The sequence below is a fragment of the Larus michahellis genome, chromosome 5 (assembly GCF_964199755.1).
Source record: "Larus michahellis chromosome 5, bLarMic1.1, whole genome shotgun sequence".
In the NCBI taxonomy this organism is placed as follows: domain Eukaryota; kingdom Metazoa; phylum Chordata; class Aves; order Charadriiformes; family Laridae; genus Larus; species Larus michahellis.
This window is the reverse complement of record NC_133900.1, coordinates 38,841,788-38,963,683: the sequence shown is the minus strand read 5'-3', so window position 1 is coordinate 38,963,683 and position 121,896 is coordinate 38,841,788. Positions and strand designations below refer to the sequence as shown.

Sequence of the window (121,896 nt, the reverse complement as noted above, 5' to 3'; positions counted from 1 at the left end):
ATATTTAGTTTTCTGCAGCAGACCCTTGAAAGATTATAGCACAGCATAGCTGAAAGGTACTGTGTACTTCCATGACGCAAATGGAAAAGCTTCCGACTCATTATCTTACTGCCATCAATGAAAAGATTAATTTTGATGACTGAAGGAGGAAGGGAGAAGACAAGGAAGCTCCTGTTCCCCACCTTCTTCCCAAGCAGAACCCAAGTCCCTCTTTCCTCTGTGTCTACGTAAAAGCTTAACGCCCGTAAAACAATCACCGTTTTCTTGGCTTGGGACCTCTGGTGTAAGCGTTTCATTTTGGAAAAAATTACCCATCTTCCTGCATTATGGGGCTACTTTTAGGGACAGTGATTATGAAACATATGAAAAATAAATACTCCACCATGAAAATAAGAGAGGAAACAAGCTTTATTTTTATTATTTGAAATTTTTGTGCGTGGTAAAGGTACACATTTGACTCTGGTTTTCCTACATTTCCAAGACAGAGTAATTTTTTTTTTTAATCGTTGGCTAAAGCATCAAGAATACCGTGGCACACAGGAAGCTAAAACTACACACACGCACACACAAACACTTTGATGCACATCTTTCATCCTTGACCTTAAGGAGACAAAGTTTGTATTTAGCCTCACAGGGATTTTAAAAAAAAAAACAACCAACAAAACCCAACAAAACCAACAACAAAAAAAAACCCCAAGGTAGAAGAATATTTCATTATGAGTGTCAGGAGAGTGCAGGGCTTACATGTACACAAAATATACACAACTGACTTACAAAGATGGAATGTACAAAAACTTTTTTAAAAAACCAAGACAGACAGACTCACTCCTAGAACTGGAAAGCTGCAGCGTATCAACCGGTAGAGATTTCTAACAGGGGGTACTGCCATACACTATGCAGCTTAGGGAACATTCCCAAGTCATAAAGCCAAAGCAAAAGTGTCAGGGTTAAGGCCGTGTTGCTCACAAACATCAACTGAAGTGCTGTACATTCATTGGAAATAACACAACCCATTAGGAATCTTCCTACTCCGAAGCACAAATACCTTTTGCGCACTCTCCACAAACAGGCCAAAACAATCGATGTTCATCATGCTTGAAGAAAATTTTCAATATACATCACAATTTCATAACTAGCTGTCACCCACAACCGAAAGTCATTTCCTTATAGCAAACATAACATATTGGGCACTTGTAGTTCTCATTATGGCAACACTAGATCCTTCGTTATAAAAAATATTGTCATAAAATCGAAAGCCCTCTAGTTTTTACAGAACAGAAAAGCATTTACTAATAAATAACTCTCCATCTACTTCAGGCAAATGCTTGCCTAAACCATTTCCCTTTTTCAGCTACATTGCTGCTGGTTTAGCCTATGTAAAAATCCCCTACTGTTTATATTGGATGTATCTGAACAGATCCTTTTACTCTATTCACAAAGCAATGAACATGCAGTTGGCTAGTTTGTCCTAAAATACTCCAAATTACACAAGATCTGATAACCTTTTGAGATTACTTTTGAGTTGAAGATTAGTTAAATGAAGCACATACTTTCACCATTCATGCTGTGCTGCTAGTCAATTAGCATTCCAGGGAAGTCAAGGGAACATTTGGTTATACCTGAAATCTGGCAGCGGAATGCCTATAAAGCCTTTAATAAATGCTAACAACTCAGCAAATCAGATAGTGCAATTTTGATGTTCACTTAATTAGATGAGAAACAGAATTTCTGCTTTGGTTGCTCTTCGTAAGGTTTGTAAGCCAAGCATTTTAGCTAAGTTGGCTTCAGAAGCACACCATAAAAGCAATACGTTTCTCAGTTTCCCGGTGCCAGGCAGATAAGGTCAGACCTCGGAAGGGAATGCCCTACGCCACTGAATTTGAAGTTGTAGTTGGCAGCATTTGCTATCAGAATGCATTCTAAATCAGGGACATTTTTCAGGTGCAATAAGTGCTGCTCTGGTGATAATGTCTGAAAACCCAAAAGACTATTCGATCTTAAGAAAAAATCCACATCACCCCTAATAGCTGTTAGCTGGGAGGTAAGGGGCTTGTGTGCAAAAATGCTGTATTTCATCAGGATGCACTGGGTTGACATAGCTTTTATAAAATCCTGGTAAACAATACTGAGTCAAAGGGACTGAAAATCTTTTGGAGAACAGTGTATACATGGAACAGTGCAGTCTTAAGTATACGTTCTGATATATAGGTTAGGGTTTGATTTCCATGCTTCTCAGCTCCTGGCAACAGAGGATTTGGCAGTGTTTCCTGAGTGGAAACCATGCAAGTTTAGTAAAATGTTATTATAAAAATGCAAATTTGGAACTAGATTTGATTAATATTATCTGTAACTGACAGCGACAGCACGCTTCTCATTTTCTTTTTCAGTTATTATATCAAAGAACCTGTGCAACCTCTTCCCTTTCTTAATAAATACTGTTAAAATGCTACATACCTTTTCTTCATTGATAAATTTGTCATTTTAGGGCACTCCAATGTCAGAAATTCTTTGTTTGCCAGAAGGTTGCTTATAAGGACACTTAGAAAGAAATTACTTGATTATCAGAAAATCTGATCTACAACTTTGTTAAATTTTGATAGGACAGTTTATTGTGTAATGACCAAGATACCATCTTCAGAATTTTAGGACAAACTCAGTTCAAGCAGAGGATATTTTATTCTCTTGGTAATAACAAACTTGAGTTTTAACGTTTCAGAAATGTTACCGCCACCAGTTTCTTAGCTGCATTATATAGTCCAAACCTTAAGCCTTATATTTATTCTAATGAAATAAGGAAACTTATATTTGCATGAGAATTTGTAAATTGGTTCTATGTGCAAAAAATAAACAATGGAAAGAAGAGGAGATATCTTTAAGAAACAGTAGTTAAAAACCAGACAAACTCCACATTTAAGAACCTTGGGGTCTGCATTTTTACAAGTCAAATGCATCTTTACAAAAAAAAACCATTAGTTTTTCTCAAATTCATTGAAACAACTTTAACCTTTTAGAAATAAGACAAATACTTATAACAAGTAATTTGACAAAGATTCCTTTCCATTTTGCAAACACACTTAAAATACTCCCTTGTTCCTAACCAATGCCCTTTTGTTTCAAGGCCCTAAAAATGAGAAAAGAAAGACAGTACTTCCCAGGCTATTGTAGGCATTGGCAGCACGCTCACTAGCTCCTCGAAGGAGGTTTAAGAGTGAGCACCATTCTATCTTTATTAGGCTACAGTAGCAAATCATCCTTTGCCCATTGGATTTAGAAATAAGAATAAAGCCAGTGCTACTTTAAAAAGGACAAGTTCACACTTAAAAAACCCATAAAAACAGAACCAAGTCATATGATTGTAAGCACTTCCAATTAAATTAATACTCAACAAAAAACACAGTAGAGAGATCCGGCAGGAAGAAGGAGGGACATTTTTCAGAGTACTGCCATTGTCAAATGGCATACATACGTTCCAGTTTGCTGAAATAACCTACATTTACTTATTTATTTTTGTGTCAATCAGTCATACATACATACATACATACAAACAAATCGGAACAAATCTCACAGTCCTTATTTTGTCCTCTAACAAAATTCCCTTTGATGAAGGACTTCAGGAATTGGTTCAAATTCATTCTTATTTGTTATGTGTTTTTCTCAGGTAAAAACAAATAGCTTTGGTAACCCTTGGCTTTCCTATACAACCTCTGTTTACCACAGTTCCTTTGGTTGTATAATGTAGGTCCTCCACAGGGGTACCTCTCTGGCTTTCTGTCCTGTGTGATGCTGCATTTTATTTTATTGGTTAATACAATGAGTTGCCTTAAGGAAACATGGCAATGAACGTACAAGAAAGTGTGGCACACGTGAGGTTAATTGAGTTGACGTTGTAATAACCCTGATTCTAATGAACTAGTTTGGTGTCAAAAGGTCTGTCGTTATACAGAAATTCAGCTCTCACTAATGTGTCGCTACAATTAAGTTTTTCCAGAGCTTTAGAAATGTCAGGTCTCTGCAAAGTCCTTCCAGCACATTGAGCAAGAGGAAGAGTGAAGAGCAAGCACATGAAACAATCCTTCATTAATCCCACATGAGTAGGGAATTTGCATTGGTTCTCATAGTGCTAAACGTTGAGCTGTGTTAGATCTGACGGTTAGAGCTAGACGGATTTTGTGAGACTTAACCTTATACTAAAAGGACCTACTTGTTATAGATAGTAAGACTGAAGAATGTTAAAAGTGTAATACCTACCATGATAATGAGATCTAGAAGATTCCCAGGATTGCCTCTGGGTTAAATAATGCATAACAAAGAAAGATACTTCTTCAAATTTGGAAGCTCTGAGCAGGAGCTACCCTTCGCAGTCTTCAAAAAGCTTTGGGGCCTTTTCCCAAATTTTTCTTATTTTTGCCTAATTAATTAATTCCAGTTCTGTAAGTTGCAGTTTGCATTTAATATCACAATGTCTTTATGAATTCAGTTAAAGAGGATTTTGTGTATTAACCCTTACAACAAAAAGTTCAGTGAGAAACCTAAGAGGTGCAAGTCCTATGTAAACAAGGTAAGTTTGGAAATTAACGGAAGTCCACAAGAGACTTCTTCATTATTAAAAATGAACTCAAAGTAGGAGATATCCTGCATTGGATCTCTAGGACCAGTCTTTTCTTAAGGGTGGATGATTATCCAGCTCCAGAGCTCATTGCTACTGTAAGTATCGATAGACCTTAAAGCAGTGATTTCCAGAGTCTGCAACTACAACATGGCCATCTGAAGTAAGGGCCAGGCCTTGGGGACCATAGAGTGGGTCAGCAGAGGTGTTAATGTAGGATAAAAACGATCCACTTCCATCAAAAACCTTTGAGGGAGAAAAAGCACAGAATAAATGTTATGATTAAAAGAGAAAAACAGGGGACACAAGTCTGCTCTCAATTATACCATTATACTTCTAATTTCTGAAATGGTTGACATACACTAGAATAAACAAGGGCACAATCTGATCTGTTGTTCTCACAATATACGAGTTTATATACAAATGTATTTTCTTACTAAAAAGAACTAACTAAAGCTGCCAGGATCTTTGGCAAGAATTAAACACGCAATGAAATAATAATAAAAAGAGCACCTCATCTGTTCCTTGGTCTAAAAATAGCCAACTACATAAGGAACTCAACCAACACCTTGTTTTCCTAACAAATATTACTGCTGTGGCTAACATGACTCTTATGTTCCCACACAGAGAAAACCAGGAATTTGTTTACACTGTTGACAGTGGTTCCTGAGAACAACTCATAAGCAGTTCCCTCATTTTTATATTCAGTGCAAATGATACATTTAGTTATTAGATGTTCTTTGGCAAATAAGAAGACTTTATGATTAGCACTTGTTAAGATAAAAAGAGTGCAACTCTCATAACTTAGAAGCAGAATATTTTCTCAACATTTAAAAGAGATGATAAAAATCTGCTGCGTTTGCCTTCGGGGTCTATACAGATCATTTGCTTTTTCATATTTTCCACTGTATTTCCAATCTTTTGTTATGGTGATTATAAATTACTATCATCTCAGTAATGCTTGCAAGTGTCCTAAGTCATCAAATAGCTTTTGGGGAACTATTTGGAGACAAAAGCCTTGGTCGCAGTAACCATCGGAATTGGAAAGTCCAATGATCTGACACCACCAGTTCTAAAAGTGGACAGATCAGCAATGAAGCATATAAAAAACTGTGTTAGAAACCACATCACTTCTAATGCTCTCCTGTTTCTTGGAAAGTCTGAAGATTTCAGTGGCCAGAGTTATCAATCCATTAGCTTTCCTAGTCAAGCACCTTTGAAATACAGAAATTTCTACCTGTATTCGGCTGTTTCCCCAATCTGCTACGATAATATTTCCATTAGAATCTACAGCTACTCCAGTTGGTGCATTAAATTGTCCATTTCCTTCTCCATTTGATCCAAACTTCAGTATGAATTCTCCCTCCTGGTTAAATACCTGTATGGGTTAAAACAAAAACCTGAATATGGCATCATATCAGATATTAGCAATCTACTACTACCAGTTCGCCTGTTAACAACACTGGCAACTGCAGAGTTCCTAGGAACACCACACACACACTGAAGATGGCAGAAAAGGTGCCCATCTCTCCCTCTAGCTCCGTTACTCCATACAGTATTTCCCTTCTCACTTAAGAACTTATTCATCTCAGACATACAGGTGGAGGGCCCCAGGAACCCTCCTGCAGCTTGTGCATCTTGAATGAAGAAGTGCTGAGTGCAGGTACAGCACTGGGAGTCAGTGCTACAGAAACACAACTGAGCAGATGCACTCTTCTCTGACTAGCATAATCTATGGAATCATGGCAGGCAGATCTCTATATAGACAGTTCAGCAACTGAATTCTCTGGGATGGTAACAGGTTTAGACAGCAGAAAGATGGAAACGATCAATGACTATTCTGTCAGTGACCTGGATGCTCCCATGGGACCAAGTGAGGTACAGGATGTGTCATTTACATAGTGCCACAGCCATCTCTATTTATTTTGGTCCATCTCGGACTCAGGCCCAGCCATGCCCCAAGGTCCAACAGCATTCTTAGAGACCCGCTGTGGCTTGCACAAGAAAATGCAAAGACCTGACAAGTGTCAAGTGCACACTGAAGCGCTAAGAGGGTGGAAGATGTGAGGAAATCATACTATTCTTAAACACCCACAGTGGACAGAGAAAAAGCACTGGGGGAAGGAAAGTAATGAAGTACCAGGTTGGTGCCTCAGATGATGAAAGTAAGTAGAAAAAAAGTCAACTAATAAAAAAAAACCAACCATAGGCAAAGATGTATTGCTCCCTCCCTGGGTTGAAACGGACATGGTGAGTGACCAAATGAGAGAAAAGCCTACACTGAGTAGGATTTTCCATAGAAGATGCCTGAAAGAAGGAACACGCTTGAAGGGTAATGGGAGAGGGAGGATAATGCTGCTGAGTGAGGATGTTTAATTCAAGACACTGGTGGCAGGAACAGGCGTTGGCACCCATAAAAGTGAAATCTATTTATTTATTTATTTATTTTTAAATGTGTTTATTATTTAAAACAAAATTTACTCTCTCCTCTTTCCCCAGCATCACCCAAATTATAAATTACTCTCAAAAGTGTCAACAATTATCTGTACCAATTTAGAGAACACTAGAAAAATAAGAAGCTTTTCCAGTTAGTACCGAACTGTAACAAGTAACATTTTTATCCCATTGAGTCACACCAGAGACAGACGGGAACGCTCTGTTCTCATTAGGAATGCAATAATTATAAATTCACTAAGATGCCACACTTCTTACATCTCTTCATTTGCTTTTTTTCCATTTTAGTTTGCCCTTGTTTTTAACTCTCTCCAGGCATTCCTGTTACCACGGCAAGCCCTGCTGGTGGAAGGGTAATTTATGGAGTCATAGGCCTCCTGCTGCTAAACCACGTAAACAAGCTGCTTTAGGGCTCCTGCAGCAGTCTTGGTTTCTTTGTTGTAATCCAAACCACATGAGTTGCAACTTCCTCTCTAATTCCAAAAGGGTACAAGAGCAAGATCACTATTCAAAAGCTAGATGATTCAGCACTGCTCAGGACATGAAGGTGTCTATGCTCCGACAGTGATTTCCTATTTCAGGTGAACATACAGGATTTATCGTTTCAGGTATGAACACTGAAGAACTGGACTGAGGGTTCATCTTTGTGTTCAATCAGACCAGGCAGCCATTAGGTGAAATCCCAGGGATTTCACCGGTGCGTGGGACTGGCGCATGTGGCCTGAGAACCTGGGTAGGACAGCGTTCTGCTGCCCGTGTCCTCCTCCTCCTGCTGCTGCTGCATGTTGAGGGAGGGGAAAAGAGTGCAGGAAGTGACTGAAAGGGAATGTCACGGCCTGAAAACAAACACGCACAGGTAAGTAATTTCTGAAATGGTCTGTAGCTCCTTTATATACATTTTCCACCACATGACATCTCAACATGTATCCTTGTTTTGGTTTATAATTGGGACAAATATACCACCCTATCTTACCATGACTGTTTAACACGTCATGAGTTAGGACTTCCCATGGGTGTAAGGACTAGTGGCCAGTTCTGTCCAGTGCAGGAGGTACTGGATGAAAACTGATGGTCTTTGTTACACAGTTCTTAAGAGTATAGGGTTGTAAACAGATCCAGTAATCTTAAAGTTTATAGCTATGGAATTAAAGATTGTCAGGTATCTTTGTTATAATTTTATTGAACTAGAAACGTGAGAAGCTTTTACTGGGAAATTCAGGAGCAGTTACCAGACTTAAAATAGGAAAGAACATAGGGTAAATAACAGGTTTGGGAGAGCACTAATAAAAACAACTAAGCTGACATTATTTATCTCAGGTACAACTTCTGTTTAAGCAATTGAATTAGAGAACATTATAGTGGCACCAAAGGCAATGGATTGTATCTCCATTAAGCAATGTGCTGCGTGCAAAGGTCTCTGTGCAGTCCTTAAATCAGACCTCATACATATAGAGTGTGATCCCTTTGTTTTCAACAATACTTTATTTTCCCCAAGAAAGTACCATGATAAAATAAAAAGCATTCCAAGTTGCCATTAATGACAGTACCTTGACAGAATGGTTATGAAAATCTGTAATGATAATTTCATTGTTGCTGTTTACAGCTGCAAAATGAGGACCTGCAATGCAAAGAAAGAAAAAAATAAAAATAATAATACCACTAAAACAAAAAGTTTGCATAAATAAAAAAATATATTCAGATATTCAGCCTGCCAGAATATTCTATTTGGCTTCTGAGCAGTAATAGTGAAATTGTGAATACCAATTTCAAATTAAGAGTAATTTCATTTCATGTTTTAAAAAGGTCATCATGTCTTTCTGTAAACATAAATAGTTTCTTTTTCAACTAGTTGTCAGCTAGTGTTATCAGTAAGCATTGTTCATTCCTTCCTCTCTCATATACAGATGACGATGTAGATATTTATGTGCTTATTAACATGACAAAACATGTAGTGCTTAGGCATAAAGTTGTGTATACACTGGAAATAGTTCTCAAAAATGTTCATGTAAAGTCTCAATTGAAATCTACTATGCTTTCTGTGCTCGCTTCTCACAACCATTTGAGCAAATGACGTTTAAGATAAAAGTCACTTCAAAGGACACTGTCAGGGAAAAAAGTGCATTTTTTGCTTTACTTTGTGAATTGAACTACGTGCACAAACCAGAATAAAAAACAAACCGTAGCTTGAAAACAGGCAAGTACCTGAATCAAAATACTTGGTGCTATTTTGAGTTACTAAACAGATCAGAACTCGGTTTCGATTTTCACAGTAAATCAGTGTAAACTATAAAAAGGGTGAAAACCTTTACATGGAAAACATTTAAGTAACAAAAATTCACCTGTTTTATGTAGCCCACCACCAAGAAAAGGTGATACGTTTCTCAAATGCACTGTTACAGAGCTTTTGCACACTTATTTTCAGGAGGTATTCTTACAAATTGTAACATGAAAGAAACTGGACATACCCAGAAAATTTTGGTGATGCTTAGCTGTGTTAGAACCAAAACTCTCATAAATTATATATATATGGCACTTGTGCCATAAGACATTGCAAGAGATCTCAAGTACGATAAAAGCAGTTATACCATTGATGCTATTTCTCGTGCTGTGAACCAGTCAGAACATCAGACCAATCTATAACTACTTATTCAGAGTGACCCAACACCTGTAAAATGACCTGCAGATGTAATTTGGCATCGTCATTTCAAATTTTGAAAGGACAGCTACTCACTCAAAATATGTCAGTTGTTTTGGGTTTTTTTTTAAACTTAATTGCATGTTCTAATTGAAAGACACCATGTGCAAGCAGTCAGTTGAATATAAGTGGTAATTTCCCCAAACTGGCATTTTCCGTTTGTATAACTGTGTCTTCCTGATCTCGATCTTAACGCTATCCCATTACACTCATCTTCTAATGGGAATATACCACTTAGGGCATTGGTTAACGTGTATCTGATCATTGGAAACATAAAGCACAGTGTTTGAGTTGATTATCATGAACAGCTGAGTGTAGGCATTACAAAGCATTTATAAAATGCTAGTTAAGGCCAGTCTTTCTTGGGTCACTGATCTGAAATGCTTCCAGGCACAGAGAGGTAGATAAAACAATCTGGTTACAGCTACATTTGCAGAACAGATGTTGCAGTCTTCCTGACCAATTAAACAAATGGTGAAGTGAATAATAGCTCTATGTTAGTAGAGTTTCCCCAGGACAAACGAGTAGGATATAGCGTCTTCAACATGCTCAAACATCATGCAAATGTGAGCAGAAGAGGCAAGAAAAGGGGATTTACATATTACCATCAAGTGTACCTGCAAACTGCTTGTCACCATTTCCTCGACTACCGAACCTGGTGACTATTTTCCCATTTGGCTGGAAGATGAAGACGCAGCATGCTTTATTGTCCACTACAATGATGTGTCCATTACGATCCACAGAAACACCTTTAGGGCCCATGAGCTTTCCAGACCCGATTTTGGCCTAAAAGGGAAAACACAAAACAGGAAAATATGTTGGCATGATAGACATTAGTATAGTTCAAAGATTGCATTACAAGCACACAGCAGGACAGAGAGACATTTTTGCCATCAAAAGTTTCCCAGAGGGAAGTGATTGTTTTTATCAGCTCTTATTGTGCATGTCATAATTCTTTCTTCAACTGAAAATAAAGACTACTTTCTGTATATCCTTTGTAGAGTGGAAAATCTGGCACCTCAGTAACAAATATACAACTCATGAGAAACACAATCATCAGATTTGTATGTCCTGATAAACTATCGCATCTGTCAGAAACCATCACAAATAGCTGTATAGCCAGAACTAGTGTCCCAGCAGGACAGGCAGACAGGGATAAAGGACTTCTGCCTCCTATTGCATACTATTGCTGAGCCCAACAACCGCCTGGTTATGGACAGGGAAACATGCCTTTAGCACTGCCTACTGAGTGCCTGAGCAGTCAGAGCTCACTCTTGGAGCATCAGAGCTGAGGGGGATGTAGGCTATGATGTCCTGTGAGACACCACGCAGCTTCTGAGTGCTCTTGGAAAGAATTTGAGCAGAGCTAAAGCTCAAGCCAACCTCTATATCTTCCACCAGATCCACATGAGGTTGCTTCACTTGCTGCTTAGACAGTCCTTTGCTGAAACCCGCAAAGGAGATAGGATCGTGCCCCGAAACAGCGAATACAGTAGTATTTAAAACACTAAACAAATAAAAGCTTGCTCCTGTCTTATGTAAATAAAATTATTTCCATAATTTTAAAAAGGCCTTGTGACTACTAAAAACATCTGCGAGCATGATCGGCAACAGGAGGGGAACTGTATACAATATTCCATATTGTATCGATGGAAAAACCTTCAGTGGAGATGAGGTGGAACTCACACAGTGTGAATTATTTGGAAAGGCTAGAGAGCTGTCAAATCAGAAAACATTAGAACCATTCTTTAGTCGGATCAAAAAGAAAGGGATCTAAGAAGCAGATCTAAGCAACAGCATCCCATCCAGCCCAGAGCAAGCAGAAATTCAGGCAAAGCCTTCAAAGAAACCCATAAGCTACTTGGTCACATACCTAGAAAGATTCTAGGATCACCTTGTAACCCATTTCAAATTTTTCACCGTCCTGCTCTTTTTTCCAGGCAGAGATTCTAGAAACTGGTTTAATCTACATAAAATCAGTTGAGTTTTGACCTTTCATTTTAAAAAGGTTATAAAAATACCACCTAATTGTTTGGGGGTTTTGCTGTTGGTATGCAGCAACGTGCTTTCTGGGTTTGGTTGGTTTTTTAAAAAATGATGGACAGATTTGGAAGCAGTTGGTTCCAAAAGTCGGGTCTCCTGCCAGCCTCTTTACTGCGCTGGACACGCAATCCACCCAACAGACTGTGTTGAAATTAAACAACCCAGAACTTTCAGATCCTGTAGTAATTTGTGCGAGACACATCCTACAAACTGAGGTCTATCTCTGAGGTGGAGAACATAATTTCCTGTTCCAAACGGAATTTAAATGAAACAGATACTAAGATATTCGTCATCTTTATGAAACGAGCATTTTTCACCTCGTTGCCTTTGCAGGGTGGGACAGATCACCGCCTAGAACAAGCAATGCTTCTGACTTCTCTGCCCCTCTCCCCTCCCTCCTGCAAGTGGTGAGGAGTAGCTGAAGCTCTGTTAGCCTGTGACTAACTCTGTGACTAACTATCAAGGTGGGACAGATTACAGGGCATGGAGATGATCCATTACCTAACTCATTTCTCTTAATTCCCCAGTGTTTTCAAAGCAAACAACCATGTTAGTATCTGAAGGAGCCCAACTATCCTTAGTAAGCTCCATGCTCGTATTCCACAGCACATTCCCATGGGTGGGGTTGCAGGTAAAAATAGGAGCCATCCCAAAAGAAAGCCATCTAGGTTCCCTGAGGCTGTCTGGTACAAAGTCACCAGCATTACTACACAACCGCTTTCAGTTCAAATAAAGAAAACTCCAGGGAGTAAATCTTGCAGCTTCAAGACTATGTTTAGCTAACATGCAATGATCATGTGTCTGTTTTATGTTCAAGTACATTTGCTGTTTGAAATTGCTAAATATTTAGTCAAAAAACCAGCTAATTAAATCATGCTAAAATATCCCCAGGGAAAACTACTAAAAATGACTTTGTGTTCACCAGGGAAAAGATAGGAGCGTACAAAATGTATTCAGGTTTGCATAACGACAAAACAGGAAAAACATAAACCAAACGCAAATCAGTAGAAGTATTTCCTTTGGGGTGATTAAATCATATTCCCTTCTTTCCTCTGGGATGCCCGTGTGTTTGTCTGCTTGTGCATTGCACCACCTCCTTACCATCTTTCCAGGATTCCTACGGAAAAATGACTCAGATTCATGAGTACAGTGTCTTCCTGCCCATATAAATATGTACAAAAAAAATCAGGAATAAATCACATACTATACTAATGGGCACTCAGTGCTGAGAAGAGTAATAAAAATCACTATTCTTGGGCCAGGGTTTAAAATATAATTTGCAGGCAGCAATAAATTATGCCCAGCTAGAGTTTGCAGTGCTTTTTAGTTAAAATCTCTGTTTCCACTTTAGATCAGAATATGCTGATGACACATTACTGAGTCCGGCTGAACATGTGCTGTGTATATTTTTATTTTGGAAGGTTTCTTGGAATTATAGGTTTGATTATTTAGAACAGAACATTATGAAACCCAGTCACTCCTGTTAAGTGTATGAATGGAAGTATTTTCAGATTTTTCTGCCATTAGAAATGAATAAAGTATAATGAATCATCTGAAACCTTAATACAAATAATGTGTTTAATTGAATTCAGTCAAGGACATTATGTCCCTTATTTTACAGGCTCGTATGAATTTAGACTGGTTTTCAAATATGTGTTTATAAAGTCACCCTACCCGGGTGGAAAATATTCTGCTGTGGGATATGTTTAACTCTAAGTTTAACTCTACCAATCTTGTCGCTGTCTGAAAGGTTCACAATTATCAGGAATTAATTTACAGACTTTCACCATACCTTCTTTTTCTGTTTGAGAACTTCCCCAATATGGAGACACGGCTTTGCCACACATTTCAATGTCACACAATAAATGGATTTATCATTCATGTCACTGTCTTAATTCAATTGTGACCACTTAACCACACTTCACAGAACTATTCCTATCTGAACATGTGACCAGCTTCAAGCAGCTTCCTTCTTAATTATTCTAACAAGACACAAAAAAAAAAAAAGTCTGACAGATAAAATGTTTCCTTCCATCTTTTCCCACTCATCTAAACTTGATCTTGACTTGCAGCCCTGTTTGGCGGATCACAAGCTATCTTAGATACAGCCCCTCAAGACTAGAAAGTAGTTCTCTCCTCAGAGGAACCAAGAATCATTCTCTTGGCTCTGTTCTCCAGTTCCATCACTAGGTTTGAACACTACCACTGGCGCTGAAGCTGATACTGCTGCTTTGGCAGGCATTTTCTCCTTAGCCTAGGAGTATGTCTTCTCTAACAGTTTTCTTAAGCAATTTCAGAGTAACTTACAGAGGAAGCCAGCACTGTTATCTGCCTTGTACAGATGAGGAAAACAAAGCACTGGGAAGTGAAATGGAAGATCATTAGTCACCTGTGAGACTCGAGGCATAGCCAGAAACAGAAGCCCCGGTTCCTAAGACCCTGTCTGAGGCTTTAAGGTTCACAGGATAATACAACCTTTCATTTTAAGAGACTCGTGTTCTGGTATAACCTTAGATTAGGGTTTGTCCACCTCTGCATTATGCAAGTTTTACAGCCTTAGGAGAACGGAGCTCTGTCCCTGTTGCTACCAGCGACTGAGGAAGGTGACACTTTTCTGCCTGGCAGTGGAGGTTGCTGGGGTGAGTCAGCCCAGTGCTGTAATCGGGGAGATGCTTGGGCCTGGCTCCAGAGGAAATTTGCCTTCTGGCTCACATGACTATTAAAACACCACTAAGGAAGAGTAAATGTAAGTAAATACAGAAAGAAGGGGACAACACCAAAAAAAGTTAGATTACAGACCCCCAATAACGCTGAGGTAACAACTAGCAGACCACCTGCATCAGAGATCATGTACAATGACTTGCAGGCACAGTCATTTGAAGGGAAACACCATTATCCCTTTATCTATCTCTCTGTGTATCTTAGCCTTCTTATTTTACTCCTATTAAAGGGATCAGAGTTGCTATGAAAATAAGAGGTCTGCTTTTGTCAGAGCTTCTTATTTGTGAAAGACAAAGCCCCTCTAAGAATTACCATTGCCAGCACACAAAAAATTACAAGGCTTTGCCCAGATTCCCACAGGCTAGATCTGTCATATCCATGACCCGTGCTTCAACTGTACGACTGTGCCTGCCCTCCATATATAAAATGCTTCTACAAACATTTGTATATTTTTCTCTCATAAATATAGCCTGTTGCATTCAACCTAAAAATAGGATTTTATATCTTTGATGTTTCATCTCTCATTTTATCAGTCTACTCCCAAGAACTATAAAGTCCGATGCATTAACTTGTATTAACCACACAAACATTGCCAATTTTACATATCTCTTGCAATCCAACAAAATCATTGACTAAAACCAAAGCTAGGCTCTATGTCAGAGGAACTACCTTAGTAATTAATTTTTTTTAATACCTTTCTCTCTGCTGGTAGTGTACAGCACATAGGGTCCTGGCTCCTGCAGAGCTGTGGCTTTTACCTCCAGAGCTGGCACCATCCGAAGTGCTGGATTTACAGCACGTCTTGAGAAGGAAGAAAAACGAGCCCGCCCATGCTCTGTGTCCAGATCATGCCAGTTCACATTAAAGATGTTAATAATTATTTAAAACACACTTAGGTTACTCAGAGTATTTGGATTCTTAACTAAATTACATCTTTCCTTGGTTTTGTTCCGCTGTCTTCGTTTCATTCAAGGACTTCAGCCAAAACCCAGGTTTTCCTGTGTAACTGTACATTTTCAAAACTACTTGACAAGGAAAATCACATACTCTCTGTAAATGCAAGTAATTTAGATTATTTAACACTTGCATTGCACATGAGTATTGTTTTATTTTAGCTTCGAGTCTACACAGGACCTGGATACTCTTAAAAACATCCACGTATCTGTTTCCCAGATGGAGGTCACTGAGGACTACGCAAGCACAAGAGCCTATTTGCTATAGCATCATCTCTTTGCAAAGGCTACTTCAAGAAAGGCCATTTCTTGGTATACATGTGAGCAGCTCAGGACCTGAGCTTTTTGGTCAATAGGCTGCCAGAAAATTAGCCAAACAGGAAATTTCTCTCCATACATGAATTATACATTTGATTTGCTGACACACATGGAATAAGTAGATTAAGTCATCATCAGTCTGCTACCTTATTTTTCTCCTCCCTATGTCACTGAAGAGCCCCATGTCCTCCTCATCATTTTTTATGTCTGTGTGTATATACATATATGCACACACCTTTCTGTATAATCAGAATACTAATGATATGAAGGTTGTTGAGCTAGTCCAACGAGACTTGATTACATTAGCTATCCTTGACTATATGGAAAGCCATCCAAGCACCTAATGTGTGGAACTGTAACATGGAACATACTGTCTCTATTTGGTACAACATTAGCATCACAGCTGTGACCTCTTCCTATTAATTATACAACATGGCTGTGTCATGGGTTTCCACATCACGACAATGGAATTTGGACTAAGTTACAACCAAACTATGCAGTTTCTTGACAAAAAAACCCACATTACTTTGCATTCCTTTGTAAGACAACGCTCGTGAGAGTCCACATGGTAATGTGTACCTTAAATTTTCCATCTGATGAGAATATGCTAACCCATTTGTTATCATAATCTGCAATAATGATGTCACCACTGGGATGCACAGCCACTCCTGTTGGCCGCTGCAACTGGCCGGGAGACCTTCCTCGTATGCCAAAACGGCTTTTGAACTGACCATCATTGGAAAATATCTGTAACAGAAAACATTCATTGTGAAATTAAGTCTGCATTATAACATCATCTATTTCTCGGAGCTTAGATTTTAGCAAGTCACTAATGAACACTATAGTCAGGAAGAGAGTTAGGAACATGAAGCACTTTTGCACGGTCCATATTTGAAAGTGATATGCCTAATTTAAGAAGGGGCTTCCACCTGGAGCCTAATTTCAAAATAAAGAAGTTCTCTGCACTTACATTGCACAGTTTCTTCAGTGATCTTAAAGTAATTTACAAACATTACTGAATTAAGCCTCACAATATCCCTCTCAGCTGGAAGGAAGTGGTATTATTCCCCTATTAGAAATGAGGAAACTGAGGCACTGAGTGACTTGGCCATAGTCAAACACTAAGTCTGTAGAAAAGGTAGGAACAGAAGCTAAAAGAGAATTTCAAAATTGAATTGAATTGACTTAGGGATAAGTACCAGGCCATTTCCTGAGAGATGCTTTAGCCGTACAAAATTCAGTCCGCTGGTTGTGTCCCCAAGCCAGGTAATTAGACACTGAATTTCCTCTAAGTGGCTGCAAATTACCAAGTGTGAGGGTGCTGATGAATATTTGACTCTGTCTCTTTGAAAAGGCCTGGAAACGAGTTCTTACTGCATGTGGCTTGCTGGTTCTCACATACTGAAGAACAAGCCACACACTGCTGCCTTGTTCATTGCTACCACATGGGCAGACTGAAGAGTGATGACAAATTGTTAATGGTAAAAAAAGATACATGGCAACCAAAAGAAAAAACACAGCTTGATTTTCACACAGGTTACAGAAGCCAAGAAATCACAGGTGTCGGGGTGCTACCACAGAAAAGATTTGATCATGATATCAGAAAGAAAAGTGAATTAAGTAGACTAAAAGCCATTTGAAAACTACATCTACATGTTTATTTTTGTACTTGTATTTGCTTAAGAAATTATATTTGTGGCACCTTGCTCTACATTTATATTTGGAATTACGGAGTGATAAATTTACAATGTAAAATGATATTTACAAAAAGGCATTTTTCCAGATTACTGTACCACTTGTTTTCTTCATTCATTGCCAAACATCATAATGAAGGGAAATAAACTCTGATATACATACTAGATATAGTGTAGATCTGAAAAAGATAGCTGCAGGTCAAGAAGATGGAATGATAATGGACGATAAACAAGTTGAACTTCCTCCGTATTCTCTGTATCTGCTTGAATTGTACAAAACGTGTCTTTCCTGAAGTATAAAGAAGGCAGAGGGGTGGGGGTGGGGAGAAAAATAGTGGAAGCGGCATATCATCATACCTGCACACACTGGTTGTTACTGTCTGCTATTAATATTTTTCCATTTGTAGATGCAGCTACACCTTGAAGATTTGTAAATTCCCCTTTGTTTCTTCCTTTGGTGCCTAAAATTGAGCACAAAGTACATAAGGAATCAGGTTAGACAGGACTAATCAGTTAGGAACTAAATGCCAACACGTGCATGTATTACATCCTTGATCTATAGATTTCTGTTTTGAAGAGTTCTTATCACGGTTACAACTTCAAAGAATGATCTCAGTTACAGATCCACAATTCTAAGTAAGAGAAGGGATTGTTCTTACTCTTTGACACGTATGCCATCTAAGCCCCCATCGATGTAATTACCTCTTTGACATTCACAGATCAAAGTGTTCATGATTTGCCTCTTGCATGAGGTAACAAGTAAAATATTTCTTCATATGTGATGGACTTTTCTTAAATTGCAGATTTTTATTCAACTGAGAAGAGAATGACAGAGCGGTACTGCGGGAACGTACAGACAGAGGCTAAGATAAGAACCTAGACAGATCACAGGATTTTAGTACATTTAGCTAAATCTCCTCAGTGAAGTCACAAAATTGAGATAAAACATATCAGTGATCACTTTGGATGGGGCTATTTCAAAACAGGAAAGTTTCCTATTCACTCATACACAGTTCTCAGGCATAGGCTTTAAAAATTCCCTTAGAAGGGAAACTCAGATGAAGAATTGCTTTTGAATGACCGGGACGTGTGGGCCATGAAGACCAACACCTGGAGACTGAATGCTTCTGCAAAGGCCTGCATTAGACTGTTCTAATAAAGGAGTTCACACACACACACAGAGGTCCCATTTTACCCAGAACAAATGCAATAGTGACTTACACAGAACTGTAAGTCTTTTTCCCCAGTGGCTTAAGGCGATAAGGAGCTGTAAAATGTCAAATTTTCACAAAAGTTCATTACGTTTAGATGCCTCATTACTTAGATGTTTGTTCTGAGACATTCTGAGGAGAGTCACGCAGCAAACTGATGTCTTTAAAAGGTCAGCCCTAAAGAGCCTGGTCCAAATTACACCTGGAGCACAGGAACAGTATCCAAATTCCTGCTTTGTTTGTAAAGGAAGCTCAGGGGTCTTTAGACAAGACCGCAATTATGATCTTGGACCCTAAGGTTATTCAGAATGAATTAATTTTGAAACAAAAAGACTCTATAAGCTGTTCTTTCCAAGACTTGGACGCAGCACTATTTTTCCTGCTGAAGTATTTTTATATGCATTCACTGGCTGCATATCAGATACTAATTGGTTTCAATATACGGTTTTAACTGAAAAACTTGCATTTAATTTTACTCCAAAATATCCATGAGCTCAGTGATTGAAACTGTTCTGACTGTGATGCCCAATACAAGACATACATATTAGCTCTAATTTGTATTTAGCTTTCATTAGGGGTGCGTATGCTCTTAACAACCCTTCTTTCTGCTGTGATTATGGCCGTGGGATGCATATTTCCTGTCTCTGGCTAACAAGTAACATTTAATTCCTCTGCACTTGGTGCTGTGAGCATGTCCTTCTGTTTCAAGGCTTGTTTTTTTGAACTCCGTATGCTCCATCCACTAAACAAGGCAAATACTTCTCAATTTTTGTACTGCAAGAGGAAAGTACATATTCAGGGAATAGTGAGTTACACACCAATTACATTACCCACACTTGAGCCATTTCTGTGTATTCTTTTAATGAGCAGTGCCTGAGGGATGCATGCAGTAATTTTTTTCCACCATATGCTAATGATAAGTTTCCTTGTTGCTTTTTAGCCAAAGAGAATGGATGAAAAGGGAGAAACATTCCTTTTACTACTGAGAGTAAAGGGAAAACATTTGTTAGAAAAGAGGAGGCGTAAGCTAGAGCATCTGGAACCAACTAGCACAAACTTTATGGAATGTATGCTCTTTACCCTTAGAAAAATGTTCTTGAAAGTCAAGGAATTTAATTTTTAAAGATAAGAGGGACCTATGTAAAGAGTTACTCTGAATGTTCTTCAGTGGGACCTCGCCTCGTAAACATACATCAAAGGAAAAAATAGAAGAAATTACCCATGAATGCCATAGTCACATTTCACAGTAAGTTTAAGAAATAGTGATTTATTAGCAAGCATGCAGATGAAATTCAGCTCCATGCAACAGCTTTACACATAGCGCTTTGCAGCTACTAAACCCATCGCATAGGTTCTAATTTGCACACAGGCCTTTATACAGTCCCCTTCCCAGTGCCACAAATTTCTCTGAAGAAGAAAGCTGTGGTTAGTGAAACACAGCTTATTTCCTAAGTTATGTTCAAGAGGAAAACAGGTAACTAAACTTTCTGAGTTGAATAATTCACTGTGCCAGCAAAGATCTGAATCCAAGCATAAGCAGCGGCAGCAGTTCAAATGATGAGAGGAAAATAAAGTATGTCAGCCTCTGGAAAAGCAGGATCCTGCAACTGACTCTGTAATTCCAAGGGATTGATAGCTCCTTCCTGTAAGTAGAGATTCCTGCCTTATAAGCATACCTGCCTGAGAGAGAGTCTTCAGCGAATCTTTTGCTGCAAGATACCACCCTTCTGTATCACAGCACCCCATGCTTTGTCTTCTCTCAGTCATGGGCTGTCACCCATTGCTCCTTCGCAGGGAGGCACCAACATTTCAAATGCACAGGGCTGGAACCAGAGGACGGTTGTGGGATCCTTGTTCCAGTGTTTCCAAGCAGCCTTGGTTTAGAGATGAAAGCTGCCTCTCTTTGCCCTGCCTTACCTCCCCACTGTTCTGAGCTATAGAGGAAAGGACGGACATTTTACTGCAACTTCTGTGGCAAGCTGCTGGGGATTGGGAGAGGACAGCAGAGTTTTCAAAAGGGGAGGCTGAAGAGAATTATTAGGAAGCAGATCTGTGGCCTGTGGAATAGCTCCTTTTATATCATCTTTGTATGCAGATAATAAACAATCAGAATTGCCTTAGCCCTATATAATTCCTTCTGGTATTACTGAGCGTAGCCTGCACAAACCCATTAATTTAGCTTTGACGATATGCTTTCAGCATTTTCAGCTCAAGACAATCTAGCATACATAAAATGCTTCATAATTTAAATCTTTTACTCAATAGAGGCCAGATTGACTCTCATCAAAAAGAAGGAAAAAAACATAATCTAAAAGCCCATTGACATCACAGGAGATATTAAAAATTACATCACGTAACTGCAATAAGAAGCTGCTCTGTAAGTGCTGGACATCTGGACAGACCTGTTGTACAATGTACATTTTTGATGCTCATAGTAATAGAAGGAGCGTTTTTTGCTTTCTAAGTTTTACTAATATGAATAATAACCTCCCTTCTTGCTAACCTAGATTTATCGTCTTCCTCAAACACAAAGAAAAACCATGTCACGGCCCCCAGGAGAAAGGGAATGGACTGAGAGAGACAAAAACCCTGCAAAAAGATTACAGATTAATGGGGAGACTTCAGAGGTTGCAAGTAGCCATAACATGTTGCGTAAGTACCATTTCTTTCCTGCCTACAACACTTCAAATACTTCTTCGTGTTCTATATGTGGTACTGAAAAAAAGGATAGAACTACACAGCATGGAAAGGTCTACATACATACTGCATAGACAGGTATCAAGGAGTTGTTTTCCTGTTCCCTAGCTTTGCTTCTTTTTTCTTCACAGCGCCAAAAGATATTTAGTCAAACCTTACACATTATGAAGATGTGATGCCCCCTCTCATAACAGATACAGCTGAAACACAGAAGACTCTGTAGTAAAACCGCACTGAATCAGATTGTTAACAAGCTATGTGCTTATTGTAAAATAAATGTCACGTGTTTCTAAATCCAAGTTCCCATGCAAATCTCTAAGTTTTAAAATCAATCAGTCTGTTGGATGAAGGCACACAATGTTTGTAACCTTTGAAGAGGAATGAATAATTCAGTAGGAACTCTGGCAGACACTCCCACACACTGTTGGTAGCGAAGTTTGGGCTGATTTGTGTTAATGTGCTTTACACAGCATCTGTCCCTAAAAGCTTGGCCAAGACCACCTCCAAGCCTTGCTTGTGCAGCAGAACCCCTGCTCCCACAGTTAGGTATGCACAAATCCAAGGGGTAGGTGCACCTCGGGAGCAGTCTGTTGCTGGTACAGTAGCAAAACCCCGAATGACATGAGTCAAACCAAGACCGGGTCTCTGTCATCAGGACATAAGACCCACAGTGTGGATTTTGCCAGCAGTGTGATATCAGAGTTCTTCAGCCCCTGTCCAATACAGGTATGACTGCAAAACTATGCAATATAGGCCTGGCTAAATTTCACACTGGCCATTACAAACTCATAAAGAGTTCATGAAAAGCCTTAGAGGGATTTGAGCTAATAAACTGGAAAATGTAATTCTATTTTCCCATTACTATGTGTTCTTATTTCTACAGAAATGTAAATTCTGTATAGAAAACATCTTGCTATTTCATACTACTTATTAACGGGTTTATTCCAGAGTTCTGAAATACAGAATGAAGAACAACTGATTAAAGTGTGTCAGAGGGGCCTCTGCATTTCACATATCATACTTCTGCACTGCATGGAACAACTACACATGCACACCCCTTCCTCCTCCAGTGCCCTTAGCCAGGCTGTAATTTGGCCAGGACAGGACCTTGCTGGAAAGGCAGAGAAGGGATGGGGGAATGGGAGGAAGCAAATGCTGCTTGCTACAGGGAGAAGGTTCCTCTGGACCATCCATACAAGGGGGTTAACTGCAGTTGGAAAAATATATGGTTTTTCAAGGAGATGTGAACCCATATAATCCGCTTGTATTTTTGTAAAGCTCAGAAAGTATGCATCTGTAGGCAGCCTTGCTCCTTTCAAACAGGACAATCCAATAGAGAGTTTCAGGCAGAGGCCTTCAGAGAAAATTACAGAAGAAACACCTGATCAAGAATCCCTTTGCTCCTCCTAAGCCTCTTTTAAACTGCACTAAAGCTATTATTACGCAGGCCTTGTTCATGAATTTTCATGCGAAATAAATGCACAATAAGGCTCCTGTTTGCTTTCAGCATTGATAACAGACCAGAAGATGATATCTACACCTAGTAAGGAGGTTGACAGAAGGTACTGTTAAAGGCACTTTTTTTTTTTAAATCAGAGTGAATTACACACATTAAATGTACCAGCTAAACTTAGATGCTGTGTTACACGACTGAACAGACAACTAAACACAGTCTGAGGAAAAGGAAAATTGAACTTGCTAGCAGAGAGCCAACTCTCCATCTGGCTGTATCTGATGCCAATCCCAAGTATAAATAAATGAAGAGAAAAAGCAGCTGAAGTGGGAAATAGCACCACTATGGCTAAACAGTGTCAAAGAACCCAGTCATGAAAAGTTCCAGAAGAGAAAAAATATCAAGGCATATGGCATAGAATGGCAGAGCTAGAGCGCAATATGGGGTCCTGGACAGAGTAGCTAACTGATGCCACCCATGGCTCTTAACCCTCCTTTGGAGGACATGGGAGAGGTTTTCCAGGGAAGGTGGAAGTGACTGACACTGTGAACATCCCTCACCTCCATTTACCTCTGCTCAGCACGGGTCTAAGGCACAAAAGCAAGGTAACGGAAAAGAGCCTTCCCTCTCTTTTGTGCTTCCTACTACTTGTAGAGGTGGCAAAAGACCTTGTGCAATGATTATTTTCTGGGTATCATAAGCGCATTTTTGTTTTCATTTGTATAAACTAAGTACATGCTACACCAATACCGCATGGATACACCCTCAGAGGTCACACCTGTTTAAAAACAATTAAAAAAGGGTAAGGATATAAATTATTGAGAGAAAAGGAGGAAGCAAGAAATACTCTGTTATTGTAAATAATGAATTACACGAATGTATGAATGTGTAGTCAATAGTTTGACCTTAAAATGTCTGAATAGAACCACATGTCATTTTAAAAGCCATGAATAACACAGAATTGGCAAGAGATACAATGCACAATTCCCATGAACAAAAGCACTTAACTGTCCTAATGTTGCATTAATGTTATCTCTGTTAATAGAACAATCTCCTGCTAGGAGCTAATCAATTTACTTGTACATAAAAGCCCATATATCAGCATATATACAATAGCATACCCTGTGTACTTGGATGCCCATAGGAATATTGCAATACGGTTCTCCAACACAGCTGGATGAGCTTCTGGCAGCCCAAATATAAGATTTATCTTGCCCAGTTTAAAATAAAAATCCAGATTTGGCTGGGGCTATCAGAGGAATTCAACAATGGGTTCAAAATAGAGATATGCAGTCGTGTTGGACAACAGCAATAAACTTCATTTTACATTACCTCATCAACTGAACCAAACTTTAACTTTTCGAAGTGAGGTGAAACTGGAACTAAAAAAAACTCTTAAATCCAAAGGCAATCGCTGTGAAAATGTTAGAAGTTTTACCTGTCTTCATTAATTTTGGATATTTGCAAGAGCGTAAAAAGCTAGAGCATTATAGCTGCAACGGCTTAAGAGACCATTCAGACAATGCATACCTAAGCCCACAGAAGCCCAGAGGGACATCTCTAAGTAGGGTCACTCTGCGAAATGAGTGGCTGAGAACTGAACATGTAATAGGATGAAGTATTACTCTCAGCTCAATTTTTCAATGTAATAGCCATGTATCCTGAATGTGGACACTCCCGAGAGGTTTCATCAAGCAAAAGCTCCAAGACATGCATAGCTCTTATTCTAATATTTTCTCTTCTTTTTTTAGGGGGATAGAGTGGTGAAGAAGGGGAAGAGGCAGAACTGAAAAATAAAGCACATGGTCATGACTGCATCACAAAAGAAAGGGCACTGCACTTTTTGGAAAACATTTAAGACTTCTAGAGTTTATGGTGTATTGGAGAGAACAGTTAAAAAAAAAATCAAACACCACCATCAAAACCGAAACTGGAGCCATACCACTATTTGGTAGTCAGGATAGAAACTGCTCGCTAGAAGCAAGGGATACAGAATCAGAAATTACAAGCTGAAATCACTTCAATCCATACCAAATGTTTTTAAATAAGAATATTAACAGTTTTAAAATAATTTCATGACTTTTTTTCCGCCTTTCTTTTTTTTTAAGTATTTGGAGCTACGATTTCCACATTGGGACAAATTAGTGCTTGATATATGTGAACGAGAGGGCTTAGCATTCAGTGAAGGTGTCAGCCACAACATCCTTCTCCTACCTGCTACAGACCCACAGAGACTCCTTTTGCCTGAATCTGTCCATCCAACCCCTTCTCTGTCTAGCTTATAACATATCACAACCATTCCAGAAGAGATTAGAGAGATGTTTTCTTTCTAGACAGGGCTCAGACATTATTCTTAACTGGTTTGTTTAATCCAGTCCCAAAATAGAGCCCAAAAAAGATCTAGGCTACATTTATACATACCCTCTGCCACACTTAACCGGTACCAGCAGCAAATCTGCATTTGGGAAGAGCCACAAGTCCCTTTCTATTGCAGCAGGAGCCTGAGGCTGGTCACTCTGCCCTGTGCAAGGGCTTCTCTCCCCATGGGATTGCTAACAGGGGCTCTGCTGGTGGTGACTACAGCAATAGCTTCTGCAGCAAGAACACCCTCCTACTAGAGGAAGGGCTGTGTGTGAGTACTAATTTAACGAAGGTTGTTTACTAACTTTGGACAATAAAGCATGGTTACTGCTGAGTAGGGCTGGCTCGACTTCAGTATGAATTGCTCTTCGTTGTATTTCTAACTTTTGACTCAGCAGTCACCATAAAACTTAGCCTTAGCGACAGTAAAAGTGGATATCATTGCCTCTGTAAAAAATGCTTTGAGTTGTTATATTTATGGCGTCGTTTATCTGACGAGGAAATGCAATGGCCATCTGGGAAAGGCTGGTCATTTTATGAGTAGCTCCATCAAAAGCTTATATTGTACTGTCTGATCAGAAAGCAAAGCATGCTTGCTGAATACGTTTTCTGATATAAAACCATTATGCTATTGCATGTACTCTTTATCACAGCAAGGAATCTACTAGAAATACTGATGGATGAGAAAGCAGACGGACAGGGCCAACCAACTGACAAATGGTGTCTAGATGAATTTTCAATAGAATTACTTAAAAATCCTCCAGGATTAACCACCATCCCTTCTCTGCTACAAAGGGGAAAGCCACCTTGCCAACTGGTTGTCAAACTTGGTAACACATACTGCCGAAATCCCGACTTGTACATATTAAGAATTAACTTGCTTTTTTCTTTAGTTGTACAAAGTGAAAAGTATTTTCTAATTATATAAGCAGACATTATAAAAATACAATAAATACAGACTTCAAAAATTATAATTATTATTATGTAGCTTAAAAACAAAGTACATCAAAAGATCTGAAAAAAATTCACAGTAAATGACACCAAGATGTTATATTTTTACCAAGCATTAGAAGTTCACAGATTTAGAGATAACATTACACTACACAAAGAAACAAACATATTTAGATATTGGTGAAAAAAAGAAAATAAAGGAAATCGTAATTTTGTCCTATGCTGACATAATGAAATAACTATATATGACCACAGGATCTAGCACGTATAGTTCCAGGTTAATTAATTAAATTAATCTTTAGGGCAATAGTTTCAGAGAAGCAGTCCTCCTACTACCCTTCTTGCCGTGCAACTTTTTAAAGAAGAAATTTAATGCAATCGGAAGCATCAATCGTACTATATGTTCATTTTATGATGCCAAATAGACTACCAAAGAGGTGGTAAAATATTTTGTCACAAATCAAACTTACGCGTTTCTCAACCCAAATTCCAATTAAATATTTGCTGCAAACAGAATTTCTGAAGTATGTGCTTTTAAAATTTACATATGAACAAAAGTCAAGAGGCCTAAAGGTATTATCAAGGTTGCTCTACTTCCAGCTTTAACCTTAAAATAATTTAACTTCTAAAGTTTTTCATCCAGTTTCCCCAAAGTGTTTTTAAGTATGTCAATAGGTAGCAGACAAGTCACCTACCTACTCTGAAGATCAAATCATCTTCAATGGGATTCTCTTTTCTTTTGCCAGTGCTGTACATGCTCGCAGGTCTTTTCACAGCTTTCTGCTTCACATGACCACTGCCAGGAGATTTAACGCGCCTCTTAACCCCTTCAGTGGTAGGGGACACATCTGCTGATCTGACCACTTTAAGTTTGAACGGGCTGCCCTTGATATGTTGATCATAAAGTCTCAGTGACAAAGTGAAGTCCCCTTCTTTCTGAACAGTATACAAAAATTCGTAAGTGCCATTTTTATTGTCAAGTATTTCTCCGTCCGCTACACTCCCATCAGGCGTGCTCAGTTCAGCAGTGAGGTAAGCGTTCCCAGATTTACAGAGCTCCCCATCTTTGTCCTTAGTTGTGATGGTAACGGACATGGGCTGTCCGATCACCGTCTGCCTCAGTCCCTCACCTGTGGCAACTGTTTCAGAGGCAACAGCATTGGTGGTTAAAATAGTACCTAGATTGTGAATGGACTTCTTCAAGCCTTCTGTTTCCACTATGAAGTCCAACTGATCGTTTTCACGGGGCTGCAATGGGAAGTCCCGCTCGGCCAGTTCATTCAGCTTGTCACTCATTTGCTTCTTCACCAGCAGAACTTCAGTTTCAGTCCCGTGGTTGAGGGCTTGGGCTGTAAAGTTGCTGCAACTTTTAATGCTTTCTTGTCCTTCAAGTAAGGTATCCAGCTGTGTCTGGAGGACCTGTGTGCATTATCAAACACCAGATTAGCATCACGTTACAAGAACTATCCTAGCAAGACGTAGCATGCTTTATATCTGAAGGCCTCTGTAGAAACCCAATTTATAGTGCTTTATTTTAGAGTTAATTTTAAAGTTTTATTTTAGAAAAAGTACCACACTGATCCCCACACATTCTTGGAATATCATGCTGCAACATAAAAAATGTACCCTCTTGTGGGTGTACAAGGCTTCACAGATCCACTGTCACCCTAGACTGAATTATTGTCCTGCCTGTCTTGCCTATTTTAAAAAAGAACAACCCACAACAAACCCAAATGTAAAAGCTTGAACCCTGCTCCATCTAATTCTCAGCAGTCACAGTTAATGAAATAGTTACTGGGAACTGAGCTGTGTGCACAGAAATAGAGATATTTTGGAGTTATCAGGCCCATTAATAAGGCAGGCTGCAAGAAACTTGCAACTATTTCTTCAGAGCCAAGGGAAACCTTGGCTTACTCCTCTATGGAGACGGACAAGAGGGCACTCTCAAGATCTGTACTTCCATCCTGAGGAAAACTGTGATTCCTGATCTAATTAAGTGAAGAAAGGAAAAGTGTCCCCAGCAGAAGAGGGTAAGTTGTTTCCCCAGTTTCAGCAGGCAGGAAAGCAAAACGTAAAGGATGGGTTGTGGATATCGGGAAGAGTTGGGTTGAGTAGCCTAAAATTTTGGTTTCAGCAGGTAGCTACTCTATATTTAAGACTCAGAAAGAGCTTTTATTATAGGCTGAGTTCTGGCCCTCAGTCTAAAATACTTAAAACTGCATTGAACTCAAAATTTTAGGTGTGGGCTGGCAACAAGTCTAACTTGTTTTTTAAACCAGTTTTGCAATGAATTAGAAAAAGGATCCCTGAATTTTAACAACTTAGCAGAGAAATTCATGACAGCCAGGAAAGTCCAAACATTCCAGCTACCCCCCACATTCTCTGCTAACGAAATCCCCAAACCAAAGTACCCAGTCACACATGTGGTATGTTTTTCCTACAGAGCAGAACTAGGGCACAGACATTACTGTGGATCAGAGAAGTTATTTTGTTGACCATCACTGCAAAGTAAATATTTTTGAAACATTTCAATTGATTCTAAAGTAAACTTAGAGACTGAGTGTATTTATCACTACGAGATACTCTTCCCTTGCTGAGGGATGCTGCATTCTAAGGGATTTTTTCTTCTGAATTTTACAAAACTATCTGCTTTTCACACACTGGAGAAAGTCCAGCCTGATGAGTTACTGATACGGGAAAGTGATAACAACACAAAAGCTTTTGCAAGCAAAACAGAATGAACAAATTTCAAGACAACACTGAAATTTCAAGCTATCTGGTTTTCTAGGCATCTATAAACCTCTCAGGATTCAATACGAGGCATTTCTAATCTGCCTTGTCTTTATTCAAGGATGTAAGTAGTTAAACAGATAGCATAGCTTATAAAGTCCCAGAATGACAAAACCCCGTGTGCCTGGGATAACAAATCACAAACTGAGAAGGAAGACAATTCGCAGCTACGTTTTAAAGCCATTATTTTCTCAATATAGTTTTCTTTTACAAAGATGGAAAATATTAAATCCTATGATAACTAATATTTAAAATGTGTTCAGAGTATTTTACGTGAGGCCTCTTTGAGTCCATTGGACATCTGAAACTCAATTACCAATTTTCTTCCTTTTTTCATTTTTGAAAAGTACATGTGATGAGTTGACCCTGTCTGGACACCATGTACCCACCAAAGGCACTCTGTCGCTCGCCTCCTCAACTGGACAGGGGAGAGAAAATACAACAAAAGGCTCTCGAGATAAGGACAGGGAGATCACTCAGCAATTACTGTCATGGGCAAACCAGACTCAACTTGGGGAAAATAATTTAATTTATTACCGATCAGAATCAGAGTAGGGTAATAAGAAATAAAACCAAATCTTAAAACACCTTCCCCCCACCTCTCCCTTCTTCCCAGGCTGAACTTCACTCCCCATTTCTCTACCTCCTCCCCTCAAGCGGCACAGGGGGAGGGGGAATGGGGGTTGAGGTCAGTTCATCACACGTTGTCTCGGCTGCTCCTTCCTCCTCAGCGGGAGGCCTCCTCACACTCTTCCCCTGCCCCAGCGTGGGGTCCCTCCCACAGGAGACAGTCCTCCACAAGCTTCTCCAATGTGGGTCCTTCCCACAGGCTGCAGTTCCCCACAAACTGCTCCAGCGTGGGTCCCTTCCACGGGGTGCAGTCCTTCAGGAACAGACTGCTCCAGCGTGGGTCCCCCACGGGGGCACAAGTCCTGACAGAAAACCTGCTCCGGTGTGGGCTCCTCTCTCCATGGGTCCACAGGTCCTGCCAGGAGCCTGCTCCAGCATGGGCTTCCCATGGGGTCACAGCCTCCTTCGGGCATTCACCTGCTCCAGCGTGGGCTTCCCACAGGTTCAAAGCCTCCTTCAGGCATTCACCTAGTCTGGTGTGGGGTTCTCCAGGGGCTGCAGGTGGCTATCTGCTCCACCATGGACCTCCATGGGCAGCAGCGGGACAGCCTGCCTCACCAGGGGCTTCACCACAGGCTACAGAGGAATCTCTGCTCTGGTGCCTGGAGCATCTCCTCCCCTTCCTTCTTCACTGACCTTGGTGTCTGCAGAGTTGTTTCTCTCACATATTCTCACTCCTCTCTTCTGGCTACTGCTGCATAAGCTTTTTTTCCCCTCTTCTTAAATATGTTATCCCAGAGGCACTACCACCATTACTGATGGGCTCGGCCTTGGCCAACAGCAGCTCCACCTTGGAGCTGGCTGGCATTAGCTCTGTCAGGCATGGGGGAAGCTTCTATCAGCTTCTCACAGAAGCCACGCTTGTAGCCCCTCTGCTACCAAAACCTTCCCACGGAAACCCAATACATCACGTTATCAGAATGATGGAATATTTGGATTTGAATTATCTTGCGGGACTACTAGTCATTCAAAAGTAAAATCCAATTCCAGTCACTCTTTTTTATACAAACAGGGGAGATAAATACCTCTTTTACTGCTTATGTGCAGCTTTGTAAAAATATGGTTCTCTAACACACAAAATAACTTTTAAGCTCTTTTAAATCCCTTTAGACAACAAGGGGATAATTTAACATAATATTCCATCTTGTGTGAACTTTGTACACACCCTGAGTACATTTGCTTGCTAAAAAATTAAGTTTTTGTCACATCTTGGATACATTTAGATGAACCTGGGATCCAAGTCCAAATTTTTCATGCTGAAAGCTCCTCAGCTGCAGCTTAGCTCTGGAGATGACTGAATTCTGTGCCCTGAGGGTTTGGGGCTCCCTGTGTTCCTGAAAGTACACATCTTGTGCACATGTTAGAATTCCTCCGTTTTCACAGGCCCAGCAGTTCAATACCTTCCTAATGATCAAACCTGTTCCAGATCCAGGAATGCAGCATTCCTCCGCTTCAGACATCTGGAGATGCTCAAGCTGCTCAGTAATCACAGAGAACGCCCAAAGATGCCAATATTATCAGGCACTCCTAAAACTCCAGTTGTTGATGCTACTTTCTTTGGAAGGCTACTTTGAGGGAAGAGATCTTTCTTTTATATAAAACAGACGCTGGTGACCAGGAAGCAAGGACTAAATTCTTTCATTTGCCTGATTCAGACTTACTAATCCTCAACAAAAACCTTACCCACCAGGCTACAAGCTTCTCTTTGTAGAAGTGCAGATTTCTGCTTTCTTCCTCTGAAGCTTAGTCTACAATACAGGGGGGAACCCACAAGATTCAATCATCCAGATAGGAAGACAGTGAATGTAGCTCTGGAATCTATTGCTCTCTGCATTCCCCTGAAAAAGTGAGATGTACCTCCAATCTTTATGTGACATCTAACATGAAATATGTTACCAGGCATTGGAAAGGAAAACAGTGCTTTAAAGCAAAACAGTAAGCCTTGCACAGTTCAGGAGAAATAGTTTGGCCTGTATCTTCGTGGGGGGGTTCACAGGATTGCAGCCCACGGATTTCAGACTTTCCTTTAGTGTTCCCTTATTGTCATCTGCACATCAGCATGTTGGCTTTAAGGAGATGCCTGCTTAGTGTGTTGGCCATTTTAGATCCTCGCACACCGTGCACAAAGGGCTACCCCCTGCCCATACAGGGTCTGGATTCCATTTATAAGGCTCTGCAGCACTTGATTTCAGGAAAACAAAGTTCTCCTCTGGATCTCAGACGCAGTTTGTCAAACTGGCATCCTGCATCATTTGCAAAAACCGGCTGATTAAATTCATAGCTTTTCATTGAAACAAAACATGCATCTTACTTTGTGTTTAAGGCCATAATTCACTTCCAGTTCCATAAGCAGCACGCTCTTTCGCACATTTAAAGTCTTCTGGAGTTCATCAAAAGTGGAATGAATGTCATCTACAATGCTAGCCTTTTGGTTGGTTAACTGGTGTATGATTTCAGATATAAAATGAAGTGCTGAGTCGATCTCTGGAAGCCTGAGGGAGGGATTAAATTACAAAGATTGCTGTTTCAAAAGTCATTAAACACTTGCCCTTGCCCTGCTACCTTTTGATGAAACAATCTCATCAGCAGGCTGTCTTTAAACTCAGTCATTTCCCAGAAGTTCATTCCTTTTATAACCACGTAGTGGTTCTGGTCTGATAAAATAAGGCTAAGCCAGGGCCCTCCCATGTGGAAATCCGTTAGATTTTAGGCATGTCCAACAAGGAGGCCTTGGATGCTCTGTCCTTTATGCAAATGTATCTACTTAGGAAGATATAACTAGATGTACCCCACTTTTTCTTCCTCTTTAGCCTTTCTGCCACCATACTGTTTGTACTAATCTTTTAAGCATCCAGTACTATTAATTTATCATGAAATTCATGATTGGCTAGTACTTTTCTCTTTAACATTTTATGCCCCTTCTTTGGAGGACACTTGCATTTCCAATGGCCTCTGTTTTGTGAAAGACAGAAATCTTTTGGTTTTTTCTCTGATCCCTCAGTGCATCACACTCAATGGATTTTTTTTTTCTTTTTGCTAGCCTCACTATCCCTGTTTTCTAGGTAAAGATGCATGGAATCAGCACATTAAAACACCTACCCAAGGTAACACAGGAAGCCAGTGGTAGAACTGAAAATGGAAAATAATCAGTGGAGTATCCATACCTTTTGTTGACAGCATCCAACTGGACCTGGAGGGAAGCCTTGTGTTGCTCCACCACGTCCTTGAGTGGTACCGTGGGATGCTCTGCGTGTTCTCCCTCTGTACACTCCCGGCACATGGCTGTCTCACAGGACTGGCAGTAAAACTCCATCACCTGGAAAAGTGCACAACTCTAAATTCAAACATGGCAGCAGTAGCATCACTCAAAGGACATCTTACTGCATCTTGAACTCATGCTATTATCCGAGCTCTGAGACAAAGTTTCTCCTTTCTTAGACACCAGTAATTTACTGCCTAAAAGATGGCTGTTATTTTTATATATTTTATATCAAAATGCTGTTTTAAATGCATTTTATTCTATCAGAAAGGGTGAGAACAGCAGCCTGGGAAACAGAATGCTGGACTTCAAGGCTGACCCTAACATCATGTTTAAATTGTGTAATCGTAAGTTTTAGTGTCTCTCTCAACTACTCTGTGAAACAATTCAAACAACCAGGGCATTCAAGTCCCCTCGTTAACTCGATCCTTAGTCTCTCCAGAGGGTCTGCCAAAGAAAGGCTGTGTTTTATAACAGGGCCACCCGCGGAACATGAACGCGATGGAGCTCACCAAACAGCATGTTTATTTGCTAGAGAAAAGCACCCTAAATGACCTAACATGCTGTAGGGAAAAATCTTTATATCCCATTACTAATCCCTTAAAACCATCAAAACCTCGTATCTGAGATTATAATAAGAGTGCTGATCTACACTTGAAAGAGGAGGAGATTGTTTCAACCTGTTATGTACCCAGTAAGATGCTTCCTGGAGATAAAAAAAAATCTTTACATGTAATAAATACCTCAAATTCTGAATATATTCATGAAGGGAAAGAAACAGAAAAGTGCTGTGCCCAAATCATATATTAGTCAAAATAATGCACATATATGCAAATTTGGCATGAGACTTTCTTTTACAGCTAGGAAGTCCTTGGGCACAAGGCATTTTAGCCTTATGGAAAGTATATAAGGAAGCTTATAGTAATATGCTTCAAAGCAAGACACTGGCAGCTCTCTTGCATTCAGAACATAGCATCAGAATCTTGAATAACTCAGCTGATGCTTCTGGCACTCAGATCTCTCACACACAGATAGTTGTGCTGGAGATGTTGGTTGACAACAGGATGGTTGTGTAGAACTGGCTGTTTTCAGGTGAGCAGAGAGACCTCTAACAACACCATGCAAAGTAGCTGGCTGCTCCAAGAAGTCTTGAGAATTAGGAGGAGGAAGTAAGAACCATGTTGCATGTGGCTATTAGCATTAATAGGGATTTTCCTCTGACAAGCTCCTCTCCATCTTATTCCCATTCTTCCCTCTTATCTCAATTCACAAGATATGGGATTCACACGTGATGAGGGTTTAGTCATTTGTTGGCCATTCATGTAAGCCACTTTAGAGAAAATTTAAAAGCTGCTCCAAATAAACTGTATAAGATCAGATATATCAGCAAGGAAAAAAAAAAAAGTAGGTCTTTAAACAATGACAACACCCATCAACACTACTCCAGTCAATGGGAATTTTGCAGTCTCACAGTAGTAGATCCTCTAAGGCCTGACAGTTATATTGGTAGGCACTAAGATGTGATGCAGTCGTGCAGTGCATAGAGGAAATGAGTTAAACAGAGTTTAGGATTTAAATTCTTTTCAAGGCTTCAAAAATCTGCAACCGGAAACAACCAAAAGGAACAATATTTTATTAGTGTTGTAGTTTAGGCACTTAGGCACTCTTTAAATCTTTTTATATGGTCAAAAAAATTCATTTCTGTTGAATGAGGGTCAAAAGTTCATCTTTCTGCCTTTTTATAATGTAATGCTTAGGTTCAAGATATTTTGACAAGCCTTTATTCAATATTTTTATCTTTGGATACAATGATTAGAATAATTTAATATTTATTTCCTATTGAACACCTCATAATAAACATCATTATATCTGCAGCAACATATGTAAGAAAGAAAGCATCTCATTGGCATATTAAAGTTTAGCCTAATCAACTTTCTTCCTCTTTATTCAAGCATCAGAGAATCACACAAGCTAGAATGGTAATAGCAAGCAGACCACAAGACCTAATGTGTATGTCTGCACATAAATAGTCTTCTTTGCCTTAGTCAAATTCAATGTTTGAGTGAAGCAGATTTCATTTCCAATTAAAATCTTTTAGCTGAAGGAGAAAGAAAACTTAATACAATTCAGGCTTCAAATGCCTAGATAAGCTGATCTGCTAACATTTTGTCTAGCATTTCTTAATCAGGTAAGATTAATTTCTAACTACAGACAGACATTTATTACTGGCTTTTCCTCTCTCCCCTCCATGCCCAACATGGGCACCACATTTTGTGACACTCCCATAAAGCTTTTCATGGTAGCAGGTTTGCTTTACAAAAGATCTCAGAAAAAAAACGTTTGCCTGAACCCCTCCTTTCCAAATTGAAGAGAGCTCTTGGGCAGGATATACTATGGCATCCAACACTGTCTTCAACTGTATCTCCACTGAAGTCAATGAAAACATTCCGATCAGCTGTAATGAAATGTGAATTAATACCCACTGACTCTGAAATCCCATCCACTAACTCCCACCTCTAACCAGACCGGCATATTTCAGTACAATGACCTAATTAGATACCCATGCATATCTTCACTACTGTAATTTAACTGAATTTACAGAAACTTTTTAATTTGCATAATCAAGGATGCAGGTACTTCTAGAATTAGATTTCACAAAGCTAATTCCAGCCCTTCAAAGTTCAGGTCTCAAGTAAAAGGCTCTCACCAGTCACAAGCCCCCCTTCTCTAAAATCACATTTGAATAATCACATTGTTAATCCTCTGCTTTCCATTTGTTTGAATTAAAAGAACAGCCAGAGAAAAAGGATGAGTCTGCTCTTTGCCAGCCTTCTTCCTCATCTCACACACACGCTTAATTCCTCTGTCACAGGGCTGTGTAGTGTATACCTTAGCTTTGTATGTTTTGGCTTTTAGAACAACGTAAGTTTGGATTACCCGAGGGCAATTCCCAGATATCTGGTAAAATTTAGAATGTGGGGTTTTGTTCTCCCTAGTCATAGCTTTTGCCTTACCCACACAGAAAGCCTGAAAGCTTTAAGCATTTTCTTCAAAAAGTTTTGTAAGACTGTCTTGACTTAAACAACATGCTTACATACAAGTGAACCACCCAAATCCCTTGTGTGACTTTATAATTCAGTCAGATATGATTGTGTCAGTCACACTATTGCTTCCTAAATGTATTGTTTTCTTTGTGAGGCAGAACAAAATTTTGCCAGCAGTGAGCTCAGTTTATTAGTTTTAGTGCTCATTAAGAGTGTAACTGACATTCTGAATTTTTTATTTAGCCTCAATGAGTATTTAGCCTACGCTGACTATTTCAGAGTACAGAAAAAAATTAGATTACACTTTCACGGGATACATGAGCAAGTGACATGGTGGGAAGTACAGAGGTGAAGAGAAAAAACAAGGTTTAAAAGGTATATTGTGAAGTCACTTCATCAGAATATCAAGGATAAGTACTTTTTTATTTTTCTGAGAGAAGCATACAGGCAGTGAGCAACACCTGCACAAGTTCAGGAAATATTTTTCTAGACAAGATCTTATGCCTGTCAGGTTGCCAAGCTATTCTGTGATCTTTTGAGAAAAAGCTAGTCAGAGATAAGGCGTGCTTTCTTGTGACAAGCATTTAATTTAATATTGGGTGCGCTCTCTTATTACACTCTATAGGCAGAAAATACGCTGCACCTGTAAAAGCATGGATCCTAGATTCTGGGCTGGCTTTCACTTCAAATTCAAATAAAACCCAAGCATGGACTTTTCAGGATGGGTGACTGCAAAGAGGCTACACTACTCATTACATATTATGAAGTAATGAACCTAGAATTTCATAGCCTTCCCTGTCCTGGTTGTTGTACCTGCCCCTAAATGATTGTAGATCAATGTTTCCAAATCAGGATGCTTATATCCAACAAACGCTGCAGGTGTTTAGCAGCTGAGAGTAAATCTGATCTTATTTTAATGTGTAAGTAGAAGATAAGAATTTTCTGTTAGGTTCAAAAGTTCCGTAACATATGTGTCCTATTACCTCGATTTAACAAGAGCAGATATTTGTGCTTGCGTTGGGTGAATATGAGGAAGCATTTCTTTATAGTTCAAACACAGGAAACCATCTCTCATGGTTAAGATACTACAAGCAACAAAGATGCCACAACAGAGGATGAGAGGATGCGCACAAAAGGAATAGGATGCACACAAACGTATGGAAAATATGAGTGGTGCAAATAAGAGACCAACTGGGAGGGAAGGCATCTAATCTACATGGCCTGAGGAAGGCTGTTACAAGCAGTCAGGCAAGCCAATGAGAAAGTATCTGTGCATCAGTTTCTATCTGATTTTAATCAGAGAGGTTTAAATTCAGTATGGCTGAAAATATTGAAAAAACTTGTTTAAATAGAAACTCATTTCCGAGCTAATACAAAGAAAATCTGTTATTATTTAGATGAAATATGCTTGATGCTATTTTTTCCCTTGATAGTAAAAGTGTAATGGATCTGACCCTACCCAAAGCAATACATAAAAATTAATGGGGAGAGAAGTCAATGCAGAATGACTGCTGGTTCTGTGAAGGCATTCTCCTCCAGCTACCACCTCAATCCTCTCTCACTCCCTGAAGCCCCCAGCAAAGCTGGTAGCAGCCACACAGTGCCCTCATGCTGTGTACCCATGAAGCCAGCAAAAGCTCGTTTCCTCAGTCAGGCCTAAAGTGCCCAGCACCCTGCCCTGCATACCCCTGCCCTTCAGCCAGACCTACCTGGCTAGCCTCAAGCAGCTCTCCCCAAAGCTTATCTCAGCTTCTCCCGTCACAAGGACTAATGTGTGCACTTCAGCTTTTCCTTTTCTAGCTCCGCAAAGCTTTAAATTGGAGTCATCCTCAGCCTGACCCCAACTCTCCCAGATACTTCCTGAAGCAAGAAGATATTCCCATCACACACTACTCAGCATCCTAAAAGATATGCTACACTTCAAGGCAAGCCAAGTTAAGTTTGGTTTACAAATCCACCTTTCCTTAGGAAGGAGTTCTCAGAGGTATAAGGTGATGTATTTTTAATTGTAGGCAAACCATTTTTTCCTAAGCACACCCAAAGAATCGCCAGCTGATAATGTAAAATGCAAAACAAGTAACATCTTCCATTTTTAATTTTTTCTGCATTTCACAATCAAATGGTTCCTATCACGATTGCTATAGCAGAAAACAACCGTGATTCATTTTAAGGACAGCCAATAAAATGCAAATAAAAACTATGAATGTATTAATCAGTAACCACTAGACACACATTGGTACAGTACATATTTTAAAAGTTACACCAGTTATTCATTAATCAGAGTGTAGAGCAAATCAGTTCCACAAGTGCATGTAATTCCAAGCAGGTCAGCAAAGGAGAGGAAACTGAGCTGTTCCTCTGTAAGAGTAATCACTACGTATCAGCTGAATTATTCCTATACCACCAATATACCTAAACTGAGTATCAAATAAAACAGTCCTCAGGAAGTAATCTTAAAATACTGGCACCTATTTCTTGGCTTGCATAGAAGCACAGCGTTCAGTTTACAACACAGCATTGCTCAGCTTTGCAATGTGATCTATTTACGTGTTTGCATAAGCCTGGCTATGAGACAGGAGCTCCTATGCCTACCATAAAGCCACAAGGGTTAACACTAAAAATTGTGAAGGAAGCAGAGTTAGAGCTAATAGCTCTGACTTCTAATACTCTGGGAATACTGACACACTTGGGGTACTTTCCAATGAATCCACTGATATGATTTGAAGGTGTATGCGGGGGGATGCTGGGCAAAAAAAGTAGGTGGAGGAAAAAAACAAAGCAGCCTCCAAGGACTGATACATGAGATGCACAAAACACTGCAGATAAACAGAAGCTCTGTGTTTCTAGCTTGTGCTGACCCAAAGCATCCTAAGCTAGGACACCCTTTCATTTGGCTCCATGTCAATATGCTCACATAGCTTTCGGAACTGCTTCAGTGTGCAGATCAGTTAAGCTTATAAGGTCCCTGACACATACTGCCTAAACAACCATGCAGGTTCCCACAGCAATAGTTGATTCTAAAAGAAAGAGAGCTATGGAAACCCATTCCAAAGAGGCCAAGGCACGAGGTTCAGTGCTTGCAGGGCAAACAGTTTTGACCAAATGTGCTAAAAGATGATACTTTAAGGTGCTCCACTAAAAGCATCTGAGTTCTTTTTAAGAATCACTTGTCTTTGGTTGACATATTATAAAATCAAAGAACTACTGTGATTCCAATTCACCCACTATCTTTTTAGAACAAAATATCCATGACAAACCAGACCAGTCTGTACACAGGAGTGCCTGCACATACCACAGGAGTTCATCTCACTTACATTTCCATCATGATTGGGGCAGGAGAGTGGTTTGCCCGCAGCAACAGCGGTGACAGTCTCCAAGATGGAAGACTCTTCAATGCTGTTGTCCGGTGTTCGCTGCAGGACATCCATCAGGTTGGTGATAAAGAAGTTGTTCTGGAGCGCAGAAACCCCTTTCTCTGGCAGAATGGAGGTCTGGCGGCACACGGGGCAAGAAAGGGTTAAGCTATGGGCTGGAATGTAATTCTGTAAGCACCTATGGGAAAGGGAGGTGGAAGGGGAGAAAAAGAGAGGCAAAGTATCATCAAAGAGGAAGAAAACTCCCTTCAGTTTAAGAACTGGTTTGAAGTCCTGGTACCCCTACTTATAAAAGGTAAGGCTTCAGAAGTAAGAGTGGTTATGGGGATATTTTTTTTCCTTTAAACCTTTTTTCCTCTGCCACATGAAAAAAGGTTCAATAAGCTGGCATCATTTTAAGAGTTATGTGCCTTTCTTTGAGATATTTGTGCAGAGTGGATCCATGCTTCCAGAAGTCTGCTGCATCCTGCTCACAGGATAGTAAAGATGATAAACTATCAGATAAAGTTTGACAGACATGAAGTTATTGCATCAAGTATTTGAACCTGTGTTCTGACTGAACTGACTAACCGGTGGTTGACCCTTGTCTTTCCAATAGGATCTCCTTTATTAACTTGTATTTGTGGGTTTAGTGTTTCAGAGCTAAAAGCTGGTCCCAATGAAACCAATGGAAATTTTTCCATTTATTTCAATTAGGAAAGTTATTTGGCAGTTAGCCAGAATCAACAGAGCTCTCTCTACTACATAGAGAAGCATGTCCCAGGTTATCACAGTTTATGTTAAGGGGAGTTTTGGAGGAGATTTTTGTTTGTGTTTGATTTGTGTGTGTGTGTGGTGGTTGAGTGGTGGTATTTCACAGAATATAAATCTCACACAAAAGTTCTGTGATTGACAATATGCAGCACACCAGCCTAGGTGACAGTTAGTGCCACTTTTGGCCTTGAAAATCAAGTTAACAACTGCTGGGCATGCAACATCCAATTGCAATTGGCAATTCAGTACAGTCCTGTAAGCACAGGAAGCTTTGCGGAATGCAGTTCTCCAGGGGAGCAGCGCTACACCATATTTCTCATGAGATGCCAACCAAGAAAGTGCGGCCTCGCACAGCTGCACAGCTCTTACCCACTTTCAAAGGCTTTGCTTGCACCACTCTTCATCCTTCCTTGGCAGCCCTTCTCCTGACCCCCCAGTAAGGGCTCTGTGAAAGGAGAGCTTAGGCTTTGCGCATCAGCAGTACACTGGAAGAGTTCTTCCAGCCTCTCTCCATAACCAGATCAGCGTAAGAGGATTAAGTGAAGTGAAGTGTAAGTGAAAACCAGAAGCTGAATTTAGGATTTACACATGAACTGAAGTCAAGAACCTTAAGACATGGTGGCAAAAATCTTCACTTCACTGGCTTCAGTGAGAGTTTCACTGCTGATTTGAGTAAAGTTGGGGTTTCCTATTCTTCTACAAAAGAACAGTTCATCTGACACATTCAGAGATCCACAATTTTTCTTGCACCTTGTGTAAAATTAGATGCGCATACCACAATTCTAAGAGGTGTAAATCTGCTGAACTAAATGTTCACACAAAATATCATTTATTAAAATTCTCCTGCCATTCAATATAGAATCGAAAGAGCTGCATCCCATCATCAGATAAAGAACTCTAACCAGTAATTCTTCAGCTAACTTCTCTGCAGATGCTCTTTTTTCTCCAGCATTTGATCGATAATATAACATTAAAATATCATTATGTATTTTCAATTAATTCAGCTAAATACAATAAAAGACAGGCTGCTGTTTTATCAGATCTGTTTTCAGAGAGTTTTTCCACTTCAGTCAACCAAGCTGCAGAATGAAGACATTTAATCATAGGTTATTAATAATGTATATATCATGTCTAACCCTTGGACATTAAAGGATGGGATAATTATTTCTCTGCTTAGTAAAACAACAAAGAAAGGTTTTTATTGTTTGTAATTATAGGCTAATTGGTCTAAATTTAAGGCCATTAATTTGAGGTCCAAATTCTGACTGACATAACCTTTCACATTGTTGTAACTGTATTCATTAGTTTCATTAGATTTACTTTTTACTTACTCTTGCATCAAGGCAACTATTCCAAATATTCCACTGCTGTCTGTTCTTCCTGTCTCCCACAATTAACAGTGGTTTTCTACATCCCTGTCTCTCCAGCCTTCCCAGACTTTATCATGCCTTAACATGACCTTTACAAGTAGAAAAAAGTCCCAATCCACCAAAGGATGCAGAGTTCTGTGCTTGTTGCACCACACAAATACCTAGTTACCAGCATGAGGAAAGGACTTACCTCTCACAGAAAGTGTGCAGGCAGGGAAGTACTTTGGGGTTCTTGTAACGGTCCAGGCATATGCTGCAAATCAGAAACTGCTTGTCAATCTGACGGACCACAGGACTTGGGATGTTGGAGCCTTCACTGGCCATCCTAGACCACTGACATATGGGTCCTGTTCCCTTCTACCCTGCACACTGCTGCAGTGGGGTGGGGAAAAGAAGAAAAGACAAAAAAAAGGCTTATAAACTCCATGAAATAACAAAACCAACAACTAATTCACTCATGTTTCATCCTTATGCAGAAATTCATGTTTCCATATAAAACAAAAACAGTGAAGAATTAAACTTCTAAAATGGTTTATCACGGATGAGAACCTGGGAAACAGCCAAGTCTACACCACCACACATAAGACCTCTGTCTGAGCAGGCATTCTGGAAAGGCACGTTGCCTCTGGACTGAAAGAGTTACAGGGCTGTGTGGTTTTAAAGAAATCCCACGATAAAAACGTTCTTGCACCAGTAGGTTCAGCCAGTGCTAACAAACATAGGATTTCTTACATCTACAGTATTGCTGGCAAAATGCTTAAACTGGAACCGCACCAGCCACTCAAATGGTCATGTCACAGACAGAGTTTGAAAACGGTTCACCCAGCAATTTTTGTCCTTATTAGTGCTGGTGTTGCCAAAGATATGGTAGGTTTGGACTCCAGGAAGCCCCCAAGAAGGAACCTCCAGAACCAGACAGCCCCTGGGAAGGGAATGCTCAAATTCTGCATCAGCAACCGGGATGAGGCAGGTGAAGCAAAAATCCTCGCGATAAAAGAAACTGAGCAAAGAAGATGCAACTGATAGCTGCTGAGAATCAGCAAAGGTAGGACGAAGGATACATGAAGCACATCCAAATAATAAATGCAAGAAAAGTGGCATTCTAGGCAGAAAGAGTAGTAAGAGTCACATTTCCAGTACTGAAGACTCTTCATAACCCTGGCATATAAAGCATGACATAAAAGGGTAAGAAAAAAGGTCTACTGACTGACAGAATTAAAATTGCAGGTATATGGTACACCTCCTGTCCTGGAAAAAAAGGCACAAGGAGAGAAAAACTTAAGTTTCTTTTCAACTGGTGATACAGATTATAGCCAACAATTCATACGTGGAAAGAGAAGACAGGGGAGGAAAAGGAAGGACGCAACCTCAGAGAAAAGTAAACTGCCTGCTAAAATAGTTTAGGAAAACCTGACAAGCAGAGGCCCTGGCAGGGTGGCCCAGCAAGAACTCCTCTCCATCAGCATTTCTGACAGGCTGGAGCACTGGGAGGTACAGGCTCACTCCCCAGGGAGCTGACGGCAGCGTCTCTGTCGCAGCACTTTCTGCCAGTCCTCCCGCACCCGCAGCGAAACAGGGGCTCCTCTTCCGTGCCAGCTGCGAGCCCAGCTGGGCTCCTTCACTGCAGGTACACTCCTGACGTAGTCACTTCTTCCCTAAACATTTTCTACCCCAGTTTTTAGTCATCCATTTCAGGCAATTTGATATTTGGCTTGAGGGCGGTTCAGGCTTTCCAAGACAGAAATAACAAGCCCTCTGCCTTGGTGCTGATTGTGCTCATTCAAAGGTTACTCAATTCCACAACGATTTGCATGACCTGTAGTGTTTTATCGGCAGCGTTACAGCAGATCTTCTTCCTGTGCTGAATGCCTGGCACACTAATCTGGCAGAGCTGAACTCATGCAGTTCTTCCTGAGCTATGTATTTAGCCATACAGGTATTGTTTACTTACTCCATTGACCAAATGGCTATTTCTAGGATAATGACGGTGATTATTCAGTACAGATCACACTGACAACAATTTCCTGGGGAATCACCTCTGTGCTAGCAAGTACAACAGCATAAAGTTATTCACAATTTAAATACCCGACAGCAGTAACTGACGTAATTTGATGCACAATGCTTATGGCAGGCCCTTTTGTTTCCTTTTTATCCCAGAAAGGGGAATCTGCAAGGTTAAAAATTGCCACAATGCTTGTAACATATGTTTGTTCATGAACCAAAAATGCGTGGTTTCAGAATTGATTATTTGTTTCACTTTTTTCATTTCTTTCCCCATAGTCAGATAAAATGTGACTATTGCATAAAAAAAAATATAATTTCATCTATTTAAATGCCATAAATCCCACATAATAAACCTTAGGAGATCAACTAGGAACCCGTGTTACTTTTTAAAAGCTTGAGTTAAAAATGGCTTCTACAAGAAGTGGAATGAAAATATCCAGCTTTCACAAATGGGAGTAGAAAGAGTAGGCTATCAAACATGCATTAATGTATTCATGCATTTGGCAGTGTAACATGTGGAACTTCAGTGATGCGTTTCAAAAGAAAATGCAGTTCACCACTGATGCAGCTGTGTTTGCCTCCCACGCTGCCAACCAACAGCTAAGGGTGGAGACCCAAAGAAAGCAGGGAAGATAATCAGAAGCAGGAAGACTTCTTATCAAAAGCACCGTTTCCAAACTGGATACCGATACATTATGAACAATATAAATTTTTTGGTTTAGACTAAGCACAGACTATTTTAAAAAAATTATACTTAAAATATGAAAGAATAGGTCTCTAGTGAATGCTGCCTGTCATTTAACAGGAAAAAAGTTATCTAGCAACCAGATATATTCTGTAATGTTTTCTTTTAGCCATCAAGTACAGCTACACTAGCACATAGTGTTTTTACAAAGAAAATTCCTGCTGCCTGAAAAATTTCATATTGATTTAATCTGAGCTTCATCTTAGTCTTTTACATTCCCCCAATCTCATTGCAAAATCAGGTGATTCTTAGCATTTTTTACACAAAGCTCATACCAGCCACTTTAATTTTCAAATGTTCACGCTTTAAGCTTCGTCAGGGAAATTCTAACAATTCATAAATAAGTGCTTTTAGTATTCGATGTTTTATCTGGAACACAGCAGGCCATGATTGTCATTTATCCCCTGTGCTTACATAAATCAGATTTAAAACATGCACCTGAAAATAGAATTTCATCAGTACATTTCAAGCTTTGGCCACTACCTGGTACAACATCATCTTACACAAGTAGTTAATTTAAAAAGTTTTTTGAGTATGGAATTTCTAGAATTCTGCAGCCTCCCAGAGACAACTCCACCTTTAAAGCAGTTTTGATGAATGTAATATAGCTACAAGAAGGATTATTTTTCCCATAGACTTAATGAAAGCAACTGTAAAATCAAAGACTGTTTGAGAAAAAGCTAGAGATTTTAGGCGATACTTTTGAATTTCACCAAAGACAGTATTTATTCTGATTTACTGCAGTGCTCACAGCGTTTCCCCAAAACAGCAACGTGACTTTCAGATGTATTAGTAGTGGGAGATTCACAAAGTAACACTATTTTTACAGGAAAAAAATTATTTTTTTGTAGTAGCATCTTCTGATCTCAGAAACTGCCAGAGCTCTTTTTGGAGGGTCGTTCTGTCTCACAATCTAATAAAGAGCAGCTGAAGCATGAGCTTTGAAAATAAGCCTGAGAATCACTTCTCCATATATTTACAGTCCGTAATTTAAACATGCGAAGCCAAAGGTTTGTGAAACATTGCACCAAACGACATGAAACCCCACCCATTCATCTATAAGAGGCACATGCTAGAAACCCAGTTCAGGTTTGCTAAATCAAGTGCAGAAAAGGGTTCTGAAATGTATACTCTTTGTCACCCCTTTAAGGCTCAAGGGTTGTTATCTTTCCAGCTACCCCAAAGGTAACATTATTCTTTTTCCTTCTGCTGGGGGATATGACTATTGATTTTATTTCAAAATACACTATACAGCAAAGAAAGGAGAAAACAATGGCTCTCTAAGCTAGTGGAAAGCCTTGCCCTGCTACGCGTGCATGCCTTCAGGAACTAAAGTCAGGGTGTGGCCCCACCCGGATAAAAAGAACTTCCTATAGTATTGGAAAAAAGAAAAAAACCGACATTAAGGTACAGCAAATAACAGTTCCAGAAGAGCTGTTTCAGATAAATAGAGCCATGTAATAGGAAAGGGCACCCTTTCTACAGGTATCTTCAAACAAGCTCTGGTATCCCTCCACAGTTACCAAATTCTCTATTAGTGTGTGGCCCAGTCAAGAAAAAGACATTGGGAAAACTTCTAACGGTCCGTTCAGTTCCCAGGATTTATTCCGAAAAGAGCAGAATTCTCTGTTGCTGATACACTGCTATCACTGAACTCCACCCAGCCAGAGCTGCAACTAGCCTGAAAAGTACAGCCTGAGGAGAACAAATTGCTCGCAGCTTGTTCATCCTCTTCTTATCAATGGTATTCACAACCCAGAGGGTCCTATTCATGTATTATGAATGAATAGGTTTCCAATGGCAACATTTCCAAAAGAACGGTTAGGCCTCAAGCCCTAAGAAAGGGTGGGGAACCTCAATAACGTTGCTTAAAGGCTTGGGGGAGCTGGGGCTTAAAAGTCCTTAAAACAGATATATCGCCTGTCCACAGTCTTCAGGAATAAAGAACAGATTCAAGCCATTTCTAGCAGCAGCCCCAAAATTAGCTGACACAGAGCACACCGAGCAAATTAATAATCATAACAGCCACACAGTCCACTTGTGTAAAAGGCTGGATAAGCTAAATTTGCATTCCTTTCTCTCCCACTCTTGCAATCAGCTTGGTGCCTTGTTTAAAACACAGCAACCCTCTTCATTCTTACAGCATGCAGAAGCATAATGAACGATCGGGGGCCAAAACAGAAGGAGCAACCCAGCAGCAGCCACCAGGAATAACACTGAGCAAACTTGAGCATTTTAGACCTACCCATCTTTGTAGAAAAATAGCTTAATCAGTGCAGTGCTGAGGATAAAATCCTTGCAGGGACGGAGCTGCAGTTCCGCAGTAATCCAAACGAACAAACCATCATCTGTTAATATTTCAAGCCTCACGCGTAAAACTGTTTAAGAATCCCTATCACAGCACAGTCATTATTAGATGCACAAGAGATTTTGTGCTCTAAGGAATGACGCTCCATTCCACGAAGAGGACAGGTGGAAAGAAAAATAGAAGAATAAGAGGAGGCCCAGTGAAGTCGTCATGAATTTTTTTTTTTCCCCAGGGTCATTTACAAGTGGGAGACCCCTTCAGGATTCAAACCAATCAATCTTTATTTAGCACATCTTTTTCTCACTCAGCCCGTGTAGAAAGACTGCAGCAAATGGTGCAAGGGATTGTGGGATGGGGATGCAGCAGAGAGCTGCAACGAGATTCGCTGGGCGATTTTTTTTTCCTCCCTACTCAGCAATCAGCTGTTTCGAGGCTCCGCGCAGGGCCATTGAATTTGGTCACCAGAATGTTATTACAGGATTAGCAGGCGGAGACAGCTACCACTGTGCATCTGGCATGTCAATGCAGCTAAGACAGACATATGCAAATACTACCCGCAAATCGGAAAAAGGATTTCACTCCGAAAGGGAGAGTACCTATTACGTAACGTGCATTACCAGGAGAGTCGCCACAGATGAAACGAAAGCACTTTCTTTTATAAAGAAGATAAAGCTAAACACTTAATGATTCCACTCTGATTTTTCCAGGATTCAGGGTATTTCTTGGGACATAATTCTCCACTGCTCCAACTTGCAGCAACAACAAAAGACCTCACAAACGCTCTTTGTCTCTCCAGATGTTTGAAGCAGAAGCAGAGAATCTCTTCACAAAGCTGCGCTACTGACACACAAACCAGCAGCAGTTTCTTCTACTACAGAGCTGTGTATTCCACCCGACTCAGACTCGAGCCAAATATTTAAGGCAGCAATTAGTAAACTCATATTCAAGGAATGCAAGAATCAAAGCTAACAGTCTATTCGACTTGTGTACAAACATTAATTCAACAGTGTATGCTCTTAGTTAATCTATTTACTTATTTAAAAAAAAATTAAAATCACAGATCAATTCAGGCTGGTGTCTGGTATTTTGCAGCTATGCAGGGAAAGTTGTTAAAAAGATGCTTGTGAATAAACAGACAATACTGAAGTAAAGCAACATAGAATTAGCTTTGTCTTCCAGTATAACAGCTGGTGGTTTTTGCAGACAAGGTAGTATTTGCATCTCTAAATACAGTGAATCTTTTCTTTTGAAAAAACAAATCATATGCAAGTATTTCAGCTAACTAAGGCTAACAAAGCTTCCTACAAATAAAAGGACACAAAGGTCCATTTGCATCAAGGAGAAAAAACGTGGGGTTTAAATACTGTCTGTGCTACTCTGACTTAATTAGGACAGATAGAGTGTTTTTAGAAGTTTAAAACATTGTCCTAAACTCTTTAAGCACAGTTTCCAGAATATATTTATTCCAGCCTTGGACTGATGAAATAAATAGTATTAATAATCATTTAGCATGATTGAGATGTAATCTAAATTCCTGTTAAAAATATAGATTCTGCATACATCATTTACTTTCCACTTGGCCATCATTTAGCCAGATGATTGGTTTTATGCATCAGGCAGATCCAGCCTGGTTTCCCTGGGTAATGCTCCTAGGGCGAAAGCATGTTGTAATCCAGTTTATAACCTGAAATGAAACATCAGGCAGCGTGTGTGCATGTGTTAGGATTTTGGCCGCTTGTGCCAAAATACTGCTCCTCTGATTCCTCGAATGTGTGCTGAACTGGGTCAAAGAGAGAGAACAAGGTATGTTTCATTTTAGCTCCAACATTCAGCAGGTCAGAAGAAGCAGGCATCTGCACAGCAGATTTCACAGTTTAAAAAAAGCCCACAGATTTCAGGCACATTTTTGGAGTTTTGGGTTTTTACGTTTAGCTGTGGGGTTTTTTGTTTTCTTTTTAAACTGTGTAGAGAACCCCCATTGCAAAGAACAAGCAACATACTTCACTCCCACAACAAGGAGATCCAGGGCCTTTTGTTTCTGCCACTGGAACAAAGACGCACTTAAAACGAAAATCAAGAGAGAAAATTCCGAAGTGGCACCCCCAGAAGTGAGGTGGAAGACTTTCAGAGAAGCGTGCAGTCATCACTTAGCTGTTTGCTTTTCCTTGCTCATTTCAAGCATCAAATTTACATACCCTAAACCAGAACAACAAATATTGCTCAAACGACTATTTCCATTTACAGTCAGTATTAAGGACTATACACCCCTCTAATCAGAACTGATCCCATAACGTACCTCATGGCCAAAGGAGACTGCAGGAGTCACAGCTGCAGCCACTCTCACAGGGATCTACACCTCCAAAGGAGAGATTGCTTCAAAGTGCAGTTCCCTTATAATTAACTCTGAGAAGCCGCCTGCTGACAGTGATCTAAGATTCTGCAAATAATCCTGCTTCTTCAACAAAACAAAAATGTGGTACTGTGGCAAGGAAAATGAGACAAAAGTCTGAGCATGTCCCTTGAGATTTTTGTTCTTATATGTTGAATGTTGCTATGTGGCTTTCTTCTCCCGAGTCAAGAGGAAATTGATTTGTAGCTCAGTGAACAGTCTTGTACTTTACCCCCATAGCAGTTACTACCAGCCTCTTTCAAATAGGTTCATTATATTTGTATGTGTTTATTATATTATATGGGAGATGGGAGTGGGGGTTGTTGTTATGTGCTTGGTTTTGGTTTGTTTGGTTTTTTTTAAAAAAAGAACAGGCTACTTTCCCTCAGAAATTTGCTGCACTCGTCATTGCTGCTGACTTACCTGCATCACGGCTGGCTAGTGAAGTAAGTTCTGGAGAAGAAAATACACAGCACATGCCATCTTCATAGTGCCATGGAAGAGTGGTCCAGACACTGTTATCACCCCTGTAATTATCATATTTTTGGAATAAGTTATTCTTTTCCCTGTTCCAAACACAACCTGAATTCATATTCTTAGGGAGCCCATAAATAGTAAGTTACCAAAACCCCCCACAGCTAATTTACAGGCAATAGGTAGATATTGGTATATTCTTCCCTAATATTAAATAAGTCATCCAAACACTCCAGGTTAACAAAACAACCAAGATTAATGGCCTGCACTGAAGCCTCTTTTATAAATTGACTGAAGGGAGAGTAGTCTAACTCAGCCTGCTGTACAAAAGAGATTTTAAGGTCAGCAGAAAAAAAAATTATCGGGTTAGCCCAAACTAAACGGCCAACTAATACAGTCCTCGCAGTTAAAACTGACTGGAAAATAAGAGGTGGGAGAGACTAGAAATCAATTACCCAAAGCTGACATGCTGGGAATGAGGGCTAGTTCAGGAACACAAATACAGGAAAGGATGTGCTGTTACAGCTGTCACCCAGCTCCACGCCCTTAATTTGACCCTGGCACCAGGAAAGCAAGTGGGGTGAAACAACCAAGCTCTGTCATTGTGGGACCTTGCCCACACTGGGAATCAAGGGGCCTTAGTCATCCTGACGAGACGGCGGCGGTGGAGACACCTTTACCTTTTCCCACTGCAGCTGTGCACCCATGCAGAGCCAGCAACTCCCGCAGAGCAAGTGCAGCTTCCAGCCCTGACCCCACATTCTCCAATAGCCCAGGCCGTAGCTCACATGGGCTGGGAAAAGCCACAGCTTCCTCCCACTGCGGGCTTGTGGCTAGAGGGCATTGTCTGCCCCAAAAGGAGCTCTGCCAGGTCCTGGTTCCTACCAGCCATATGGTGGAGCCACGATCACTCCCCCATCTTGTGATCCAGTGGAGCAGATGCTTTTCCCTGAAGCTTGTGACCCAACACATGGCTTGTCATAGCCTGGGAGGCAAAGAACTTGAAAGGTTTGCCTGGGATGTAACGCTGAGCTGCTGGAGACCTTCCCAGCCCTCCCAACATCCATCCTCCTAATGCCTTTGCCACCTTATTCTGTTTCCTTCTAACTTCTGCTTATGCCTAGTTTAGCTTGCCAAGGTTGCGGCTTTTGTAGCACAAACTGCAGCCAGGCTGGGACAGCCTGACCTCCCTGCTCAGCCAGCCCAAGCTTCGCTGATGTGACTGCACTCCCTGCCTGTCTCCAGCAGTGATGTTGCAAGTCAGGCAGCACCAACACAAACTGCTGTTCTCCACTTTGTGTTATTCTTTCTCTTTCCCCTTTTGCGTTTGCCATTGAGGTGGCAGGGCCAGGCACTATGGTCACCAGAAACAAGTTCTGTATTCCGGCATTTCTTCTGCACAACAATGGGCTCACTTTCAGTACCACTGTCAGATGTCGATTTCATGAACTGGGTTTCTTTTAAAAGCTTTTAACTACTAAAGGCACAGAAATAACAGGAACAGAAACCACTGCTATAAATTAAAGCCTTGCTTAATAGTTTTACATGTTTAATGCTTTGTTGCTTTTTCCTCCTTCCTTTCCTCAGTCTGTAATCAAAGCTTATAACAGGGTGAACACCTGAAATACATGGGTTGGCCTCTTAAGACATCAATGTACTTTATACTCTGATTTGTAGAGGATGGAAGGGTTATGGCTGGCATCTAATACCCCCTTTTCTTCCCTTTCCCCATCCCCACAATTTCTGCCTCCCTGGCCAGTACCCCTTTGCCACCCTTTGGTGGTGCGATAGTCCTGCTTCCATCCCCACAGACTCCCAGACCTCATCTCCCAACTGTCCTGTCCTTGGACGGAGAGGGCACGTTCAGGTGGCTGCCCTGCACACACCAAGGGACAAGACTGGCAGGTTAGAGCTCATGTGATCAGACAGTCATCACTCAACTGAGATATGATACCTACTTTAGGCTGAGGTTTTCAGGACCTCATTTTGGGTCAGGGCCTTGCACAATAAATTCCAACACACTTGGAGCACACTGGATTTACCGCACGTGCAAGAACAATTTCAGTGCTTGCAGTGGAAGTCCAGGAATCCCCAACCAAATGGCCAGTGTTCTCATGAACAAGATTTCAGAGCGAAGGGGTAGGAAATGAGGGGAAAAGAGCACGCCAAGGGAAATGATAGGATTAAGCTGTCATGTATCAGGTTAAATGACAGCCTCAGAGCTGTCATTTAGGGCCCTCTCCATGTTTAATAAAATATAATATTCTCAGATGAGCTATTAAAAAAAAAAAAGCCAACATCCGCAGTGAGGTAGGTCCAAGTAATTATTTCAGGGGCTAGATGTTGTGCAGGCCTAAATAAAAGGATTTAAAATTGTGCACTTGCCATCCAAAGCAGTGAGTCAGAGCATCTATACTGAAAAAAACCCTACCCTGATTAACTGCTTAGTGCTGTTAACATCACATTGTACAATTTTAACTCTCTAGGCCTACCTGTTTTGTTAACACTGACAGATCTCTGTTTGGCCTTTATAGGTACACAAGGCTCAAATCAAACCAAGCTAAACTGACAAATAATTAAAACTGCACATGAAATCACTGCTGCTTCCATAAACATCTGCTCTGAAATGCTACTTGAAATAAAAGTGCCCCAATGGAGACTCCATACTAATCACTGTTAACCCCTCCAGGCACAGGATAACAGGCAGTACAGACAAGAAGCAGGAGGCTGAGCAGAAATCTATTTAGAAAGATGTCCCTGGCCTTTTCTACATACTGTTACATGTAAGGTACATTGAGAAATGCTCTAGGCATTTTCTTCAGAGTTCCTGAGCAATGGCAAGTAAAGTAAAAGCAAGTAGCAAATGCTCAGTGCTTTTGGTACTGAGCTGTGTGGTGAAGGTTGATCTGCTCAGAGACCATCCCCTCCACTCCCTCTTGAGACACTCCTCTGCATCTACCCCGTGCTGCATCTCCACTTGATCTTACAGTTCTGCAGCTCTCCCTGTAGGAGAGGTGATACATATCAGGTACCAGAGCTTCATCATATATCCTCTGTTGATCAGTGCAAAGTAAAGTTCCTCTGCTTCTGTTTCCATTTACTTCAGTAGGATTTTGTTGAACTAGCACAAAGTTCAAATCAGCAAGGGAGAAGGCAGCACACCCAGCAATCACCATGTGCCATGTAACTTCTTCACAAAATTAACTTAGAGACTGCCAGACCTTTAGAATTTTTTTCTTGCAACCTTCAAAATCCCACTTCCCAGCAGATACAGTATGCGGACAATAAACTGGGAAAAAAAAAAAAAAAAAGGTGTTTCACAGCAAGAAATAGCACATGGAATCTAAGCATTAAAAAAGCAAACAATGGAGGCAGAAAGTGAAGGAATTCACGTCGTCTTAGCACACAGCAGATAGGGTGCCTGAGCTGCTAAGGTTTCCGCCAAAAACACATCTGGAAGAGGGACTAGGAAGGAAGGGTAAGGAAGAGCCCCTCTCCAACCCATAAGAAGGCTGAATTCACGCTCACATCCTCAGCAGCACTTATACTGTTTAAAAGACGAAATACTGGTTGCTACACCTCCATATTTACCTTAGCTTTTGTACCGTACCCACCTCATTTTCTTGCCCAGAGCCCAGCAGCGTTGTTACCTTCTATGTCTGTTAAGTCTTCTGAACAGAAATGTCTTTCAAAAACACAGCAGTATGTCTAAATATTTATATCGTCCTTAGGTTCAGAGAAGACCTTGCCCAAGCGTTAAGCAGCAGGCAGAAGTTTACCCAGGCAGGCTCTTTATGTTGGCAAAAACACAACACTGAACTTTCACAGCAAGTAGGTAAACATGTAGCTGCATACAGCAGGTAGGCTGGCAGCACCAGCAATAGCGAGAAACAATGTCAGAACAACCTTGGCAAAAGGAGCTCTGTGGGTTTTAACAATGGTTGTAGGCACAGGAGCTGAACCACCCAAACAGTAACAAAAAGCCATCTACAGCTCCCATGGGGAGCTGTGAGTGCACAGAGCCCAAGTGTGCCAGCTGCCAGGCTCTGTCCTCCTCCTCCTCCACACTCACGGGGTTGCTCCATTTGACTTAGCAGTAGTCAGCTCCAGCACTTCAGAACTTGGAAACACCCAATGGCTGAACTTCACCCAGTAAACACGTCTTTCCAGTCCTCAGCAAGGACACTCGTTTGCTGATTGCACACCAGCGCTCCTATTTAAAGAACTGTTGTTATGGGAAAAAGCTGAAACCTTTCTGCAGCACAGACAAAGTGGTCCCTGTATCTTGTGCCTTATCGGCAGAAATGCATCAATTCCCAGTATGTGTTTCTACAGCAGAGTTTCACTACAGCCACAGTAAGATGTGGTTATGCGACTGCAAAACTGTGGAGCAGGGCTGGATCTCTAGACAGTCCTCGTGGCCCTTCCTCAGGCCTTTTCCTCAAGGAACAAGATTTTTATACAAGACACAAGCTGCATGGAGCGGCAGTAGAAAACGGTGTCCTCCGTTATCCTTCATCTCCAAAAATACCTCTCCTAAGCTTTTTCTTAGACATCTCTTCCAGGTTCTCATCACGCAGGGCAGGTTCAGGCCCGATGCCCAAGGCTCCTGCAGGGGCATTGCCAGGCTGCTCATAAGCAAATGCCCAGCACTGACGTAGGTCAGACTTCTGCAAAAATTACATTCTCAGAAGACCCTCATACGTATCTTCCTGCATGAATATCAGTCTTTTCAACTGACATCACAACTTACGAAGCAACAGCTAATCAAAGAGGAAGAAAGTAGAACCACTCATATGACACAATCTTAAGACTCTCCCAAACTGAACTGAGATCCACAGTACATTTATTTCTATATGAAAATACATCCATTTTACTTTACAGGAAAACCAGTACATTTTTAAGTACATGAAAAGCAAATTAGGAGACAGTCTAGAAAATAATAACCATGTGAATGCAGCTGTATTTTTAAATAAAAAAGGCACTTGGAAAAAACACTGGTATCAGGACAGCTAAGAACAATATTGTCTAAAATCAGCCACATTATCATTTGGATTGTAATAGCACCTGGAAATCTCTCCCAAGCAACAGAATCCCACTGTGATAGGCACCGGCTACACCAAACACAGATCCTGTGCAAGCATAGGTAGCCCATGTCTTAACACCTCACACAATTCAACTATTGCCATTTAACCGTATCTGTGACACTGAGTACCTTTCTACACTATGAAATAAGTTTTAATAGCCATCCATTAATTTGGATAAGGGCTATTTTTGTAAAGAAAGAGGTGCAAGATAGTAGCTTATATAGCCTGAATTTGTCACAGACAGAGAACAGGAGCAGATCTTAGTATCCGCTTCCCTTTGCAAACTCTATGAGGAGATATAAGAACTGCCTGACACTTTAGAAGTAGTCCTGGCAATGACTGTGACAAGATGTACCATGCTGTTACTGATACAGGTTATACGTAGTAAACAACAAAACCCATTAGAGATGCATGTAAGGTAGCCAGCTGTAGGCACTGCTGTTAAAAGTAATTGAGAAGTCCTAGTGGAAACCCAGTTACCAATAGGACGTACAGGCTCTGCACTATCTCAGGTACTGAACAACTTCTGTAACTCGGATACCATAGCGAGGGGCTGTTAGGATGTGTTTCAAATAACAAATGCTTTTGGAAGCCTGATGAAACAGCAATCACTAGGTTTTTGGTAGGTGGAGCAGGCTGTACTCTGAGTTAAATTTTATTTACAGTTTATTTTTTTATTTCCAATTTATATCTATTGCTTTTTAGTCTTTCTTTTTGTTGGACACTGATGAGAAACCTCTTTTAAGGCTACCAGTAACGTGCTGGATACTCCTTCATTCCCTGAGCTACAAAACCCTTTGCCCCAGGACGCTACAGTTGTTAATATTTTATAGGCATTCCAAGAGAGAAGAACAAATTTATAGTGGATAAATTGATTAGAGATTTTAAAATAAATCACCACTTCAAATAAAGACACCACTTCCACCAGAAGCAGAACTGGAAGCACAAATCATTGAAGATGAAAGAGCATTCTGGAGAGTACCATGGTATGTCTGATCTATTCTTATGCCCTTCTACAGGCATCCACTGTCAGACACCACCCAAATTATAAGGCTAGGCTAGATTTACTTTTGATTTGACCCAGACAAACCTTCAAAATAGTCAGTGTAGACATCACAGGAGCTGTCACTGTAGCCACTCCCTTTTGGCATAGTTAAGGGACACTAATGGCTCCACAGGGATGTTTTTATCACTTTGCAGAGCCCTGCCATTTAGGGATGTCAGGTGAAATGAATCCATCAGACAGCTGCCTTAATGTTGCATGAAGAATGCCACTCAGGGCCACAGAGTACCTTTCGCATGTACACCCATTTCTAAGTCATACAAACAAGACAGAGAACAATGCAGACTGCCTAGTCATCACTCCAAGCAGAGAAATCTTTCATAGCGAATACATTACTAACCTGGCATTTCTCCCCACTTCCTCCTACCTTTTCAAATTGACTTTATCCTTAAGAAAAAAACAAACAAACAAACAAAACAACAAAGACACTTCTATTGATATTTCCTTAAGAGTGACATTTGTCTTGTCTCTCTGCAGAAGCACTCTGTATTATTCCAAAAGCAATGCCATAGAGCTTGGGGAAATCATGCTTTGGCCACTATCCTGGTTGTCCTCATTTAAAAGTTTAAAAGTTGTCCCCCTTCCTAACAGAGGTCCCTCCAGAGGGTGCACGCCTTCAGAGCAGGCCTTCTGCAAGAGCACATCCCAGAGGTGAAACAATGATGGTTGTTCAGAGGGTAAAGGCCACCATTCAGGAGCACAGACAAAAATCCATCCCAAAAGTTAAATATGGGAAGAAGCCTTCCTGCTCTTCTACTTACTTGTATTCAAGACTCTGCAATGTGTTGGCTTCTGATAAGACAAACAAAAATTTTGGACTTTGCAAGCACAGGAAATGGAACTACTCACTTATTATTTGCAAATTCACCTTATTAGATACAAACACTTTTGCATGCACCAGTCTAGTCTGTGGGGGTTTTTTTTATTATTTTTTGTAGGAGGGAATAGTAAAAAAGCTAATTAGAATGATGAAGTTAAGGGATGAGGGGGTACTCTGCGTACATAGAACATGTAGCACAGTTCTTATAACAATAGACTCCTCTGTTACATGCTGTCTTCTATTTTCTGTCTAATAAAGGATTGCACTTGTCTCCACTGAGAGATTTTAAGTAAAGGATTACATTTGTGAATGAATGGAAAATTATTCATCTAATTAAATTAGTACTGAAGTATCTCAGAACTTGTTTGTATTTCACAGTCAAAATATATTTCCAGCTACTTTAAATGCAAGGCAAAAAATTACCACTGCTTATTTGATAAATAGGATGATATCTTCATGGTACAACACTTAATTTTATCTCTTTATTGTAAAATATTTTCTGAGCTGAGAGGCAGAAAGATTCCCAAGACTAGACAGAGCAGACTAAGAATCAGGTAATAAGTAAAGAGGAGAGCCTGTTCTTTGCGGAGGGTCCAGCAAGCCTTTCAGGCACATTGGGAAGACCACACACTAACCCCTATCATAGTATTGTCTCAGAGTAACACTCCGGACACAAAAAGCTCAGCCGATATGAAATTCGGCTGTGGCTCTACCTGATTTTTGGGCCCTAGGTTTCCCAACCCCACTAGAGTGCAATTATTTGAGCTCTAAATATCAAATTAAATCTGCTTTCAAGATGATAACAACAACAACAAAAAAAAGCAGCTGCAGAAGCTTATCTTGTGGGAGTTAATCCCTGAAGGTTTACATTAACACTTCCACCGATATAGGGATTACAGGAGAGAAAGTTGTAGAAGGGTGTTTCACAAATACTGTTTCCTCACTAGAAAAGAAAGAAAAAAATACTGTGCAAACACAGACAAACCACGGCAGGTTTTTCTCTTGAACAGTTTTTGTGTGCTGTAAAAGGCTTGCTCCTCGGTCCTGAGTTTTCATTCCTGGGGGTAATTTTAGTTCCTGAGGAATTTGTAAGCAGCCTGATTTACAGTATTTACAACATTTAACTGTTCTCAGAAGAAGCAGGGTGGCCTTGAAAACACCTGACACCACTGAACCTGGTGGCATCTGCTCTTTTGGAAGTCCTGTTTCTCAAACTTGTACGCAAGTTCTCTAATAACATACATCATGGGCCAAATATGGCTAGGGCTAAATATGGTACACATACTAAGTCTCTCCAAGGACCACTATAGAGATTAAAGCATTCAGAGGCACACAAAAACGTAATTGTTGGGATCTTTTCGAGAGCATTTCTAAGTGCATCAGATCTTTTGAGTGCCATTTTTTGGGTTGTTTTTCGGTAAGTAATTATGTCAAGTGCATTTGCTCAAGATTCCATCACAGCTTTGGAGGGTTTTTGTTCTGAACAAGGTACAGAAGCATCTTTGCACATTTGTATTTTCCTACTAGTCAGAGTCACATAGCTCAGAATAATCTGGCCACTGGTTTTTTCTTGCTAAATCAATTCCTGAGCGCTTCACAAAACACACTGGTAGATACCACACACCTTCAAATAACCAAATTCTACTAAAATTTGATGTAGGAGGAGGCAGGCACAGTATAAATCTCATCAGGGACTAAAACTTTCAACTTTTTCTTTAAGCCATTACTCCAAATTACAAGTTCGATGAAGGGATATCCGCAAACCTAGCGGATTCAACATCCATAAAAAACAACAGAAAAAAAGGGCATTGTCAGTCTACGTTTCCAGAATTGAAAGAAAAAAAATAATAAAGAACAGAAGTTCATGGTAGCGCAGAACAAATAGCTTTACATGACAAAAGAACAGAAAGTCACCCAGAAATAAACTGATCATACACATGTTTAGACAGACTAATAACACTAAGACAAATAAATCCATACTGGATTAGGAGCAGGCAGATTGCTGAACATTCATTTCATGCATTTAAAACCTGATCAAAAGTAATTGCATGTACTCCAACCTTTATGTCTCTTTCACAGAGGGCGTTCACCCTGGCACGAGGACTGAAGATCACCATGCACCCAATTAATTGCTCCTAAAACGCATCCAAAATATTCAGAAGGTTTTAAAGTGAGAGAGAATGAATAATATTTTACACATGAGCAAAAGTGCTGACCATAAGAAGCAGAGTGGTCCAGAGTTCTTCCAGGGGAACACTTAGTGTATATATGATTACAGTAGATTTTGAAGTCACTTGTCTTCTCATGGCAGGGCATATTCTTAAAGTTATTATAACCTAGATTTAATATCTGACAGTAAATCATTGTAGCTATTCCGGCAGCAGTTTCTTTGTAAACTCTTGTAGCAGACGAGCTACACAGGATATATTTTGATGCTTGTGTTAACAGGATCACCATGTAATGTAAGAACTGCCAGAATACATGCTGCTAACATTTTTCACATGTCTATGATTAGTCCCCTTCTTAATTTAGCTGTGCCTCTTTTAACCTTACTTCAACTAACTAGTAGCAAGATGGATGGAGCCAGCCAACATCTAGCCACCACACTACCTGTTCAGCACCTCAAGAACTACATTCCAATTGCTATTTCAATTCTTCCTTTTGAATGGGATTTGCTTTTGAGTTATTGCCCTGAAATCCAGCTGGGAAGTCGGAAGGCTGCCCGGTTGCCAGCAGACTTCTCAGCTGACTAGAACCTTGGCTGTCCCCACACAGTGCATTACAGTGATGCGTTACGTCATGTATTTCACTTTATGCTATACCAGTTACAAACTGCTAATCCTGTGATCAAACTCAATTACTGACTTCCAGCTAAATTCACCTTTTAAAATAAGCGAAGCCCAATTCAAATATAGCCAACCACCCCAATTATTAGAGGGTATAACATGCAATGCCAAGACAGGTCTACGGATTCTGTGACAGAAAACGTCTACAGAGTCTATGGTAGAAAACAAAGACAAATTTCTTTAATATTACAATTTTTACAATAAATATTTAGTTATTTAAACCACTGAAAAAAACCCTGGTCTATATAGAAATAAAACAAGTTTGACAAGAAATGCCATTTTCATCTCTCCAAAGGTCAACCTGAGTTTTGTTCAGTGGGAGGTGGACTTTATTCCAGTTGATCAAAAATAAAGAGGAAGAGAAAGAAATCTTGCATGATTTCTCACAAAACAGGAATTCTTCCAAATTGCATTTACTAAGTGTTTGCAACCAAGCAGCTCTTGCCATTACAGGCACGTGTCAACATAAACCTTACAGCACACCAAGGGACTGCCTCCAATCTGTTTATGTCACATAACAAATACAGTAGCAGGCCCAACTGTAACAGAAGAAGCGAGTCTTAAAAAGTAACCTATCAAAAATGGAGGTATAGAAAGGTAAAGTCTATTTATGTGAATGCTAAGCCCTGTTCTTTTCCCTTCAGTATTTTAGAAACCGCCAAACAATGATTATTTCAATTCCAACATTTATTCCTTTCCATAAAGATTGATTTTGTTTCAGTCTTGTTTTTTTAACAGTCATGTGTTTCACATGATTAGCTCCCCCCCCCTTTTTTATTTTTAGGCCACAAACATCAGCAATAATGTAACCACAACCTGCAGTCTCCGGAAATAGCATATCTAATTTTGGTTGAAGGTGTCAGCCAAGTGTAGGATCTGCAATAGTGGATTTCAATCTGACAGTCACTGGACGGCTTCAACGTGGTCCCTGAAAGCTGACTAAAAAAAAGCAAGATCATATATGTTACCCTGCAAAATTCATGTGAGCAAAATTCCAGGAGAAAATTTTTAGGGCTTGAAAAATAAAAAAAAGGTGCAAAACCACTGCGTTGTAGCCTTCCACGCACTTGTAGATTCTTTGGAATTAATGGCTCTTTATAATACAGAATATTGTGCTGTCCTTAAAACAACTATTTAAATCTGAAGAGCTATTCCCTTCTATAATGCAGCTGTATTAAGGATCATTCTTTATAAACTGACTTTATTATTTGGAGTAATATATATGTTTTCTGCTGTGTATAAACAAATAGTTCAAACTAGCTACGCTTGTATCCTCAGACACATTTAATTTTGATGAGACAACACGCTTGCCAACTGATCAAATCCAATTCTTTTACATTTGGCTCAAGGATTTATCCTAACCTACCATACACTGTGCCTTTGTTTTTGTATAAATAGTTCATGCGTCTAGACACAATATTACATGTTTATGCAAAACTGCATATGTTTAATACTTTATGCAGATGATTAAATTTCAGCTTCACTATAGGAATGCACAACACTTTGTTCTCTGCATCAGGACACCCAAAACCTTTTCAGTTCATTTAATTCCCCAGTTTTCCTCAAAGGAATCAGGAGCATCACTCTGTTTATATAAGCTGTCCAAATCTTAGTTTTGTTATGAATTAATGAAATTCCATTATCAGGCAAAGACAGGCCCAGCACATTTTCACGATGGCTTTTAGCACCAATTAGCTGGGATTTTCCAGTAACAAACGTGACCTTCAGCTAAAACTGGGATTCTCAGAGAAAGAATACTATCATAAGCTGGGGAAATCCCCCAGCAGAGTTGTCAGCTTTGTCCAGGTAAGGTCTAATTTTCCAGACACTGTGCATGCTGCTGAACGTAGCAGAATTCAGACACTGCCATGGACACTGTTTGTCTCAAACCTAGCCTCAAAACCAAGATATCACTGAACTCATGTATTCTAGATAGAACATGGAAAATAACTCCCATGAAAAAGATGAACATTTAAGATCCAAAAAAAAGGCATTAAACATATATACACTTCTAATTTTTATTCTGTATCTGGCATGATACATTTGCTGTCTCCCTTTATGCATTACACAACGAAACCTTAAGATTTTTCCCAGTTGGATGCAATAAATATTTCCATGATTTTAATTTTTCCCTCTTCCCAGAAACCCTATAATCAAATCTAGAATTGGTTCTGTCATAAAACCCACTGCATGTTTCCTTCTGGCCCTTAAGCAGCATGTGTTAGTGGTGCTCCTTGAAGCAACAAAGAAGTTCTGTTCAGCCTTCTGGCTGAGGAAAGCCGTGGTGTATTAAAGGTGAATCAAAGCCATTTCTCATGAAAAAGGATGAATCTCAAGGACTGAAATGAGCCCTCAGTGAAGAAAATCCCAAGCTGTTCTTTATAGCCAAGCTGTGGGCACTGCAGGTCCAGATCAGACCAGGGAGTTTCTTCACAACTTAAGTTTGAGGAAATCTTTGGTATATGGTAAGCAGTTTTAGATGAGGGCCAAAGCACAGAAGCCTTATTTCATTTTGTCAGCAGACAACAGAATGATTGCCCCAAAAAAACTCTCTGGAAACAGGGACTAACGTCCTCTTTCTGCTGGCTTTGTTTGTTAGCAGGACGATGCAGTCCCAAGACCAGGTACAGTACCTGGTACCTTCTCTCTATAACCACTCTAAGCTTCAGATATCGTGAGTCCATCTTCCAGAAAGTTATAGGACGGCTTTAAAATAAACACACTTATACAGATTTTAACAAACCAAACTTTTTAATAGGCTTTTCAAGCCCTACAGTTTGTATTCTCAGGTTTACTCCAAATATTCACATGGTCTAGAAACTCTCATTAGTATTGCTATTCAATTTAATTTCAGTTCTCACGTAAGCAGCAATGTGAAATTTTAAGAAAAAACTTCTGATAATTAAATCACAGTAGTCAGCCACAGAACTGTTATCCAGGTAGTAAATCCATTGTGCTCAAAGGCAAAAAATCCAGGACTGGAACAGAAAGCAACTTTTCTTATGCCACATCCTTATCTAAGAAATATTTGTTTAGTCATTGTAATTTCACCACAGTTTTCATATTTGTCCCCATATAAACGAACATTTCTGTAATTGTTTTGGCCAAATGAATGTTTGACATCAGGGCAATTTTTGTCTTATTCTTGGTATATTACCTGGTACGTTGTCATTATAATGCCTTGTTTCTACTTAAACGTAACAATCTGCCTGATAGTCTGTCTAGACTGCATTTTGAAAATAGTAAAATAAACAAGAAGGGGGGAAATCAACAAACATGAGTAATCTACAGAGAGCCACGCACCAGGTAATGACTCAAGTTACTCTTCACAAAAGCACAACAGAATACAGCAACATTAATGCCAACCACCAACTTCAAAAAACTGAACACCTGTGAAAAGTAAAACTCTCCTAATTAGACTTTGGCATTGTCCTCTCAGATTTACGGAGTCGTTATTTTGCTTTGAATAAACATCACTATTTTTTCGTAGGCAAACTCCTTGGCTCTGTTTCAATTATTTCTTTTAAATATTAAAGAGCAGGAAACATTTGTTTTCCCTTGTCACATCCTGTCCTGTTTACACAGCATCACACAATCCCCTTTGAAATGCCTGCTCTTACAGCAAGCCTGACACGCACAGTTCAATCAAAACATTTGCTATTGTCTTTTACCAACTACAAACGGATTTCTGCACGAACACTGAAAAGGTTTAAAGGTTTCGACAGCCATCTAAAGTCGAGCTAGCAGACTGTCAAAGCAAGGGGGTGTCAAACTGTTCGGCTTCCCCGCTGCCGCCCTGACTTAAAGAAAAGAAAGACAAAGCGATTCCCTGCTTCATGCAGCAGAGCTCCTGGCCAGTGCTCACTCGCTGTAAAACCACTGCTCTCACAAAACACTCGAAAGCAGAAAAGGCACACGGACAGTTAGAGACGAGTGTGAAAGGGTAACTTACATTATTTAGAAAGACAGTGGGAAAGGACTGCTGCAGTTTCTTCGTTATTTTACACTGCTGTTGGCTGAGCAGACAACCAAAAAAGTTCACCTAAAGAAATCTCTCCTTTTAATTCTCTCTCTCCCAGTTCATTTACTCTGGAGTCTCTCAGCCTGAAGAGATCCGACAGTCAAAAGTTTATCCCCTTGTATTTCCGAATGATATGGCCGACTTTCCTTGGACACATACCAATGATGCAGTAAAAATAGACAAAAGCGGGGGGAGGGAAGCAGCAATCTAGCTTGAGCCTGAATCTTCTTAACTCAGTGTTTTCTGTAAAAGCTGCTCTTATGTCAGAAGCTCCCATCCCTATACTAACTTGCAAAGCACGGAGTCATCCATCTGGTTTTCATAAACTGCAAATTACAGGCAAACCAGGGAATATATACAGTCCAGTTTTTGCAGAACTCCCCAAGCATCAGCCTTACAAGTAACCTGAGGTACAAAGACTTTGAAAATAAACAGCCAGCCCCATGCTGGGACGGTCTCCCGCCTGCTGATGACTGACTGCTCCCCCAGGCAGCCCCCAGCACCACACACCACTCAGGAAAGTGGCAGCCGGGTCCCCCCCACCCGCTGTGGAAACGACCCGGCCTTGCAGCCCTCCCTCCCAGCACACACAGCCTCTCTGGAAGGGGGGGGAAATCCAGTGCATTAGTTGAAATAGTTCAACAGTTTAGCAAGTCATTTAGAACAACCTGTTTTTTATAAACAGGGAAGTGAATGCTGATCCACTTACATCCTTTAAATGCTTCCAGGTGGGAAGCAAATCTATTGTGTTGGGGCCATTGTTTTGGTCTGGTGGTTTTTTTCTCTAAGGTGGCAACTCTCAGAGTCAGGGGTCAGTTGCTTGATAGAGAACCTCTGGGGTGATCTGATGCACTCCTTACATGAAACAAACATTTTACCAAAAGTATCACAAGCAAAATTTTGAAAAGTAACTAAGTCACTTTCAGTCCCTCTTTTCAGCTATTTAAAGGTATACTGCCCTAATTACATTCAGGTACCAGAGGCTTGAGGGGTCCTATATTTTTGGATACCTCAAGGCTTTTGAGTCAGTACTGACGAACGCATTTTTCCCAATAAAAAAATGGGAAAACTAATTTTATGGTGGATAAAAAAAGTTTTGCCATTGCTTAAAACTAAAGTTGTTGTTGTCTGGCTGTTCTTTTACTTTGAAGTATCTGGTTTTATTTAGTTTTTAGTTTTGCTAGAGGACTTTTGCAAGCTTTTCTACTGGGAATAATCTTACTCTATTTGAACAGTGAGAATCTCTAAACGATGCAGCTTTCACCAAACCATGGGCGAATCGCTACAGTGAGTCATTAACAAAATAAAAACACCATTGTAAACACTGCCTAAAAGTTCTGAGCCTCCTCACTTGCTCAGTTTTTCATCTTTGCACAATTAGGATTGTGCTAATTGCCTACTCATCTGGTACCTGGATCCCTGGATCCAGGATTGACATGACAGGACTGTTAATGTCAAAAGCAGTTGAATCCTTTTTTAAAAAAAAAATAAAATAATCAAGAATCACCAAGCAGTAGAAGCAAAAGAGAAAATTATGAATGAATTTTTTTTGCGTGTATATTTGTGCGTGCTGTCACAATTCCTTCCAATAGTTGTATAACCCATTGAATAATTGCAGTTACATAAGATAGAATGCTAGAGATCTCAAAGGTAGTATATTCCTACAGCTTTTATGAAAACAGGCAGCCCTCCAGATCAGCGAAATACAATCCAGTGATCCAATGTAAAAGGCTACACATGAGCTCAGTTTTATTATTAGACACCAGAGCACCCTACACAAACAAGAGGTACTCGAGAACAGATTTCGTGTGCCCTACTGCTCAGCTGCTACCACAGTTGTGCATCTTTGACCTGCATTCTAGCATTTTTCCTCTCTTCTGTTCTGTCCTCCCATCAAGGTAGTAAGCAGCAAAACACTTGAAACGCACAGACGTCAGCTAAAGCAAATAATATTATTTTTTGAAACAGCAGTAAACGTTTATTAACGGTTGAGTTATTCTTCTCCCACTTAGTAAACAAGTGGGGTGAACTGACTACATCTTGTTTTAATCAGGACTGACATTTTCCATGAAATCAAAGGACTTGATCCTGGTAGAACAGACTTCCAGGTTTAGGGCTAGAAATTATTTCATGGGGTACAGCAGAGTAGCCCTTGTATGTTCTTCTGGACATGTAGAGTCTCTTCCCCATTGTACTATCACATTACAGGACAAGTTGAATGACTTCAGAATAAGAACTCTTTTTTTGCTGAAACATGGTGTTAAAGTGGAGAGTAGATAGAAATAACCACTTTCAATTTGTGATGCTCCTGCTGACTGAATGTTTTTTCCCTCCGAGGAGCATATGCATTAATTCACACTGATCTCTCAGGTACTCTTCAATATATCTGTTCTCTAAAAAAACCCAGTCCATTTACATCAAAGGCTGCTTTCACAAATAACAACTCTGTAAGAAAACTTCAAGAAAATTCAAGATTCAAAAATAGAAAACTTTTAATACGACCTTTCATTTTCCAGGGATCATTCTTATTCACCATCTTTTTCTCCTTTCTTTGCTGTTCTTCATTTCCTCTTTCATATCATCCATGTGGGGTACACCAGCATCCTACTCTCCATAGATAGCTCCTGCCTCCAGGCAGGCTAGCCGTGTGTCCCCTCACTCTTGCCTGGATATTACTAAAGCAGTTTCTCACACTGTCTCCAGAAACCTTGAAGCAGTCAAGCACCATTTTCCTATCTAGCACAGGGATGTTAGTTTTCTGGAGAAAAGGAGGTGGAAGATATTCATCAGTTTGATGGTGAGAGAAAATTTACTGTAGAAAACTTCATATAGGAAAGACTGAAACAAAGAACAGATCAGACAGGGAAAACAACCTGCTAGGAGCAATGTGCCTTCTCAGAAAAATAGCAGCTTCCATTTAGCATGTTTTCAAATGCCAGCTACCAAACACTGTTATTTTCCATGTAAGTAGAAAACAACCCTCATATTTCACCAAGATCAACTATGTTAGTGATGTTAGTAGGACAAGCGCAGAGAAGGATGTAGCTTAGATATTGACTACACTGATTATATGCAGCTTTGTATGTAGATTCTTGAAAGTTTTTTTCAAACCTCATTGCACGTCCATTAAAGCAAGGAAAAAGTGCCCCTCAGTCTGTGACGGACAGGTTGTGATGCACAGTAGGTGGCAGAATACGTATCTCTCTCGACCTGGATTCTGCTCCCATCTAGTCTAGTGTGGCTGTATGGGGAGTGCTGAAGTGCAGAAGTATAGGTGAAAGCAACCTGTTTTCCATCCTGTTTTTTTGCAGTTTAAATTCTGAGAAAGTGACAGGTGAAAGGTCTGGGTTTGATGGAGGATGCACCTTGCAATTTAATTTGAATCTGTGAAATTGCCTGAATGATAAAAGCTCAGGATGGCACATTAAGAAACCGGGGATGCACCACAGCTATGTATTCACCTTTCATTTTAGCAGTAGACTACTTGGTGTAGGATTTTAAATACATTTATGCAGATTTCTAGTTGGTGATAGTTTGAGTCCTACATGAATCTGCTGATGCAAACAAGCTGGCAGGCTTTGTACAGACTGAAAAACCACAAGCCTGATAAACTGAGACAAATCTACCCTTGTAGAAGTTCAAGGCAAAGCTTCAGTTCACTTACTGTTAATGAAATAAAATAATGTAGATGTTGGCACTGACAATAATCCATTTTTTAAAGATGAATTAGTTGTGATATTATAAATCATTTACTACCAGCATTTTAAAGCCAGCACATGGAATACCTTGGATCTGGGTTCTGATGCTAAGCTTGTATTCAGTCAGTCTGGCCTCACTTACTACATATTTTATTTTAGTACTTCAGCTTGGTGCCCAGTGATTTGAACTGGACAAAAGCCTGTCCCCTCCAGAAAGGCACATAATTGTCAGCTGATCTTACAAAGACATAATACAGTGTGATAATCCTTTGCAGCCTGCTCCTGTAAGATGAGGATCGGGCTCTTTCAGTGCTTTTGGCATTTTGCTTTATAATGCATCACTTCTTTTCCACAGAAAGAAAATACGCAGCTCGTACAAAAACGTAATGCATTATAACCTTGATGTCATCGTTGGAGAAGCCCCATGGCTGCTGCTGTTTTCACTACAGCCTGCAGTAGCCCCTGGCTGTCCCCAGAAAAAAGGAAGAATAAGCATAGCACTAAGCCAGTTTTTCCCATCAGCTCTCACTAACATCTGTGACTGCAGGGATCTGGGCTTGCCTGGGGCATGTGATCTCATTCTGAGCGCTTCGGTGACAGAGATATGCAGCCTTTTCCCTTCTAAGTGACCTGAAATGGTGATCCCTTTTTCCCACCCTGAAGCCCACAATATAGGAGGTAATGGCTGGATACTTTGTATTCTTTAAGTACCAACCCAGCAAACAGCATGCAATGCACATGTCCCAGGGGTTTACATCAGGGAAGGTCAAATATTGAAAGGATGTAATTTCAAAAGACAAACATTAGACTGTTTTCAACTTTCCCCCTCTGGCTGCACACTCCCACTTCTTCCCTTGCGCTGAGGTGCTTGTTGGACTCCCAGTGAACAGATACAGTTCATCGCCTGACAGAAAAACTGACCAATGACAAAATGCATCAATTTTCTCCAAGGTAAGTGAAGGGGTCCGCTGGGTGCTGCAGCTGACACAGATGTGAGGCATTATGGACTAAAGCAGGGGAAGAAAGAAGTCTGTGAGCCAAATGCTCAAGCCGCTTATGAAAATATACTGTGAAACAGCAGGTAAGCCCCACGCTCCTCCTGACCGTAACCTTACTTCAAGCTCTAAGTTGCACTCCTGCAGCAACCGTGACCCTGAAACACCAGCATACACTCAGTTTGTGCCACGCTTCTGCTCTGTGTTGCCCTGAATCATAGTTTGCTGCTCTCAGAAATTAACCGCCAGCCCTGGCTCCTATAAAATCGTGATATCTCAGTATTACTGCTTTTCACAAACTTTCATTCACATAAGTAAGCTTTCTTTCAAAAGGAAGTATCCAGGAAACACAGAAAACCTTTTCATATGGCTGCATTCATGAAAAGTTCTGAACCAAACGTAATGTGCCCAAATCCCTCTTTTTGTTTGAAAATATTGTTCATCCAAGAATCAGAAGTGTTACCATGTGACCAGTAATACAAAGAAATGAGCACATGAAGAATCACAGCAAACAGTTCAAAAGCAGCTCTAGGCCTGAAGCTGGTTCACAAGATATGTGTTGAATACTGGACACTTTGTTTGCCAAGAGAAATAGAAAGGGCTACATTTTCTAAAAAATATACCATGCTTATATATTTCTTGGCTTAGTCTTTCTCTGACCTTGCCTGGAGCTACCCATTCTTACAGCATATAAAGAGCTAGTATGTGCCTGGTTTACCCTGGACCTGTCCTACTTTCCTGCCTTCAAGTAAAACAAGAAAGAGGGAAAAAGAAGGTATGTTGAGACCTTTGCACTGAAGAACCTGAAACGCTAGGGGTGAAGAAACAGCCCCCCTTTCTCAGACTGCAAACCCCGGGTTGTAGTGAGGAAGACTGAGAGTAGGAGAAGAATATGGCAAAGACCAAAGAGCTCTAGGGAAGCTTTTAAGGATGGTGAGGCAGGGAGAACGAGCAACTTAAAAGGTATGGAGCAGAGAAGTTCATGAGGATGGGAACTGGGAGGCCTGGAAGAAAAGGTAGCTCTAGGATGGGAGAGGAGTTGTGGCAGAAAGATGGAGAGACTGTGAACTATGCGGTTGAGGCAGTGGGTTATGGACCATAGGGAGGAGCTATACTCTGTATAGATGCTCTACACTGGCATGAGCTGCAAACTGGGTCTAAGGATGAGGTGCCTCAGGCTAGGAGACACTAAAAGCCCTGGTTCACATCTTCCCATCTGTGTATTGGAGTGGGACAGCATAACACTTTCCATAGCCACTGTGAACCAAGGAAATGTTTTGATGTAGCTCTAGGTCCCAAAGTGTATATGAGAGTCAAGCATGGACTTCAAAGTGATAGGGGGAAGTGGTATCAGGAGAAAATGATGGGGAAGAAAGAGAGAAGGATGCAGATTTCTTTAGATAGAAGGTCTTATGAAGGCAATGTCTGAAAACTTTAATATGATGAAAGTTCAGTCACCGCAGTGCCAAAGCTAATATTAACCTCAGCAAATACCTATCAGCTTGCTCTTACACATTCAAAAACTAATTGAAAAGAAGGTCAAAGGTACCACTCTAAAGTTAAGCATCCCAATCAGAAGCAGAAATTAAACTACACATACGAGAAGATTGTAATTCTCACAGTCCCATTTCAGCCCTTAAGTAACCAGTCCTGCTATTGCTGTTAGCAGGAGTTTTGCCAGAGTAAGACCTGTAGAATTCCACGACAGGATATTACTATAAGAAACATTAACATCTGACAGTTAGGGTACATTAGAGGCAGTTATAGTATACCTTAGGAAGCATTAGGTAAAGTGTGAACTGAAGATGCTGTGTAAGGAGGAGGAGGTCAGGAAGAAAGTGAGCCCCGGTATGATTCGATTTCATACAGGAAACTGCAGTTCAATCCTTGAATCTTAACAGGTAGTACGCTTCTCAGTTTCCCATGTGGTGAACTAGCAGTGATAAGAGGAGAAGGCTGACAACAGTTGTAATAATTTTTTTAGACAGCAGCAACCAGGACAGAACTCAGCAAGCTACCCACTCAATTAAGGACACCTTATGCTACAAGCTTAAATTGCTGCCTTATTAGAGCTTTGGCCCAGCTACGCAGGCAAAAAGGAAGGAAACTGCAATATTTTAAAAGTTCCTTCGTGGATGAAGGAGCAGTGGCATCTATAATATTTCCTGCCTTCTTGAGCACATACTGGGATACGATTTGCTTTCTGTGACCGAGAGAGAGGAATCTGTGTGGGCCATTTGGAGGCCGCAGTTAATTTTATACCAGTCCTGTATGTACCCTAAAAGAATATAGTTTGCAAGTATGTGCCTTTTACACACTACCAAAGCAATGCAGCAAGCCTGTTCTGTAAGCCAGTGATTCCAGTAAGAAGAAAGCTTAGGGCTTGCCTATGGAGTCCAAGGGAACATCTTCCCAGCCTAGGAACAGAGCACAGCCAGCACAAGTATCTGTATGCCCCTGATGCTTGTTTCTTTCAGCATTGCTGGCTAGCTGGGAGGCTGGGTATATGGGACAGGAGGAAAAGAAGTCAAAGAAACCAGTGAACTCTGGTAAATAGAGATTTAAGGTAGCACAGACCTGAAGACCACTGAGCCACTGCAATTCACTCTCTGCCACAGGCAAGGAAGATAGGAAGTGGTCCCTTTTCTTTCTGTCTTGACCTGTGCTTTCTATTATATTTCAGGCAGGCCACCCTACAGAACTGGCCCCGTGGCAAATTCCTGTTTCAGAAACTTCCTCTATTCTCCTGGGCTGAATTTTGCACATATAAGCTGCCTTGCAATCATTTTCTTTCCTAAGTGCAGTGCTTTCTCTGAGTAATGCCACCAAAATAAAATGCACGCAGTAGAAGGAGACCCTCTACTCTTAATGTATGAGTGAGATCTGAGTACTACAACCCTGCTGCTTTTTCTTTTTTAATAGAAAAGGCTGCGTGCTTAGCATTTTGCATTTTTTAGAACCAACCAGTGTGTTCCACTTTACTGGTAACAACATCCCTTAACCTAGAAAAGGATCTAATACCTGGGAAAATGGACCTGAAAAAAAACCAAAACACCACCACAATGAAAGATTTTAAAAGGTCTCACAGGTATGGGTGAAAGTTTAGGGTATACAGCATGGAAGATATTAGTCAAAGGGTTCAGATTTAAGATACAGGACAACTTACCCAAGGAGGCTGAGGAGAGGTTGTTTGCAGCTCTCAGCCTCTGTCCCTATGGAGACCTGAGTACTAACGGTGAGTGATTTTACAAGGAAGTATATGTAAACCTGACAGAACGCTGCCACTGCTTCTTTCAGGCCCTCAGACTTTTTCCTGTTACCTGGCAGTTCAGTTTTCTGGTCAGACTCAGACAGCTGATGGGAGGGGGACACGTGGTATTTTACTCACGGGCCCTCTCTTACCATAATCTTAACTGATGTGTGTCAAGCATATAGGACACATCAGCAGAACACCCGCTAATAAACCGAATCCCTGAGATTAAAAGCACCCTTAAAGCCTCCTGCTTTCATTAAGAATTCAAATGCTCAGAATGTCATGAATTACAGCTCTGGTAACTCAAAACTCTTGTTAATCTAGAGAGATGTTCTTTTCCAAGAGATTGATCAGTTTTGGGAGCTGGTCTGACATTCTCAAGGGCAAAGAAGGGGAAATCTATTAGATCAGATTCAACATTACAGGCTTTGTAATCTGGTAACTGTAAGTATATTTGGGAAGTACTGGTAAAAGGTCATGCTAAGAGGTCAGGGTTTCAGTCAACCCCAAATGAATACCTTCCATTAACTGCCGAATAACTGAACAATAGCTGTATTGCAAATGTGCCTGCAGACTAACGAGTCCACCACAGGAAAATGTTGGCAAAGGATTCCACAGTCAACATACAGTGCACCTACAGAGCCAGTAGAAGAAAATGAATTGCAGTAAAAACACACCCCTGGCAAGCAGATCTTAGTTCTATTTCCAGCTTTCTTGCAGATTTCACTTCCCTCTTTTGTAGATTGAGGACGATATGCTAATCTGCTTCACAAGCTATCTGAAAGCTCAGTTAATGAGTATTAGTAAATCATTTTGTTTTCATAAACTGCCTACCATCTCAGAATCAGAAAATACAATTATAGCACATGCAGTTCAGCGTAGTCAGTTTTTTTTTTATAAAGGATGTTGATTCAGCATGCCCTGTTTTAGCAAGCCCTGTGAATACATCTTGAAAATTATCTCTCTGTGAGGAAGACAAATCAATTTTAATCTTCCGCCTGTTTATCCTGTTGTAAATCAAACAGGGACAGTCTGCCCCTACAGAACAAGCCACGTTGTGCTGAGCTCGTGATGCACAAGGGAGTTCTTTCTTTAGTCAAGAGAGAGACAATGTGGTAAGCATATTGATTATTCCTAATTATGTACTGAGAGAGCACAGCAAAAACTCCTAGGTGTGCATTTATGCCTGAGGTGTATCTTATGGCTTTCATTGTTACTTAAGCACTGAGATCCCGCTTTCTTAATCTATAGACAACAAAGGATTTAATTTTCATCTTTACTAATCAAGGCTTAGTATCTATCTGCTACTTAGAGAGTGACTGCAAACCTCTGGTTTGTGTTCACACCCTGGCACAGAAGCAGCTTATTGCTGTAATTAGCTTTAGTTCATACACTACCATGCATGCACTGTATTGCTGTAGAGGAGGCTCAGTCTCAGAGCTGAACAACTGTGAGCATCAAGACCCATCTAGTTAAAATGTACTAAGTACAACAGCTGCCCAGAATTTGACCAGTTGTATTTGAAAGTTTCTGTCTAACTGCCCCTTAGCCACTGCTTTCCACAGATAATATTGCTTGACTCGCCCTCTGCAATTCAAGACTCATTGAATGATGCAGTCCTTCAAAACATTATAGATGAGTAGGAGAGATGAGCCAAAGGTCTCCAGACTGCATCAGGGCTGTCTGCTGAAGCTGTGCACAGCTCCAAAACACAAGCAGCATGTCAAAGACAAGGACACAACCCACAGGACATACCCCTGTTGGGTACATCTGTGGGGGGCAAGTTAGACAAGCTGAAAAGAACGTGGCATCGGGCCTTGCTTCACATTTGCTTTTATTTTTTTGGCATGACTCAAGGCTAACAAGGACCTCATTGAAACTTGGAAGTAAGGTTTTTCTTGTGATTTAAAAAAAAAAGAGATAGTGAACACAGTTATTTACAGTGACAGCTTCTTTTTTCCCCTCAGGTATCTTGAGCTCAAAGCCTGAGCTGAATTTTCTGGACATCCTGGCACTTCTCATTCAGGAAAGAGCTCAAGAAGTAGTACCCCAAGCCCATCTTGCCAATACCGAAGTGCTGTCATAGTGCCATATGGGACATTTCTAGACATGCCAAAAGAAGGAAGAACTAAAAATATTGCTACAGCCTAGTCTGCTTGAGGCTTCCCACCCAGTTTTGAGCTTAGAGCTGTTTGGATAAGCAGCCAAATCATGAGGTACTTCTCTTAGCCAATCTGAACTCTGTGAGGTGCACACAGTCATCCCTAGCAATTACTATTCGTACTGGCTGATAGGATTTTGTAAAGTAAATGAAAGAAAGAAAAAGAAGTAACATAGTACAGTGACCTCAGTAATAGACTATTGTGTGCTGACACTTTGCTCTATGGTCACCTCAAAGTCACCTAATCTGTCATATCTTTATTTTCTTCATTTATGAAATGAGATCTATAGAAGAGTTCCTCGGCTGCCACATGAAATTCAGGGGCAGACAACAGTTCTGAGATTTGGCATGGTGTCCAGTTCTGACAGGGACATTAAGATTTTCTTTGCTGGTGTAAAGGGTAAAAGAGAAAGCCTGAAAAGTCCATCAGTATTTGCAATGCAGGAGTACGTTGAAGAATACTGTCTAAATATGGAATATTTTGTTTAAAATTCTGAACATTAGAATGGACATATTAAAGACAGAAAAAGTTAAGCTCATTCCATCTCTGCATTCTTTTGCTCTGTGGAGCTGTGAACATTTCCTAATTGCAGCCAGCAATCTCTGAACATGACTTGCTTTTTCTACTGCTAGGTATATATCTTAGAAGATGACAGCACCTCTAATCATTTTTGGGAGCATTCATTTTATAGTATCCCATTTCTAGCCCTTTCACACTTTTCTGAACAATGTTACTTATGACCTTGCAAAACCTCCTACTGCTTGAAACACGACTGGACGATCAAATACTGGAAATGCAGCTAAAATGAGAACTAGATGCAGATTAATTAAAGTCATATAAAAAAAATAAGCTGGCAAGTTTAAACGGGTTGTGTCCCTATTAACTTTTTCCCTCTTGCCTCCCAGGAAGGTCTCATTTGAGATTGAAATAGTGTAGTCCTCGTACTCATGACACTGCATACAAAGTAGCTGCTCTTTTACTTCAGACAGAGGAAAATAGTTTAATAGCTGCCTGTCTGAATGACAGCGCCTACCTGCCTTGCTAAAACATGCCCTTAGTCTTAGGAGAAAAGCCACAACGAGACAGAAGACTACTTACTAGTGTTCCATAGAGTCCGTGCAGGAGTATCAGAGACTGAAATTCACTGTGCCACTGATCAGAAGATTTAGCTCCCTGCAGCGTTCAGACGGTTGGTCCCATTATGGCCATCAGGCGGCTGAGTTAAAGGGTGGCCTTGCACAAACATAAACAGCTTGTCAGCACAAGCCAAAGAGGCGGGTCTGCCCTGCCAGCCACAATGCGAGCCAATGATTAGCTTCTTTGCATTCTGGGTGTTCAAGATATTGTGTTTCATTCTTAAGTAGGGGAACAAGAGGGGCTGACTAGGAAGGGCTAGCGCTTGACGGTTTACTGCTAGGCTGTAAAACGCTTAAGGCAGAAGGAAAAAAAAATACCAGTAAGTCACTTCAGGAAAAGCACATATTTGCTGTGTATCCATACGAATACTTCTAGAAAGCCCACAGGCATCTCCAATGCATTGTTCCTTCTAGGCCAATCAAATAAACAACCAACCTAACAAAAAACCTGTGAATTAAGTTTAGCCCATATTCACTGTAAAGAAGTTCCCCTTGCAAAGTCTCTGATTTTTCTTCTCTACACCCTTATTCTTATTCTTTGTTTGCTGATACTGGGGTTTCTCACGTCCCTACCACGAATGTCTTACCCTGACCTTCTTGACCTGACCCCCCAACCTTCATTGCTCCTCCTATGATTGCTTCTCTTCACCTCCATCTTAACTGCTTGTTCTTTTGGTCCTGATCTCCCCAGAAGAGCAGGATCAGAACACAGGCACCTTAGGGTAAGGTTCTGTGAGACAACCAAGTTGATCCAGCAACTTACTGCTGTCAAAAGTGGAGGTGTTGAGTCCCCCCTCTCTTCACCACCACGCCATGCCCCCCTGTGTCCCCCACCATCATTTCAAGGAAAGGTAACGTAGCACAGAAGCAAACACTTCTCTGTTAGTTTAGTGATCGTAACAAAGAGACAGAAGAGGTATTGCACGGAGTGAATACTCCCTGAAATTTAAGCTCCTTCTGATCTTGCCTCAGCCATCTATGATCCCACCTGTCTCCCCAAGTTCCTCTCACCTTTGTTGTTTGAATTGAATTGTTCCTAGTTAATTGAATACCCTGCTTACAGATCTGATCCCATTTCATCCCAGCTCTGTCCTACTTTCTTATGCCTCCAGTTTGGCTGTGAGGCCTGTCTGCCACCAAAATCACTCTCATCAAGTCTCTTATAACAACTCCTTTCATAAATATCATCCTTTGTACTTCAGCCTCAGCCTCTTTGAGCTCTTTTCTGCTTTGGAAATAATTAAAATCCTCCTTAAAAACTGTGACATCTTTTTGGCTTTTACTGTTTTTTCTCTGACCTTTCTGATTAATTCTTCTCTCAGCATCTACCTCTTCCTCTCTCGCACTCCCAAGGCACCCTACTTCTTATATTCTATCCAGCTTTTACTGTTTGCTTGTGCAGATTCCTGTACCACTTTTATGTAAATGATTTATAAGCATGTATTTCTGTTTTTCAGCTTTCTGCTTTTCTCCGGTCCCATATTTTACCCTGCGTTTTAGGCATACTGTATTAAATGCCTCGACAGCTTCTAATTTTAAGATCCTTTTCTGAGGGCAAATTAAAGCAGTCCCATCACACTACATTCATTACCGTATAGTCTTGGCACAAGTCATTTCCCTTCCTCCCTGCTTTGGTAGAAGAGCTGAGCCCGCTGCAGAAGCAGATGCTGCAGTTAGCACCTCTTTCAGATGGGCAGGAATATCGAAGCTCTGAGGCTCCTGCTGACAGGCTGCGTGCGAGTTCTGGCACATATCGCTGCAGCACAATGTGCTGGGGTCACGTTTGCAAGTTTTTCTTCACAGTGAGACATACTAGGCACGTTCTTCAGTGATACCTGAGATTCTGGGGCAATTGCAAGGCTCCATCAGCTGCCACCCAAGCGTATAACCTACACTGCCTATACTTTTATCCAGATTTCCTGCTGAGTTAACCCTGTGCTATCCACATGAACAACATTATTTTACCAGAGCTTTCTTCTAATATTTTGAAGTGTAAATCTCTGCCCAGATCCACTGTGTGATCACAGTATTTGATTAATTTAATTATTTTGATTACTGAGCCTGGATCTTATTTCCAATGCACCTACATTGTTCTCCACAGAAAATTCAGCAACTGAGGTCATCTTTTGTTCCATACCCCAGCCACATTGCCTGCATCCCCATGAAAGACATGCTTTCTTGTCCTGAGCTTCAAGGCCTTTTCAGAGTTTCTCCTTTCTTATTGATCCGCTCCCACAAGTCTCTTCATCACAAGGCCTGTCTTTTCAGCCTTCTCTCTTCCTACAAAGCCCTCTTTTTTTCACCTTGTCCTCTATGCAGAGAACACCCTGCTTCACCAAATCAAGTTATCTATTCTTCTTTCTGTTCTACAGTCCACGTGTCAAAAAATATAATGTATCAGAATGAGAGCGAGAAGCAATGAACAGGCGATAAGTCACTCCAGAAAGAGAGATCTTTCATCTGAATATATAAATTATACATACTAGAAATTTCCTATCAATCAACCATATACAATATGTTATGCACCTTACACTGTTAGACTTTTTATGGAACAGGATAGGCACCAAAAACCCTTGATGGACATGGATCAAGTGCCCAAACACTGTACATGAGATTGTGAAAAGACTGCTATGAAAAGACTGTTTGTAGATGCACAAGAGAAGGCAAGCTAGCTATTGCATCTCTGATTCCCATGGCAATTTATTTAAGATGCTAATTCACTGTAGCCACAAATAAAGAAACAAAAGACAGAGCAAGAATGAGCTGATTTACTGGACTATGTTGAAAAGGCACACTTTAGGCAAAGTCACCCTGGGTATAACTCCTGTGGCTCCACTCGTAGAATTATGCCAAGGATGAATCTGGCTCTTTGTCCTTAAGCCTTGTATGACGCAGGAAAACTGTTACCAGCACTGCCAACGGCACCAACCCAGGCACCAGCTAAGTGAGGTGGCCAAGCTGATTTAACAGCTCACTTTTACCAAACGGGTCATCCTGCCCTCTCTCCTCATTGCCATTCCCAGCTACGCAGGCACACCCCCTCCCTTATATACATTCCAGGAACGGTGTGAAAGCTCACAGACCAAATTTGTCTTGCTGGATATGTTTTTCAGACAGGTTAATGATCTGACTCATCTCCCTGCCATGTTAAACAGCACAAGAGCCAGTGAAGGGAAGCAGTAAACACATGTGGCTGGAAGGAGGAGAGGGAAAGAGGTGCAGATGTGAATTCAGTGCCACCTTTTTCATAAGCAGAAAGCTGGCTGTTATCCTCAGAAGCCACTATCCATTCTGGGGTGAGACCTAGAACTATGAGCACCAGAACTATGCCACTCCTAAACACAAGGTCCCGAAACCTCCTGTAACCCCTTGTTTGACTTCCAGCAAGCACTAAAATGTTTTCTTGAAATGTATTTTCCAAAGGAAGGTAAGGCTTTATTTTAATTAAATGCAGGTTTCTGAAAACATAATAATAATTTGATTTCCTAGGAAAATTTGGACAAGAGAAAGATTCTGACAGGCAAAAGGGAAACATTTATGTCTTCTGCATCCAAAACCAGAAAGTATTTGCGTTATGAATCACCAGAACTTAATTTGCCCACCCCCTAGGTTGCAGGCTCCATAGAGTAATATTTTCACTCTGTCCCCTTCCATATTACCATCCACGCATCTAGCTTCTACCATTTATTCTTTGCTTGGTAAAACTGTTTTTTTCCTTTCCCTTTTTGTGGCCTCAGCGTAGCCTCACTGCCCTTTCTTCTCAAAACACAATCCCAGCTGGATGCCATTTTGCCTGTCCTCTGCTCCTCCTTTGGGGGCCAACAAGGAGCCTTAGGCCCCCTGAGGCTCGGCCTGACCAGTTCATGTCTACCCCTCTGCTGGGAGGAGACCTCCCCTGCTTCGCCAGTAGTAGCCACAGATGCTGAAGAATGGAGTGGAGTGAGAAGGTTTTTGTCATGCTTTACTGGCCTGGTTTCAATTATAAAGTGGGTCACAAGTTATTCCCAGAAAGCACACAAGCTCAAGCAATGAAAGACTTTGGATAGTGACAAAAGAAGTGAAACACTCTAGATGAATTGTTTCATTTTTCTTTAAAAAAGGAAAACAAATGGCAGAAATGGCAAGGGAAAGAAATCATGTGCAGATGCAGCACACTAACATACGAAGCTGCGATCGATGGGAACTTGGGCTTAGTCCCAGCTCAGACCATGTGCATTTTGAACTTTGAGCTCTTGGACCATTTCCTAATTAGAGAGCTAGCGACACACTGTGGAACTATTTAACCCTTTGGTGGTGCCTCAGGAGGTTTAGCAAATGCCAGAAAAGACTCTGGGGATGTGTCTAAACCCTGGAGGCAACATCTGACTACGGGAAATATCCCTGTGCTCCAAATGGCTTAGTGAAACAACTGCTGTCAGCACCTCACTTTTCACAGCTCTCTACACAGAAAGGTCAGGCTTACAACTGCTCCTTCCTGCACTGCTGAACGATTGCTGGGATCTCCCCCTAACCTGCCAGCTCCCCATCCAGAACCTGCCTCTCTTCAAGGCTTGTCATGTCTCCTCCAAGCTCGTCAGTAACGCTACACCAAGGATCAGATCAAACAGAGATACCCACCTGGAACTTAATAGTGTAAATAATGCCACATTGCACACAGAGACCTGTTCCTCTACTTCACAGGAGTGGAAAAGCAGCAGGCAATTATAAAATTGTAACCGTAGCCAAAAATACAAACATTATAGCACTAGAAGCTGTGTGGAGAGAAACAAGGGTTATATAGCTGATGTACATCAACAGCTGCCATATTATTTCTATCCTATCTAACTATCACTGGTGTTTTAGTTAAATCTGCACTAGTGACTTCATCTTTTATACCCCTCTGTAATATAGTAGTATTGTGTCTTACCTATTTCACAGAAGTACGGTGTAAGTATATTTACAGAGCTTGGAACCTCTCACTGAAGACATTTTGGATGTACAAACTGTTACTACTTTCATTATTGACTTGAGAAATATATCCTTTGAAAGTCAATAAGCAGGAAAACTACTTTGGCAGGTTAAGTTTTGTTTAGAATTTCCTGCCACCTCTAAGGTCGCTCATTCCAAACATAACAGAAATACACTAATAAAAGGAGAGGCGCCTCCAAAAATACATGCACCGTGGGTAAAGATTAACTTTGGGGTTGTAGAGCACAGTAAACCTACAAGCTTAAATTCCATCTTTGCAAGTTTTCTCCCTATTTTCCTTGAGTCCCGTGGCCTGGTAAGAGGTGGTTCACAGGCCCCAGTTGCCACAGAGCATGGAGAAGGCCTTTCAAGTACAAAGTACTCTTTGCACGTACCTTTCATTTGCCATTCAGGTGTGCTCTACTGTACTTGCAGACTCCATTTCCCATCTCACCTGGTGGTCTGGTAGTCTGAGAGTCTTTGAGCCTCGAGGCTTGTTTAGACTACACTGTGATAGCAGGGTAGCAAGAAATATCAAAGCTAACTCTAAAATAGCTGTCTAGTATATGTGCTGCTAAAGTACTAGAGAACTGAGACAAGAAGGAAAGAAAAATAGCCTGTCTTGGGCACCATGCTGCCATAACTGGGCTTCTATACCTAAGCTGGCTATAAGCTACTTTGAGCCATGCTATAATACACTACAGGCATTTCTATTAAATTCTGTGCATGAATCTAGACATAACATTTAAATTCCACTCTTGTTCAGGGGTGATTAATGCACTTCTAGAGGGATTTTTCAAACAGTGCTGAAACACCTCTTAGCTATGATTAGCTTTAGGGCTCACAAAAATATTTCAGAAGGACAAATGTTTTGGCTTTGGAGGAGGCCTACATTCAGAGTGTCAGATACTTCCAAAAAGTGCCACTGGCACCAGCAGCACACACATCCACCCTAATTTCAAATTACAAGATGACTCGTCTCCGAGGAATGCTTTCCTAGATAACAGTATAAATATTTCCAGCAGTATCTTTGGGACAGACAAATTGGTATGAAAAAATGCACCGCCTCCCTTATTAGGTGTGGCTTTTGCAACCTGGGCTTCTTCACAAGGAAAAATAAATAGTTTCCCCAGTTTCTCACACTTCTCTGTGAGCTGAGATGCCCCTGCTCACACAGAACAACTCAAGAGAGATATTCGAAAGAACTCTTTTGTGAAAACCTTGCTGTCATACAACAAATAGATATGATTAATTAGAAGACTGCCTTCAAGATAGCAGTGGCTCCTGCTCCCATTATAAACCCTATGCATCTTGAACTCAGCAGTAAATATCCCACTTGCTTCTTTGGCAGAGAACTAAACCTCTGCATCAACAAGAGCAGAGGATGCTCAGAGACAAGGAGGCATTTGCCCATCACAGGAAAAATGCTCAGATTAGCAATGCAGTGACCTCGGTTCAAAGAAAGCACTTTAGTATGTGCCTTCCTTTTAAGCGTATGAGAACTCCCGCTGATTTCACTGCCACATCAATGAGGTCAGCCATGGATTTATCCAGGAACTAAAAGGAATTAACTCACTTCACACACACACTTACCCTGAATAATGGCCAGAGTGGTCTGTGCCTCATGATGCAGATGTGACTTGTCCCTCCCCACTCCCAACAAAGATCAGCAGTTTACATCTCCTTAAATGAGACTACCCATGCGTTTTATGTCGTCTGCCTACTTGCTGAATCGGAGTGAGGGGCATACCACAAAAAAAAATGCTATACCCAGCTTACATCTACACCCGCTTTCTACCCAGCAAGCCTAAAGAAAGTGTGCTAGTTACCTAGCATGTGGAAAGAAACACTTAAATAATTTAAGCACTTGAAATGGAACTGCAGAGGCACAATAAAGGTCAGAATCATTCACTTGAATGAACAAATGCTTTTAAAAGATGGTTATGTGTACTTATAGAAGCCCTCAAGCAAACACGACAGTCCAAGTGTTTAGTATCCTCCTATAACAGGCTAGTAAGAGGGAGTTTTGATGAATTCCATGTGTTCTCAAAGTCAGGTTCCTGGTGATTACCCATTCCCCTATAAAAACAGGGCCACACTAGTTTTCAAGCAAAACTCTGTTATAAAGCTATTCTGAACAGTAGGAGAGGGAAAGAAGACCTTAATGTCCAAAGACATCACAAACTTTAGCCATACAGGAGAACCCAATTAAAATATGAGAGTCCCCTGATCCAAGTAGCGTATGGCTAAAGCCGTCATGGAATCAGAACCAAATCACCCCCATGTCTGGATTTAATTATGTCATGCCATTTTATAGCAGCCTAAGAAAACTGAACTGGGGGTCAAAATAATCCCACAGTAATTCTTTAGTCAATCACACGTACAAGAACCTGGGTAAAAACGGAAAACAGACAGTATCAGCAGACTGAGCATACAAAGGTTCTTATTAAAGGCAAGAACAACAAACAAGTCTATAGGCAAATGGCTCACTGCAGAGTGAAAGCACCAATGCTATCACAAATTTCTGTGTGGTCTATAAAATTCAAGCAAACCTACTAAACTAATGCATACTGAAAGAATGGAGTTCTGTTCAATATGCTCTCACTGATTTGAAAAGAAATGGAGTTCATAGAACATTAAAATGCTTCAGAAATATGTATTTTGTTATGAGCCCTGCACATATTTAAAACAAATTCTCCATGAGAAAATACTTGTATGAGATTGTATGTTCATGTTTATATAGCAACTCTAAGTTATGGGGAAAAAAATCTACAGAAGATCATACTTGTCATTAATATGGAAGTGCAAAGGGCATGACTGAGAATTAAAAGTGACATTTAATTTTTTTTCAATGTGAGTCTAAAATCAACTAAATCATATCTCTTTATTTGCAAATAAAGATGTCTAGATAGATTTCTTGCAAATGTTAACTAGGGGAAGGAACTTAAAGTCTTTTGAAATATTACCTAGCCAGCAAAGAAGTTTGGGGATATTGTATATTCTATCTCAAACAAATAAATAAAGAAAAATGTATATGCAAAAGCAATACTAATGCTATGTAAACTAGTAAAGGTTATCTGAAGATATACAGAATGAAATAAAATTAAAATCTCTATAACCTCAAAACAGCATCCCTATGACATTTTTATAGTAATATGAAATCAGTACCATTGCAGTTCACTTTTTGTTCTATTTTTTAACTGCCATTTTAAAAAAACAAAACCCAAATCCCAGCTTCTTTCAGCATTCAGTCTTCTTATTGCTCTAAAAATAATGAACATGCTGCCTCGTTCCTTGAGCAAGGACTCCCTGGTTTCTGTTAAAACAGTCACAGCTGCCGTACTGCAGCCCAGTGTTCTACCAAAGCCTTTGTGCTGAGCCTGTCTATGACATGGATTAAATTATAGCTTGCACACTGTGATTCTATTTGCATACAAGGAACAAAATCTGTTGTGAGGCAATATTGCACAGTACCCAGTGTCTGGGTGAACAGCAGGCCTTGAAAATTTCTGTGCATTCACTTGTGCTTTTCTGCGTGCTTGTCAAGATCAGCCATGTGGCACGTTTTAAGGAAGCTTCTTGCTTTGAAAGGATTGTTGTTTGCTCTTAGTTGCTTTCTGACTCAAGCTCAAGCTGAAAAGAGACCTCACAGAAGGAGGCAATGATAATTGCAACATAATTGCTAAAATTAAGCAGTTGGTTGGATTTTTACAGTTATTTTAAAGCTGTATTTCTTGGTCATTTTAAGGACAGGTTAAAGACAGCAAAAAGCACAAGTCAGCCAGAAAGGAAGCTTATCACGCAGTCAGTTCCACTGGCATCCCTAGATAGGATGATGCCTAAAACAAAACACATGTGAACCCCTTAATATTCCAGAGGATTCAAGAGCAGTAATATACACAATTCAGAATAACAGGACACAGGCAGTCTGTAAAGGAAACATTTTGCAGATTCAAAAATCTGTTTAACTTCTGAATGAGGGAAAAAGTTACATTCCAAAAAAAAGTAGCATTCCAAAAAATGAAACTGAAGATGTATAGACCAATCTTTTTGCCTTTCACTTCTTTCCTCATCCGCAGTAATCTCAGCCTCTATACTGAGTTCCAATACCACTTTTTAGAAGGGGAAGAACCCACAGAGATATTAAATATCATCCTCAACAGAATTAATTACCATTCAGATTTTTTCTAAGAAATCTTGTTACAGCTATACTTTTGAACCTCCATGCTACATGGAGGTACTGAATGCCATGATGTCTACCCAAAGCAGCATTTTGTTGTCCATTGTGCATTTTTAGTGCATTTTGATAATATCATCTGTAAGCATGGGAATTTTGTATTTCTCCATTAAGTGACCCTGCTTTCGGCAGTTAATAGATTGGCAGTCTTTAGTGGCTGAGGTGAAATTTTTCATGCTAGATGTTTGCCTCATAAAAACATTCAGCCAAAATAACTGAGTTATTTCTGAGAACAAGACTATAGAAAAATCAGATTGCTTTGCATGATAAAAATTCTGGTGCCTTGAGTTGAGAACCATTAAAATCCTCTGCTTTGTAGTAGAAGCCTGAACACTAAACAACAGGGAGAGGCTTTATGCCAGAGAATGTCTTTTTTTAAAATCACATGAATATGTACACTAACTTCACTGTGCCCTGATGCATAGTCATTTGAGAGATGAATTTTTGATGTTATATTGGCAGCTTACTTTCTGTCCTTTCCTAGTGTTTGTGTAGCATGTCACTGATACTCTAGTTTCCTTTTTTTTATGCTGAGGATGTATTGATATGAGTATATTTGTAGCTATTTATGTTTAGTCTTATTATTTGACACTCATTAACAGAATTACAGAATCACAGAACGGCTCAGGGGTAAAGGATCCTCTGGAGGTCATCTGGTCCAACCTCTCTGCTCAAGCAGGGCCACCTACAGCCAGTTGCCTTGGACCACATCCAGTCAGGTTTTGAATATCTCCACAGATATTCACAGACTCCACGACCTCTCTGGGAAAGCTCTGCCAGTGTTCAGTCACTCTCACAGTGAAAAACTGTTCCCAGATGTTCAAACAGCACCAGTTCGTGCCCATTGCCTCTTGTCCTGTCACTGGGCACTACTGAAAAGAGCCTGGCTCCGTCCGTCCTCTTTACACCTTTCTTTCACGTATTTGCACTCAGGATTCAATGAGATCCTCCCCAGGCCTTCTCTCCTGCAGGCTGAACAGTGCCAGCTCTCTCAGCCTTTCCTCACAGGAGAGGAGGTCCCATCCCTTCACTATCTTCATGGCCCTTTGCTGGACTCTCTCCAGCATGTCCAGCTCTCTCATACACTGGGGAACCCAAAACTGGACACTGCACCCCAGGTGTGGCCTCACCAGTGCTGAGCAGAGGGGAAGGATCACCTCCCTCAGCCCTCTGGCAATACCTCTCCTAATGCAGCCTATGGTACTATTAGCCTTCTTTGCTGCAAGGGTACTAATATTTGAAGAAAGCCTGCTTTGGGATGCTAACTTTTGACACTGATTAAAGACTTGTGTCCTCATTTCAAAAACACGTAATGGGTTAAATCCCAACTGTTTCTCTTTTCCACCTACAAATCGCTACAACATCTACATTTTATAAGAATAACACACACCTGCATTTGGGCACAAAATTTTTGGTCAGAGAATGGAAAAAACCTCTAGAAGGAATCAGGCAAGATGAAACAACACATACCTTTCTTTTGTGAAAAGTCTTTTCCTCTCCATTCATAAAACTGATTTCTCCTCTCCTACGTAGCAAATGTCAATCAATGATTACAAAGATAAGACTGGTAACATGGAGAGAGATAAAAATAGAAACCCCATTCAGATAGATATTTTGTTTCAAGAAGAAAAAAAAAAATCAAACAGTCTGTAAAGTACTCTAGAGATGTCAGTACTGCAGTCAAATTTACATAAAGGGTTACAACAGAGAGGGACTTAAGTATAAATCTTGCAGCACAGGAAGATATTAAACAAGACACATCAAACCCAGTTCAACAAAGAGGCCAGATTAAATTCACAGGACACTGACGGAAACTTTCTGGTATCAGGATAAGTATTTCCATGAGCAGATCTCTCAGAAAACAGTACCTTTACATACTGCCCTACAAAAATTCCCCAACATGAAATACTGCTCTTTTTATTGCATATTGTACTAACACTATTTCCTCACAGTCAGGGCTGTTCCTTCCCTATTTACAGAGATGTTACCCAGCTCATGGTGGTCAAGAAGTGGGCTTTGCAGGTGAGCAACAGTGGAAGGTCTTGGTCCAGACAGAGCCAGTGGAATCTGTTCACTGAATGAAGCCAAGTGAATGGAAAAAGAGAGACTCCCCTGTCACTGTATTTCTCAGAGTTGGCTCTTAGTGGAATCATACTTTGTCTATAGAAAAGAAAATGGCCAACAATTGTTAGTAGCAACAATTAAGCCATTCATTGTGCCTTTTGGAAAATGATGGATGGAGTTTCTTGTACCATCCACACCCCAGCTGCACTCTTTATCAATTCCTCCTTCATGAAAGTTGTGCTATTTGAGCATCTGTTCTGAATCAGTAGATAAACAACCCACTATGGACTTCTTTGTACGCATACCCACTAGCAGACAGTCCTGTAAAGAGACAGCAATCCATTGACCTAGAGAATTACACTGTCAGTGATAGGCAGCCCTACATCTTACTCTTAAGCTCCATACCTGATTAAACCAATCAGTTGAAGGGCTCTCTTGAGCTCTCTTTATAAACACCTTTATTTAGATAGTTCACCAGAAGCACAGCAGAGGACATAGTGATGTTGTGCTGCTTGTTGCTCTACCAACACTCAAATTTTCCTCAGTGACAAGTGGAGGGGAAGTATATTGACAGAAAAAAGCTTTCTAGAAGATAGGGTCAGAGTAGTGTGGGGTCTCTGCTACTGAAGGATCTAAGCAATCTTTTCCCAACTCATAAGATCAGCTCAGATTTCTTCTAGGGCTAGCTGTCTGCGGATCAAGGAGCAAAGAGCTTTCTTCTTTTTGTCCTCCACAGCACTTGCAATCAGGTGAGATCCTCTCTGTGTCTAACTGCCCTCACATCTTCAAGCATAAAGCAAACAAAACCTTTCAGAAAATATTTCAAGGACAGTACCATTTTTTAAAAGCATTACCCTAAGACAATGATGTGTTTTTTTGTGGCCCCAAGACAACAAACTCACACTTCACAAGAAATAAAAATAACAGTGTTTTGCATGGTGGTCCTCCCTTACCTACAGTCTCTGATGCTGACCAAGCAACAAACATTACTGGAAAAACGAATTAGCTGCAATTATTATTTCAGAGCACAAACAATCAAGGTCAGAAGCAAAGCAAGTCTACTACGAGTCTACTAATAATTACAATGAAAATAATGACGACTTTTCTCATCGATAATTATTGATTTCTAGAAGACCTCTGATGTCCACAGAATGGTGTTCATTATAAGCACTATACAAAGCTATCCATGTTACAAGCTTCACTGATAACTCTCAGCATGCTCTTAAAAAAAGCTGAACAAATTCTGTTTCTCATTTTAAATTGCACAATTTTAATTTTATAGAGAAAAAAAAAAAGAGTACTTTGGCTATTGTAATGGGTAAAAATATTGTGATGGTTGGAAGCCCCTTTGGGGTAAAATTTTGCCATGACAATACACAGTACAAATTACATTCATTTGTAGGATGGCTATGTCTTAGCCCAAGATTAATATGTATATTGTCCTGGAAACTCCAAACATGCTAAAATAATTCAGGTGTTAGTTGATCTAATTCTTTAATCAGCTTTCAGCCTCATTGCTTCACTTTTACATAGCAATTACCTAATGCCTCAGCATTAACTAATGACTAATTTAAAATCTGTCTGAGGGCTACAAATACTGTAACAAAGCTGTAACAACCTATGGATTCAGATATGTCAGTAGGACAACACTCAGAATGTCAAGGGAGTCAATGTCAACATCCTCTTTCAGAAAACTAGTCCTGCTGCCCAGGAGGAACCTTTTTTCTCTGTTCTGCCCAGACAGAGTTAAACCCACATATTTCAGTGAACCTATTTCCATCCAAAGAAAAATGTAAGCTGCTTCATTACAATGCATTCAACAGAGGTAGCTCACTTTCAGTCTGTAGACTCTCCTGATTCTTAAAAAGGCCCCTTGCGTGATTGAATTCCTACTGAACTGAAGGGTAAAGGGGGACCAGAACAGAAAAAGTATTAACTTTTTTGAATTTCTCCCCTAGATACGTAAAGGAGACTCAAAAGTGCTGAAGCCTTTAAATTAAGACTACCCATCTTTCTAAGAGACAAACAAGCTGCAGTGATTTGCTTATTTCTGATTTACTGTCTTTAAAATTAGGTCATTACTTCTAGGAATGCTTTGAAATACATGAATGATAGGACAGGATTTCAGAATGTTCTTAACAGTAATCCACACCACTCCTGGGGATAAATTATTTTGCCTTTGACCTTCTAGCTTATCCATTTGGGAATCATATTATTGTCTCATAAAAAAAAGAGGCACCTGTCTTAATATTCCTGAACTAATGAGTTCTGCAAAATCCTTTCAAAGTACAAGCTAACCAGATTGATAAACCACTGCTTTATCCATCCAGCTCATGCTGGATTTATGATTAATTGCATGCTTGCAAATAGTCTTTCAGATTGTTTTAGTCACTGTACCCTGTATGCAAAAAAAAAAAAAAAAAAAAGACATTTGATGAGTACAATAGCCCTTCATGTTCGGCAGCCTGCATTTGTTTAGGTTCTTTCAACTGCTTTATGGGAGGGACAACAGTGCCACTGTCAGAATATATTTAAATTTCGGCTTACACCAATGCCCACTGTTCAAGGTATTGTGTCTTTCCAACTGAAACTTGGCCCTCTGGGATCCTTTAGATTTTTTTTATTCCTGCATATACAACTAGGCTTATGCCCTCATAATAAAAATGGCACTTTGAAATCATAGTGGTTTGTGCAATATAAATTTCCAGAAAGAATAATTATGCAATTTTGCTCAGTTACGTCAGTTACATTGCTCAGTTAAGTTATAGCTTGTATTCACGTGCTACAGCCTTGCCTCATGAAGGATGATCTGAAGAGTGTACAAAGTGAAGAAATGAACTACCTTCCGAATAGGACAGTGTATTATAACATGGCTTTGTGAACTAGAGTTCTACTGACTGCAGTTCTACTGACTGATTTCAGATGGCAGATTCAGTCCTAGTTTACCGGTACAAAAACTACTGCGTACCTTATACCACACCATTCAAACAAAAGGTAGCAGAAAAAGTGATGTTAACAGATGTGTGACTTCTCCTGAAATCTACTTGCAAGATGGGTAAGGAGCAGAGATGGGAAAAATTGGTCTTACGGAAAATGCAGTTGAAGATTCTCATCCCACGTTATTACCCCCACTATTCACCTGCCCAAATCACTGTACTGGTCCATGATGAGTCAGTTACCGTCTAAGGGTCACATCTCATGTTGCTCCTATTTCATGTCAACAATTAGTATTGAAATTTAGATCCTATAAATAATCGCAGGGAAACATGCTTCATTAAACTTAATTATTAATACTATTACCTTAGCAACTAAGTTTATCACAAGCCTTATTAACTTAGTAATCGACTAAGTTAATAATAAAATAATGTCTTAATGATTTTAAGGGGAATATTCATCAGTGGTTCACTATTTTGTAATTATAGTCATGTTTTGGTCAGTTGAGTTAATTTCAATTAACACACTTCATGAATTTAGTAGCTAAACATTAACAGCCTAAGGGAGATACTCCAAGTGAATCAGTAAGACAGCTTTGAAATAAGGTCACAGTAAGTGTATGTCATTTTCTTATTTTAATTACACGCCATTTCAAGCCATGTCTAGGCAAATTCTGGTATCCTTATGACTAATTCAGTTATAACAAACTGCTGATACCTGTATTCTGAATTCAGATAAAAGGCCAAACAAGAAACATGATAACTGTATGATAAGGGATTTTTGCTTTATTTTAAAAATAGCTTGTAAGCAATCTGGGGCCAAGGATTACCTTCTGTTTCTATACAGTACCTAGTTCAGTGACTTTCCAATAAAATTGTTCCTAGATGCTACAGAAATAGTAAAGAGTAATAACAACATAACATGCAGAACAAATGATAATGCCATTGATGCAAGTCAAAATTTCATATCAGGTGCAGTGACTGATGTTTAATGAACTGATCTGACATTGCACAGGTTCTTAGGAAACAATCAAGCCCTATGTAACTGGATCTAAAAAATTACAGCTGCTGATAAATATATTCAGTTATTTTCCTCAGATTTTCTCTTCATGCGAAGCCCATAGAAAACAGCAGCATCCCTATTTTTTTTCTCTTTAACATTATCTGGGATAATTAAATAGATTGTGCCTACATGTGGTTTGCTGTCTGAAGATCAAAATCCACAACTCAGTCTAGGCATCCGTGTTGTGAGAAGTTACATTAATTGGTACCTCGGTTCCTCAGTTACCTTTTTATTCCTCAAATAGATGAGTATCATTTTTTTCTTCCAAACAGACTTTTAAGTCATATTAATTCTCAAATCACAGAAATGCTTGTGAAAAAGCAGACAGAAATTTGAAGACAGAAGGAAGGGAGAAAGAAAGGGAAGGAGGAAGGATTAATTTCTGTAAGATGTTTATGGGAATTTGTCCTTACCTACCTCATTTGCTTCATAATTCTTCTTGTAGGGAATTAGGAGAAAGGAGGAGTGATCACGGAATACTGACTGGAAAGAAAAGACCAACATGGAGACTTAGTGTTTCCTATGACTACGGAAGAGAGAAGGTGGTCAGGGAATGCAACATCCTGGTTTTAAAGGACAGGGGAGGCAAAACGCTCTAGGAGTAGAAGTGAAGGAAACTAAAACACAGTTATAAAAAGTTGCTTGCCTGTAGTAAGAGAGAGAACTTGGAGTGACACAGAACTGCTGTCTTGAAAGGCAAGGAAAAAAAGGAAAGAAATACTGGAAAGGACTATATTCCTTTTCAACACATTAAATCTCACCATTGACTGCTTTGCAGCAGTTACCCGTCTCAGCAGCTCACCCTGTGCTTTGCACAGAAAATACCGAGAATTCTCTTGAACTGTGGCCAGTTGAAAACTGGCCAGACAAGACTGGTCTGGTGCAGTCACTGGTGTACCCTTTCTTATTCTCCAAGTGAGGTCAGACACAAGGTGAACAGGTGAGTTCCCTGATCAACCATGCACACTGCTTGGCTTTACTACAGGCCAAGGCAGAGGATCAGGAAGTTTTACACCTCCCAAAAATATTTATGCAGCAGCAGGAAAACCAACACGGCAGGCAATTGGTGTCACTGATCTGTTTACCAGGGGGTAAAGGTATCTGAGAAGCTGACACACCAGCAAGCATGGGAATGCTCACACCTCAGTGCCTTCAAAGAAAGTTACAAGGCATCGATGCATGTAATAGCAAATGAGGTTTCAGCTCAGGGCTGCAGCACCAAGAACTGCAGGGGATTGTTTAATATTCAGTGAGCATATGCCTAAAAAGTCAGTGCACACACTATCAGAATTTCAGCATCCTGCTGCGCGCCAATGAATTTTGCTTAGGCTTCATCAGGATCCATTTATATTGTGAATAAGAGATTTGTGGGGAAAACTGGTATATGACGCAAAGTGCAAAAGGAAAGGCAAAAAGCTGCTTTTCTTTCTGTCAGGAAGATCCCTGAGCAGATTTTAAATAAAACACCTCTGAACATCTCTGTCCCAAGTCTTCCCAGAACAACTTCTGAAATTATTCAGGACACATATGAATAATTTCTCTAAGTTTTAGAGACATTTAAGCAGGGGCTTTCAATGTTTAATCCAGGCAAGCAGTGGATTAACTGCTTTCAGCTGAAAGCCTGCCAGCTGACAACCTTTCCCTGTGCACATGGCATTTGATGTCTGCCGTTTTAATATTTTGACATTTTTGTGAGAGACATTGTCTTGAAAGGTCACCACTTGTCTCAGCAGTTGGCTGGCTGCCACTCAAGCTTGGGAAGCTTAGCTCCACAGCTGTCATCAAAAATGACCATTTTCACAGCGAAGTTTCAGGGAAGCTATGAATTTCTGACTATATATGAGGGGAAAAAGGAGACAAGAGGAAGGAAAGAGACGCTCCAAAATCACCTTTCACTTGCTACAATGAAGACAGGCATTTCTACATATACGTCTGTAAGACGAGGCTGAAGTATAGCAAAAGCAGCTTATATACAACAGATTGACCAAACATACCTGTGTTACAGCATTATCAAGGGGGTTATACCATGAATATGTTTAGCCCTCTACGTGCAGCAAACAACACAACATATATACTCTCTCCCTAGTAACTTAATGGCAGTCACCTGTTAACTGTGATAATGACATTTTCACATGGCTCATAAAAAGCTTAAACTACCACAATGGTCCCTATGAAATAACAAAACCTGTAAATAAAGCAAGAAATGTGACACGGCAACAAAAAAAACGGCTACAGACTGCATTTCTTGTGCAATTATCTGCCATTTATGGTACAGTACAGATCACAGGCTGTTTTCAATAAGCAGATTTCATTCACAGCACAGTAAGAATACTGTGTAAGAATACCCATAAACTCAATAGGACAATGGCACTTTACAGAAGCTTTGAATTAGAAAGGAGGATAAAAACCAAGATGCCATTTCTTCAGTGCTGTGAAACCAAAAATCACTAACAAATACCAATTCTTTTCCTTACAGTATTATCACGACACTGAGAAACCTTCAACTCCGCTGCTTCCCAACCACCTTACTATCCTGCCTTCATGCCACATAGCAGATAAAGATCGTCTTCGTGTACAGACAGAGTGAGATTGGTGAAAAACATGCATTGCTCACCGTGCTATGTTCATTGCTCTTATCAGGTCAGATGCAGACTTACTGGTGCCTGTTATGGTGACTATTTATTTGCACTTCTAAGAATAACGTGCTGTCGAGTTTCTTAATGAGAAGTCCAGGTCTGCACTTACGGATTTTTAAAGAAAATATTCCAGGTGAAAAATACCATGGCAGATTTCTCTCCTATGCGTTCACAAGCCGTCTATTACTGCTGAAGTATCTTTCTCACTGTATGTCTAATAGTATCTAATCTAAGCAGAAAACCATCTCTGTAGAAGCACCTCCTGCATTTGCTTGGCTTCTCCCCTCACAAAATTGACAAGCAGACATCCCAAAAAATCAACAAACACAACTGCAAACTATTTGTTCCGGAACACTTTCATGCATCCCTTTCCCTCAGTAGCTCTTCCACTGAAAACCAGAACAATACTGCAGAGAAGCTTTCCCTGTCAGGATGTTTTGAGCTTTCATCTCTCTGCTTTTTCAAGCGGAACACTGAGGTAGAAACCCTAATTAGCAATCTGAAAGCAGCACACAGGCAAAGAATACTTACATTTGCAACTGTATTTGTGATATTTGCGCACTGATCCAGCGACTGGTGATTACAAAGAAGAGAAAGAGCTTTTTAGGCTGCCTTTCAAGCCTTGCAGCAGTGAAAAGAAGGCTGTTATCTGAAAGCTACTCATTTTCTATATGCTGTGCTCTACTTGCTTCCCATGTGCATACAACACAGCTGCCAGATTTAATAACCATGTCAGCCTGCTTTCCCCATAAAGCAGCAGAGAGATGACAGGATGAAGATGAAGTAGCCAGCGCGTTAATCTGTAGTTATGGCTGCACTAAGCCTTGAATTAATGTCACGGTTTTATTGCCCTTGAACTAAAAAATAAAACAAATCAACACTATTTGTGAAAAAACGTGCAAAAAGATTTCAGAAATGTTAGCCCATACTTGCCTCAATGACACTAAAGTACATTACAGAAATTCCTCCTTTTTTCCTCAGTTAACAAATCCTACAACTTGAGTTAATACCTTTTTGCTACATCCTGATCTTTTAGCATACATTTTTCCTAGCAGTGCAAGCTTGTACCGCAAAAGAACAAAACCATTAACTGACAAATTAGTTGAGCTTCACTCCTCTTCAGTTCCTCTCTGGAAGGAAGTATTTCCATACCTGTCTGTCTTTGCTGACTTCTTTCAGGAAAAAAAAAAAGTGAATAAAAAAGGGGGGAAATTCTCATTTACCATTTAAATTCTCCCATGCACAGTGGTTCCTAGAGCAATGGATTTTAGTATCTGATGTGGTCAGTTCACTGCCAAGGTGGAGCATTGCCGTACTTCCAGCTGCAAAACCAGTTCCATGTGAGGGAAGGGTGGGCAGAGTTTACACGAAAAGGTGCCAGTCATGCAATCAAAAACAACAAACTAAAAATAAATGCAGAAATGTTCAGTTGAATTTGCAACAGTGCGGGGATGCCACAGAGATCATATGACATCTGTGTGTGTGTCTTTTTCTCTCTCTCATTTATATTCCCTTCACTTCCCTTGGAGGCACCTGTCTCAGCGGGGAGTGGTTTCTGTGGAAACTACGGACAGTCGGTTTTCCCCTCGGAGAAACTGTTACTATGGCAACCTTACATAATGTATATGGCCTAGATTCTTTTAAAAAATAATCTAACACTGAAATTCTCATTATAAAATTAGAGCTGATCTGTCCAGGAGGCAAGAAATATAGTTATTTTAAAATTCCATTAGAAATATAGGATAAAAACCCCCAAATGATACCACAGCTTAAATGAGAGTGTGGGGGCACTGCCATTGCATCACTCACAAAGACAAAATAATTTGTAAATTCCAGTAAACAAGGTCTATTATTTAGCATTTGTGGGAAGCAAGGAGGAAGGGAAGAACTTACTTGACATCACAGCTCAATGTAGCAATCAATATTGCATCTCAAAGAGCAGAGCTTTTTCTGTGTGTTTATTCTTCCAGCAACCAGGATCTCACTTAATCACATAAGCCCAAACACCACTTACATCCATCCCATTCAAAACTGAAATAACAGCTTTAAAGTCACTCGCTCTACATTATGAAATCATGCTATGTTAAAACTTGAGGAAGTGCCTGAAAGGAGCTGCGTGAGTCAGTGAGGCATAGCGTGCAGCGGTGCAGAAGCAGAAAAGGCACGCTGTTGTTTATATGACTTTCCTCTCAGCTCAGAGGAGACAAACCTGCCCACAGCCATGGTGGGGAGGGCAGGTCTGTCGGGTTGTATCGGGGAAACAGGGAGGTTAGGGCCCCCGTCATGGGGCTCGGCAGGGTGAAGGGGCTTTGCCTTGTAAGTCAGCAGCTGAAGACATGCCTAGGTTGGGAATGACATGAAGTGGCAGTCATGTCACAGATGTTTTGTGGCCCCTGTGAAATGCGTAGGTAGATGCCTCCCCTCCCTCCCCTATCTGCATCCACCCTTGCAGATAACCCTTTTATTGGTAATACAAATCAAAAGTTAAATGGTTAAGAAGGCAAAGTTACCTCCTTACCTCTACACAAAATCTGTGATTTCAGTTTGAAAAATATCGTTGGGGAAACTTTAGTAAAACCCTACCTCTGAGGTATATCTGTGTTGTGACTCAGTGGATCGAGATCGCTCCTGACCTGCTGATCTAGCAACTTTTATTAGCATGAACTATGTGAATATGCATGGGGACTGATTTTTCTTCTCTACTCCTATGAAGAAGAGAGAGCACCCTGCCTACAGAACACTTCTCCAAAACTTACACAAGGTCCTCCTGCACTCCACTGTGCAAAGGGGCTCTCCAGGTGGGACAAAGCAGGCAGGAAGCATTGCTTCAAACCCCACAGCAATTATGTTCCTTTCTTGTGTAGTGGAGACACTTTTACAAAGGAGACTGATGCTGCCTGAAGGTGAGGTGCTGTTTGGGATGTTGCTTCTCTGAGCAGGTTCAAGAACCAATAACCAGGGTTTCATAAAAACACTGCTGGTGCCACAAGCGATGGGACATTCTCTAATATAAAATCCCCGAAAGCGGTTTCCCTGTACTGGAAAAAGTTTGACTTTTAAATGAAAGAAGAAAACTGCTCCCGTAAATTGCACTGAAAAACCAAACTGATCTATATAGGAGGTCTACTCGAACAATCACACAGAGCAGTATTTTGTCAGAGGCTGTGCACACACACCTTTTTGTGTTATATGAAGATGTGAAAGCATTAAACATTATTGTTCTTTTACACAGAAAGACAAAGGAGATTTGGAGCATGGTGTTCACTTCAATTGGATTTGAGAAAGTTCAGCACCACCAGGACACTCTCTGCACCTTACATGACTAAAACTTCTATGATTTATCAAGCACCACATTCCTAGTCAAGCACTACACGGGAGTCAGGCCTCCCTAATGTTTGATCTTTGAACCCCAGGACTCTCACGTTCTACCCACAGGACATACCAACCGCAATGAGTTACAATATTTTGCCTTCTAAAACAAAAAAATAAAAATTGGAATTAGAAAATATTTTCAACAAAACATCTACATACCCTTCTGAATTGATCTTACATACAAAAATTACACAATAATTAGACAATGTGTCATAAAACACATATTTAGTGGCCCTAGGAGAGGCAATATATTCAAAAGAAAAGCAATAAAATGAAAACATTCCTTAAGCAGATTAGAAAGAGCTAAGCTGTCACTTTAACTTGTGTAGTTCTGACATTTTTGCTATGTAAAACCTTGAACTTCAAAGAGTACATTGCACAAAGACAGCACCAGGGACAAATTGAGAAATTAATACCATAACAAGGTAAAGCAATGAAGTTAACAGGTTATTTTAAAAAAAGAAGCAAACACCTGATACCAAATGAGAAGGCTCAACTACTTTTCATAGCTGCATCAACTCTCCCAACAAGTATTATAAATGAGCACAGCAAAAGCTGACGTGGTTACATGGCTTCTGGACTGAGCAAGTAACGTCTAGCCAGCTCAGCATGGAGGCAGCATGAACTTGGATCCACCTCCATTTAGCTACGTAAATATCCTGTGTGTATCCAATTCATGGACACTTGCAGCTTCCTCAAGCATAGGACAGGGTGTTTGTGCACCAACCTCAGGAGTGGGCATTTCACTAGTACCACTGTACTTCCTGTAAGTTAACCTACAGCACTTACATTTCTTACCTTAAACTCTGCCTTTAGCTACCTGGGGATCTCAAGCTACCCAGAGTTCTGATCACACTGTAAGGGACCTGGCTGAGATACTGCTGAGAAGGCAGTTAGACTAACAAAAGAGATTTACGTTCACAACAGGACTCAGGCACACAATGATGCAGCTGTAACCTGTGAACTTGCTGTTAGTTTCCTTCCAGCAGGGAGTTAGCTCACTCCAGGAGTCCAAACTTCTCTTGACAGCCAGGATCTGCAATGATGGTCTCTCAGTGAATAGACTGAGAAAAAAAAAATGTAATTGAGCTGTTATGACCTGGACGTTGTCTGGCGCACATCACTGAACCTGATAGCAACCCTACAGCCTACCATACAGCTGAGAAAGGCAGACTTCCAGTGGTTATTTAAAATGGCATCCACCTATTCCAGCAGTATTTATTATACGTTTTCCACATCTTTTCCCATGTCATTACATCAAGCCTATAAAAAAATTATATATATTAGCAACACAATATTACATATGGCTTTGCTCAGAGATAGACAGAAGTGTCAATAGACACCCTTTGTACAATATTACATTACTTATTCCAAAAGAAATCTCAACATACCACCTCACTAAACTCCATGCTAGGCTTTTACACAGAAAAGCTACTTATATTTCCAGGGTATTGACTGCTCATCAGATTTATATTGCTTTTGATACTGCAGTCTCTTTCCTCCCATGGTCCTACTATAGAGAAAAGGTCCTCCTTTCTATCTACATGGATTGACATGATTTGGATGAGGCAAAAAATCTTAGCAGTAAATAAAGGGAGAGATGGATTCACAAAGAGGCACAGGCAGGGGTGTCAGTTCCTAACCACAAGGTGCCTCGCAGTCTGCAGATCCCCCTGCCAAGAGTTCTGTGCTTAAGCAATCCACAGGAATGACACCCACAAAAGTCAGTACGTTACCACAGAGCCGCCTAACTTAGCCACTGCGAAATGCTGAGAAAAAGTTCTTAAACTCTCTCTATGAACTTGGTATCCTCATCTGGGCTGTAGGAAAATGCCCATCTCCAACTGGGATTCACACATACCCATTCTCTTGAGTTAGCTACCCTTTCTCACAAAAACTGACTTAGGAAGAGACAAGAGGCAATTACAGTACTCAAGAGATGACAGATTGGGGCTCAACTCTACTAGCACCCAGATAAAAGTTTAACCAACATTCCCTTATTTAATCATATTTTTTAGGTTATTCTAAGGTAGGAATCCTCCTGAAGCTACTGTTCTGCTATAATAATTGAGTGAGGGAGAGAACAAAGACCACTGTGTAGCCTAGTAGTCAGGCTATTGTTTAAGGCACTAACCTTGGAAGTCCAATCTCTGCTTCAATAATTGGCTGTTCATTAGGAGTGGAATCAGGTCTCTGTGTCCCTGATGGCAGGAGCTATTTTCTTGGGGTTCAACAGGTGCTTTCTGAGCTCTGCCAGACTAACTGCTTCAGAGAGGACAGGCACAGAGTGTCTTCTACAATGGTCCTGACGTGTCTAGCTATAAGGGACATGCCCAGTTGCTCAGCCCTTGCTGCTGTTTAGCATCTCCAGACACCTGGGTTACATGGCAGGTTTCAAAGACCTACATTTCTGCCTGAAGTGCTTAAAGTGGCCATTAGGTACTTAAGGCTATGTCTACAACGCGGGAGCAGGGCCACCTGAGCTGGCAGGGATCTGCATACTGACTCATAAACCAGAAATGCTGGGGAGTTCAGTGCAGAAACGTACAATGTGGTTCTGTGCATGGTTACTAATAAGCCTTAGTGCTGTGCAGAAGGCTACACTCCACTGTGACTTTTCCAGATCGAGGGTTCCTGAACTCTAGACTACCCCAGAGAGCAGGCAGGCCCTGCCTCTGGCCTCAGTCCCTGCACGGATCTTGCCTGAGTTCAGCCAAGGAAATAGTCATTATGGGGATTAAAACTAATCTGGTTTTATCTAGCCTAGAACACACAGGAAACAGATCAAAGATGGATTTCTGCCTGGGTTTCTCATGGATTTCAATTTCAGTTAACGCTCCCAGCTGCAGGCCTGCCTATTTCTTTCCTTGTTTTAGAAGCAGAAATCATTGCCAAGGCTCTGGCAGCCAGGCCAGAAAATAGTGACAAATAGTGTAAGCTGATCTGGCAGGCTTCATTACGGGCAGATTAAACACTGACAGTCCCCAAGGTCTTTGTGATATGATTGCATGACATGGCCAATGAACTAGTCACTCCCTAGGGTGAGAAGCAGAGATGATGTTCAACTGCCTGTAGAGTGGAACATAGATTGCTCTGTGAAATTACATGTTATGACAACGTAGGATGCAAAGCACCATCTCTAAACAAGGTGCTTCACCTCAGGTAAACCCTGTGAATAGCTAAATACAGGTCTACCTATTCTTAAGAGTGCTGAGTGATGTAGAAAAATCAAGCGACCTGCAGAAAGCCAACATACAAACTCAACAGTCTATCCCAGTCAGGATGTCTTGCCTTTTTCCCTATGCAGAGTCCATAGCTTTCATCATTTAAGATTGTTTCTTCAAAAAAATATTTTAGAATGGTCCCCCTTTTACTGGGTCAAGCATTATTATATCAGAATATCAAAAACTCTCTGAGCTGTCTGTGCTCGTGGTAAGGTTGTCTGGAACCTAAAACAGCCTACAAGTTCTATGGTCTACTTGTGACCTGATGATTTTCCTTGCTTTACAGGATGGTGGATCTTTAAGTTTCTAATCCCAAAGACTGCATGATAACATTTCCCTTTTCAATCCAAAACATTCTAACATTCTGTACACATTCTATCCAAATAAAATGCATATGAAATCAAATGCTTTTAAACTGAAAAAAAGGAGAAAAAAAAAAGGCCCCATGACATCAAAAGAAGAATGTTAGCTAGACATCTTGATCCGATTTGTAGGTGCAGAATGGATTGAGTAGAAAGAAACTGCACTGGGTATACAAAGCTACAGCACAGAAGGCTGCATTAAGATAACGACAAACAGAAGAGCAAAATTTGTCATTGACCATCTGAAATTATAGAGTTCTATCAGCATAGAAGTAAAAGGTGAAAGCCTCATCTATGCCTCACTACTTTATCCATAAAGGCAGGAAATTCAGATACATAACCATTAAGATTACAATTGAAAAGTGGGAAACAATTCTGCAAGCTTCCATAGAATGGAGGGTTTCTAATTCAGGCAGAAAATTACCTGAATTTCCATATTTCTCTGCTAAGGTCTAGACTGTATCTATTGACATAAGTTTGGAATAGAAAAAAAAGTGCTGTTGAATTTATCTCATGCCCAGAGCACGCTGCATCCAAGACGCATAGCACAGCTTCTTAGCTGTCTCATGGATTGAGAGTCACATCAAAGACCTTTTTTCAGTGCTGCAGGTTCTGCCTTTAACAGCCATTCATGATTTCAAACACATCTGTACGTGTTTTAATGACGTTATAGCTAGCAAAAGCCTCTCGAACACAGTACATGCAGTGTCCTGTTTTGGAGGGATAAGAAATAGCAGGTGGAACAGCAGGTGAGGTGTTGGTATACACATGGGAAGATGTACCTGTAAAAGGGCAGTCAAACATAGTTTTATTTGGAAAACAAGTGAGCAGCTGGTGTCACAATTTGGTCCTTTTCCTGTCCATCTTCCCTACTCTTCCTGCATTTTAGTACCTCGACACCATGACCATAACCAGCATTCATCACTTCTCCATTTAGCCCTTTTAACCCAGGGAGCTCAAAAAAGGACAAGAAATAATTACCTTTAGCTGTCCTGCTTCATCAAGTCAGCACAGAGACACTTTGTCGCCTGCTGTGACACCATTTGTGCCCTAGAAGTTCGAACTGAAATGGATGTCTTCAGACTCCAGGGACATCCAGAGGGAACTTTTCACAACCAGCCCTACTTACTTGGAATGTCTTTATGTTTGTTAAATACAAGGAAACAAGTTAAAACACACAAACCAAAATTATCCACCAGGAGAATTACAGTCCAATGTGACTAACACATTTAGCTAGTTAGACGTCTTTATGGTTTTACCTCCAATTTAGAATGAATTGAGTAACTTTCTGGGTGTGTGTGGGTTCCAAGTGGAATGGAAATGATGAGAGCACTTATTCAAAACACTCGTTAGCAATCTTTTCCAGCACTCATGTCCAAATCAGCTATTTGAGTGGATGACTTATAATTTAAGAACCACACACTATGCCATGCCTGAAAAAATGAATTCCCACAGAGAAGTAGAATGCTGCAGAAAATCACTGTAAATTAAGACAGAGGCTGTTGGAAAGAGCTGCAATGATGTACATTAGCAGTATCTTTTCTGTCCTTCAGATTTTGCAGAAGTCCTTTTCCATGCATTTCTTGATTTCTAGAAGTGAGAGGGCTCTGGCTTGGTGGGAAGGAATCAAAGGTGTGAGTCTGCTCCTACCAATATTTTCCCTAGATAATACAGAGATTTATTTAGACAGATCTCAGATAATCCCACTGCATGGAACTAATCTTTTGACTCTAGGAGTTGCAAACTTCCTCCTGCTCCCAGGCTGAGCCTGAAATCAGAGAACAGAAAACCAGCCCTTGGTTTTGCAGCATAATGCTCTCATATCCACCCTGGAAACAGGCTTCTTCCTTGACCCACACAGCTTTTTTTGTCAATATATCTCATTGTACCTGTCAATCTGAAGTCCAAGAATTAAAAAATACCACTACTTGTTTTGCCTTCTCCAAATACAGTCCTGCTGCATTAGATGACATCTCTGAGGGAATCATCTGTAGAAAAATGTGATAATGTGTGCCTTTCAACCACACCTTGGTTCCTGAACGCAGTAAAATTTTGACAGAGTCCAGTGCTCACTGTTTTCTTTTGGCTATTTCTACGCTGAGCCTGAAGGCTCTTCATTGACTCCACAGGGTGCCTAATCCCCGTGCGTAGGCTTAACCTGTTACGAATAACCACAGTTTGTACAAGCACTGCAGTGCAGAACTGGAATTCTTGAGGTAGATATTACACATCTAAAAGCAGACCACTTGTATTATAAAGATCTCAAGTTCTTAGTCTTATTTCTAAGCAGATTCACCGTAGCATCTCAGTGTGTACAAAGGTACTCACCATATTATTCAAAGATACAGGTGTTCCATCACAACCTTTGCACAGAGCGTGCAGCCATGTTCCTGCTTTCTCAGTTCAGACGCAGTATCATACGCATCTAAATATTTCTGTGCTAGGAATATTAAATCCTAAATTATTCTACTTTGATGAAGAACATCATGTATCCCTTGTGTAAAATCAGTTTTCCAGGTTCTGCAACAATCAGCAGTATGCCCTAGTAAACAACTGCTCCAACTGGATTCATTACAGACAAAATGGGATTTAAATCTCATTGTTGACTAGTGAAAAAAGCAGATAAATAGTTCCTTTTCTTTAGCATCAGCATCTTACTTGGTTTGTATTCCTAGAAAATAAAATGTGATGGGAAAAGCCCACATTTCTCAGGGAACGGCATGTCTTAAATCTGTTTGGGCGGTTAGTGCATGGTCACTTCTTTTTAAATTAAGGAAACTCTAGTACTGTTTTCTACAGAAGCACCATTTTCTTGCTATGAACTATTCGCACCTCACTATAAAATACTTTGAGATTAACGTTATATTAACCAATGGTTAGGCCTAATCAAGCTTGCTGCTTTAATTCCATCGACTGTTGCTTTTAGAGACTTTATTGAAAACATCAGAGATGGTGAGAAGGACTTGTTCATTTCATGTTCTCTCAAAACCCTAAGCCTTTCATTAAGCCCTTAACTACACATGTCCATCCTGGCACCAGCGGGCTGGATAGCTGCATTAGAGCCAATTAAACCTGGCCATCATGGTCACATTCAGAATAATGACCACCAGAGAAGATCATGGTCATAACCACTGTCTGACAAGCAACTGGTTGTTGTGACCTCATCTGCAGATTTTCACCCTTCTTTTGCTGCCATCTCCCTACCTACAAATGCAAACAATGGATGCATAGCTATTGCTCTGCGCTGTTGGGCCACTTGGAATAGAAATCGTACTACCATCTTTTGACTGTAAGAAGAACTACACCTTTGGAGAGTCTCCCATCTGTATGAAGTCACTGCAGGAAGTAATCTTCTTTAATTCAGTGAATGAAACAAAAATCCATTTAAATATGGAAACACAAGATGAACAGTGTAGGCTATGAGCTGAATCCTTTACAAAAAGCAATTTGGTTTGAACATATCTATAAGAAGGACTGTAATTCTGGGCAATCACAGTATACTCAAGAAAAAAAAAACATTAACAACCTTAAATGTGTCAGCCACAATGCATCTATATCTATTTCACATGTCCTAGAAAACTGCCTAGAAGCAGCTCCACTGTCACAGCTCCATGTTTCCTCTGGCACTTCCAGTCTGTGCGACTACAATGGTGCCCAGTACTTGGGCAGAGCAGTACAGATTGGAGCTTGCGTTAATTACAGACTCTTTGATTTACAATGAGTAGTTTATAACTAGATCAATTCAGAAGTGATGGACGGGACCACTTTCTGAAACGTACAGTGATCTGTACAAAATTATTTCAGTTCCTAGGGAGAAGGTGTCATACAGAATTACAATTGACTGTTCTTGTTGGAAGTCTTAGCACCAAGGATTCTTCCACTTCTATGCTTCTGAAACAACCCAGAAACACATTGGAGAAGCTCATAACAGAGATCTTCAGAGGTTGGTTATCCTACACTGTGCTCATACACAAAATTATGGTATTTTGAAACCACGCTAAAACACAATACTGACATTTTTAGGCAATTGCATATGAATCTCATGTATTCATAAAAGACAAATTTCAAAGCACTGCAAAGAGGCATATATATTTAAAATCCAAAGTAACATGTAAAAATATATGCTGTCTATTTGACATTAAGAACAGTTTTGGGAGTGGACTGTTTAATAACATTCCTCTGTATACCAACAAAGGTTCTGCTGGATATCTGACAACAGAAACACTGGTCTAATACTCCATGATCTCGCAACAGCATTTTTGCCAATCCCTGAAAAGAAACCACTGGCATTTTGGGTGTGCATTATGGCGCATGTGGTTTAGTAGTGCATTACCGCTTTATAAATTCAGGGCAAAATCTTGGTTTCAGTGAAGTCAATGGGATACTTGCTACAGGCCTCAGTGGAGTTGGGCTTTCATCCACAATATTTAAGAAGTGGGTCTATGGTCTGAAGAAGAGCAAAGGAGAAAGTAAAAAAGTTTTTTTTCCCCATTGCAAACAAAAAAGCTACAAAAATCACTAATTGGTAAAATCCAAGTTTTTCATAAGACTCTTTTCCCTAGCAACTATGCTATGCTGTACATAGTTTTTAATGAGTTCTCAATTAATCCATCTATGTGCATAGACAAAGAAACTGGAAAATAGTACATATATACACAAGTTACAGTCAAGATAGGTGTTATTTTTCATTTTCTTCTCTCATTAGCATAGTTTCACTAACATTCAGTCCCTCTGGTATAGCTGAAATTACATATGGTAATAAAGAACAGAGTAAATCTACTAATTCAAAGAAATCTTTTTTTTTCCTCACATGTAATGTTATTAAGTGAAGCTATTACAAAGTTGTGGTCCTCTAAGAAAGTGATGAATTACAGGAAAACATGAAGAGAAAGAGAGGGAATGCTTGAATCTGAACAGAATTCCAAGAAAAGTTTGGCCAGTTATCACATACAAGTAACCCCTAAACAGAGGTTTTTGTCAGTGACATTTAAAACCAAAGCAGTGGGTTTTGTCCAAGAACTGGATCCCAGCCATAAAGCACCAAAGTATTCTGACTGCTTGTTAGCTGAAGACGAGCTAAAATACAAGTAGATATAAAGATTTGCCTTTATTCCTTTTGGCTTGCCTCTGCACCTACTAACTTTGCTGTCTATATTTGGATTATGTAAATAAATTATCCTTCCACTTTTATCTTATAGGGGATTTTAGGTTAGCTGGCAATAAATAAAACATTTTGCTCTGATGGGTGTGGATGATCATTAAGACACAGGTAATCAACCCATTTTCAAGGTGCCAGTACCCCACCACAAGTAATCATATAGATTCAGAATAAAGAATCAGAATAAAGAAAAAGTGAGGAGGACCACCTTTTTCTAAGGTGTTCTACCTGGCAGGGAAGCTAGCAGTGCAGAGTGTAACTGTGGAGGAAATGCCATCCCCACTGATTAACATCAGCTGGAGATACCCCAGTATGCAAGAGATCTATAGGGAGAATGCCAGGACTTGGGTTATCACCCAGACCTCTGCAATGATTCATGTCAGAGTACTCCATCTGGGCCAGGCAGCACTGAGAAAGAACCTGGTAAGTACACGTATATTCCTAAACTGCATCAGAAATTATGTGAACATCCCCTGCTATTGAATGTGCCTGCTCCTTTCCCAGCAATGACAAGAGATAGATACTTCTCCCTCTGAAAAAGTAATCATCAACCACAAGTTCAATGTATGACAAGACTACAATGCAGGCAGCAATTTCCCATGCTTCCCCTCTTTAGTGGGCATTATTAGCTTGCTTATCATCGCTGTTCTTTCCTAAGGTTATCAATGTAACACAAACATCCAGATAAAAGGAAAAATAAAGGTTTGAAACGTTAGGTATTATGGGGTTCATGAATTATAGTTATGTATGTAGTCTGTATCATGTTTAAATAAGACAAGTCTTTTCTAACAATTTTGGACTTTCCATTTACAGTACTCAACAAAAATATTTGTGGTGACATTCCAAATATTCAGAATGTGGCTTACTTCCTGTTTCACTGGGAACTCTGAATTAGACCCCTACTGAAAAGACCAATCCAAACAAAATAAAAACCATTTGCATAGAAAACTGATACACAAAATGGCAGTGTTCGCTGCATGGGCAATGCAATATTTCATGATGTTTCATTTTCACTGAAACAATTTCCATGTGCTCAATTACCAGCTACAAGTGAGTTCTGAGATTTCTCTGCATGCCACAGCATGAAACTGATGATGTACATTTGATCCTAAAAGCCCAGCAGGTCTACGTTCTGATACGCCTTTATTTTTCACCCCATTTTTCTTCAAAAACTCAGGCTCCTTTTTGAAATATGGCCGCTTTATGCATATGTTTTCAAGCTTTTATTCTATACCAAAAATACCTGGAAAACAAGATGACAGCACATGAAAAAAAAGCTACAGAGTTATTTAAATAAGTCAGGGTTAGCAGCATATTCTGGAAAATGCCAAAGGGTTTGTGAAATAAATTCCATTTGGCAAGTTTAGAGATAAAAGAATCCAGCTGCTTTCAAACACCAAGCGCACCACTAAAAACTCTCTAAAATTGCAGAAACATCTTAAATCAACAAAACGTATCATCCTCCCACACAAAACAACAACAGCAACAAAAGAACCACAAAACATTCCTATTTAGATAGACTTCAATGCTAGCTGCAGTATGTCTGTTCCAGGAAGTTTGTCAAAGAACACACTTATATACAACAAAGGGCATAGGGTTGAGGGATTTTATGATGCTTCAGGCTATTGCAAAGCTAGGCAAAGAGATGAAAGCAGTCATGCTGCTGAAGGACCTAGGATAAGGAACCAGGCTGAACCATACGATGATTGGTATCCTTCGCAAAAGCGCTTCTATCCACTTGATTAAGAGTCTTCCAACGACTGTATCACTAAACAGGAGTTACTGGTTTAGGGCTTGATTCACTGAAGTCAGTCATGACTTTCTACTACCTTTAAAAGGTCTTTGGATCAGATGTTAAAAGAATAAAACCCATCTATGTATCCTTTCTTCCAAGTTTAGGTAGAACCTGTTCAACTCCTTCATGACATGTAGGGCATGTAAAACACACTTCTAGCAAAACTGGAACTTGGAAGTACTGAAGACAGGTACTAGCTCCTTCATTGTAATAGGAGAAAATACTCATAAAGGAGTCCGCAGAAATGGCAAGAACTTAACTCTAAAGAGAATCTGTATATTCAGGCTGTTGTTCCTTGTAATTCTTCTTCAACAGAATATCCACTGTCACAGGTTCCTAGCTCTGCTCGTCACAGCCACAGCCCCTTGGCAGAAGTTAATACCTTGCACAATCCAACAATTTGTGTGACTGCACTCCAAAACAGACTTGCAAAATAGGTTGGTCCTGCTGAAATGCGAACATATTTTATTTCATTTTTAAGTAGACCATTTCACAGATCTAGGTTTGAAGTCAGTCACACTAGCACAAGCAAGGGTAAGGTAGCTTCCAGTAAACAAAGACAAATGAGCCACTGGAAGCTACTGACAGACTACTATCCTGGGACAACAGCATGGATGTCCAAAAAGAATGTCCAAAAAGACAGCAAAGAGTCCTTATGGAATGAGTCCTCCTTGTAGGTAACTAACACTCGAAGGTAACAATTTCATTAATTAAGAAGCAAAATGAATAAACACTCTATTGAAAGTTCTTTCCATCTCTCGTTATCTCCTCATAATACTACAGTATCAGTTATGAAGAGCTTTGAAATTCACATTTCAAGCTGGTAATTTCCAGCTTGTCTTTAAAAAGACAAACATTAATCTAAGCAAAAGCAGTTCAGTAACTTTGCAATATGAAAAATAAACAAACTTTTAAATTTCTAAACGCATGCAAAGAAGGTAAAAAAGACTTGTGCTGAAATGGTTGGAGATAGAAGGCACAAATTTGGCAAGCAAGATGACCAAATAAGAAGAAATGCCTTCACATTTTCCAATTAAAATGGGATTTGCTTTGACTGATCTGCTGCAAATCAGTCTTTTTGTCCTTTATCAACAGTTTTCTCCCAGCTTGAAAGGAAGGAGCTAAGGAACATCATGCTGTGCTTGTGTACGATTAACTTAGCCAAGCAATGAAACATTCAGAGAAGAAACAGAACAGCCCTGTCTGTAATATGTAGATTTTTACACTGTGCTTACACAGCGCTGAACATGCAGTATGGTAAAAGCACTGTAGCTCCCAAGATCTGTGTATTTATTCTATCCTATTTATGCATCACCTCCAGTGTCTCTGTAAAATACCTGAATGAACTACAAAAGCTGTAACATCACAGAAAGTTGTTCTGTATTCAGTAATCGATATTGGCACTAGGGCTTCAATCCACAAAGGGATGCCTCCATGTCCCTATGGATCAAGCTGTTTATAATTAGGGTGAGAACCACCTCACTACAAAGGGTCTGTGTAACTTCTTACACATTACCTCAGCCCTACAATTTCAGATGCCTAAAAAGGTCCAAAGTGGTCTATTAGAGATCTCATCTTATACCTCCTCCTGCACATGACATATCTTTTTACAATACTATTCTCGGGCTTTAATTTGCCAGCAACTGCTTTCTTAGGAAAAAAAAAATATCTTGCTTTTATCACTTTGTCATATCTCATTGCTGAAACAACATTACAGACTCAATGTCAAACTGACATGAAGCACCTTGTTGTAACCACACTGAAGTAGCTTTAATGTCCTTTCCCCATAGCTTTCTTTAGGTAATAATGAGCTTTACTTTTGATGGTCCAGTCTTTATAGTGCTAGACATTTGTAAGCAAATGGACAAGTTGCTCAGGAACAGAAAATGAGACTTTGTATTTTTTTTTATGTTGGTTGGACTCAATCTTCTCAGCATGTCTATATAAGGTTGGCTAAAAAGAGGCATTATCTTTTTATCAGATATGTCCCCTACAGGCAGAGTATTTTCTACACTTCCAGGAATTCAGATTCTTTGAGATTTTAAGTACCAGGGTTGGAGCTGGATGAATACTATTTGCCAGCTGACACCAATTTTGATCTTCTCTAATTCACAATCATTCACAAACATTTCTCACTGTCGAGGAATACATTGTATGCTTTTGCCAAGCAGTCTGGTGGCCCATTTTGCAGATGCTGGTTGCTCATGAACATACCAGCTCTTGACTATTTGAGTTATGTGTATGCTTTTCATCCATTGCCTTTTTTTGCTGAGTGGGTGGCAGAAACTTTCATGGAAAATAACTGATAGCAAACAACAGAGAATGGATTTCCATGGCAAATCTTTTGGGATTTGCAAAACATCTCCATGGCCATTCCACCATTGTACAAGTATTAAAGACTGGCAAATAGCAGAGCCACCACAGTCTTGAAGAATGTTGGATTAAAATGATTTAATTGTTATTATATTTACAAGAGTTCCCTTTTCCACTACCTTGCCAGCCTTAACCACTATTTTCCATAGCAACAGTGGCTAAAATGACAGCAGCAGATTCATGCTAATGGCCTGCAGGAAAAATATTGAGAAATAGGCTTTTCTTCCAACACCAGCTAATGTGAAATCTGGAGGCTGCACCCATGTTCCTTTCAGATGGGGGAGATCATAAGCTTATCAGGAAAAACTATCAGGAGCTCAGGGCTGAGCATTTTTAGCTGACATGCTTAAGCTATGGAACATATCAGGAGGGACTGGCATGAGTTTAAATATATGAAGGAAGATGCTTATGACCCACCTCTCCTCATATTGCAAGCTTTTCTGTAGCAATGAGTGCAGAATACACAATAATCTCACAGAAGGACAATGGAAACTCTAAAACCACAACAGAATAAGTATCAAGAGCTAAGCACAACAATGAGTAATGTGTTCTCAAAAAGGAGGGCACAGACAGGACTTGAACACAGAGTGCATCAGGTATCTAGCACATCTGATCCAGTTCAATCTGCTAAGGGTCTCTAGACTTCCACAGCACTGAAGGTGAACTTGATTTATGAGAATTAGAGAGAAATAACAGCGCAGGATGGTCACAAGTACAAATCCTAATTTACATCAACGTAAAACGGAGCTTGCTACTGTTACTCCAGATCAAGAGCTAAAGCTGTGTGCTCCCAGTCCAGTCAGATGATAAGTATAAAAATAAAAAGGCATATGAGTAGTCCACTTACTTACAATGTCTATGCCACTCCCAGCAGGATGAATGCCTGGCTACAACAAAGCTTTGGGTAAGGTTTCTGATCACAGGGCCCCTGCGAGAGTGTGCATTAAAGCTGCTTCTAGTAGTAGGAGTCTCACAGTATGAACATTTGCTACTATCAGGCTCAAGACAAAGCACCTATTCAGAGACTTTCATTCACGCATTTTAAAAGGTTTTACAAGGGTGGCTGATAAGAATTGGCTGCACTTCACTACTGAAGGCAACTGAGGCATTACAGAAATAAGACTCTCTTTTTTTTTTTTCCAAAATGGCTTCTTAGAGTGCCCTAATGTTTTTGTTCCAGGGTTAAGCCATTGAAAAGACTGAGTACTAGAGGTATACATGTTCCCCTGAACAATCCTGTCATCACAGCAGGCATTTAGCATTTCTGAAAATGTTACCAGAGCCTGAAGATTAACGCTTCAAGCTAAATTCCCAGATCTGAAGAACACTTTTGAACACACAGTCCTATGTCTCTAAGACCACAGTCCACAGAAAGTGAGTGGTAGAGTCAAACTCAAAGATGTTTCACCTTCAGAGCAAGTGTAAATATGACTAAATGAAACAAGCTATGCCACATGGCTCGTTTGTTCAACAAAAGTAACAAGAATAATTTGTATGTGGAAAACTTCACAACAGAAAGGCATATGTTGGCATGACAATACATTAAAGAGCTATTGTGTAGAAATACAACAAGAATAATACACGAGGGGATTATTATGAGGACAGTACTCTAGACTCTCATCAAATGTGGTTTGTTAGGAATAGGAACAAATAACACTTTCTCTAACTTGCTTGAACTTGCAGAAATGACCGTTAAAGCTAGTAATAAAAATTCTCCAAAGACCCGAAACAAATAAAAGTTGCTTTTGTTGTACTCCTCTCTCTAACTTTTCAGGAATATTTTAGGCCTAGATGGGTTTTATTTTGCCTGCATTCTTTGTCTTATAAGTTCTGGTTTTCTCTCTGATCCTTTTGTTTTCTTTTATTCGTATGGTCTTCAAAAATAAACATTTATAAACAAGGTAAGAGAACAAAGGGTGATGGTTTTCTGCTTTGAAGAACAGGGATAAATGTTTTGAGTGGGTATACAAGAATTAAGACATACTGAGAAGACAAAGAACTGAGAATAACAACAGATTAAGTTCTCCACTGACACATACGTAAATTGCTTTGCATAAACCAGATGCAGTCCAGAGTTTGGTTTACGATACCCTAAGAAAAAGCTACTTTAAAAAGGTAAAACAAATACACACCGCTTACTATATTCATGAAAGACTAGACTGGATTTTTACCCCTTTTACTTGAAACAACATTAAGTTATATTCCAAGTCTTGTTATGAACAGGTATTTTTAGAATCAATTGTCTTAAGAGGTTTGAGCTACCTGAAGATTAATCTTTTGGTCTTAACAAAAACTTGTCTGAATAAAGCAACTCCTCTTCAACAAGAAGTGTCATTCTTCATCTAGAGACAGAGGAAACCATTTCCAAAAACATCCTTTTCTAACCTTCACTGTCCTGGAGAATAAGATCATCATCTGACTGTATTCTTGCTCCTGCCAGAAAAAATTGAACTGCCCAGACTATGTTTTCCATTTAAAATGAATGAAGGCTTTCAGGAGCTCAGGTTTCCCTCAGTCGTCAGCCCTGCTAAAATGGGGCGTTTTCTTTTGGCACGTAGTTTCCAGCTGTAGCCAGGACTAGTGAGACACAAAGCTGCATCTCTGGGTGGAAAAGCAGAAGCAACTACATAGAACATTAAATGTGTTGATTAGTGCATTTTTAGACGTGTTGACATTGTTCTTGCACCTATGGAGTTCAACCCTGACACATCTGCACTACAGGCCTGCACCTGACTGCCATTGATGTACACATGAAAGACGAGTAATGACAACAGCATAGGTTTCAGCTCTCAGGCATTACTCAGACACATGCAGGCCACACCAGTGAGGCCTGCGCTGCTTCAACCACAGTGTGACAACAACTACCTTCAGCCCACCTTCAGCCATCTGGGGCATCTCTCCCCTGTATCATGCTGCAGGCATACCCATAAATTGAAGTCCTTGGGTAGCAGGCTCTTTGGGTCATTCATCATACCATCCAGCAGTGGTAATGAAAACGTGAGACCTTTTGTAGAAAAGGCTATTAAAAAATTACAGTACTTTAAAATTCTCAGTGATTTTTCTACACAGGAGAAGAAAATGTAAGTATTTTAGCATAATACCTGATCAACAAACTTTCAATAGAATAAGAGATAAAATTAACTCTAAATGTGTGTATTTTATCTTCTATTTTAAAACCTACTTTTTCCTTCTTCCAAAGATCTTCATTTCCCGTGTTTCCAATGCTTGTGTTTCACCTCAGGCTGTCATAACACTCAATTCTTTATATTTTTGTATTTTTCTCCTCTAGGGTCATTCTTTTATCAGCTCAGCAAGACCTTCTTCATTATGTATTCTCTTTCTTGATCTCTTTTTCCTCTCAGGCCCTCTCTTTTCTATGTCGTATCTACTACACATGACCATGTTTTACATTTCCTCACTATTACTTTCCCAAGGTTTCTTTAATCCCATCTATCCCATTTCATAAGGAATACATCCGTATTGCTTACTTGTCTCCCTCAGGCTTCCTTCGCCATCTCTATTGCAGTTGTATAGTCGTTCCCTCTCTTTTTATTTTGGTATTTTTCCTCTTCAGACTTATGTATCACTTTGTTCTGCTCCGATCGCTATCAAACCAATACATTGTTTCTGGAGTCCACAGGCTGTGGACAGCTGGGCAGTACCCATTTCTTTGAAGTTACCATCCATTCAGGAAAGGGAATATCACTGTCCTTCCCTAGTGAGAGTTGCCTCACATTAAAGCCCAACAATTGCTGTCTTGGAGCTTTTGGGGACTGAGGAGATGATGCCACTGTGGACACAACCTGCTCTTAGGAAACTGACGGAATCAGGGATTACAACATTTCATCAATACTAATCCTGTACTGATCTTTAGAATAATTGTAGTTAAAAATTTCCATTCTGATTGATGTAACTTGGATGACTATAAATTTTACTTGCTTCAAAAGCCTAACCTCAGCCCTGGGCGGAGTCACTGGCTATGGCAGTGTGACAGCAGTCATATCCAGACTAGATTCTGAACAGGCAAGGGAACAGCAGGCGTACAATCCAGTAAATCTCACTTGGCAGAGCAAAGCTGTCAGGTCAGTACTCATAACAGGCGAAGGAGAAAAACTGGAAAACCAGCTTCTGCAGATAGAGCTAACAAATATTATTGGAAGATATTCATGAGTCCCAGAAAATTTCAAGAACTAGAAGGTGCCATAAATAAAATTTAACTACTAACCCCAAAGATAGGCATACATACGTTTTCCTCTACTCATGTTTATCCAAACAAAGCAGCACAGAAGCAAGCAGTAGATGGGAAATTCCCTCAAGAACACAGAAGGAGGTTTACAATTTCTGACTTCCCAGGCCAGGGCAGGTGCAGAGGGCAGAGTCACAATTAGGTGGGAGCTGTTGGTCTCAGCTTGGCTGGGCAGGAGAGGAAAAGGAGATGCTATCAAGCAGATGCAGTGCAGCTCTTCAGATAACAGTAGCCATAGGAGAGGTAGTTCTACAAAGACCGTTCAGGAGCTGGCTGTGATCTTAACATTTGTTCCTAATGAGCTGCACTGAACTTTCTCCAGCACAGTTGTGCTTAAAGCTGTTTTTCTGGACTGAGGCTGCTGTCCTGGTCTAATTATTGTAATAATTCCACATTCCCCTGCCTTGTGTAATTAACTTGGGTCTGTGGTTTTGCAGAGATCACCACTGTTAAAACAAAATCAAGCTGGTTAGTGGTAGCAGTGGTGTTTGTATTACTGCAGCACCTCTAAAACCCAGTCATGGCTGACGATTCTAGTGTCTTGAGGCTGTGCTGAGGAGGATGAAGAAACATAATGGAGTACACACTATACATCACAAGATGGAAGCACTGAATCTTTCTCCAGCTTGGCAATATGGCTCATCATTTCACATTTCGTTGTTTGTGGACGCATGATTTCCTATTGCCCACTGAATACTAGCCTGGGGACCAAACGACAACACTGAAATATTACTCATCACCTATTCAGATATGAAGCCATCTTCCTGCAGGCTTGCTGAAGAGAGAGAGGGTGTCTGTTGTAGGTACTCACAGGGTTCTCAGAGCAATACTGAAGCAGCTCACTGTCCCTTATGTACTCATCATTACTGCCCCTGTGTAGAGAGGTAGCCTAGGTCTTGAGAGACCTTACTGACAAAGCACCTTGCCCAAGGTGATACCAAAAAAAAAATAAAAATCTGCTGCAAAGCAGGAACTGAATTCAGATTTTCCAAGCTTAGAATCTACTATTCTCTGAACAACGTTTCCTTACATCACACTAGGTTTGCATGCCATATTAAAAGCTAAGATGCAAATGTTCACACATCACATCTAATTTCTTCCTTTTTAAAAAAAGACAAGTATGAGGTGGTGGTATGCCACCAAAAATGTCTGTAATTTCCCTTTTCTTTTAAAATAAGCCAAGAAGTTTTCAGATTTTGGGAAGAAACAATTCAAAGGCCCTGAACACTACAGAGTTGCATAACTTCAGAGAAGGACTGAAAACTATCAGTGTAAAGTCTTAAGGCCTTTCCATTTTCTTAATTGTGATTCATATAAAATAGTTACACCATTTCCAAGTAGCTGCTATATAATCATATTGGCCCTTGCAATGCTTTTTGTCCACATTTTTTTATATAACAAGCAAAATGTTATTAACCACATTTGAAGAGAAGCTGAACCCCAAAGAGAATAAGTGAAATGTCACATAGCAAGTGACGTCAGGCTGCAAGAAGGCAACCCAGCATTGCAGAAACATCATGTGGGCCCTATGGTTCCTGTGCCATAGTTTTCGCTTGGCATGACTGTAGTAGGGGTGATGTGCACAGTCTGCTGGGATACCAACAGTCACAGCAAGGCAGCAAGTCTTTCAGCAAACACACCAAGAAGCAGAGTTTTAAGCAGTCAGGAAAACATAGTTCTAAAACCAGAAAAGGGAAGAGATGGTTTGAAAGCCTCTGAAATACTTCATTCATAATGATGAACCTATAACCTGAGTTTTCAATTAAAAGTACCCATTCTTTTATGTTTAGATAGAAGAGGTCTGTGAGCTGTGACTCTGTCCACAGAGGAATAAGTATTAGATGAGGGCAGAGGACTAAATGGTAGCGAGTTGGCCCATTTAGGTCTTCATTCAAGAAAGTACTTGGTACAAACCAAAGTTTGGTTTCAGTCTGCGTGCCCCCCGATTTCGTTTTTTGCATTTTGCTCTCCCTACACATAGTTTTTCCATCTAACCCAAATCATTTTTTCCTCTTACTTTTCAGTTCTGTACCCAAATATTTAACCTCTCTTTGTCCAGCTGCACTGGACTTTGCTCCCTCGCTTTGGCCCCACACACACTCCCCCCTCCACCCTTTGTTTGCAGTCTCTAGAAAATGGAAAAGAAATACTATAAACTCAGATTTCAGTGAAGACTTCATTCTGTGATTCAAGGAGATAACAGTTCTGAATGAAACAGTGTGATGCCTTATTGAGAGCCAGACACGGCGAGCCCAGATCTGAATGCTAGCCCATTTATTCATCTAACAGTTCACTCCAAGAGATAACCATGCTGATCATATCAGAAAGTACATCTCTGCAAATATACTGTAGTTGCATATTTACTGGGAAGCACTTGAAAAAGTTACTTGCACAATCATGCATCATTGGTTATGTGTTCAAGATCAAGTTTAAACACTGTTTACCCCTTTCAGTTTATATCCTGTTATCTTTGTCTGTGTACTAAGAAGATTTAAAATCTCCAGACCATCCCTTAAATCTAATAACAGAGTAGCAAAAAATTTGTAAGGCTGTGAGCAAAATATTTAACAGATACATTAATGTGAATTCTCCATGCAGTAAAAACATAACAGAACTATAAGAATATAAATTATATTCAAAATATTTCAGTAACTATATCTTGTAGGTTTCTAGCCCAATTATTTTTAAAGTGTCTGCTCCTTAAAAATGAAATGCATGATAAACTGAGTGTAATCTTACACTTTTTCTATGTTTTCTGCATAGAAAATACTCCAGTGTTTTTGTAAATGAATCCCAGTGATAACTGACAAACACCATGAAAATAAACTCAAAGTAGTTATAAGGTAAACTAAGGAGTCCTTGCTGAGCCAAGCCATTTCATTGGTGAGCATTGCAAAACCAAGGAAAGTGTTTTAATGTTTTATATGCACAACTTCCAACTTTAAGCAACTCTCCTTTGAAACTGCAGACAAGGAGAGCTCACAGACCATGAATTCTCTCATCAATTTATGACCTGTCTCCAGTGCTGCTGTTCTGTTTTCAGACCAAGAGGAGCAGGCAGCTTTACAGACCACATTCAGCTGCAGACAAGAGGTAAATAAGATCATCTGCACTATTAACAAGAAAGAACAAACTTGTTAAGTACCTACCTTCTCCTCATTTTCTTTGTTCCAGTTCCTCTACAGACTTCAGCCTTGCAAAACTCCCCCAGCTCGTGTGACCCCACAACAGAGTCTTGAGTGATTCATTGTGGCAAACTTCCTTCTGTTCGGCTTCAGTTTATGCGGCCAGAGTGGCTGAGGTGGAAAAAAAAAAAAAAGGAAAAAATAAAAAGTGGAGATATTGACAGGAGAAACGAAAACCATCTTAAGAAACAGTATGTCTGGTTAAGGCACACTATTCCTTCACTATGTCAGAGAGTTAGTTTACCAACTATTGACTTTGGCTGTAGGTCACTAGGGTGCTAACGCCAGGCAAGGCAAAAGGTATCTTGTCCTTTGATAGGATTTAAGGGTAATCTTCAGAAGAAAGAACGAGAACAGTTATTAGCGTTTGGGGGTGTGATTGCTAATCCAGCAACAATGCATGACTGATTTATTAACTGTTTCACTTGCAGAAACAAATGGAAGAAGGTTCTGCCAAGAATCTGCCGTTCTTTGATGGAGACCACAATGTCTGAGTCCCTTTCTTAGGGAAAAGCCGTGGCAAATGCTGAGCCTGTATATTTCACAATGAGGGATTCATTCTGTTTTAATTCATAATCCTATAGTCTCACAGATGAGAGCGTGTTACAGAGAATTTTTAAAAAAGCATGCAGAAATATAGCTAGTGTTATATAAATTGATAGACAAAGAGGAAGAAATATATCTGCATGCATTTTTTCCCTGTTTATCAACATCATCAGTAGCTAAACTAGGTCATGTCAAAGGTAAGCCATTAGTGCTTCCCCTGCTTCTTCCCCTCCACCACCAAATCCTAATTCCACGTCGCATTGCCACAGAAGCAGCAAAACTGCATTTTGTAGGCTACTCTTCAACAGGATTATGCAGCCTTGAAAAACACTGGAGCCTCTTACAGGACAAAACATTCTCTGCCCCAATGTAATCATTCACCATACTGAAACAGCTGCATTGGCAGCTCAGACAAAAATCATTCATTTGCAGCATTCTGTAAATTCCCATCCCGTAAGCACCTATTTGCATGCTGCAATGATACATCCAGGAAAAGACTTAGTGATCTACACAGTGACCCAAGTACAAGGATCAGAGGCAGAAGTTTCCACCCTGAAGAGCCAGGTGTGCAATGCTTTCACGTACCTAGGTCCTTTATCATGCATCACATTGAGCCTTTTAAGTTGAATTCATGCCTCACTTTCAGACTTCTTCCCAAGTCTGAGTAACCTACTGGTATCATCCTAAATGATATCTACTCCCTATTATGGCTTAAGACAGCATTGCTTTTGAAATAAGAGCTATTAACATTTGCATTATGTCTTTACGCCAGGAGGACTTCTCTATTTGAGTCGTCAGTTTAATTGTTAATTACTTTATGTACCAGATACCTCATAAAAACAAGTCAAGACACAGATCTTGGTTCAAACAATCTACATTATATAACAAGTGAGAATTGTTAGCTAGCAATAAACAAATATATGAGACTGAAAGAGTGAGGAGGGGAACAGCCTATAAGCAGCCTACAAGAAAGGCCAAAAGTTACCTAGGCCTTCAGATTGATTCATGCAGCTCTCTTGCCTGTATGAATACTGTAACAGCTCAACATTGTTGCTGCGTCTTCTACCATGTTCTTTCCTCTTCAACTCCTGCCTTCAAATTTAACAGAACATGTTATGAACACCAAAATGCAACCCACTGCTATTCACACAACAAAACTCCTCCATTCAGTGTCTACTCCCTGGATAATCTGAATAGTTAAAGTTGGCCTGAAAGTAGGTAGAGTTGGCCACATGCCATTAGCTGCAAAAGGTGTGAAACCAGTGTGCCATTATAAGAGATCTACATAGAAACATCACTTAAAAGCAATCAAAAAAAGGCTAAAGATTAAGATCCCCCCTATAGTGGTGTCAACCTTTTCTTTTTTTTTTTTTTAATTAATGTCCTGGGCCGGGGGGGGGGGGGGGGGGGCGGGAAAGAAGTAAGACTTGAGTAAGAGGTTGCAAACTGCGGGTAAAAAGAAAAGCATTTGCATACTGCTGCTTTCTCAGCAAGTCCTCTCACTTGCACTGTGGGCAGTTTCACTGCTGATGTAAGAGCCGTGCCTAACTCTCCGTACCTCACCTTGCTTTGGCTTGTACCATGTAATATTACATTGTGCTTCATCTTCACAATTAATCTCAGTGACTTTTTCAGACAGATTTGGACCTGTCTTCTGATAATTTATGAATCCTGCAAGCTGATCTGGGTGTCAGAGCACCTACTCAATTAGTATATTGGCTTATCTTGGTTAAGTATTGACCTTAAAAAGCAGTACAGAAATCACAAAATGTCTCAAGATAGCCATGTGTCATTAAAAACTGGGATAGTGGCATAACATCAAGAAGCTTTCCCTCCATTTTTAGTCAACTTCACAAGCCTGCTTTTGTCTAAGGAACGGAAAGGGGTGGAAATAAATAGCTGTAGGATATCTTAGCAGAGGGAGGTACAACAGCAGGGCACATTTCAGGTGGAAAAAGATGGCAACTCAGTGAGGCAGTCGGACCTAGCTCAGTCTCTAGTGACAGGAGCCCCGCAGGGTAACAGGTTAAGCCAAGTGAAAAAAATTTATCCTAATAGTCTGGTTTCCCACAAAGTATATAGCCTCCAAACCCCATTATAATCCCACTTTATTTTCTTTAGTACAACATTATTTGTCAAGAATTAAAGTGATTTAGTAGGTACATAAAGAAACTACTTCGTAGAAATTCACTAAAGTTTAAATTTAAAGAGTTGCTTAATCTTCTTCTCCAGTACAGATAGTATGTTTTTCTTTAATCAGCTGGTACATATTCAGCACCAGACTAATTTAGAACACTGAGACTTTATCAGCTGTGTCTCTAGTACCCTAAAAATACAGCACTCTTCTTTTTTTTTCCATGTTCACAGAAAGTAGAACAGCCTTTTACTCCATTATCTTTTATTTGAAGGCTCCATACAAATTGTTCCTTCAAAGCCTTTATTGCCATCAGAGGAAGAAAGCCATAAACATCCTTTAGCTGTAGTACCTGATACTTGAAAGCTCATGCTGACTATTCACATCTTTAGATACCAGAGTCCCTGGCAGTGCTACTAGGAATCTCAAACACATAGACACAAAACATCAAATTAATCAACATGAACACCGTAATTGCTCAACGCCAAAATATTTGAATGTGAACACTTAAGTAATATATCCCAGGACTCATGTCATATTTACTGCACCTGATGATTTTATCTTCCTGTATCAGTCCAGTCACAGACCTGGGCATGTTATTTCTAGCAAGAAAATCATGTAGAAAAAATGGCCCAGCCTATTGCACCAAGTACTTTACCACCCAGGAACTGTAGCTGGGTAATTTTCAGTTTACTCTAAGATCTAAAACCAGTTTACACTGACAGGAAAAGAAATTGAGAAGGTTATCTCCCACTGACCTGTTAACCTCTTCCTCACAAAACCCACTGCATCTTCAGGGTTGAACAGTCTTCACCCATAAATCTTAACAGCTTTGTAAACATCTGCACGATGGTTCATCAATTACCCTTCCCTGCCTTCTGTCACCAGCAAAGTTTGGGGAGAATTTGTTTGTCTCACTGGAAAGTGACTTCTTCTAGAATAAAAGTTTACATCTTTTCTTTGTTCCATGCCTAGAAAGAGAATGAAGAAACGTGGCCAGGTTATTAAAGTAATCAATTGCCTTACCAGAGACTTTTTTCTCCATTTTTAGTGGACTTTGTTTAATTTCACTAGCTCCCTCAAGACTTTCAGGTTTGTTGTTGTTCAGTGCTTTGAAGCTGTGGCACGATGGCAGAGATACCAGAGTCACTGCAGCCTGAACTGCTTCCACAACCAGCCTAGGTCAGTACCCAGGAACACCCCAGGACAACTTTTTTTAGCAGCTATGGGTACATCATGTCCTAGGGACAAAGCCTACATGTTTTCAAAGGGCAACTTTGAAAACTCAATTCTATCAATGTAAATGAGAATCACTTCCATTAGCACTGAATAACAACTGAACATAAATTCCTCATCAGCCCTTTCAGGCAGAGCTCTTTTTTTCCCCAGTTCCGTACAGCAGCTAAGCAGCTAGCTTACATCACCCTGATCTGTGACAAGGGCTTCTAGGCACATGAGAAGAGAAGGGAAGGGGGCGGGGGGGGGAGAAACAGAAGTATGCAGAGAGACCCATCTGCCAGTCAGGAAGGAAAGATAAATTACATGAAAAGGATCCATGGCCTAGAGGAGGTTCTCACATTATCATTTACAAAATGTTACAGCTTTGATCTATAATCCATGTTCTCTTATTCTTCCTCCTCCTCTTACATCCAGGAGCAATTGTTATCCTTTATCTCACTTGCAGTTCGAGCTGCGAGTCTGGGGAGACCAGATCTTTGTGAAGTGCTTTGCCCTTTTGTGGCAGCATTAAAAAGACAGCTTTCCATAACTGCATTTTTCTGTGGGAGCAGGGTTCCTCTCACAAAGCAACAGGTATTGCCCACTAACTATCGTTATGGAGTACTTGGAGACCCTGGACTGGAGGGGCTAAACAAGTTCTCATTTCAAATAAGAAGTTGCAAGGTGTTTAATTTCACTGATGATCATTGTGGCATTGAAAGCAAGAGGAGGGATATGCAATGGAAAAGAGCAATGCTTCCTCTCCCGTTACACAGGAGCTATTAAAGAGAGGAAAGAAACTGAGCTCAAACCTATGCTTCACTGCTCATAACATTTGCTGACTGGCAAATAGATACTGAGTGAGTAAAAAGGTTTAGGGATTTGACATCCGTTGGCGAGGAAAACTCTCATCATCTGCATCCCTTGCAGCTGCTGATACTCGGCCAACACACTCCTACTCTGATGTCAGTGGTCTAAATGAGGGCCATACTCTAACTGATAGTTTAATCCCAGGAAGCCTCTGATGAATTATTAACTGAGGCTCTGACTTCCACAACTGCACACTGCTCCTCAAGCACAGAGAAGATTCCCTAGCTTCTGATTCAGGCAGGGAGGATTCTGTAACTATTAAACCCTGGTGCAAAGTCCAAACTTACTTTCAAGACAGATCTGTTTACACATGTTCACCACCACCATGAGCCCTCAAGAATGGAAAAGAATCACCCAGTCCCTCAAGCGATTAGAGCTGGGCTATGTCTGTAATAATTACTAAGGACAGCAAAATGCCATCTTGGAACTGAATAAACATATTCAGAACACATGAAAATACTGCAACAGCATTTCATCTTCCCTTCTAGTGGCTGGAAAGCTAAAGTCTGTTCAGCTTTCAGAGTCTCTTGTGGATATAATCATTTTATATATAAATGGAAAACTTGTTCATGACTCATCTGCCTGTATTACTAAGTGGATTTTTTAGTCCAATAGCCAGACGTCCATTATGTGGGCTGCTAAATGATTTACATTGATTGAGTATGCACTGTATGCAGCTCTTGCAAATTTTATATGCTGGCTGTGTGGAGAATGAATGTTTGCTGATTATGCTCCAAATAGCAATGAACCCAACTACCTAAGCCATTAACTCCCAGTAAGGAAGCCAGAAATACAGTTGTTGCTTCACTACCTTAAAGAAACATTCACTGTTTGGATCCTAAACTACTGCAAGTTAAAGTAAATGGGAGATTTACATTAGCGAAGAACAAGGCTATGAGTTCAAATCACCTCTTTTAATAACTGTTGTTAATTCCTTACACTTCAGAGTTCGTATTCCAGAGTAAGGCCTCACCCCACACCTAGGAAATCAGACAAGAATCCTGCTACTTCAGGAATCTGAGTGATTTCTGAGATGGAGCCACAAAGATGAGGAGACTGGAAAAAAAAAGGTAAATTTCAGGGAGAAACATAAGGACAGTTCTGAATGTCCTGTGATGAAAAACTGACTTCTATCATACACAGCCAGAATGAACT

General features: G+C 40.2%; 1 protein-coding gene across 18 annotated transcripts; it reads right to left on the bottom strand.

The window, feature by feature from the left end:
* Positions 1–390: 390 nt before the first annotated feature.
* TRIM2 (tripartite motif containing 2) lies at positions 391–93,740 on the bottom strand. Of its 18 annotated transcripts, none has more exons than XM_074589689.1 (13): positions 85,033–85,126; positions 49,247–49,350; positions 41,568–41,749; positions 39,195–39,432; positions 32,742–32,893; positions 31,889–32,069; positions 26,853–27,576; positions 17,842–17,945; positions 16,370–16,537; positions 10,361–10,541; positions 8,608–8,678; positions 5,844–5,984; positions 2,385–4,852 (listed from the first exon to the last, which is right to left on the bottom strand). In XM_074589689.1, exons 3-13 carry the CDS (start codon positions 41,699–41,701, stop codon positions 4,700–4,702), a joined length of 2,247 nt encoding a protein of 748 aa, XP_074445790.1. In that variant the 5' UTR covers positions 41,702–41,749; positions 49,247–49,350; positions 85,033–85,126; the 3' UTR covers positions 2,385–4,699. The 18 variants fall into 18 exon arrangements, with proteins under 18 accessions (XP_074445797.1, XP_074445790.1, XP_074445788.1 ...); XM_074589687.1 differs by lacking the exon at positions 85,033–85,126 and adding an exon at positions 74,341–74,469; XM_074589698.1 differs by lacking the exon at positions 85,033–85,126 and adding an exon at positions 74,341–74,469 and having other exon boundaries at positions 10,373–10,541.
* Positions 93,741–121,896: the final 28,156 nt, after the last annotated feature.

Excerpts from the sequence above, each read along its gene's own strand:
- TRIM2 (XM_074589688.1), bottom strand. The coding sequence starts at position 41,701 with ATGGCCAGTGAAGGCTCCAACATCCCAAGTCCTGTGGTCCGTCAGATT. Across the intron at positions 32,894-39,194 it reads GCCCCAATCATGATGGAAAT|GTGATGGAGTTTTACTGCCA; the intron begins GTAAGTGAGATG and ends GCACTTTTCCAG. Across the intron at positions 5,985-8,607 it reads TTCATAACCATTCTGTCAAG|GTATTTAACCAGGAGGGAGA; the intron begins GTACTGTCATTA and ends TAACCCATACAG.